General features: G+C 39.0%; 1 protein-coding gene across 1 annotated transcript; it reads right to left on the reverse strand.

Moving 5' to 3' along the window:
• Nucleotides 1-12,715: 12,715 nt before the first annotated feature.
• Nucleotides 12,716-94,540, reverse strand: LOC137592655 (protein unc-13 homolog C). The gene is made up of 33 exons (XM_068310964.1): nt 90,475-94,540; nt 84,737-84,759; nt 84,074-84,120; nt 83,037-83,115; nt 80,692-80,697; nt 80,324-80,395; nt 76,498-76,717; nt 74,473-74,700; nt 72,237-72,378; nt 69,961-70,130; nt 68,483-68,598; nt 68,007-68,170; nt 63,750-63,906; nt 63,415-63,483; nt 57,394-57,483; nt 56,516-56,644; nt 50,672-50,805; nt 48,688-48,773; nt 39,293-39,419; nt 38,134-38,230; nt 37,361-37,504; nt 37,067-37,144; nt 34,968-35,045; nt 34,205-34,231; nt 30,200-30,288; nt 29,546-29,683; nt 28,125-28,248; nt 27,674-27,733; nt 25,399-25,479; nt 22,282-22,429; nt 19,818-19,910; nt 17,469-17,628; nt 12,716-14,290 (listed from the first exon to the last, which is right to left on the reverse strand). The coding sequence occupies exons 1-33, from the start codon at nt 94,535-94,537 to the stop codon at nt 14,005-14,007; spliced, it is 7,725 nt and encodes a 2,574-aa protein (XP_068167065.1). The 5' UTR covers nt 94,538-94,540; the 3' UTR covers nt 12,716-14,004.
• Between the last annotated feature and the right edge of the window lie 49,639 nt (nt 94,541-144,179).

Genomic DNA, 144,179 nt, shown 5'->3' on the forward strand with positions numbered 1-144,179 from the left:
CAGTTAGCAGAATATCTAAGCAAATTCTTGAATGAAGCTATAAGGCAGTTTCTTTCGAGATGACTAATTTAATTAAAGTTGATTCAGATAAAAGTGCTGTAATTTTTGTACAATATCTTGCTTGCCATAATGATCTCTTAGTTATTGTTACATCCATTCATCCATGGTGTCATTTCCTGTCTTCAAAGTTAATTTAGCTACCCCTCATTTCATAATAGTTACACAGATAGATGGTAATACAAACTAAAACAATGGTATGTTTTACTACAAAAAAAACAAAAAAAACAAACATGAACCGGTTCATGGAACGAAAACGAAAACCGGAAACTTTACATTTTTTAATGTTCCGGAACAGAATCGGAACAGAAAATAATTGTAAACCGGTTAATACGGGGGGGGGGGGTTCGTTCTTGAAAAAAAATTTTTTTGACCTGATGTTTCACTTCCTGTCCTTCACTGGAGGGATGAGAGCAGAGAGAAGTAGCGGCTATCAGCAGCAGGTAAGAACAGGGAGGTCTCCCAGTCACTATGTAATCATTACAGGTGAACACTGCAGTGTGTCAGTCTGAACATGTAGGATTTAGACAGGAACTCAGTGGCTGCAGTCATTTTCAGAGCAGTGTGTTCCCCTACTGCCAGCGCTTTGTAGCAACACAATGAAGATCTGTTGTTCAGGGATAAATGACATGGAAGTTATTCTTGTCTTATTATTAGGGCTGTGGTAGTGTTTACTGTAAGGGAGGGGCATATCTATAATTATAGGCTATAGTATATAAAATAATTGCTTTAGTTGCCAATTTAAAAGTCCTTAAACTACCGTACTTTGCGCACCATTCGGCTCATTGTATAAAGAGACGCAGTCTAAATAATGGAGTATATTCCTGTACTTCGATGTGCTATTTTCTATGTGCTGGTGCTTTCTGTGTGCGTTTTCTGTGTTTTGTGTACTTACTATGCTCTGTGCGACGGAAAAATCAATTTCCCTGACGGAACCTCCTTAAGGGATAAATAAAGTTATACTCTCTCTACTTTTACACACGGCGCACATTATTGTCCGGTACATGGCTGCTAACGGAAGAGAAAAGGTGACTGGTCGAGCTGTGTTGTAATACGTATTTAAATTTAAAAAAAACCACCGACATTATTTTATAAATGTTTTTCTTTCTTTATTTTTTGATAAATCTGTGCTAAATCCTTCGGTCTGCATCGAATACCTCGGTGACGTCACTACCGCTGACCGTCTGGTTTCCGGGTGTCTGTCCGGTAATGATGCCGGCTTTAGAGAAACACATCGGACTAAAGTCTGAGCAGACACGTTAGTCCAGGATCCACGATCCACCACATGTTGTGGGGGTGTAACTCCTCTGCACTGCCCCACAGTCCTGGTAAACGTGTGTTCACGTCTCTCATCCATCGCTCCACGACGCACACAGCATACCTGCGGTCCAGTCCCGGTACCTCCCCTATACCGGTACCTACCGGAGGTGTGCCGGACGGAGCCTCGCGTCCTGTTCTCTGATTGGTCCATCGCTGCCGGCGTACGTAGTGACGTCATACGTCCTGTGTCGGTGGACAATGGTCGGTCTGGAGGAGCGCTGACTAAAATCACACAAAAACATTTCTACACATTTCTGAACTCAGTGAACACATGAGACGCTTCATGTTGAAAGGAGCAGCGTTGATTTTTGAGAAATTCTAAGGCTTTTTAGCGCGTCTTATGGTGCGGAAAATACGGAACCTACATATTTATATTTACAAGGAACGTTATTAACGGTTCAGGAACTTTTTTTTTTTCTAACCGGTTCAGGAACGTCAGTTTATGGGTGGAACACAAAACAGAAACGTTATTCCGTTTCTGATCGGAACGAACCGATTGGCAAAAATTTCTGGTTCAAAGCCCTGGAAAACACACCATCCATACTTCTGGTATGGCTGCGTCAAAAAAAAAAAACAACTTTCATTGTCATTTCAATCATTTTAGCTGCCTTAAAAGTTTATTATTTCTTTCCATACTTTCTTCTTATTTTGACATACCATTTTTACCTCCTCATTCTTTATTATCATATTGTTTGAAGTCAACAAACCAGTGTCATGTCTCACAAAACCCTTGCAAGCGAGACATTTCCGGACATTTTTTTCTGAAGTCTTTCCAGATAATTAAAAAAAAAACGTCATGAATGCTAGTGCATGTATTTGTAGTGGGTTTAACTCTGCGTTGTGTAATTTTTATAGTTATGGCAAATGAAGACACCTTCTCCTTTCGGCAATGAGTTTAGTTGTTAGCGAGCAGGAATCCAAGGTTGGCACATGGCAGACCAGTAGCATTTATGCTAGGGTACGTCTCCATCTAACAATGTCCATCCACGAATTAATGAATTGTCCTTACTGGGGTCGGCAAGGGTCCACAGCAATGGACCTGACGAGCGGAATTTTTCCGTAAAGCTCGCAAGAAACGTCCACCAGCTGACTTTTCAAAGCCTCCTCCGTCCGCTGCACCTGCTTGTCTCTCGCACCCCCTGGGAACTTTTTTTCGAACCCCCGTCAAGCACCCTAACATGTAAACGGAAATGCAAATTTCCACATTTCAAAATAAAAGTATGAACTTCCCTTACAGAAAATTCCAAAATATGGGCTGTCCCGGTTTCATCATACAGCGCAACAACATACTACAGCTACATATTAATGTATTGAAGAAGCCACGTGATAAAAGTGCAAGGTAAAATGTTATTTATTTAATACCATGTGGAATAAAAGTTAAAAAATGTGCATTTTAAAGGAGATTCATTTTAAAAGTAATTTTGATAATTGTGATGTTTGTATTTATGGAAGTTAAAAGCTGCCAAAATTTATAAAGTTAAAATAGGATGTTTCGAAATGTAGTTAATTTGATGCGGTCTTTTAAATCTGGGATTTTTTAAATTTATTTTCAGGGTTAATTTTGTAGTAGTTGAAATGGGTTAAAAATAGTTTAAAAATTAAGTATTTGATTTTGGGGTATATTGTTTCATTGTGGTTTTGGGTTACTTTTTTAAAAATTTCTATTTCTGTGTATCTATTTGTGTTGAAGGTTTTTCCCCAGTGTGGCCTGATGACTTTCAAATAAAAGAAAGAAAAGAAAGTGGATTCTTGGTCATTGAGTGAATTCCGGTCCAATCTTCTGAAACAACATTGGATTGCAGATTAAACCCTCACAAGAGTGAGAAGCACTTGACAAATATAACAACATTCATTTAAATGTAAAAACATTGGGTCTTTATGTGTTTCATTGGTTCATTCAAGATTCGGTGAATAACGGCACGGATGGGATGTGAAGGAAAGATGAAAACAAATAGTTTTCATATTAAATGTTTCCACAAACTAGTTTTGACATTATACATTCTAAAATATTAAATTTGTATTTTGATTCAATATTCTATAACTTGCTGTACAGAGTATGTTATGAATTCTACACACAGACGGAAGTTTATGAACAGTTAATTGTAGTGCCCAGTATTATAGGCATCTTCAAAGGGAAACACGTGTTTAATAGATACTATTTTGTTACTTTGGGACAGAGCTAGCTTCTCTTAAACTTGGTGGTTTCTTGCAGTAGGTCAGATAGTCAAACATTTACCAGGGCTTTGAACCGGTTCATGGAACGAAAACCAAAACCGGAACCTTGATATTTTTTAATGTTCCGGAACAGAAAATAATTGTAAACCGGTAAATACCAGGGATTTTTTCGTTCTTAAAAAAATATTTGACCTTGTGGTGCCAAAGAGTTGGAGTCGGAGAGGGAGTATTTAAAGGAGCATAAACTTTACTGCTGAACGTTTGAGCAGGGTAAGACAGAGTGAGTAACACCTTAACCCGTCCGTGTAGGAACCCCCAAAGTACACCCGAAGTACCTGGTGGATTATGTAACCCCACTACAACCTGATGTTTCACTTCCTTTCATTCACTGGTGGGATAACAGCAGAGAGAAGTAGCGACTCATTGTATAAAGAGACGCAGTCTCAATAACGGAGTTTATTCCTGTACTTTAACCGGACACACGGCGCACATTATTGTCCGGTACATGGCTGCTAACGGAAGAGAAAAGGTGACTGTGGTTGAACTGTGTTAAACTATGTAGTTAAAAATTTTTTAAAAATACACCGACATTATTTTAAATGTTTTTATTTCTTTATTTTTTGATAAATCTGTGCTAAATCCTTCGGTCTGCATTGAACATCTCGGTGACGTCACTACCGCTGACCGTCTGGTTTCCGGGTGTCTGTCCGGTAATGATGCCGGCTTTAGAGAAACACATCGGACTAAAGTCTGAGCAGACACGTTAGTCCAGGACCCACGATCCACCACATGTTGTGGGGGTGTAACTCCTCTGCACTGCCCCCCAGTCCTGGTAAACGTGTGTTCACGTCTCTCATCCATCGCTCCACGACGCACACAGCATACCTGCGGTCCAGTCCCGGTACCCCCCCTATACCGGTCCCTGCCGGAGGTGTGCCGGACGGAGCCTCGCGTCATGTTCTCTGATTGGTCCATCGCTGCCGGCGTACGTAGTGACGTCATACGTCCTATGTCGGTGGACAATGGTCGATCTGGAGGAGCGCTGACTAAAATCACACAAAAACATTTCTACACATTTCTGAACTCAGTGAACACATGAGACGCTTCATGATAAAAGTTGATTTTTCAGAAATTTTAAGGCTTTTAAGCGCGTCTTATGGTGCGTAAAATACGGCACCTACATATTTATATTTACAAGGAACTTTATTTTTTTATTCTAACCAGTTCAGGAACGTCAGTTTATGGGTGGAACGCAAAACCGGAAACGTTATAATTCTTTTTCTGATCGGAACGAACCCATTGGCAAAAATTTCTGGTTCAAAGCCCTGGAAAAAACACACCATCCATACTTCTGGTATGGCTGCGTCAAACAAAACGAAAAAACTTTCATTGTCATTTCAATCATTTTAGCTGCCTTAAAAGTTTATTTCATTCAAGATTCGGTGAATAACGGCACGGATGAGATGTGAAGGAAAGATTAAAACAAATAGTTTTCATATTAAATGTTTCCACAAACTAGTTTTGACATTATACATTCTAAAATATTAAATTTGTATTTTGATTCAATATTCTATAACTTGCTGTACAGAATATGTCTATGAATTCTACACACAGATGGAAGTTTATGAACAGTTAATTGTATTGATAATTGATAGCAGGGGGCATGTCAGCGGATGCGCGCCTGCCCAGGCTCTGGAGTCTCAGGACCAGTCGGAAAGCAGCGCAGGTCGCTGCTGTCTCCATGGACACCCACCACGTGTCCAAGTGTCGCGCCGGGCGCGTCCATCTTTGTCGCTCCCTCCACTGCGCTCTCTCTCCGCCGACAAACCGCACCTGGAGCCACCGCCCCCGTCCGCCCGACAGCCGATACGGGGGTCCCTCTCCGACTCCCAACGTCCCTCAGATGCATGCGTCCCGGGTCGGACAGCCGCCGTGGAGCTCCAGTGGGTCTCCGTCTTCACCTTCGCCCGTCCGACACCCTGGGCATCCATAACTAACTCCTAACGGCTCCGGGATGGTCGTTCCGAAGCAGGGATGAAATCTCGACCTTCTGACACCAGGGTAACAACCCTCCCGGGTCGTTCATGCGGACCAGGATGACAGCTTTGGACTTCTTTGGCGAGCTTTATTGAACGCATCCAGCCATAACCGTAAACACTCACGAACTCTCAAGTCCCGCTCCAAACTCCACTTTCACATTCACACGACCCCCCCCCCCCAAAAAAAAAGTCTCACAAACCCCACAGAACACCGGGGATATCACAGTATAAAGAGGTGCAGTCTAAATAATGGAGTTTATTCCTGTACTTTAACCGAACACACGGCGCACATTATTGTCCGGTACATGGCTGCTAACGGAAGAGAAAAGGTGACTGTGGTTGAACTGTGTTAAACTATGTATTTAAATTTGAAAAAATACACCGACATTATTTTTTAAAAGTTTTTATTTCTTTATTTTTTGATAAATCTGTGCTAAATCCTTCGGTCTGCATCGAACATCTCGGTGACGTCACTACCGCTGACCGTCTGGTTTCCGGGTGTCTGTCCGGTAATGATGCCGGCTTTAGAGAAACACATCGGACTAAAGTCTGAGCAGACACGTTAGTCCAGGATCCACGATCCACCACATGTTGTGGGGGTGTAACTCCTCTGCACTGCCCCCCAGTCCTGGTAAACGTGTGTTCACGTCTCTCATCCATCCTCTTTACGTGAACCGGAACAACCGGAACTGATAGCCTGGAGTTTACATGTTGCGTCATGTCTCTTCGCTGACGTCATCGTCGGGGGTCTTCAGCCAATCAGATGTGGTTACCAGCATACCTGCGGTCCAGTCCCGGTATCTCCCCTATACCGGTCCCTACCGGAGGTGTGCCGGACGGAGCCTCGCGTCATGTTCTCTGATTGGTCCATCGCTGCCGGCGTACGTAGTGACGTCATACGTCCTGTGTCGGTGGACATAGGACGTACTTTAAGGCTTTTAAGCGCGTCTTATGGTGCGGAAAATACGGCACCTACATATTTATATTTACAAGGAACGTTATTAACAGGTTCAGGAACTTTTTTTGTTGTTGTTCTAACCGGTTCAGGAACGTCAGTTTATGGGTGGTGAAGGAAAATATAATCAAATATATTCTCAGGTTTTGTATTTACTTTGTATTTCACCTAATAATGATATAACTAAATACATTGTGTAATGGGCGTCCACCGTTTAGCGGCGGACGCCGGCTGTGTCATTTGTTTGTCTCTTTGTTGTAGGTGGAGACCCTGGAGACTGGTACTGGTGACTGACACTGGAGAACCATATAAGGGAAAAACAACCAGCCAGAGAACAGACACGATGCATATGTGTTAATGTATAGCGGCTCATCCTTAAGGTGGAGCCTAGAGACAGGCATAATAAATATCTGAGGTTCTCTGGAATGTGTTGTTCCTGCCCCTTGTCACGGTTCAGACAACACCAGATTTTGTGTTAGGGACAGAGAACCCAGATCTGCTTAGAAATATTGTATTAGGGTAAAAATGCATATTTGATAAACGAGACGCTTTGTTTCTTGTTCTTCCTTCCGGTTTTGAACACGCACAACTGCTCTGGGTGGACTTCGGGATAAAAGTCCGTTTACCTAACAGTTAAACTCAAAAGCGGAAACGTTATAATTCCGTTTCTGATTGGAACGAACCGATTGGCAAAAGATTCTGGTTCAAAGCCCTGGAAAAAACACACCATCCATACTTCTGATATGGCTGCGTTTATTCCTGTACTTTAACCGAACACACGGCGCACATTATTGTTCTGTACATGGCTGCTACCGGACTGTGGTGGAACAAAAGTCTGAGCAGACACGTTAGTCCAGGATCCACGATCCACCACATAGGGGATGTACCGGTCCAGTCCCGGTGTCTCCCCTATACCAGTACCTACCGGAGGTGTGCCGGACGGAGCCTCGCGTCATGTTCTCTGATTGGTCCATCGCTGCCGGCGTACGTAGTGACGTCATACGTCCTGTGTCGGTGGACAATGGTCGGTCTGGAGGAGCGCTGACTAAAATCACACAAAAACATTTCTACACATTTCTGAACTCAGTGAACACATGAGACGCTTCATGTTAAAGTTGATTTTTCAGAAATTTTAAGGCTTTTAAGCGCGTCTTATGGTGCGTAAAATACGGAACCTCCATATTTATATTTACAAGGAACTTTATTTTTTTGTTCTAACCAGTTCAGGAACGTCAGTTTATGGGTGGAACGCAAAACCGGAAACGTTGTAATTCTTTTTCACATCGGAACGAACCCATTGGCAAAAATTTCTTCTGGTATGGCTGCGTCAAACAAAACGAAAAAACTTTCTTTGTCATTTCAATCATTTTAGCTGCCTTAAAAGTTTATTTCATTCAAGATTCGGTGAATAACGGCAGAGATGGGATGTGAAGGAAAGATTAAAACAAATAGTTTTCATATTAAATGTTTCCACAAACTAGTTTTGACATTATACATTCTAAAATACTAAATTTGTATTTTGATTCAATATTCTATAACTTGCTGTACAGAGTATGTTATGAATTCTACACACAGACGGAAGTTTATGAACAGTTAATTGTAGTGCCCAGTATTATAGGCATCTTAAAAGGGAAACACGTGTTTAATAGATACTATTAACTATTTCGTTACTTTGGGACAGAGCTAGCTTCTCTTAAGCTTGGTGGTTTCTTGCAGTAGGTCAGATAGTCAAACATTTACCAGGGCTTTGAACCGGTTCATGGAACGAAAACCAAAACCGGAACCTTGATATTTTTTAATGTTTCGGAACAGAAAATAATTGTAAACCGGTTAATACGGGGGTTTTTCGTTTTTGAAAAAATATTTGACCTGATGTTTCACTTCCTCTCATTCACTGGAGGGTTGAGAACAGAGAGAAGTAGCGGCTCATTGTATAAAGAGACGCAGTCTAAACAACAAAGTTTATTCTGTACTTTAACGGAACACACGGCGCACATTATTGTCCGGTACATGGCTGCTAACGGAAGAGAAAAGGTGACTGTGGTTGAACTGTGTTAAACTATGTATTTAAATTTGAAAAAATACACCGACATTATTTTTTAAATGTTTTGATTTCTTTATTTTTTGATAAATCTGTGCTAAATCCTTCGGTCTGCATCGAATATCTCGGTGACGTCACTACCGCTGACCGTCTGGTTTCCGGGTGTCTGTCCGGTAATGATGCCGGCTTTAGAGAAACACATCGGACTAAAGTCTGAGCAGACACGTTAGTCCAGGATCCACGATCCACCACATGTTGTGGGGGTGTAACTCCTCTGCACTGCCCCCCAGTCCTGGTAAACGTGTGTTCACGTCTCTCATCCATCCTCTTTACGTGAACCGGAACAACCGGAACTGATAGCCTGGAGTTTACATGTTGCGTCATAAGCGTGTCTCTTCGCTGACGTCATCGTCGGGGGTCTTCAGCCAATCAGATGTGGTTACCAGCATACCTGCGGTCCAGTCCCGGTACCTCCCCTATACCGGTCCCTACCGGAGGTGTGCCGGACGGAGCCTCGCGTCATGTTCTCTGATTGGTCCATCGCTGCCGGCGTACGTAGTGACGTCATACGTCCTGTGTCGGTGGACATAGGACGTATTTTAAGGCTTTTAAGCGCGTCTTATGGTGCGGAAAATACGGCACCTACATATTTATATTTACAAGGAACGTTATTAACAGGTTCAGGAACTTTTTTGTTGTTGTTCTAACCGGTTCAGGAACGTCAGTTTATGGGTGGTGAAGGAAAATATAATCAAATATATACTCAGGTTTTGTATTTACTTTGTATTTCACCTAATAATGATATAACTAAATACATTGTGTAATGGGCGTCCATCGTTTAGCGGCGGACGCCGGCTGTGTCATTTGTTTGGCTCTTTGTTGTAGGTGGAGACCCTGGAGACTGGTACTGGTGACTGACACTGGAGAACCATATAAGGGAAAAACAACCAGCCAGAGAACAGACACGATGCATATGTGTTAATGTATAGGGGCTCATCCTTAAGGTGGAGCCTAGAGACAGGCATAATAAATATCTGAGGTTCTCTGGAATGTGTTGTTCCTGCCCCTTGTCACGGTTCAGACAACACCAGATTTTGTGTTAGGGACAGAGAACCCAGATCTGCTTAGAAATATTATATTAGGGTAAAAATACATATTTGATAAACGAGACGCTTTGTTTCTTGTTCTTCCTTCCGGTTTTGAACACGCACAACTGCTCTGGGTGGACTTCGGGATAAAAGTCCGTTTACCTAACAGGTAAACTCAAAACCGGAAACGTTATGAAGCCGGGATAAGTAACACACAGACTTCAAATGCAATTTTTTGTCGGTCTTTATTGTGTTCCCCAAATCAAGATCTAATATTGGAAATAATTATAAATGAAATTTAAGGTGTTGAATAAATTTGTCAATTTACCAAAACAAAATACGCATAAAAATTCGACAGTGGCACCTCTGGCTACAGAGAAAATAGACAACATTCATATCAATGCCCTGTATAATTACAACACAGTATTTTCGTCTGTAAACAAAACAAATCATGTCCATATTATAGTTAGCAAAAGAAATACAGAGCATGAATCCCGGACTGGTCTTCAGTCTCTTACCTAGCTGAAACACGCTGAGCTCCGGTAGCACACATGCTAATGTGATCCACCAGCATCAGCAGTCCTAAGCTTGGCATCTGTACACAAAACATGGTTCTATGACAACATCGTACAACCTAACAATAACGGATGTGTATTTTGTGCAATCTTATCGTTAAACAACCCGTGAACGTCCAGAAATCGTCTCAAGGTCGGCACAGGTAACTCAACTCTGGGGGAAAAAACCCGCACCATACCGTTTACTTCCGGTATTTTCCCCGAAAGCACATTATTGTCCGGTACATGGCTGCTAACGGAAGAGAAAAGGTGACTGTGGTTGAACTGTGTTAAACTATGTATTTAAATTTTTAAAAAAATACACCGACATTATTTTTTTAAAGTTTTTATTTCTTTATTTTTTGATAAATCTGTGCTAAATCCTTCGGTCTGCATTGAACATCTCGGTGACGTCACTACCGCTGACCGTCTGGTTTCCGGGTGTCTGTCCGGTAATGATGCCGGCTTTAGAGAAACACATCGGACTAAAGTCTGAGCAGACACGTTAGTCCAGGATCCACGATCCACCACATGTTGTGGGGGTGTAACTCCTCTGCACTGCCCCCCAGTCCTGGTAAACGTGTGTTCACGTCTCTCATCCATCGCTCCACGACGCACACAGCATACCTGCGGTCCAGTCCCGGTACCTCCCCTATACCGGTCCCTACCGGAGGTGTGCCGGACGGAGCCTCGCGTCCTGTTCTCTGATTGGTCCATCGCTGCCGGCGTACGTAGTGACGTCATACGTCCTGTGTCGGTGGACAATGGTCGGTCTGGAGGAGCGCTGACTAAAATCACACAAAAACATTTCTACACATTTCTGAACTCAGTGAACACATGAGACGCTTCATGATAAAAGCTGATTTTTCAGAAATTCTAAGGCTTTTTAGCGCGTCCTATGGTGCGGAAAATACGGAACCTACATATTTATATTTACAAGGAACGTTATTAACCGGTTCAGGAACTTTTTAAATTCTTTTTGTTGTTGTTGTTCTAACCGGTTCAGGAACGTCAGTTTATGGGTGGAACACAAAACTGGAAACGTTATAATTCTTTTTCTGATCGGAACTAACCGATTGGCAAAAATTTCCGGTTCAAAGCCCTGATATTTACTGTAATAAGGAAATATCAGTGCTGATACAAATGAACTTCATCAGTGCAGACTATTCCAGAAAATATCTCTTTACTTCTTTAAGCATATCAGCTTGTTCAGTGTCACTTGTCTTACCTTCTGGTGTTTTAGCATGAGTAGCAATGCACATCATGAAGCCCTTTTTGTGTGTGTGGGTGATTATGTTCGGCTAATGTAATGGGAAATAAATGGGCCATTTGCACAAAAGATATTTTGACTTGCAGGAAATGTAAAAGTGAATAAAATGTCATCAACAAAGCCTAGTTACATAAATTGCCCAAGCAATCCATGTCCTATAATATCAGTTACACGTGTGTGATGTAATATAGACTGGAAAAAGGTCTACAGTGCTTTAAAGACGGCTGGCATGAAAGAGTTGAATAATTTTAAACATCCAGTATATACTCTGACTCAAGCAATGTACACTAGCACTTTCAGAAACCCCCATTAAAAAGAGAATTTACAGACCACTAACCTCTTCACATACCAAATTACACACCACACTAACGGGAGTCCTTATTAAACAGTAATGAAATCCCTTTAGGAAAATGTTCCTTTTCATGAGCAACATGCCTTCATGTAACTCTGAAAGAATTTCATTAAAATCCATAAGCATTACAACAGAGGACTGAAAATATCAGACAGACTTCATCTTTTTCTCCTCGGTTTGTGTATTCACTACTTGCTGAATCCTCCTGTTTTTGAAGATATCTTCCAAATGTCGTTTTCATCGTCTCCTTGTAAAACTGTATAGCTATGAAGAAGAGACAAAACTGTGACGCTGAAAATGGGCATCTTTTTTCTGAACCTCTTTAGTCAGATTTAGGTTTAGTTTGTGGGCTGTTGACCAAAGAACAGCTTGGAGCTTCTTTTCATCATCAGTATTTTTTGTCCACCTTCGCATCTAAGGAATAATTGTCTTTTTTTATGTCCCCATAGAAAAAGAAATATGTATCTACAATTTTGAAATGTAACCATCTTTTCCATTTTTTTTGGACAGCATGCATTTGCTTAGAATATGACCAATTTTTACTACTTTTTAGCAATTGTCTCATTACAATAGTATTGATCGCATTGTGCTTTATGCTATAGGTCTACCTACCAATATACACTCTGCTGGTGAAGGCTGATACAAAAATATAAATTATAAATCTAGCATTACTTTTATTTTCTGCTATATACTTTTCAGCCTGTGGGTGTCAAGTGACTTTACAGAAACTAGCGCAGAACTGATCAGAGGAAACTCATCTGTATCACCAAAAAAAAGAGCTGATGGGAAAAGTCCTTGAAATGACCCAGAAATTTTAACACGTTTGCACATACTTTATGCACATTGAAGAAAAGTAGACTTTTGTACAATATCTCACTAAATATATTTACATGACATACAATTCGCCATCAGTGCAATACATAGGAATGTTGCATATTTACCAAATGTTAGACTCTTTCCTTTATGAAGAAATATAATTCCAATGACAGAAGCTGATATAACTTAGTGTGTAAAGTAACGTGCAACTTTCATATTGGTTAACAGCTTCACAGGAAATAAAAAAAATAAAATCTTACCACCCTATAATATGATCATATATTAAGCATTGAAAAAAATTAATAGCTCACATGTACATATATCTCTTCATACATGTAATGGATTGCTTTTGTACAAATATGTTATATAACTTTGGCAGTTTTTCAGGAACAAAGTTATTGGAAAAATATGAAACAATATCAAACTGTCTGCAATGTTACGTAAGCTTGCCTTCCAAAGCTTATGTTCACAGTGGTCATTCAGAAAGGTTGGAAGCTGATGGCTAAAAATAATGAAACATAAAACATTTCCATCCTTTCTGCTAAGACTGTAGCACTGGAGGCTGTCGTCACTTATTGTCATGGTTATAAAATTACAAACACCTATGAAGGTTTACATAGCAGTCATCGCCATAAAAAAACATGGTCTATTTTCAGGTTGACTTAAAATACAAATGGTTTGAAGGCAAGGACAAGACCTTGCTTGGTTGTTGTTGTGGAATCATGGGAGAGACATGAATGAGAAGAGGATGCACACAACTGTGCTGTGTGGAAGAACATGTGAAGCCAAAAACCGAGGGTGCAAAATGAATGACGTTGCAACAATCAAAACGCCACACGGTCAGAAAGGACTTACACCGGACAAAATAATCAAGCAAATTTCAGACATACTAAGTTCACCATAATTCATATACGTTTGTTCTGTTCTTTTTTATACTGGTTTGGCACTTTATTGGAACAAATCTCTGTCCAAAAAGACTAAATGTTGTACAAAAGGTATTTCATGTCTCATTAACATAACTTGTAGAATATAGTACTTAATAGTAAGCATACGGTAAGTAAACACTTGTACATACTGTAGTTTTAAAATCAACATTCCAACAGATGTTTTACACACATGCACAAAAACAAACAAACACAACTCTCGTTCTCTCTCTCTTTTCCTCCTCTATCTTGCTGCCTTGTCACATTTGGGCTTCCTCTGCTTTAGTGACAATCTCATTATCAAGCTTCTATCCAGAACGAACAAGTGTTGTTAATGCTTTGCCTCCTTTTGTTTCTTCATTTCTTCATTTCTCACAGACAACACAACTCTTAATACTGCATCTATGTTCGACATTACGACACTTCCTCTGCTGAGCGTGTATCTGTCTTGAGACGTACAAACTCTTTGGCCACCTCATCGTTGGTCCTTTGAGAGAGTATCCTCATGATGGTGAGGCCAGTTTCATCCATCGAGACACTCTTCATCAAGGGGTAGCAGGCAGAGCAGCTGCCCTTGTCCGCCAGCTCTCGGAGCTGGATGACCGTCATGCCGATAATGCGATCCTCACGAGCAAAGCAGTAGTCCTTTACCGAGACGTGCAGCTCATAGGCCTCTGGACCGTGTTCGTTACTCAGAACACTGAAAGAAATGACACAGGATGATCAGGAATGTTCAGATATGTATGCATGATCCAAAAGTGTCTACTGTAAGTTTACTTTTGCCTTGTGAAGTAAAATTTGTCTTTGTGAAACCATTGCAATGGCTCCCAAACCTGCTGCTGTATTAATGTCAGTATGGGGAGGGTTCATAAGTTAAACGTAAATAATAAAATAAATATTTGGTCGCTTTATCGAGGGTTGTCATTTTTTGCTGATGTCCCTGGAACACATTAACCGCAGGTAATGAGGGATTACTGTACTGTGTGTTTTTTGTTTAGTCTGTTAAAGTATGACATATTGACTTTCATATTTTTTTTCGTTAAAAATTTATTGAAAAACACAAATTATAATATGAAAGCCTTGAACATGAATAAATGCCTTTGGACATTGACATTCAGCTATGTTCACAGCTGAATGTACTAAGTCACTCAGAGACTCAGTAGGAGAACTTGGTGACATTTCCACGTTATTCAGTATTTGCAGCTGTGTTTGGACAATCCAGTCATGCTACTCTGGGCGGCAGTGGCTCAGCGGTAAAGCGGCAGAGCAGTAGAGTGGGTCACCCAATGTTCCGAGATTGGCAGATCGATTCCCACTTTCGCCCCAGCCGCCTGGAGTATGAGCTGACAGTGGGAGGTATCAGCTGACCTCCTGAGCACTGCCGAAGCGCCTTTGAGCAAGGCACTGCCCTCCTTTACAAGTTGCTCATTTGGGGCTCACCGTGTAGAGCTGCCCATCACTCTACCTTCCCCTGCATGCCTACAGGCGCCCTGTGTGTGTTTGTGCGTGTTACAGGGGCCTGTACATACTAACATACAGTATCTGCATGTATTTGTTCTAGAGTGTGTTTGTAATTTCCATCCAGGGATTACTAAAGTATACAAAATTTAAAAAAAAAAAGTTTCGTAAGAGAAATGATTGTTTCTATTTGAATGAAGTTTTGTAACTTTGCTCAAAAAAAGAAAAAAGGACTATATGTATGCAGCACAGGGCCTAGACTGGTCACACTTGTGTTGCAACTCTAAAGATCACTTTACCCTCTGTTACTTTTTTGAATCAGCTTGGGGAATTACAGCCCATAAACTGAATTGAACAGAGTATAGATTGCAAGGAGTCACTTTCCCTCCTTCAACTGTTCAAGTAGAGTGCGAGCAGAAGTGCAGCTAAAGCAATCACATGGTTTTCACTACTAAGAACAAATGGAAACCCAGTTACTTCAAGGTGTTATTGGTGTGCTACTGTATATAAGATGCTAAAGGCTGTGTGCACTGAATTATAATGGGTATAAGACAGTAGATATAGAGTAATATGATGCATATAGAATGCCTGTTGCATGCAGGCATGTAAAATGCAGATAATGATCTTCTTCTCATCCTTTCGGCTGTCCCGTCAGGGATCGCCACATTATGTCATCTTTTTTTCATGTCAGCCTATCTATTTGTATCCACCTTGGCTGTTTATCTGATGAACTCATTTCTGATCCTATCCAACCTAGTCACTCCTAGGGAGAACCTCAACATCTTCATTTCCGCCAACTCCAGTTCGGCTTACTGTCCTTGTTTCAGCGACATTGTCTCAAATCCGTACACCATGGCTGATCTCACTACTGTCTTATAAACTTTGCCCTTCATTCTAGCAGAGACTCTTCTGTCAGGTAAGATACCTGCCACTTTCTTTCCACTCCAGCCTGCTGGTCTGTATCTTTACCTCCTTACCACACTCGCTGTTGCTCTGGACTGTTACCCCCAAGCATTTTAAGTCCTCCACCTAGTCAAAAAGTGAGGCTCCATGTAGCCTCACTTTTCCTTCATCACTCCTTGTTTATGCACAACAATTCTGTTTTACTTTGTCTAATCTTCATTCTTCCTCTCCAACACAAGCCACCACCTCTCTTAATGTTCCTCCACCTACCTAACATACTTCTCTGCCACTCCAGACTTCCTCATGTAATACCACAGTTCCTCTCTGGGTGCCCTGTAATAGACTGTCTCTGGATCTACAAAAATCAACACCCTCAAGGCAAGTAATGCACATTTTCCTATTCATGAAACCATATTTTTCTTACAGATATTCACTTCTGTCCTGAGTCTAGCCTCTACTACTCCCATAACTTCATTGTGTGACTCATCAACTTTATGCCTCTATACTTCCCACAACTCTTCACATCACCTTTGTTCTTAAAAATGATCACTGGCACACTCTTCCTCCATTCCTCAGGCATCTTCTCACTCATTAGATTTCTGTTGAACAACCTGGTCAAAAACTCCACAGACACCTCTCCTAGATGTTTCTATAAATACACAGGAATGTAATCCAGACAATCTGCCTTCCCATTCTTCAACCTCATTAATGCCATTCTAACTTCACCCTGGTACACCAAACTTGCACCTTCTACTTCACCTTCTCTCTCATTTTCCGTATTCATCAACTTCTCAAAGTATTTCTTCCATGTAACCCATACACCGCTGGCACCAGTTACCACATTTCTATCTTTATCTTAATCACCCTAACCTGCTGCAGATCCCTTCCCTTCTCGATCCTTCTGTCTGGCCAACCTGTAGAAATCTTTTTCTCCTTCCAAGGTGTCCAACTTGGCATATTTGTCAACACATACTTCTTGTTTGGCCTTTGCCACCTTTACTTTGGCTCTACGTTTAATCTCAATGTATTGTCATCTCCTCTCCTTGGTCCTCTCAGTGTCCCACCACTCCTTCGCTAGCCTCATTCCTTGTATGGTTTCTTGTATTTTAGGGTTTCACTACCAAGTTTCCTTCTACCCTCTCATACTAGAAGACCCCAAGTACTCTCAGGCCTGTTTCTCTGATCACCTTGGTTGTGGTCCCATCTTTTTGAAGCCTCCCCTGTCCACCAATAGCCTGTCTCACCTGTTGTCTAAAAGCCGCACGACACTCACCCTTTCTCAACCTCCGCCACATGGTTCTCCGCACTGCCTTTGTCTTTTTGACCTTCTTCCCCACTACCAGTTTCATCTTACACACCCCCATCCTGGGATGGTGGTGTGAGAGCCACACTCTCCTCTACCACTACCTCCCACTAAGGCAATTAATAAAGTACAAAATGAAGCATTTGTTTTAAAACAACATTTACTCCTTTTCTCCCCAAGTCTGTTACTAATACAAGGGAGAATAAATACTCACTATTGGAATGTTTCATTGTACTTTGGTGACCAATTGTTATTCTTGGTCTTGGTGCTGAATTTGCGTTTTTTATCAGCAAGGTGTGGCCCCAGGGCGTTGACCTCTACAAACGGCCGGAACATAGCATTGGTTTGCCAGATGAGATTGTTCACTGCGACCACTGAGAAATGCAGAAAGAAATTTATTAGCAACATTTTTGATATGGTCTTTAAACACAAAGGATTAAACATAATACAATATTATACGTATACAATATACAATATGGGTTGGAATATTATATGCAGAATTTTTTTCAATCTAGAAAGACACATCAGAGCAGAATCTTTTATTTCCTTATCTTCTTGGTGGCTGCCAAGAGTAATTTTGCAAAAAGCATAAAAATAAAAATGGCCAATGAAAAGAAATTAAAAAAATGGTGTGGAAACTAATTACAGAGACATTAAACTGTAGCCTTCCAGTCTGCTATAATGGGTTCTGCTTTAATAGAAACATCAATATATGATTGCCATAGTAACTGGTAATCATATTGTAATGTTACCGCTGCTGGCTGATTACAGCTGATTACCAGCTGCAGTGCATATGGTGTTACCACAGGAGGAAGAACAGATGTCATTGCTCTTATGTATATTTTTTCCTCCAACTTGCGAAAGACATGAACACAAAACAAAATGTTAAATAGTAATTGAGCTTTAGCTTCCTTTCTCCCATCTGAAGAAGTCATATCATGCTGCCTATGCAAAACAAACGCAAAACAAACACATCAGCATATGACGTGTCCATTCGGCGAGTCAAGAGTAGCTCACTGGTACAAGAACAATTTTCAGAGAAAACATGGAAAACTTAAAAACAGGATTTTTCAAAAAAATCAAGCAAAGGCCCATTATTATCATTATTATTATTATTATTATTATTATTATTATTATTATTATTATTATTATTATTATTATTATTATTATTATTATTATTATTATCATTATCATTATTATCATTATTGTGTTATGATAGGTAAAGCAGGACTGTCTAGTTTAACAGATTTGCTTTAGACCAAAAATAGTGTACAGGCAACCACTAGCCAGACAGACATGTACAGACATACTAATGACTACATCTGTACATCAGATATGGGAGGTAAATATCCAACAGGAGACTGCCCATGACAACCACTTTACGTAGTGGGGCCTCGTGGGGATGTAGTGTGTGACATGTGCGATAAGTGGACTGACAGAGGGACCTCCACATGTGTGTGGCAGGGCAGCCAGCTGGTGGTTGAAGCCAACCAGCCACGGTCAAATGCTGTCACAATCTCCTTGCCAGAAGCAAATTAATGGTTCGTTGTTGAGATTTCTGTGAGATACCTGCACTGCAGCTAAACTATCAGCTCAGGAAGGCCGAGGGGCTACCTCCTGTGCAGGATCGTGTGCATTCATTTATTTGTCACTGCAGGAGTGTCAATACAAAACTGCAACCCAGCTGTTTATTGCAGGGGTTTGTGGTGCCTCCATTGCCGTCAGAGGTACAGTTCGGAAACATTTATTCATACTGAAAAATACAAGTGTTGCCAGCACAAGCTTGTGTAGGTGATATGTCTCAATCAGCAAATTTGATAGTGTTTTTTGCAGACTCAAGAGCAAGGGCTCTGACCATAGAACATTTACATTCTTACATACGTTTTTATATTTTTAATTGCTGTATATGAGCAGCTGGTACCACTTTAGAATGCATGTTTTCTGGTAATGGACACAATGGGCAAAACATTTTTCATTTAGAAGCTGAATGATTTACCCATTTGCCACTCCAGATGAAATGTCTGAAGATCAATTATAGATTAATTATGTTGTCCACAAATTTATTTTGGTGCTATTAATTTTTTTTTTTGACAATGTTGTTTTTGAGGTAGAAAAGAAACCACTGAATCATTACATTTTTAATCAAAATCTGTCTTTACGGAAAGTTCACAAATTAGCAGAAAGGAGAAAACTATTTGGATTTCTTGAATGGCTCAGTGAATGTTGACCTGCTGAAGCCACTACAAGAAAAGTCAAGGGACTTGTCTTGGCACCATAAAAAATACAGACAATCTGGGTGAATAGATCATGAGGGTTAGGCATTTTTACATGCTCAGCAACTATAGACATCGTTCAAAGCATGTGCAGTATAACCCCCACATGTGTTGGTGGTAATTTTGTTTCAAAGCATATTCAAAACTGTAAAAAAAAAAATAAAAAAAAAAGCAGTTGAGATTACCAGTCAAATGGACAATTGAGAGCTGACAATGATTAGTCCTTCAACATGTATAAGTGTTTGGATAGAAATCTCAAAAGAGCATTTCTGAGTATAGGAAAATCTCACCCTTCACGCTGACTTTGTGCTCTCCAGTGCCAGGATGAGAGATGAGATTCACTTGCATCGACACCTCCCCCACCGATCCATTGGATGACTGGCCTGGACAAGCACCAAAACAACAACAGAATTAGAGTCAGGCCAAATAAAAATGAGAGAGAATAAAGTACCGACGTGTGAGGGAGCCAGGAAGAGTGAGAGAGAAATTAAACAGAGAAAGAGAGGGAATGGAAGGAAAGTTTTTAGATATTAAAGCTTAAAAACACTGAAAGACAGACAGTTTTTACATCCCGCTTCAAAGCGGTGATGTATTACAATTGTTAGTGTTCGTGTGTTCGTCCGTTAATCCCTCCGTTAGTTAGTCCACCAAACATCTTCGCAGATAGAAAGATCAAACAAAAAGCACATTAATCAGACGGCAAAGGGGATGAAAATGAGATGATGACCTTGTCCTTGAGAAAACATGGAGCCTCAAATTTCAACTTTTGTACACTCAGGAACCGGTTAAGATAGAAAGACGAGGGAGAAGGCCATTATGAGTAAGACCGTAGCTCAAAGCTATTGCTTAGACCTATGCGAGCAGGTCAGGGTAAAATTTTGAATTCAGGGGTGTCGCGGGATGTTGCAGTCTCTGACTGCCTTGTTGTTGTTTTTTAACTGGAGGCTGAACAGAAACAATTTGAGAAAAAAGAGTCAAATGATTTGAGAGATCACTCAAATAAACCAACAAAAATTTTTTTAAAAAAACAAATAAACCAGAGAAGTGGTAGAGAGAGGACAAGACAGGATAAAAACATGTAAAAGAGAAAATACCCTTTTGAGCAATCACAACAGTATTACACTTTCAATCACTGAGGCACATGTCGTCCCTGGGAAACATTACAAACTGATTGCTCTCTGTGAGTCTCTTTTTGCATCACACATGGTCTAACCCATTATGGGTGCCTCTAAATAATGCCTTGCGTTTCACTGAGTCTGGTGCAAACAGTTGGGAGGCAAGAATCAGTACGTTTGATGGAGGAACATTTTCATCCAATATCTAATCAATACATGACAAACATGCAGTGCCCATTACTGCTGGTAATGAAGAAACAAGCTTCTGATTTATTCTAATGATGCCCTGAGAGGTTTGGGGAGGGCACAAACACATTAATGCTGCAGAATTAAGCTCTGGACTGCTGAAAAATTAGCAGAGCAAAAGCCGCAGCCCTCCTCATTTATCAACAAACCTACAGCAAGAAAGATTTTGCATGTTTGTTTCAGAAAGCAGTAGTTGTCAGTTTGTGCCTTCATGAAATAATAATCTGGCATGCACACAGCAGATGGGGTGAGTGTCAGTGTGAGTGACATGAGAGAGCAGAGCGTGAATGCGATGAACGGTGCATAAGGATGAGATAAGGGAAGGCTGGAGTCCATAAAGAAGGTGCAATAAGAAGGTTCAACGGATATAGTGTGAAAAAAAACCCCAGATAAGGTAGACGATTATGAATATTATTGTCAAGATTCAGTTTAATCCTTGAAATTTATTTTTGTGAATTTGTTCTGCTTTTAAATGACAATGACATCACCCTTGATGCAGACAAAGGGACAATTAACAGAAGGTTAAAAGTAGTCATTAAAAGTAGAAGGCGGTAACTCATTGAAAAAGTGTTGCATGAAGTAACAAGCTTGTTTTTTAATTATATTTCCATTCAAGCAGAAAGAATCTTCCTCATCTCAATGACTATCAAACAGACAGAAAGGCACATGTGTGCTTTAGAAAGCACACTTGGCTGGAATAGACTAGTGCACGGTCTAAATGTGTCACTGGCAGAGCACAGGGGTCGGTGATTAATGGATCAGTGTCCAATGTGCTATATCAAACATCCCCACACTGTTTACTGACCTAATGCACATCAAACACCTCACTAGTCCCACTTATAGACATCAGATTAAATTACCTTAAAACAAGAGTGACAACATACTGTGAACTCAGAAGGGGCAAGAATTGGATGGGATGTGATCGAACGGTATGGGATGAAGGGATAGGATATGAAGAAGAGAAACATCTCAAAATATCACATATTGACATTGTGCACATGCGCCCCTCAGCCAGTCTTTGTCAGTGATACGCCAACCGGGTCCACTGACTGCCTGGCCAAATAGCTTTCTGCCATTATCAGCCTTGTTCTATAATGATCTGTTCTGCAATGCTGAACTCAGTGACGCAACAAATAGCTCAAAGATTCAACACTTCATTGGACTGAATTCTTTCTGTTTACCTGAATGCATTCTGCCTTCATACAGAGGGAACCAGGGCAAGACTGATTACTTTAGTCTACACCTGCAATATTCCACACACTCTGTATTTGGCCCACATACTGTGATCTAAAAAAACTAAATCTTACGGGAGAAATGCTCTTTTGTTTTTGGCTTTTAGATATTCAAACAATGCCACTCCCCAAGCAACACCAATACCATTTCAACTTCTTACCTTGAGTGGTTTGGGTGCATATATATTTCTTGATCAAGGCATCTGTAGGTTGAGTGTAAAGGCTGAGAGCATATTTGAGAGACTTCATGTCGGGGCTCTTTTCAAGGAAAGTTTTCTTCAATCCGTTTCCTCCAGCATGGAAGTATTGCTGCATAAATAAAATGACAGATTGGTTCAGAGTTCTAATTGTCCGAAATAAAGAACATTTGGAGTAGATTTGAACACGATGGCAAAGCTTACAGCTTATAGTTAACTGAAAAAGAAGCCAAGGACATTATTGTCTGTATGGATCTTACAAAAAGCACACACAAAGAGGACGAAAGAGCAGTAATAGCTACGTTTCTAACTAATTACCATGTATTTAAACCTGAAACCCATGTTTGGATGGTTAATACCCATTTGAGCTGATAAGTCTTACATTGTAGGACAGACAAGGCTTTGCCTGCTTTTCTAATGCTGTCACCACTCCCACAAATGGAAGGTTGGAGGGTGGCCATGGACAGATCTGACTAAGAAAGAAGGCGTTGAATAGCTATAGGTTCTAATGTGTGCTTGCTATGGTCTTCTGTAGCTCTTCTCAACAACCTCTAATTATTACAGGAGTAACAGAGGGGGTCTATAGTGTTCATCCTGAATTATTTGTTTTAAACCAAGTTAAAGTAGTTGCTACCAAACAGTTTTTTCCCCCTTATTTGTTTCCTTTATACCGTTATGGGAAAATTATATGTTTCGATAACAATTGTGAGTGTTGGTTTGTTTGTCTGTTTTGTTTCTAGCAGGAATATTGAAATGGTCAATGGATTTTTGATTAAACATCTCAGAGCAGTATTCTACTCTCTATCTCTTCATGGCTTTATTTTTAATTGATTAAATTATAATTCCATTTATTTGTCCTTGAAGCTTATGTGGGGTTCACACTTTTTGCCTTGGGTTATGAAAGAGTGATGAAATCTGCACAAACAACTATTCATACCAGTATCACAGACAATCTTGAAAAAATTCCATCTCATACTAAATCCAATTATCTTTAACAACTAAGGTTTCAGGTTCAATTAACTCAAAATCATAAGTACTGTAATATAATACTTTGTAAATTGTGCCTCATGTCAATGCCTCTGTAGGCTAGTGCATGTACTGTTCTCATTATCCAAGGCATTCATTTTCAAAGATTAAAGTTTAGTCTAAGGAACTAAATGTACTCAAGGCCTATAGCTGTGCACTGCGTTCAGGCTACATAATGGACTTTCTTTAGAAAATAGACTTGCTTTGTTTTTTTATTATGGCATGCACCATCGGAGTAATTTTTGGTATTATTGTATAGTTTATTTGTATAAACTATAGTTTTTACAGTTTATTTTATAGTTTACTGTATAGTTTATTTGTACTATAGTTGCACTTTGTTGTCACAAACTAATTCACCAACATGACAAACATGTCCAATAAATCAGATTTAAAAGCATAAACATGCTGAGGCAAATCTTGCACATCGCTCATGGATATTTTTATTTCAAGCAACCACAAACTTAATTATGCACAACTTTAAGTTTACAACATACCAGGCTGTATGTAACTGTGTTGGTGTTAGCTATTTGAGGACCTGTAGCTTTTTTGCACTTGTGTGTTGGCATATATTTTCATCCCTGGAGGCTGGAACTTCTGCTGTTTCTGCTATATATTAAATATGATACAGAAAAGTGCCTGCAAAGCACTTCATGACCTGTTCAACCAACTCTCCTGTGGTATTTCTGAGCTGTACTAATTGCCTGTTACAAATACTGAAAAAGAATCTCAGACTCGATGTACACATAAGTTCTTGTATAATCTCATTTTGTGTGTCCCCCCAGTGGCACATTAGCACAACCCTAGTATTGCCGATTTAAAAATGGAGCCTGTTCTCAAATTGTTTTAAGAATAACAACCACGCGGTGGTATATTAGCATTTCGCTTCATACTATCTTCTAGAGGTTCAGGGCATTTTTACATATTTGTGAATACTGTTTACACCTTCTCAGGTAATAGACTCGTGGCATTGTGCCATGACTTTTAAACGCTGGAACTATAGCCTTTTCTTGTACTTTGGTACCGGCGCATACTGTTATGACATATATATTGTCTTATCAAGAATCATCAATACCTTTCATATAAGTTCTATAAAAAGTAGATTTTTTTAAAAAATGATCATTACAAATTAATGTTACAGGCGTGTTTTGTCAAATTTGGATGAATTACACTTATGTCTCCTTATGTCTTTTTTTTATGACATCAAAATAAAATGGACACAATACAGCATACATTTCCACCAAGGCCCAACACTTAATGCATGTGTGCCAAATAAATCACCACTAAAAGGATCCTCAGAATAACCCCCAAAAAAGTAATGATCTGTGTCTTTTTTCTTTTTTTTTGATGTAACTTCAAATTCAGCAGTTATTATTTCTGGACAATAAGAACTGCTGCTCTTTTACAAGGTTCCACGGTAATCTGTCAATTTGTTAAGGTGTAACTAACCAATCATAAAATAACCCTCATTGTATTATTTTTCAGAATAAGTGAAATCAAAAATCAAGCAATTATAATGAATCAATTCCAGGATGCAATGCTGCATGTACAACCCTACTAACACAACTCATCAAAATACATCCAGTATTTTGTGTTTAATAGAAGGGAATGGTGAAAGAACCCTTACTATGTTTTATGTAATTCTGTTAATACACAATCAAATGTATTTACAAATAGACTATATGATCACTTAACCATTATGACAGAATTAAATATATACACCCCTTTGAGATTTAACTGTACAGTTCCTGTGAAGCACGTAAACATTTGTCCACAATCAATATTCTCCTTGTCCATGAAAATGCTTGCATACAAGTGAAAGACGCTAGAAAATATAAGAAAGGGGTTGATAACATTGAGGCTCAAGATCCAAGAAGAGCATCTAAGCCAGTGCAATCCATTTTACTGTGTCCTTGATTTACAAATTTACAAATTTTCCATTTAATTTTACTTGCAAATCTCTGCTTTGCTATGCCTTGTGTGCCTCTCTTGTCTTTTTGAAAGGTCAGGTTTAGTCTCTCGCTGTACACCCAACAGGATAATCAACATAAAACTCACCTTGATGGTGGGAAGTACAAGGTCCATGGCTGCACACTGTCGTGGAGTCAGACTTCTGGCTTCCTCTCGAATGACATGCTCCTAGAGTTACAGCATATAAAGTCAAGCGCTCTAAAGTTGGCAAAAAAGTCTCATTCAGATGTTAAGAATTACAATAAAATATAGCATTGCTGTTGCACCAACTCAGAAAATCTATTTTAATCATGAGAACTGTTTTTTTGTCAATTCTAATTAAAAATTATTTAAAGTTGTGTATCCACAGTAACAAATTAAATTGATGACAATGCATTATTTCCCAAGTGTCTCCCTTTCACAGTATATAGGACTTTGCATTGATGTTATGATTTAGTTTCAGGGGAAACTAAATCACAGATGTAAAAAAAAAAAAAGACCAAGTTTGATACTGGTCTATAAAATTTCCTGCGTCTGGCCTCTCTGAGCCTGAAACACTTGAAAACCTTTCGTATCTTCAGAGCTCAGACAAAGAACACGTCATCCATTAAATTACCTGTAGAGGAAACACACTAATAGGTCTTTTGAATTCAGATATCAATTTAATCATCAAAAATCTCAATTTTGAGATTTAGTGTGGGATTTAAAATATTCAATACAAATTTTCATCTTAGATTTGATCTGTTTTTGAAATTGCATTAGACTCATTTGACTGGTATTCAATTAGTTCAATGAGAAGAAAACAGTGTAATGGCGAGCTCCCAAAAATAGCAAATGACTGCAGGAAGGAAGAAACACTTTTGTCTAATGAAAACATTATGATTCAGATACAGGAAGACTGATAGTTAAATGATAAACTAAGGTTCTTTCTTTGGTTTTGTACCATTTGTATTGGAAGAATTCTCTCCTTTACGTTCAAAAGAGGAACAAATCAGCCATTACAAGTGCTTATTTGTAACATATCTATTTGGGTAGATAAGTGCAGGCATGAAATGACCATGGGATTTGTGAAGGTCAAAATGATGTGATAGTAGACTAAGTGGTGCTGCACTATTTGTTCCACACAAACAACAAATCGACCTGTGTAACACTGTTCCTCCACGTTCTGAAGATTACTGGTCATAATACTGTAATATGTAAGAGGATAATGCACCACTTTAATGCTTTCAGAAGGGGACAGAAGCATCCATCTGTTTACTGACGTACGTTCCCTCAAAGGACGTCTGACACACACACATCTCAAACATGAGCGAGAACATGCCACTGAATAAATGCGGATAAACATATATTCACCTTGCATCCACTGTGCAACTCAGTGATGAAATATTTCGAGTTACCGTCATATCATAGCTGTTAGTGAAACCACAGTGCAACCACTGATCCACTCTAGTGCCTTTATACAATGAGCTGGAGAAATTAAACATCCTCAGTTTATGTCAGCACTTTGATACCAGCGTGTCAAATAGACCATTGGGTTCCGCTGTACAATGCAAACACCTACAATAGATTACATGAATATTCATCCAAATGTAGCAATCCATCAAACCAAATTATATTACCAAGAGAGCACAGAAATGTGCAGGTGTTAAATGACAAAACTATTTGGTCTAGAGACGGTGTCGCTGAGGGAAAAGACAGCAGGCAGAGCTGGAGGTGGCAGAGATGAAGATGCTGAGGTTCTCTCTGGGAGTGACCAGGATGGATAGGATCAGGAATGAGTACATCAGAGGGACAGCACATGTTAGAGGTTCTGGAGATAAAGTCAGAGAGGCCAGACTGAGATGGTTTGGACATGTCCAGAGGAGAGATAGTGAATATATTGGTAGAAGGATGCTGAGTTTTGAACTGCCAGGCAGGAGGCCTAGAGGAAGACCAAAGAGGAGGTTTATGGATGTAGTGAAAGAGGACATGAAGGTAGTTGGTGTGAGAGAAGAGGATGAGAAGACAGGGTTAGATGGAGGCAACTGATTCGCTGTGGCGACCCCTGAAGGGAAAAGCCCAAAGGAAAAGAAGAAGAAGATGAGATGGAATACCAACTTCTTTTATTAATTTTGATCATTATTTGATATGTGTAATGTCAGGGTATGTTTCATTTGGTTGCCTATCTTTAAAAAAAAACACCTAAAAATACTGTATATGAAATATATGTAATACATAGCATACAGTATATACTGTATCATGTTCATCATAATTAGAGCTCTCAGTACAGGTGTGGGAATAATCTTTACAGAAATGACAGTGAGTAAGCTGGCATTTGTGGAATCCCTTTGGAATCCAACATTACATGTTCAGACATTACTCGCTTTAAGCGTCCAGAACTTACCTTCAGTTTGGAAAGCTGTCCCAAGTCCTTGGCTGCATTGAAGATCATCTGAGCTCCTTGCTAGTAGGGAAACAGCCATTTTTTCATTATTTGAACACATGTACTCTTATTATGTACTAAACAACAGAGAATTTTGTTAAAAGTGAACACATTTAATCGAGATTCACATTTGATCACAAGAGTACTCAGGAGTACTCAACCAAGAAATTCAGTACTCCTGTGATCAAAAATGTCCTTCTGATCCTTATATAATGAAGATTCTGTTTGATTTTGTTTGATGCTATGTTTCTTAATGTCTTATAAATTGATTTGTGCTACAAGGGAAGGAGCTGAACAGATGGAGGAAATAAGAAGGAGAGACACATGGAGAACAGAAGGGGACGTAGAAGGTGGCTGAGACATGGAAAAAGACAGAAAAGAGAGAAACAGACAGACAATTAATCAAACTCACACTCTGGTCATTCAGTGGCGGCAGGACAATCGTTCTCTCAATGGTGTTTAGCACGATTTTCCATAGCTCTTTTAGGACTCGTTTCAGAACAGTCTTCTCACAGATCTTGGCAAACAGCATCAGACTGCAAATTGCACAGAAAAAAAAAACAAATTCAGGTCAACAGTTAAAATTTGTCTCAAACTGAGCCACAGTGCCTGAAGGCTCCAAGTGATGATATTATCATAAATAATATTATTAAAGAAAGAAAAACACTACGGATTCTTGGAATATTTCTAGAGCTTTACTCTTTAATCTCCTCCTATTGTACGAGCAGGGAATCAGAAGGCAAGACAGGTCGAAGGATTTGGTATTTTCATATCATTAAGAGGATCCACTGTAATACTCCATTGCCCTCAATGTCACATTACCAAATGGTTCAGAGTCAATCCCAAAGCCAACTGAATGCTTTGTTTTCAAGAAATCATGGAGCAAAACAAGTTCTATTTTAATTTCAGCAAAGCCTGCGTTACAGTTTTTGTCCTGTTTCCTAGCTAGAGAAAGGGAGCTTGGAAAGAAAGGATTGAGGAATTAAAGTTATTTTCTGTCTATTTAATGTGGTTATGTTCTAAATTACAAATCACTTTAGAACATGACTTGGACGACTACATATCAGAGTGTGCTGTTCACATGCTGCACAAATGTTGCATCTTCTTCTTCCCTACTCATTATCTCTATAGTGGGAGGATATAATGTCATATTTTGATGTTTTGCTTGTTTATCAGGTTCAGTTTTGTCTTTAAAATGTTTATATGCCAGAGGAGCTTTGCTGTGATTCCCTTGTAACAAAAAACAAACCCACCACCGAAGTAATAATATTTTTTTAGACATCTATATACAGTATTACATTTTTTCATAAATCAGTTTTAACCAATAAGATTAGACACAGTAGAGATACGACTTGCATAAAACTATACACATCATATGTATTCCTTATTCATTGCTTAACATATTCTGCCTGCCTGTCGCTTTTTTGGGGGGGGGTCAAAAATGACATGCATGCATTAAACTGTTGACATTTGACATGTGGCATTGAGCCTGTGCAATCATCAATCAATGCCAGTGAAGGAGTGGCATTGATGGTGACTGAATACAGCAAACCAAATGTGTGATTTGCAATAAAAATATATATTTTTGTCAACTGTTTACAGCCCTTTATCATTTCTACCATCCACAGTTACAGAATATCAACCATGTACTTCATCGCATCAGTAGAGTAATTTACAGAAAATGGCTATTTATAGACAAATTTCACAACCATCTTGCGTTATATCCCACCCAAAGCTTTCTTAAAGTCCAGTGGATTGATTTAAACAGCTTTGGATAACCATGACATGGATAACTGAGAACCTACACAGACATGATTTCCTACATATACCCACTTTTTATCCAGGAGGTCCATAAGAGGCCGAAGGACCGTCTCTGCATCCATGGCAGCGTTGCTCCCTTTCGCCGAACCTTTCATCTGAACTAGCTCCTGGTTCATCTGCTTCACACAGTCCTCAATCACAGGTTTGAAACTGTGTGATGCAACAAAAAAAAGTTTCATACAATCCTATTAGAATATTATAGACTATACTGCTGAGGGACGTCCAATGATATGCCTCTACTAGGCCTAGTTCTCCCTCTACTTCTACTCCCTCATACTTTGAAATGACTCATTTTTTGTGTCAATAACTTTACCTCGGAGAATTTTCTCCATGGAGTTCCTTTGCATTATATGTCAGGATTGTTGTGCACTGTACTTGTAACATGTATTGCATGTTTACCCATCGTAGGGCAAATATGCAAAAACTTGTGGGACATTCTCCCACAAGTTTCTTTTTTTCCTCTGTTTTTAAGGAGTTTTCCTCACCCAGTTCAAGGACCTACAGGTTCTAAAGCCCTCTGAGGCAAAATATCATTTCTGAATTCAAGCTAAACAGATAAAATTAGATTAATTGATGCATTTCTCTATTAGTGTTGTACAATTTCTGTGACAAAAATTAATTTACGGAAAAATTAACCTAAATAATCCCACACATACAAATACTCACCTGGAGCCAAACACTCCACTGAGCTCATCCAACACTGTGCTGAGTTTATTCTGCAGCTCCTTCAGCAGTTCGCTGGCTTCTGCATCCAGCTGTTAGTGGGAGACAGACAGTTACTACATTATTATACTCAATACGCTAGTCCGCACTGACCAGACCTTCAAAACTCTGCCTCAACAGGAGTGCCGCTGTTGAGGGGATCTGACAAGTACAGACGAGTAACCTGCATTGCTGGTGGCCTCCCACTCATTCTGCCTGCCATCTGTGCCAAGTGACATTCTGAATGCAAATGGAGGGCTCACCTCCAAGCGCCACGATTATGATTTTTTTCGCTGAGTCATAAGACATGGTGTCAGCAAAACGGCAACCAGCTATTTGTCTCTCAAAGGGGAGTATTTTGTTTCTGTGCATGCGAGACAAATTACAACAGACACTGTATGATACCTGGAAGCTTCAAGTCATGCTTTAAAAGAGATATCCAGATACTTCTGATTATTGATGCTAAGGAGGGAAATGTTTGCTGCAGGGGAAAAACTGGGGGGGGGGGGACCCTAAATGGTTGGTTTCACTATATAAAACTAGGTGCATTTTTTTGTTTTGTTTTGAAATGCTCCAGTTTTGCTACAAGGACTTTAAATCCATTGACTACATAATACCCAAAGTATACTAACAATGAAAAAATCAGGTATGATTTGTAATGAAAATCTTTACTGCCAGCCCATATGTGCCAGTTCTATGTGTAGGTTTCAGAATATTCTAAGAAAAACCATGGGTGGGTTTTTCAATATTTGTGTCATACTGTGTATCTGTGTGTGTTTGCCAGTGGCTGAAATGTAAGTACATCTGTGTCCCTGCTCATCTCAGCACTTATGAATTATGTTTACCACACACATATGTCCATATTTAGTATTGATGTTTTGAATGGAGTTGCAGTACATGTCCCTAAGGCTATGTATGTCAAATAGATGTGTGAGGCCAAGCAACGCACTGCATGCATAACCTATGGTCACATCAGACCTTATAAGTTAAGCCGTGAAGCTGCTCATCTCACACATGCTAATAGTGGATGGCTCAGCTGGGATGTAGATGAGTAAACTAAACATTTTATGGGCATCATTAGTCTGCAGGCATGCCTCAGTAGTCAACATTAAGCTGGATAGATTTATAAACTGTATCTGTGTGCTTGATATGTATCCTGTGCTGTGTGTTGTATACGAGTTTCCATATTAGTATCATTGTGTATTTCTGACACAATGATACTAATTTGAAAACATGTATACAACATGCATACAACACATGAACACAACACAATGAAATAGCAGCAGAGGCTACATTTGTCCTGACAGATAACATACCATTGTTAGTGGGATTTTTATTTTGTCTCTTTGCTATCTTCTTCTTCTTCTTCTTCTTTTCCTTTCGGCTTTTCCCTTCAGGGGAAATCAATTGCCTCCATCTAACCCTGTCTCATTCCTGATCCTATCCATCCTGGTCACTCCCAGAGAGAACCTCAGTATCTTCATCTCTGCTACCTCCAGCTCTGCCTCCTGTCTTTTCTTCAGTGACACTGTCTCTAGACCAAACAACATCGCTGGTCTCACCACAGTTTTGTACACCTTTCCTTTCATTTTAGCTGAGACTCTTCTATCACACATCACACCTGACACTTTCCTCCACCCGTTCCATCCTGCCTGGACAAGCTTCTTCACCTCTTTTCCACACTCTCCGTTCCTCTGGACTATTGACCCTAAGTACTTAAAATCCTCCACCTTCTTGATCTCTTCTCCCTGTAACCTCACTCTTCCACTTGGGTCACTCTCATTCACACACATGTACTCTGTCTTACTGCGGCTAACCTTCATTCCTCTCCTTTCCAGGCCAAACCTCCACCTCTCTGGCTTGTCCGCCACCAGCACCCTGTAGGTCAACAGCACCGATGGCGGTCGTCGTTAACCCGGGCCTCGACCGATCCGGTATGGAAGTCATAGGTTTGGTTTGCATATTTGATTGGGCAAAAGTTTTACGCCGGATGCCCTTCCTGACGCAACCCTCTGTATTTATCCGGGCTTGGGACCGGCACAATAAGACCCTGGCTTGTGTCCTCTTGTGGTTACATACTGTATGTTGCTCATATGAAAAATGCTCTAAAATACTGTTTCTTGATTTCACTATCAATATATAATTGCATAAAATTAAATAGGCTTTTATCATCTCCTCCTTATCTTGATGTCTAATCAAAAAACTAAAAAAAAATTATTATTTTTTTCAGATTTCTGTTTTCTCTTCTGCAATGCAAAGACAGCTGATATCAAAATAAAAAAAAAGGAAATTTCCTCTCTGACAATGTGTATTTCCTTATGCTTAACTCAAGAATCTGAATTATGAGCACGTACTTCCCTTGCCAAAAGAGGTAATCCTGCATTTTGAAATATCAAAAATTCCATCCGTCAAAGGTGTCTCATGTTTTTTAGTGTTCAATTTGTCAGAAACTAGTTTAAATGGTCAATATACTATGTACCAATTGTAAAAAATCTATTAATATACTCCACTGAGAAGTCAACAAATATGTTATTTACAGTTATCTAACTACTTTATATATATATATATATATATATATATATATATATATATATATATATATATATATATATATATATATATATATATATATATATATATATATATATATACATACATAAATTACATATATACATGTATACATGTGTGTATATACACACACACTGTATATATACATTTATGGAACCACGATTTGGAGTTCTATCACCATTCTGATCGCTCCACCCTAGCCGGTTTTATTTGATGGAATTGAACATCCAGAGTCTCTCCTCTGGATACTGGCCTATGGGCAGCAGCGCAGCATCGCTTCCTCTGGATCATTTAACAATACAATATTGACTCACTGGCAGACTGCTCTTTGGAAACACACTTTGTCCCTGAAAATTTGTAAAAGAATGAAGTTTGCTACCTAAGAAGTTTAACATAACAATTTCCAAAGTGAGAAAAGTGGATTAACAGACAGGACTGACAACCACACTAAAGCCAGACAACCGCGTGGCAAGTCAGCCCATGATGGTGATGATGTCATAAATGTAGCCACTATAAAAGATTACTGTCACTATCTGTTATCTGTAATGCCTTGATAACAAGTCTTGGTAATTACCTTGGCTGTGCTGAGTTAATTACTGATAGGGACCTTTTCTATGATGACTAGACCACTGTGCAAACTAATGAAAAACATACACATTCAACAGACTTTCCTTTAACTTTCCTTAGTGTTAACATATAGACATTATTTAAGTCAAATCTGATTGTTCATTAACCGACTATGAATGATTTGACATGCTGGGTGGATATGAAGACATATGGTGTCGCTGTTCATCAAATAATAACGGCCTGGGAGTAATCCAGGTCCAGATCTGCTGAATGGTGTCATGTTTGCTCACACACTGGTGAGGACGTATGGACCGACCTCAGCTGAGAGCACAGCTGCAGAGATTTGTAAATGTTTGAGAAGCTAATTAAACACATCCTGAAATATCCTTTCTGAAGCATTTTGTAGCTGCAGCCTGGGGGAAGGGTAGAGATGATCCACAGCCAGTGACTTGGTGATGCTCTGACTCAGCTCTTCGCTTAGGTGACAGAGTTGGAGCAGTAAAATTAAATAAATACCACTCTTGTAAATTAGCCATGGATAGAAGAATGACAGAGAGAAAAAAAGCAAAGCTAAAAATAAGTATGGGATTGGGTGGATTGAGCCACTATCCCAGAGCACCGGGGATGGTGAGCTTGAGCAGCCTGCCCAGTGGCATGATGGGTAATTCAGATTCCGTATGCTCTGTGGCACATGCTGCTAGAGGGATTTGGGGGTGGGGTAGGGGGGTTGGGGTCTTGGGTGAAAGAAGTGTGGAGGGAGTTGCAGGGAGGAATTCTTTTAGGATCATTCAGTAAATGGTGGGAAGGGGTGTTGACAAGTCCTATTGCACACACCTTACAGAAGGACACAACCCCCTCCTCCTGGAGACAGAGAGCACAGAAAGGATACGAGGGGAAACAGAAGACACAACGACAGAAGACAAAATGCAAGGCGAGACAGGTGTTAGATACTGAAGAGAAACATGCATCTACGTCCTGAGAAAACATGAAAGACCAACAGGTTGAAAGGGAGAAAATCCAATGGGGTTTCAAATCTAACACAGAGATTCATTTCATTTTAGCTTGGTATTTTCAAAAGGGCAAGACACATTATACACAAGGAGGATTTGAGGTGGCAGATTAATAAAGAAGTACAAATGCATTTATTTAGGATCCACAGGCGAGGTAAACGTTGAAAAGGTGATATTAGTCCGTTTAATTACACGTGAGATTAGTCAATTAGATGATGAAGTACAGAACTAAGGGAATAGTGGTAGCACATCACTGTTGAAGTCAATTCACTTTCACTTCATATAAATGTCTGAAATGATCATTTAGGTAATTGTGACTCAACATATATTTCACAGCAGCCTGCTGACTTGAGGATGGAGGTTTAAATCTTCAAATTAACTGGTATGAACGCTGCTGAATTGTTCTTTAGCAAGGCAACCCTGTCAGCTGTTGGTCAGGTGTTCTTATGCTTTCACCTTCCATTACATGGAAGAAGGATTTTAATAATTCAAACGGTACATTCCAAATGAGGATAGTTAATCATTGAAAGTGAATTGCCTCAAAACGTTTCACAAGATATAAAGAAGAAGTGTAGTTTGGTATGGACCTGTTTGCCACCCATGGACTCAAACATCTTCTCCAGCTGGACACGGAGCTGCTGAATGTTGTTGAGGAGGATGCAGGGCTGCAAAAGTAAAAAGTAGATTGGTTGGTATTATACAGAGTAGAATAGTGATAAGAACATGAAATATTCATTAATTCATTCATTTTCACAACCGCTTCATCACGGGGAGTGGGGGTGGAGTGGGGGGGGGGGGGGGCTGGAGCCTATCGAAGCTGAGGCAGGGGAACCTACGGGTGCAACGCCAGTGCACCGCAGAGCCACTCAGACAACCGCACACACCCATACCTACTGTCACATGGAATATTAAAGTACGGTTACATGAGATATTAAAGTACTGTGCAGAGGTAAAACACCTGCTACATTAAACTCCCTGTACTTTTTCAGTCTACTGACTATAACAGTTTATAAAACTTCAATCTAATTCATGTAATTAAAAATCAAACAGGTGCAAATGGTCTAAACCATTAGTCTCACAACACATCATCCATGCAAAGATGCACTTTTTCAGTGAGACATCCAGTCGTTGGGGAAAGCAGCACATGACAGAAGAAGCAGAGAAGAGTCTGCACTGAATGTGTCAGGCACTATTGATTCTCCACTCCGCAGCGAGTTTAACAGATGACAGACATTAATCACACTGCTTTTAATAGAGATGCAAATTATTCCTCGAAATTTTCAGTGAGTCTCATGTTTTGTACAGTATATCTTGTTAAAAAACAACAGAAAAACATGCAACACCCCATAATGATAATGATTAGTACTACAATTATAATTCTACACACCCACAGGGACAAAGATGATAGATGCCTAAATTCACAAAGCAGCTAAAAGTGGCCCTGCAGCAGCACATAGTGATATAGACCTATGAAGATATTTGCCAGGGAGTGGAGAGTTTTTTATAAATTTTATAGGAAGTGAAAATTGTGGGGGGAAAATATTAAAAATTAGCAATTGGAAAAATGCATATATTTTCAAAACAGACTTTCTGACGTGGGGCTGGTCCAGTGGGTCAAATGTCTAAGTTTTCACAACATTAACATTCTTCTTACAAAAAAAAAAAAAATCACTAATGATTGGTGTTTAATTTGTACTATTTTCCAATCGATTATTTGATACTTTGCCATAAAGACAAAAACAGTATTTTCTTGGTGAATATAGGTACGATGTTAACAATGCAATGTAAAAATTCTAGACAACTATGTAGATAAGTTGATCTGCGCTGCTGCACAAAAATAGCCGCATGGTAAAGACCTTTCTCCTCGATCGCCATCAAACACAATCTGGTGGACTATGAAACCTGCAACAATTTTCCATCTTTACCTCTGCCTCTCAGTTTTGCTGATGCTGCGCATCAGAATTGCTTCCTGCACATTCTAACCCACTATCTCCCCAGCACCAACTAGGATCTAGTTTCAGGGTTCAGAAAGTTTGCTATTCACTCCCCAGTACCTCTATGTAAACATACAGTATCTGCAGGGAGTGATATGGTCTAGATGCCAAACTACTACATGTTCTGCTGCTGCTGCGATAAATATTTTAAAATTGTCAGTTGACAGAACAGTATATGTGACACACAAACAAACTAGGATTCATTTGATATAATCCTGCTGTCGTGCAACTCCATCTGCTCATATTTTGGGGTTGTTTTTCTACCAACTGTCTGTACAATGCCGCCTTGAGGACAGAATGATTTTTTTTAACGTATTTTCTCTAATCACCCTTACGAGGTTCTCACAGTAAAGAAACATCTACCTCTTTGTAAGGTCTGTCCAATTTCTCACTGCACTTTAAAATTCCAGAGAGGATTATTAGGACACTTCAAAAATTCTTGACATTTAAGAATGAACAAGGAACCCTAGAATTCCCGGTGACTATAAGTTCTGCACTGAGACAAGTAAAGGCAAGTTGTCTAACTGAGACACTTTTGATTGAACTATGATGCCATTTAAACGTTTGCCAATGAAGGCAGAGTTATGCACTGTAGGAAACTTGAAAACTCTGTCACCTAACTTACTGTAAATGGATTTTGATCAAATGTACCCTATTGTATTGTAATTTGCAGACTGTGAGTGGGCACTTACCACATTTTCCTTACTCAAATACAAAGGAAAGTCCTTGGATATGATTGCAGCATACTGCAGCAAAACTTTGTTGATAGTCTGCAGGTAGTGAGAGAGAAAGAGAGTCATTTTTTTAATTACAGTTTTTCTATCTCTTCTATTTCAGGGACCTACTGACAAAACAAAGTCAAACTGTAATAAGAAGAAAAACAACAACAGAATATACCATATTTCAATGGTAACCTCTTTAATTGTGAATAAGTACATCTAAAAAGTATTCAGTCTTGACTGTGGGGTCTTTCCTATGAGCCTGACCTTTGCAAAGCGGCACATGAAGTGTGCCAGGGCCTGTGGGTTTGGACACTCCAGCTTCTTGATAATCTCAAAACTCTGGTTTAGTTGAGTGAACACATCCACAACCGAACAGGAAAAGAGGGCATGTTCTGAATTTTGCTGAAACTGTTGAAAGAAGGACACAGGGACGTGGGGAGTGACGGTTGGGTGGTGGAAAAGAAAAGAGAAGGAAAAGAGATATGAGAATCCAGAGTTTGAGCACTGTGAGATATTGAGATATTTGGATGGTGACAGCAATGACACCTAAATGAAAAATAGTTTTCATTTCAGAATATTATATTGATTATAACAACTGAGTGATAAATCATTTTCTGTAAATTGTTTAAATTGTGAACATCAGATTTCAATTTTATCAAGTTTGAAATCTAACAAATCTTCATTCATCACAATATGATTAAATAAAGTAGAAAATCTTTGCATTTAACAAACGGGAACCTGCAAAAGTTTATTATTCAAAACATGAAGTGATGAGCTGTTCATAAATACTCTAAAGAGCTTTGAATCTTTAATTAACTGTCAAGTCCTAGTTATAGATGATTTATTAAATAAATCTGATTAAACAATTTGATTTAACAATTACTCCTATCTCTATGTCTTAATATAACAATAACTTCGTAATATTTACACATACGTACTTACTAGTTATTTTAGTTATTTTTTGGACTGGAAAGTACACATACTGAATATGTAATACTTCAATTTGAGATATCATTGAATTGTTCACATTGACTCACTCCATCTTTCTTGTCTCTTTCCAAGGCTCCATTGAGGAAATCCATGGCCACATCCTCATTCTCATCGAGCCACTGGATGACAAATGGCTCAAACCACCTGTAAAACAAAAGTATTCTATTATCAGCGAGCGAACGACCGAGCAAGCGAGCGAGTGAGTGTGTGAGCAACTCAGGGAGTGAATTCATGATGGAGAATAATTTATATCAATATAATTGTGGTGCATCAGGTCTATTTTTAGCACTAGCAGCGTTGGGTTCTATACAAGAGCAATTCCACCTACAGATTTGATCCATCAAAATGTTTTAGGGGAACCACTTCATTCAAGAGAAATCAATAAAAATTGAATTGTTACACTTAAATAGGTAGGTGTATCCTGAAAATACCAAGAAGAATTCAATGTGGTTTTGGCCAAGCCTGCAGTTTATGCAGGCATTGATATCAGATTTAAATTGTGGACAAATTAAACTGAAAGGCTCAGACAGACGGGAGACGGGAGCAGACAGGACAGGTTGGATAGATGAGTTGGGTAAGAAAGTGCATTTGTTGGTGGAATAACAATGCTGCTCTTTGTTTCACTTTGCCATTTCCTTGTTTTATAAACTGCCTGACGTTGTCCTCAAAGCAACAAAAGTCAGCCCCAAACTACTTTATATTCTGTTTGAGGCCATCTGTTATAGACACTAAAGTTTAACATGTACGGTGGATGTGGTAGAAGGTAGAAAGACTGTTCATTCTTCTTTGTGTTTTTATGATGTGTTTGCCTCCAGACGAATCAATCCAGTAAGAGATCATGTTTGACTGACAGGTTTTGGTGAAGAGGGAGGGTGAGTCATTAAAGTGATAGACGGGTCGGATGTTTTTTCCCTGCACGTGAATCTATCACTGCTTGTTTGAACATTATGTTTGTGCAATGGAAAAACAGGAAATGTAAAAAAATAAAAAATAAAAAAATAGTCAAAACAGTTTATGATCATCTTGTTAAACAGCTTGTAGGAATAAAGTGACAGTTTAGATTATACAAACCAGAAACAGACTGGGCCATGTCATGAGAATGTCACCATTACAGAACATTTCCTCCTACTGTCTGTGTCACAGAGACTTACATTTTTTATTTCTTATTTCTTTCTTTTGTATGTTTTAAAACTGGAGAGCACTTACAGAGAATATTCAGGTGAAGCATCTTTGAAGGCTGGTAGATCACGGACATACTCATTGTGGAACCATTTGACTTTGAAGTGCAGATTCATATATTCAGTACTTTTGCATAGACGATGCTTTTCGTGCTCTGAAATGAAGATTAAAACATTTGTGTTAGTATTCATGGGATATCCAGCTCCTAAACAAACAATTCAGGCACAGTGCATTAAATTGTAGGGTAGCAAAACAACATCACATTTTTAGTTCACAACGTACAAAAAAATAAAGGACAAGAATGGACAGAATATTGTATTTATTAATACTTCCTGGGTAGTATGAATTGACATTATTGTAACAGGCTAAATAATCTACAGCCTTGACCCATGAAAGAATAAGTTAGTAAATATGAGCTTATAAATGAGTTCAGCTGTAGTCAAAGTCCTTGAGTAACAGCAAACAAGCTGCTGCGAAATGGTGTTGAACTTTCATGTCAGCTGGCAAGGCTGCTGAGTCATTCAGTGCATTTAATTATAGAAAATCTCAAATAATTAAATATTTCCAGGGGATTCCTTTGAGGGTTTTGATGATGATGATGATCATGATGATGTGCAAGAGGCACTGAGGAATGAAGAGATTGTACTGTAAGATGTGGGTAGAAAAACAGACCACGGGATAAAGACCTAAACTGTTCTGTACTTATAGTGCTGTTTAAATTAAATTGTCTAGTTTTCTCATGTACCTCTTGTACATTGCCTATCCAAGCAATACACACAATGATGGGTGCAATGGCACCCATGATATCCAAAAACAAAGGAAACCACCACTGTAAGACTTTCTCACAACAGCAAAGCAAGGGTTCTTTTTGTTTCTACAAGCCGTACTCAGATCAGTGAAGATATACATTGGTTACAGTGATGCTGAGATCAAATGATCATCAAATGTCAGCGTGCTGACTAAGAATAACTTGTTTTGTAGCTATTGTCTATAATATTAATATGTAGTAAAGCTGGGGCAACACAGTGACTCACGCTGCTGCCAGGTTTGAGTCCACTTGGAGCTTTTCTGCGCAGAATGTGTGTGTTCGCCCCATGTCTGTGTGGGTTCTGTGTTTGTACTCTGGCTTCCTACCACCTCCTACAACATGCAGCTTAGGTGAATTGAGGTGCATCCTGTCTCTCACCCACAAGATAAATTAAAGAATTATTGTGGTACGGCAAAGTAAATTAGATATTTCAGATGCCCCATCTTCCATGCCACTGGTACTGATGGGTGGTACACATGTTTTAATGGCTTTTGCTTCCTGGCAAGTTACTTTTTGTGGTTGGGCAGAGAATGGCTGTGGTGAGAAGCAATGTGGTAGGACAGCATGTCTGACTTTAAGTTCAGTGAACAATGTCAATGAGCCTTCCACAAACTTAACTAAAATGTTTTAACCCCTTAAACCTTTCCAGAATTCAATTTAATCTATTTCAAAGCATTGATGACTGCGAGGACCAGCTACCGAATGGTGCATACCTCCCAACTGTGGAGGTGCCTTTGGCAAGTCAGCAGTCTCTTCCTCCATTTGACTACATCATCAGGACATAACATACCAAATAACATAACATACACAGAAGCCAGGCCTTCACATTTTAAAGCAGCTGCAATTGGCAAAACAGACTTTGCCGATCGCAAAGGCAAAGACAGGAGACAGAGCTGGAGGTAGCAGAGATGAAGATGCTGAGGTTCTCTCTGCGAGTGACCAGGATGGATAGGATCAGGAATGAGTACATCAGAGGGACAGCACATGTTAGAGGTTTTGGAGATAAAGTCAGAGAGGCCAGACTGAGATGGTTTGGACATGTCCAGAGGAGAGATAGTGAATATATTGGTAGAAGGATGCTGAGTTTTGAACTGCCAGGCTGGAGGCCTAGAGGAAGACCAAAGAGGAGGTTTATGGATGTAGTGAAAGAGGACATGAAGGTAGTTGGTGTGAGAGAAGAAGATGCAGAAGACAGGGCTAGATGGAGGAAATTGATTCGCTGTGGCGACCCCTGAAGGGAAAAGTCGAAAGGAAAAGAAGATACATTCACTTCAAAGACATATTTAAATACACATATTGCACTCTGGCTGTAATTCCTTAATCCTGATAAACCCCTCAGGGTTTAAGCGAATGACTAGTGCAATGCCTGCCACCTGCACTTAGAGCAAAATATTTATTTATTTTTCCAAAATTAACATATGCACAATGGAATGTTTCCTCTTTCGATTGTAGAAGAAACCAAGTTATTCACTTTTTTAACCTGAAGCAAACGGCGCATCACAAAACATGGTCCTTAAAATATAAGAGCAGGTTGAACATGAATTAGGATTGATTTCAAATATTTTTAAATGTTTGAAGACATAAAAGTATGGGTAATAGATTTAAAAAATGTTGGATCTTGACTCTAAATTTATACGGTATTATATATATATTATTATTCCATTAACTACACTCAGGATGCTCTGTATATATTTTATACCACAACACTGGGTAGCAGGAGAGGGCACGTGGACTCTTATTTCAGCCGATTTTATTGCTCACATCTTTTTTAAATCTTTGTTTGGAAACCAAAGAAATTCTTCTGATGTAGAAAGATTTATATAAACAACTATTGGATCATTTCTGAATTGTCTGTCTTGTTAAACGTTTGGGACTCAAGATTTAGCACAACATGGTGTTACTATAGTTACTAGATTAATTTACACAATATTTTTAGACTTTCTGTATATAAACTTTTTGGACAACTGTGATTGGTGAAAATATTACAATGCGGTTTTGTTGAATACAAGATCGCGGCATCCAAGGGCACGGCACGGGGATATGTCCCGGGACCTCTCTACCACTACTGGTATCCCATAACTCTGGATGGTCTTGGGGCACTACAGATGATCTGTTGATCAGCTCTCTCCATCCCACTTTCATTTGGTCAATTCTCCAATGTTATCTTCCCATCTTTTTGTGTCTCTGTCATCTCCTTCCACCCTGTACAGTTCCTTGTAAAATGTGCCAGAATGTGAGGAACTGCCTTTTTCATTTAGGGAAATGGCATATTCCTAGAAGGCTTAACAAAATTCATCATTCAAAGAAGTACTGGAAGTTGTTTTCTGTCCCTAAATTCCATACAGTATAAAGAAAAAAGTTTAAATTATATTCCTCCCACTTCTTACAAATTTTTTATTCAAGTCATTACCTATCTAGGTCTCTTTTAAAGGAGTTTACAAATCTCAGTGACTCTTTTCTTGGTTAAATGCAGATTAAATAGCTGAATTCATCCAGTCAGTCTGTGTCACAGGTGAAGTTTAGAGATTGTGAAAATTGAGTCAAAGATTAACTCAAGAAGAGCTGCATATTCTGCATTATTTCTGAACACTATAGAAATCCACTATAGCAGTGCTGCATTAGCAGCTGGCACTGGACGGCAGTCTATTCACATATAGGTAAGAACGCACAGACACACAGATACACACACACACGCACACGCGCACACACACACACACACACACACACACAATCACTGTTTGTCAAACTCCTGCCCTGAGCTTTGACCGTACACCCACACACGTTCCCTCAATATCACACTCACTCATAGTCTTATAAAGAAAGTCACTGGAGGTCAGTGGGAGACAGAAAAGTAAAGGTCAGCAGCTGTTTTGTTTAGTGCTGCACTTATCTCACCTACCAGCTTGCTGCTGTATGTATTACTGTTTGAAGGGTATGCTTGTGTGTTCGTGTGTGTGTGTGTGTGTGTGTGTGTGTGTGTGTGTGTGTGTGTGTGTGTGTGTGTGTGTGTGTGTGTGTGTGTGTGTGTGTGTGTGTGTGTGTGTGTGTGTGTGTACCTGTTGGTACTGGGGGCTTTCAATAATTAACATGAAGTGATTTTTATGTAGAAAATAATATCTACATACTGTAAGTGAAAAGAACAAGCTGCGCATCAACATGGCTCGCGCAAAATCGATAACAGATCTATTGGGGGCCACTGACTTTTCATGTTTACGTTTGAATATCCCCTTAAAAGTGTAAATGACTTCTGGATGATGACACAAAGGTTATTGTCAGCTCGGCGGCAAACAGAGACTTCCCTTCCCTTGCTTTTTTTTTCCCTTTTAGATGTTGATGGTGACACATATCTCTGTTTTTTTTTACCAATTTAACGTGGTTAATTCATCATCGTAAAGCTATTATTTTGAAAGGGTGATGTGTCACATAATTTTCAATAATCAATCTATCATTCTGGAAGGTAAGTCAATTGATATTTATTCATGCTGTTCATACGCATCCAGCCTCAGGGAACCTTTTTATGGTGTCAAATGGTTTGTCAAAACAAAAAAAAACATACTGTGACTGTAGAGGCAAGTGCTGCTTTCTATATGTACTATTTAATACGATGGCGGTGGTTAATTATTCCCAGTAATAGTGCTTCAACTACAAATTCTACTCTTGATACAAGGATGTATAGTACAGTACAAGATACTGGGACCAGGTATAAACCAGTGTTTTTCTGGTTTTGCAAACTGGTGATGAACCTGTCAGTATCGTCATACATTGGACTTACATCACATTTCTCCCTGCAACAGAAAGCACCACCTTTATTTCCTTGCATATTTTACATATATTTTCCAGGCATTTGACATAATGGAATTCTCACCTTTATTGATTTCATTAGAACAGTCTTGTTACTTATGGAATGAAAGAGTTTTGTTTCAATCCTCAATCACCCCATACACAAACCCCATTGGTTTTTAAGAAAAAATAATTAATAGTAATACACTAAAATCATGGAATTGGTGGGATTTCATTTTAGGACAGGAGTGATAAATATTCTGCATTCAAATCTGTGCTAATTTAGATACCAGTTTAGCAGAGTCTCTCTTGTTTTTTGGGTTGTTTTTTTTATATATACTGATCCCCGAAAGGGAATTAAGAGTACACTATATACTGTATATATATGGTCCTACTTGAGCTTATCAACTCCTAAAATGAGGAACAAAAATGGGTTCTGTATCGACTCTGCAGCCTGCCCAGTGGCTATGTTGGCTGGACAGCTGTGCGAAATTGATCAAAAACTGTGATTTTTAAATAGGCCAGGGTAGGTGGAAGACAGAGCCAACACAGGCAATTAAAAGTACGTTTCTTTTTCTCTCCTTATATTGTGTCCCTGTTTATCTGATTTCACTGGCTTTTCGAGCCAAATTATTTATTTTCCTGGAATCTAGCTATAATTCCTGTGCCTTTGTCACCATCGACAGTGAACTCAATAAAAAATGTTTTATATACAGTATCTTCTTCAGAAAAAAATAAGCTTAATGCATTTTAAAATTAAAAGAAATTTAAGCAACACAAAAAGATCTCACAAACAAAGCTTATACTGTTTTCTTTTTTCTTTTTATAATTCCATAATTCATAATTGGTTACTCCACATCACAATTTTAACCAAACATAACTGTATCTGGTAATTGATAAATGTACAAAAATGTAAATTTTATCTCACGCTGATCCTTTTGTTTATAATGTAGTTAATATGTGTGATAGAGTGATTCAACTCCATCCATTCACTTTTCTCTCTGTTTCTTATTTTATCCTCTCACCATTTGTCTTCCCTCCTGCCTCTCTTGTTATCTCTCTCCCTCTCCCTCTCCCTCTCACACATCCAGAGATTCTCATAGAGATTCTAAAATTAGCCACATCCATTTCCGCACCAGTACTGGCACCAGGAGCCTCCAAGCAGGATGCATCAAAGACCTACTAAGTAATGCACATACACACAGACAAGGACCCTTAATAAGAAGATTCCTCTTTTATTATCATTAAATTTTCCTTGATTGCATGACACAAATAAACCCCTGTACAAATGCATGGCTGCAAAACATTCTCACCCAAGTCCTTCAGAGTGTCTCTGACAGCAACCTTGTCAATTCAGGTCGCTCTGACTTATTTCCATTTATCTGAATAAGACTAACAGTCAGCAGCATGGACTGGTACAGCACATCTACCAGCTTTTTACTGGCACTCATTGTTTATGTGTGAAAATGAGAGAGTGTGAGCTTGCATACACACAGGGAGTGTATTTCATGATGCTATTCTACTGATAACATCACTCATTTAATTGAAAGGGAAAACATCTAATGTGTACACTTACTTATCAGATATATTAGTTTAGACCATTTTATTACCTAAAACAGGCTTATCTTTGAGGTGTTTTATATCAAATTAAATTATTAACAAAGCCCATCACATGGCACAAATATGTAGACACACTTGCCTCAAAACAACAGTGAATTGATCGAAAACAAATTCTAACATTTAGTGTAGAATTACTAGTCATAAATCACACCAGCTTAAAATGGCCATTAGCACTAGTGTATCAAAAATGCACCACACTCACATACTTGGAAGACTGATTGTGAGTAATTTTCAGGCTCAATTAATAGAAGTGGGTTCTACTTATGCTCTTGCAACTTGTGCCATCTGGTTTTTTATGGCTTTACAATCTACTCAATAAAACGCATTATGTGGTTTACAATGAGCAATGTTCTATGGTTTATGAGCTGTCAGCGTCTCCATTCTACTAAAGGCCCACCTCAAACTATTTAAATCCATAATGCAGACAGACAGGATCAACAAAAAATTTGCAATAAATCAGACAAAGTGTTCCTCTGAGGGACATGGACAGTCATGCCCTCCTCCTGGTATATGTCACTGTGGGTGGGCAGTGATATATTGACAAAAGGAGGTACAGCGAGAGAAGATGGTTCAGGCTCAGAGAGCAAGAAATAGAGTATACTGTATGTGACTGAGTGCAGCCATGATTCCTGTCTCCTTTTGTAACATTGATTCCCTTAGGCATTCACAGAGACACACAAACAAACACTGTCCAGACCAACTCTGACAGCAGTCAGTAACAATGTAGGTGGTCACAGGTCCCCGACTCTGACTACACAACACACACAGCCACTGTCTCTCTTTCTTATTCTCTCCATTGCCACTGACCTACTTAACTGCACTGTTAAAAAGTAAGAGACTGACGATGTCAACACACGCACTGGCATTAACTGGTATTATTAATACTTAGTAAAAACATGTATCTTGTCACAATCCATCCATCCATCCCTCCATCCATCCATCCATCCATCCATGCACCCATTTTCTCGTAGACACGACAAACACAATCATCTTGTCTGCAACCGCTAATCCAGTTTGTGGATCACAAGTCTGCTGGAGCCTCCCACATCTCAGCAGGCTGTGGGAGGCAGGGTTAACCCCGGACAAGACGCCAGCTCATCTAAGGGCCACATGAAAGACATTCACATTCATGGAAAACTTGGTGTGATCAATCCGCCTAAACTGCATGTATTTGGAGGCGGGAGAAAGCCAGAGAACCCGCAGTGAACCCATGCACACATGAAGAGAACATACAAATTATGCACTGAAAGGAATCAAACCCACAACCTTCTTGCTGTGAGGCAACTGTGCCACCATGCTGCCCATGTGAATAATCATTATCAAATGTATTTCATTTCTTTCAACTTGAAAATTTATTGAGATTCATTGCATTCTGTTCTCCTGTTGGAAATTAGATATTCAGGTCTTAAACAAATTGGCCTCAAATAATAAATAATATACAAGCTCTATTAGTAAAAATGGTTCCTATTTCTGCTTTTGCAACTTGTGCCACCTATGTTTTCTGGGAAAAATAGACTAATTCATCACTAGGAAGTAAAACAAGTGACACAAAATTCATGAAAAACTGAAAAGCAAATATGAAAGTATATAAAAATGCCAGTTATTGCAGAATAGAGACCACTAATAGTCTAGCCTGCTGCCTTCTTTGTTTTCATTATGTGCTACACACTATCACAGTTTATTTTACAAGAACATGAAAAATATAAAAATGATACATATGGATCATCATGAATGTACAGTAGTAGTTTATAGCTGTTCATTATCTCACCATTGAAAAATGAATCCATCTTTGCTCATATACTTATCAAAGTTGACACTTTAAAAGCTCGTGAACAGCCACATTTAAACGTGTAGTCAATACACATTGTGTACCACTAAGTCTTAAGGTCCCTTCATACCCCAGGTTCTATATGCTTCTTATATGCACGTGTTTGGTTATTGACTTGAAGTGTCACTTCACATGGCACCTGGTTAATTATTTGATGAGAAAGCAGTAAGTATGTACTGTGTAAACGAGAATATATGACCAAGAAGACCCTTAAAGTGGTTCACCGCCTTTTATCATTTACAGATTTGATAGTATTCTGACCTCAGTCGGTTACAAATGGCTCCCTTTACCTCACTTCTTTCATCACTCAAGCAGCAAAGATCATCTCTGACATGTCTAGTTCACTGCAGAGGTCACTCACAGGTTTAACTTGGACTGGGGAGATATTTGTGAGATGAAATATTATCCAGGAGACACTGCCTTCTCTCCCCAATGGAAATACAAATGCAAGCACAGCAGACTGGAGGCATTTTGTCCAGAGACTGAATGTAACAATTAACCAGAGGAGCAAGGGGAATACTGTATAGCAAAGCTAAGCAATACATGCTTTGTGCATTGATAGTGTCATATTGAGTGATTTCCATATAATGAAACTAATATAGCTTCTCAGATTTTTTTATTCCTGACTAGAAAATATCAGCTTGAGGTAACACACACACACACACACACATACATATTAATATTTATTTGACAGGCCCAGTTGTATTAAGTAGCTTTGACTTTCCAGATTATATGTCCTATAGTACCTTTTCTGTTTGGACCAGGAGCCTCCAACCAGAATGCCTCTGTCACATTTTTGGGAGGAAATCAATGGATGCAGGGGGCCGGGGCCGAAATATAAAATACAAGGAGGCATATTTGTCTTCCTGTAAGCAGAGCTGATCTTCCATTCATTTTTTGCTTTATTTCTTCAAAAGCTTGCTGTCTTTATAGAAAGACTTACTTTCATTATGCCAAACTATTGAATAATGGAATAATACCGACTTTAATATATTTACTATTTAAATTAAGGACAACCCTGGATTGATGTATTTACACTCAATCAGTGTAAATACAATGCAGTTATAATAGAAGTTAAAACAAAAATCCCAACCATTTGCATATCATAGAAACTGTACATTTATAAGTAAATTGTCTTTACACAAACGCTTAAACACACAAACAAAAGATAATGGATTTGTAAAATGTACTGATAAAAACAATGAAAATTCTCCCATATATTATTGTGATAACCATTTTCATGAAGTACAAAAAATGCTTCATTCATAGTAAAATATGTAATTATGTAGGACAGAGAAAGCCTGTTAGATCTGTGCTAATGTAGTGAGAGCCCCTCCATTTATACCATTTGTCTGCAGCTTTTGTCTGACCAGCAGCATTACTGACCTTCCATTGCATACTTCATGTCCAGGGCAAATAGGCTCCACATGATCTCAGCACTGATCTTGCCCACACTCAGCTCCTGAGGAAACCTGGCGGAATTAAAACAGATTCCAGTCAGACTGATTGCCGTGTAATAACGCGCTTGACTGGGTGGCCTGATGTCTTTGCCCAGCCTGAATTTCTACCAAAGGATTCAACAAAATGTGCAAAAAGCCACAGTTGGTGAATATCATGATCTTATAATCCCCTGTTAGTTCTAAACCCGTACAATTTGCAATAATATGGAGAATGTACCACAGAGGAATGAAAATGAGGAAGAGTCCAGGAGGAAATGACACAGCAAACCAGAGACAATGATGGTGGTAGCTTTCTTGGCAAGTAATCCATCGTTTTGAATGAAAAAAGATTTTCAGTCAAAGCTCAAAGGTGCCATGTTGATAGTTTAATCATCCGCATCTTCAGATAGTGATTAGAGGACCTTTAAACATAATGAGGTCGGAAAAAGGTGGTATTTTTTAAATGCACATTTATCAGACAGTTTCAGTCCAAACGGTAGTAAACAGTCAGAAGCTCGTCTGGGATACTGAAGCAGAAAGCAACGGTTAAGCATTCACACACAACATGGTCCATCCCCCTTTTTGACACACTCTTACAAAGTGAATGAAGAAAACACTAATTCCAAACAACTGGAGTAAAGAAAGAAAAACAAAGGAAGAGAAATCGTATAGTTAATTTCTATCGCTCTCAAAATCTACCCGCACTCTCAGTTACCCGAGTTATGGTCATGGATCACAACTGACAATTAAAACAAATGAATGAAGCTACTATGTATGCATGTGGATGGATTCCCAATCTACTTCTATGAAGTGAAATAAATCATGTTATTTGGTTTACAAAACACATGATGAGTATTTCTGGAAATAATCTCTAGAGCTTCTTATCCGTTACACTTAAAAGAAGAAAACAACTGCCACATCAAATTTCATATTTGCAATCATATAATAAATTCTGTAGATCAGTTTATTGGCTAAACAATTTCTAGGTTATATACCGGAATATATTTAGCAACAAACAAACATTGTCTTTTCCACAGTCAGTATCCATTCCAGAGTTTATCATGAAAAAGCACAGGGATTGCTGTCACTCTGAAACATGATGGGGGAATGGAGGATATAGGCATGAATAAGGTAACTCCACTATTAGACAGCGTGGGAGAGAAAAATAAAGCATAAACTAAACCTCAGTAAGCAATGCAAATCTGCTACAGGAAGGATAAAGAAAAATAATTCAAATAAAATAATTCAAATAGAAGCAACAACGTATTTCATCTTATTTCTTCTGAGGCAAATTCCACAGTCTCTGATTTCAGGATGTATAATTAATTAATTTCACTTTATTAACCAAATCGTTGGACAGATGAATATGTGCATACATTTTGGACTTCCCTCAACGCTATCACCCCCCCCCCACCCCCACCCCTGTTCTCTACAAATAAATCTCTCATCTGTTATATAATCCACAAACACTGCATTCCTTTTTCATCCATCCATACTCGGCTCACCATACAAACAAAGCAGTTTTCACTGCTGGCTTCTCCGGCTGCCTCACAGCTGTCTTACACAACACTGCACTCATCCTGTCTCCACAATTAGACAATGCATTTCTGTACTATAGGATATTCTTTAAAAGGATTTCTGACAGTTATTTATTTAACTGTGTGTGATGAATAAGGAAGACATAATTGGCATTGATCAAAACGATTCAAATCGATAAATACAATTAACAAGAAAGTGTGTAAGTAAATACGCAATCAGAGTTGGTGTAATTTCAAAAATAATAACAAAACTAAAACTCAGCATCTGATGTTTGTGTGTTTTCACTTTGAATTTTCCTATTTTCCTACCTGCACTGACACATTTCACTTTGGAGATTCATCTCTTTACATTTATTTAATTAATTCTGGGAAATGTGACATGGAAGCACGTACTGGTTAATGACTGGGGTGTAAGCTGTCCGATCCTCATCGATTACAGACACCATGAGAGTGATGAGTTTGGGCCAGAAGTCCAAGTTCTTTATTGATGGACCCTGTTCTTCCCGGGGTATGTCCTGTTTCCGGCTCTATAAAAGAAAAACAGATGGTGTGAGGCAGACAACATTTTGATTGGATATGATAAAGTTGTCAAGGGAGAATTAAAGAAAGCCGCAAATACAGTCATGCTTGCATTTCTATCCTCTGTATTGCATGTCAAAAAAAAAAAGTATGCACGTTTACAGTGTAACAGCAAGAAAATTCAACAGTGGAAATCTCAACATGAGACATGGCACGGTGGTATTAACAGACCCAAAATGAAGTACTGCACATTCCCATATTGGCACACAACTTACAAAAGAATAAGGTGTTTGATGAATAAAAATTGGTGTTAAAAATGAAACATGTTCAAATCATTTATTGAATAATTTCAGCTAAATAATTTAACAACCTTGAGCGTATTGAATTTTGTGCAGTACGCAGAAAGAACGTTGTACAGAGAGGTTGGAAAATGGAAATGCAACATGAGCTAATGTATTGCATGAGCCAATGAGACAGTCCCATAAAATGTAATAAATTCCTATAAAAATCAACAGGCACTAACATATCTGGTGGTACAAGGGATGTAATGATGTTGCATGTCTATCAGGCATTGTGGCAGTCGGAGCTAAGACTTTAATCTCAGAGAAACAAGGAAATACACAGGGCTTACAGATGATTCTGTGAGATTCAATCATGTCAACCCAGGGTGCACTGCTTTAATCATGTGAGTTCTTTTGCTGCAAAGTTAAGTCTGTCATCCTTTGTGTCATGGTCATGAAAACAGGTCCCCACTCAATGCATTTGGGTATTCCTATATGTAGGCTATATAGCAAAACAAGGAATTTATGGAATTTATCTGACTTTTATGTGGAATAAAAAAATTTGATCTGAATGCATATTTACTCTGTGTTCACATTAGTACAAAAGAATAAATCATCTACTGAACGAGCTACTACAGTTGGTGAGTGAGGGCAATTGGTCAGTGTGATTACACATTAAGGCAATTACCACCATAGAAAGATTTGCCTGATTCATTAATCTTAATATTCAAAGTATTGAGAGGTTAACAAGTGATCACCAGTGAAGTCCACATCAAAGCAGAGAAGAAATAGGCTTGCAATCCTTCCCGGCCACTCATCCTGGAATATTAAGGGAGGGATATGGTGCCATATGCAGCATAGAAATATTCTACTGAATGAAGGCATGAATAATGAGGAAAATATCTCTGCAGGCGATTAGCCAGCTATGCAAAATCACTCTGCTCATGTATTACGTGTGTGTGTGTGTGTGTGTGTGTGTGTGTGTGTGTGTGTGTGTGTGTGTGTGTGTGTGTGTGTGTGTGTGTGTGTGTGTGTGTGTGTGTGTGTTTGTGTGTGTGCGATTGATCAATATTCAGTCATATTGGTGAGTGTGTGCTGAAATATTATATGAAGGATATTAGAGGCTGCATCATTCATCAACTGCATACACAAAACACAATGTGGACTCAATGTCGGTCCCCTTTTCTCATCTGTATTTGTAGGAAGTTCAAACACATTGTTAAAAGGTGATTAAGTGCCCTGCTGACTTTTTACAGTCAAGAACAATCCTATGGGCTTCACTCTCTGTTGTACCAGTAGGAGAAGACTGGACTGAAACAAGAGCACAGTGCAGTTCCATTGCACCTAATGCACCAGGCTGTGGGGGCATTCTTAGAAATAATTAAATGGCCTTTCACTACTCTGGAGGGTAGCTGCTGGTTTATGTTCATTGTTTGGCTCTTTCAGTCTCTGTGTCAGAGAAATCAACATTAGCCAACAACTGCATCCAGATCTGTCACCACAATGGAACATGTACTACAGTTTTTTCCCATTTAAAATTTTTCTAAGCAAATGACAGAAAATCCCTTGGAGTAATTAAACAGAATGAAAGTGATTATTTCAAGACTTCACCTATAGATGCTGTATTTTAGGACAACTATATTCAAAACAGATTGTGTTCTCCACACTAGTGAAACAGACAATTTGGGAATATTTGGTAAATATGTGACAATGCCATGAGGGACGTATCCAATCCATTTGAATTGCATGTTCAGTAATAAGCGGCATATTCTTGTGTCCTCTCTTTGCATGCCTGTCTATGCTCTCAAACTCTCCTTTCCAAATTGGATTACTTTTTGCAGTCTGACTACTTATGCATCGATATTTGCATAATGAATGTATGCATGTTTAAATATGCGTACATTTCTTTCAAAAGAGCAGGTGCATGTCACTACATGTTTCTATGTTTGCCATGCACACACTCCATAAAGGAAATAATGGTGTATTTTCCTTTTCCCCCTGTTCTATTTACCATCTTCCCCTAGGTCAGTTTACAGAATCAGAGCTATGTTGGTATGTTATGCAAGAAGTCTAACTTAAGCTCAGCTATTTCGCTGTCTGTTTACCCATTTTGTAAACTCCTTAGGCACAGCACTCAGTTGCTCATTGTTGGAAGTGGAAAATTGGGATATCTAATGTGTTCTTATCATCTAAGGCAAAGGCAAACTACTAACATTCTAATTTATACAGGTAGTCCTCAAGATATGGAAATCAGCTTCCACCATTTCGTCCTCTGCTCTGGCTTTGCCCTCTTCATCTTCCTCACCACCGGAGTCATCCTACACACCACCATCCGATTCTATTTGGATACACTCTTGTCTAGTCCAACCAGAATTTCTCCTTCTCCTCCAGCTCACATCCTACCTGTGGAGCATACCCACTAACAACATTGAACATCACACCTTCGATTTCTAGCTTCAGACTCATCACTCTATCTGACACTCTTTTTACCTCCAGGACATTCCTAACAAACTCCTCCTTCAAGATAACTCCTACTCCATTCCTCTTCCTATCTACACCATGATAGAACAACTTGAACCCTGCTCCTAAACTTCTAGCCTTGCTACCTTTCCACCTGGTCTCCTGGACACACAGTATGTCTACCTTCCTCCTCTGCACCATGTCAACCAACTCTCTACCTTTTCCTGTCATAGTTCCAACATTCATCTCCCCTACTCTCAGTCCTATACTCTTTGCGTTCCTCTTCTCTCTCTTCCTACGAACACACCTTCCCCCTCTCCTTCTTCGACCAGCAGTAGTCCAATTTTCACCAGCACCGGAGCCAAATTGTGTTCTTAGGTTGAGGACTACCTGTATTCACAAGGAGATTTGAGTTTCCTGTTCCTTCTACCGCGAAGAAGGTATTGATGGAGAGGCTGTCAATTATTGACAGGGGTGGACAAAAATGTGATTCGTAAGAGTGTCTGTCTCTGATAATTGCTTACAAACTCTAAGGTTGTTTAAAGAAAGGAAGCTCCTTATTCCACTTTTCAGTGGATTGCACACATTATCTTAAAAAACGCTATCTTCTGCGTGGAGTAGAGACTGTTCTCCTTTGAAAGTAAATTGTAAAATAATCACCAAGAGCTGCCTGATGCCTGATTGGAGAGGCCATCGCAAGTAGTCTACGATGTCAGATAATATATTAAGAACATAAAAGCTGTAAGAACTGAATAATGAAAAGTTTTGTGAAAAGTTTTAAAAAATGCCTTTGACTGCCCGTGATATGGTAGACATGCATTCTTAAGTGACAGCTCTTGCATGTTGTCTGCGCTAATGTGACATTTTTATGCTCACGCGTAATTTACCTGAACACTTGACAGAAAAAGTAAAAAGCTCAGAAGAGATTAGGTGGAGATTTTCAGCGTATATACCGTACGCTGCCTTATTCTTGGCTGCTTTTATGTAGTTCTTTATTGCAGAATGGTGGTCATTCAAGCAAAGTTTGTAAGACATGCAGCATAGATTTCATTGCCAGAAAAATGCCAGTCATGATATACAGTCTATTGATCTCCAGCGCCACTGGAATTTATGTTTTCACACTATTGTCACACATAAAGACAAGCACATCAAAGCCCAAAGGAATGAGCGATTAAAGGTTTGAATTGAGACATGATAAGAATATGGGAGAGACTGCTGGAATATTGAAGCCATAATTCTATTTAATATTGATGATCTTTTAAGGACCATCAGTTAAAAAGGCGATTTCTTATGATCTGTTTAATATTCATGACTGATACTGACTGAGAATGTGAATTTATCCAGTTTAAAGTTTTTACCTTTTGCAATGAGGAAGGTTACAGTTTACGAAAGAAGCCAGTAAGCAGTTTAATCTATTTTACAGAGACTCTTACTCGAAATCACATCAGAATTAACGAATGCAACAAATGTGTTTTCCTAAGAACAAGAACCTTAAATGCATCAACATGTATATATACAATAAAATAAAAAAAAAAAAAATAAAATAAAAAAAAAAAATATATATATATATATATATATATATATATATACACACACACACACACACACACACACACATATTTTTTTTATTTTTTTATATATATCCTGTTTGACTGTTAAATTTAGAGTATGTTTTTATGCAACAAAAACAACAACAACAATAACCACAATGGAAGAAACAGTAAAGCTGAACAAGTGGCAACCAAAGTGAAAAAAGTTTAGTTTTACAACTGTAGTTTGCATTATTATTAAGCTCTTCAACATTTATATATGCAGAAATTCCTTCATTCCCAGCCAGATAAGGCTTTTGAGGTAAAAACTGTCTGATGATGAGTGTTAAGCACTGAGACAGGTGTCAATAAACTAGCAAAACAAATAATTTATGAAGACGGGAAGCCAGATGTGAAAGCCCTGTACAAAATGTTGTCTTGATTTGTCTTGTTCAAAGTGTTTTGAAGGGGGATGGGGGAAACTGAGTATACCACAAATGTGAAGGTCTAATTCCTTAATTATTAACATGTTGCAATGCTTACACATCAACATGAACAATGCCAAAGTTAGAAATCCGATCATTTGTTGAACACTCACTGAGTCCTTGTAGTCAACATAGAATGCTACCATCTCCTTCATCCACAAATGATCCCATGTACAACTTTAGACCAGAGCATCTTCTCGCCTTCACTTCAGCTTAACTGTTTTAACACGATTTGTACAAAACCAGGTTTTATGAAAACTTCAAAAACATAAAACACAAACTTCAGAATATGAAGGTCAAGGTGCCACATTTGCCAGTGTGTACCTCACAACATGGGAAGAATAACAGAGATGTCAACAGTCACAATTTGTGAGTGAAACATGAGTCTGCTTTAGCAGCGGAAGTCTGACATTCATGAAAACATATCTCCTAGAAATTATGTGCCGCTAAATTGCAGCAGAATACATTTATGAAGGTAATCACTGCTGGGATTATCTGGATTAAGTTCAGAAGAAACCTTAATCTGACTTGAGGCACATTTTTGTGCTACCTGGAGTCAAAGGGAGGAACAGGGTGGCTGTTTTGGATGGTGCATGGCTTTCTTTTGAGTAAAGAAAAGCTGATCTGGCAATGCATTCTCGTATTTAAATTTAGTAAAATATAGTTCATTATAAGCGATTCTTGAAAATCACTGAAATTCCTCATCAGTGATATATTCTGTATCAATATTGGTCTGATATACACACAAGTTAACTGACAAAATGTCATCATTATCCATCCATCCATCTATCTTCCATCGCTTATCCGGAGTCGGGTCGCGGGGGCAGCAGCTTCAACAAGGAGCCCCAAACTTCCCTTTCCCAACATCATCATCATTAATGTCATCATTAATTTAACTAATAAAATAATTGCCATTGACAGTTTTGCTATTTGCTCAAATGAATTGTGCATAACTGGAATTACCTGGTCGAGAAGTTGGTTGTATAGTTCATGACAGTTATCAAAAATATATTTGTATGTGGAGTCCAGACATGCTTTCACGCAGTCCTTCACCACCATGCTGGCTCTCGGGGGACTCTGGAGCTCTTGTACCTGCAAAAACAAACAAACATTTATGATTTAAGTGTGTGGTTTCAGAATCAGGTGTTCCAGTAGGTATCATAACAGTTTACACTACATATATTAATCTAAAGTAACAGCATCATGTTATGCATAGTTAGCTATGCATTCTGTACCATCCATCAGTGGAGGGCTATTAATGCCTTGTGAAAAGAAGGGCAACTGTCTTACATCTATTATGCATATCCTAATTGCCATGTGGCAAGACTGACTTTTAAGTGTGTGAGCAGCACTTTATAAACTAATACTGTAGCTCCTGTGTCTTGAGCAGCGGTGCACATACACAGTAAAGCTCAACATGGACATGGCACAGAGTGAAAGCTTTGATAACATGAAGTGACAATTTTCATTCCTTTGTTCACAGCTGCCATCTTGGCTATGCCTCAGTGCTCCAGCACTACATCCCCACTCTCACCGAAAGAGAGCCTGAATGGAGTTGAGCTTTTTATACAGCAGGAGACAAGTCAAGACTTGGCATGCTGTCTGGGAGGAGGGAAGGACAGGAAACAAGACAAAGCTGGAAGCACTTTAAACACTGAGGCTTGCGGTAGTATACAGGTCAACACACATCCATTTCTCTTCATTATATGCATTCATTCTCTCTCTCTCTCTCTCTCTCTCTCTCTCTCTCTCTCTCTCTCTCTCTCTCTCTCTCTCTCTCTCTCTCTCTCTCTCTCTCTCTCTCAAATACACACACGCACACACAGAAACACACACGCTACCTTCATTCTGAAGAAAGTGATGCTGGTCAGCAGATCTACAGTGGACTTCAGATCTTGGAGACGCTCTGGGTTACCTGCTGGGAAATTATCCTGGATTAAGACAAAAAGGGAAGGAAAAATATGAGAGGAGAGAATATCTCATCAAAAGGAGTCTTTGACGTCCCCCCAACCTACCCACCCACCACATCACGCTTAGGCAAAAACACTAAAAAATGATGACAAAGCAATGCCCAGCAATCATAACAAAATGTCTGTCTAATCGTTAAGTGGTCAGGGGAGGTCTCTGCTGATGAAAACCTCTATTTCGGAGCCATGAAGTCATCAGGCGGTGCAGAGTACCGTGACGGGGAGCATATAAAGCCTTGACAGCCCTGAGGAAAGGCATCACAGCACCATACATTATCCTATTTTTTATAACCCCTCGGTGCTCTAATGATACGTTGTTTGTTTTCTATCTCTCATACACCTTATCAATAAACATACAACCAAGAGTTAGGAAATGCAGCTGAATATTTACAACACATGATCTATCTGAGAATAAGGGCCAGGCAATCAACAGAAGCAATCCACACCTGATGTGACTATAACATGAAACCCCCCCTTTTGGATATGAGCAACACACATGCTATTATTGAACTGATAAATGATTCACGACATTTAGCTTTTATAGATGACGCAAAAAAAAATGTCCAATGTATTTTTCAAGATAGCTTGGATACTGCGATCAAAAAGAAACCCAACAAATATGGTTGACCTCTCTCTGCTTTGTAAGGCTTAGGCTCAATATATTAGTAGCGATCTACTGGTAGATTCAATGACATTACAAAAATAGATGTCAGGGCATGCCCCAATAGTGGCTCTAGGGCCAGCAACACTAGCAACTAGATCACATGACTTTAAAATAGGCGCAAGCCTATCAGCCAGCCCATCATCTGATTGACAATCAGACATCTGACTTTTTCTCGTACATAGGTCACCATGCATGCACAGACACTGCGCTAAGTCAGCAAGAACAACGAAAAGTTAGCTAGTGAGTAATTAATTTTTAGCTCTTGTTTTTTGTACACTTTCAAAAAAGTAAAAAAAATAAGTGGGCGAGCTGAACCGAGTAAGAAAACAAACCCTTTACACTGTCATGATGACAATGTGACTTTTTCGAAGTGCCTTTGCCTCATCTGCCAGTCTACCATCTCTAGACCGAAGAAGGGAAATATGGGGGGCAATTTCAGAGTATTCATAGAAAGTACGACACCAACTTTCCACTGAAAGGTGACCTGAGAAAGGGAAAGGTGAAGGAAATAAGAAGCCAGTTGTCTGGACGGCAGTCGATTTTCTCACAGCTAACTTCAAAGCAAGTAAGCTGTCACCAAAGCATGGTTTTGAGTCACCTCATCAATAACAACAAGAAGTCCCTCCAAGACAGAGAGATGGTAAAAGAGGCATTCGTTGAAGCAGCTGGCTCACTTAAAGACTAAACAGTTAATGCTTTCAAACAAAAGATGCAACATGTTTCCTCAAAGCCGCAGCTCTATGAGTCGTCAAACTTCCAGAACCTGGCTGCAGAGCTGGAGATGCTAGGGACATTGACAGAGTTTGACAAACACTTTCAAAACTTTTCCTTGATCAAGTCAGTTGCTACATTCATGTGTTACCATTTTCTGGAAGATGCTGAGGGTGAGGCAGCTGCGTCAAAAATCACAGTCAGCCTTTTCCCATATTAAGATCATTAAGTCAAAATCCAGGTAGTCCTCAATCTACAAACATTCGACGAATGAACAAACATGCACCGCCATGTTCGACTATTGTAACGCAGTTCCTTTTTCCGCCACAGCCCCCGCTAAGCAGCACCGCTGAGGTCGCACACCTCCAACACTCGTCTCCCACTCATGCTGTTGTTTGTTGTTGTCTCTGTGAGCGTCTCAGAGTGTAAGGCTTCATACCTTGAATACTTTACTGTTTATTACGATTGATAAATACAGGCTAGTCATGATAGTGGTAGTGGTGACGATCTTTTTGATGACATCTCTGTCCCTCTCTCAATTCCCCTTTCCTCCCCCTCTTCCTTTGCTCTAAAGGTAAGTTACATGCAACGTGCTACCTACTACATTACAGTGAAGTGGATCATCAACATCAGCAGCTGACTCTGGCTGATGTTGATGGATGTGCTTAAAAAAAACTGGGCGAGAGATCCTTAAAGTATTTTCTTCGTCTTTTCCTCAAGGGAGCAAAAGTTAATCTGAATTCAAAGCAAATCATCTACGTATGTAATATTACTGTACATGTTTATAATCTTATTGATTTCACAGTAAAATGTTTTTAATGAGTTTATATTCATTTTAAGAGTTCAATATGTGTGGCAAACAGACGTAAAGTCTCATATGATGTTATCTCCACTTCAGGTGATTCTTCTGAATTTCGGGTAACGGGTTGCTATGGGCCACAAATATGATATATGATAAAATCAGTTTCTAATGATTTTAGGATTCCAATATTTATAGCAGACAGATTTGAGTGAAATGATGTAAACCTGATTTTTACTTTCCCTGTATTTTTTTTTAAAGCCAACATATAATTGACCTGTATTTTATTTCATTCATGTGTTGTCTTTATGTCCTGGAAATGTTTCTGATAACTCTTAGAGCATAGTACTTCCATAACTAGAATAATGGCATTTAAATGAACTCAAATGGCTATAATAGATTGAAATTTATTAAATAACGACTTACGAACAATTCAACTTACGAACCTCAGGGAAAACAATTGTGTTTGCACATTGAAGACTACCTATACCAGTCCATCATGACTGATGATCATCTAGAAGTGTGCTGTCAGCAGCAACTGTCTGGAATATGCATCCCTGGCTGATTCCAATCAGTGCAAATCATCAGACTAAACTCAGGATATGACAAAAAATGTACACAGTTAATTCTCAATGTATCGATAAATAAATGTTTTACATTTTTGTAGTAGATAGATCATTTTGACTTGTTCATTTTATAAGTAGCCTACATGGTGAAAAAGGTTTAGTGTATATTTCACCAGTTCTGTGATAAATAGCAACAGCATAGAGCAGAATGGTTTTTTTCCAAAAAAGACAAAAAAACAACAACTTCCAGGCAAGGAAATCTGACATACACCCAACACAAGTAAATATGGGAATACAAGACATATTTGGCTAGAGGGTGAAAAGGAAAAGGAAACAAAATACCTTTTTAGGTTCCATTTTTTGTTTGTACCACTAGAGTACTTGTTTGTTATATTAAAACGATATTTTAAAATCAGATTACACATCCTGTCTCTGCAATTCCAAGACATCTTAATATTAAGGTTTCAATTACCGTACTTTCTTGCAGCTGCCATACCACCACCACCACGATCTGTCACAACACTGGGCCCATGAGTGCATCCATTTCTACCTCTCCTTTGCTTGCTGACAGTGAAACTTATTTTACAATTGTTCCCTCACTTAAGCTGTCTGGAAGAAGTGAAACAGTTCTGTACAAACATGGGCTCAAAAGGTTTCATCACAGCCTCAAATGCTACCAGCTGTACACCTGTGTGTATAGATAGATAGATATGTAGCTATAGATACGTACATATATACATCTCCCCGCCTATATATTTGAATAAGCTCACTTGAAAAATTCTCACGCTGTCACCAACTCCACCCACTACCTGTCAATCAAGCGCCAAACCAATCACGGTGCCCAACTAATCACGGCACATCTGCCAGAAGGAATCACGTGAACATTCACCTTTTGATCTTTGCACCTGTGTATGCTCTTTGAAAGGTGACATCGAATTGTCTCTTCTGTTTGGATTCATGCTCTACATAAAAGATTATATCAATTGTTTTCATCAATGAGATGCAGCTTGAAAAATTTCTTCTTCCAGAAACAAAAGATTTATGTTTGACTTCTGTGTAAGGAAGACTGCAGAAACTACTGCACCGCCTAGAATCAAACAAGATGTGTGGAGTACCACGATCTTTTCTCTTTAAACCCACTGAAATAAAATGCACAGAGTACCATTCTAATAGAATAGTGCATAACTCTCAGGGGAACGCACTGAACAAACAGCACTTTATATCACACTGTCCAAACTAAGCCAACTGTCCAGATCCATTGTGGCGTGTTCTGAAAGCTCAGATTTTACATGAACCCCAGGGAAACCTGGAAATCCCTGCTGGGACAGTTTGGATGTACCCAGTGTTACCGCGTATCAGGGCTGCTAGATAAAGTCTAATGGGAAGAAATATATGGAGCAAATGCAATCCCTCTCAGAATGTCAGGATAGGGAAATCCATACGGTGAGTGGAGTAACCAGCTCTGAATTTTATTACTGTCACAGAGTGTCAGGTTGTCTCTGTGGGACAGCTAGAAAAAGTGAGAGAAGGACAGAGAGGCAGAGTGTATGTGTGTGTGTCTGTGCATGCATGTGTGTGTGTGTGTGTGTGTGTGTGATCTGCAGCAGGTTGGACAGGTAAGCAGGGGGCAATGCAGACAGGTGAAGCTATTGTGATTCTCTGTGACTGTGTCACCAAAAGACAGTCAAACATTCCCTCACTCATCCCTCTCTTTACAGTCACTTCTTTTCATCTCCCCAGCGACAAAGACCTCCTTTCATTATGCACTTGTTTCTTCAAAATTTATCTCTTTCCCGCAACTGTGTCATTTTAATTTCCTGTAATTCACTGTCTGGTCATCTCTTTCTCTCTCTCTCTCCCTCTCTTACACACACACACACACACAAACCATACTATCAGCTTCCTTCTATTTCCCCTAAGCATTTCACTTCATAGTTTGCTAACCGAGCTTCTTTCATTCTCCTTTCTCTTAGGCAGTCAGCATGAATTTGCTATTATCAGGGTTTGTACTCGAGCTCACATGTGGGTTCCCACAGTGAGTTGGAGAAAAAAAAAAAAAAAGAGGAACAAAAGCAATCACCCACTCAACGACACATTGCTTTTTGTGTCACATTTAGGGTGAGAGGGTCATCTTTCTTACAGTTCACTGTGTCCTGACACCAGTTAAGGCAGTAGTGTGAAGATGCATGTAGGAGAGAAGCTGATATGTGTGATAAACACATGCATTAAATTGCATTTGGAACATATGGACATCCGACTTCGAGCATTCGTAGATCCATTGTGCACCTCCATGTTCTCCTTTCTGCCACAGCCCATGCCGAGCAGTTTAACATTAACACATTAAGTTTTCATATCACGTCAAAATAACTCAGCAAATGTAAGTCTAAGTGAACAGTTTGCTCTGATGTCAGACTTCATGTGTGGCTTTCCAGTCAACACATCTTCTGCAGCACGTTGTCCTTCTTTTATCCACATCTCTGTGAACTTCTGAGCAGGGAATGAATGTACAATGTATTTATGTGCATGGGGACGTTCGTGAGCATCAGTGGCAATGAAAATTCAAATGCTCAGAGTCATTTGTCATCCAAGGTTAAATTACATTAGTTATTTTGTCTTTGTTTTGCTTTGTTGCTATGGATACATCTAAAATCTCCTTAATCACATCACTCAATGGTTCTTCCGTGATCACAGCTTAAAATATCCATATTGATATTCTCAATGTACAACATACATGTATAATATACAGCAAATGCTGGCATTGCTATGGAAGGATGTGTATGGTTAGACAATAGAACACCTTTACATTCTGCAGAAAGAAGATACAGTCATTACTAGCAGTAGGTGGGCAATAGATACATATTTGGCAATAGTATCAAAGTAAAAATGTCTTTCTGCTGTAAGACAGATAAAGCAAATGGTGTATTCTAAGCAGTGTTGAATCAGCTATATCAAATCACTCAGGCTGCAGGTTGTTCAAATGAAAACTCCTCTCTTTATAGGCAGTTCTAAATGATGTAAATGGCAAAAAGGGTTTAATAAATCACAAGTGTGTTCTCAAAGCAAAGGCGTTTGTTCCTACTCCGTATAAAACAGGAACACAAGCTCTGAGAAAATGTGATGTTGATGACAGCACAAAACAAAATCTTCATACATACCCGATATTTAGAGAGGTCTATCCTCAGTGAGTTATGCAGCTGGTCCAGTAATTTGACAAATTTTTCTCTCTGTCAGGGTGAGAATGCCATAGTAGAATTTAGAGGCTGACAGTTTCCAGCAATGTGTGATAAGGAATCATCTTTTTATACTTTCCATAACAAATTTTGTACTTATGTACTATCTATCTACTATCTTTTTTTTTTTTCTTGTAGCATGATTTGATTGAGCTCTCAGTTTGACAGGACTCTGACATTTTGCACAACTTGGTTTTAGCCAAATGAGGATAGTGACAAAAAGCTGCTGTGTAGTTTTAACTAAGCATTACCAAACTTACCCCAAAGTTAGATGCAGCAAACCGGTCAGAAGCAGAGGCAGTGGTTGTGGTGGTGGTGGTGGTGTGGGCGAAATAGGCATTGATATTAGCGAGCAGATTGCTCATCACTGCTGGCACGCCGGGACACATGTATTTGGCAGACAAACAGGAGAAGTGCCTACAAAAGGGAATTAACATAGCATAAGAACAGGACTAATTTTGTGCTACATTAAGAGGTTTTTCTCACTAAAGGACGACAGGAGAAAAATCAGTAGTGACAATCTGAGACATGACATCAAAAAGTAATCAAATTAATCATTATACTCTTCAGCTAATCTCAGAAGTCTTAACAATACACAGTACATTCAAAAAAGTTCCTCTCAGCATTGCAATCATTTTTCATAAATTAAACCCTAATTTAAATTCCAGGAAGGTATCAAAACGGCTTCGCTGAGGGCTTTTTTTTTAAAGTCAGTACAAAAAAAAAAGACAAAACACACTGATTCACGTATTTTTCTGGGGTAACTCCCAAATTCATTTTTTCTTTAACGAAGATTCATGTAAATTTAAAGAGGCGTTTATGCTTGGTCAAAAAAAAAAAAAGCTGAAAAAGCTAAGAGATTTACTCTTATTTGTGACACATGCTCTATATCTACCCTAGAATCTAATGGGTTCATGACAGTTTCAACAAAATTTTTAAATTTTTGTACCATGCTGCTAAATGAAAGTTGATGCCTTTCTGCCTACAACAACTGATGTCACACCAGCTACTGTATATAGCATAAAAAGAAATAAATACAGCTGTAAAGTGATATACTGCGTAGGTGAACAAAGAGACCACCTGGGAGCAGCGATAGGATGCTATCCCGAGAAATAAAAGAAGTGCAAATGTTATTGTGTAACATTATACTTTAAACATTTGTTTGCCTCTCTCCATAACACCATCGAGACAAACGTAATGTGAATGTGTGCGACAGACTGCACATGGAACTCCAGAACAAACTGGATGTGCTTCTAGTAAACAGAAACAAGTGTATAAATAAATGTAATCTGTCCCACAGGAGGGACTGTATTTGGGGCCTTTCAGTAGTGACAAGACTTGATTTGCTTTAGTTTAAAATCAATCCCCCCCACTCCCGACTTATTTTTTCTGATTAAGAACACACATTTCTCACAAGACTACCTGATGGTTATTAAATGTTGGAGCCTTCAAGTCCTAGTGTGAAGGTTGAATGCTACCTGCCTTTCAAATTCAATGGACCATGCTCTATTTGCTAAAGATAATTACTGTGTCATCAAGACTGGTTGTTTCCATGTCAATTCCTAAAGCACATACAGATGTTGGTTATTCTGGATGTTTATTCCAAAACAAAATATTCTTTGTGTACAATAATCTGTAGGATTCCTTATAAGCAAATAAAAATAATACTAGAAAAATAAATATATGAGCAGCAGCCGAACATTTGTATGTATTTCTTTTTACGGTAAAGATTCATGAGAGCTTAAATGCTGCAAAACTGGCTGAAAAGAAATCTGTGGAAGACAATACCACTTAATTAATCTCAAACCAGTGCAGTTAAAAAAGAAAGGGCTACCCTAACCCTAACTATAACAGCTCAGTCAACAGAAAGATGAAGCAGAAAACTGGGCTTGCACAGGAGCTTTTTTCTGCATCAGAAGCATGTTCTGTTGTGAACTCTACTCTCACTGGGAGGCTTTGGAGGTAGGGGAAACAACTGATGACATCTATCCCCTTTGATTGGTCACTATGGTTTCACACTATTGATCACGGACACACAGAGTGAGGCTGTTGCCCGAAGATCCAGTCTGTGTACTCATTATTTTTCCTCTAAATGGATCTTCCTGTATTACCCAGAATGAGAAGGAAAAAAAACTATCACCAGATATATGATATTATAATTATATATGGACTCATTACTCATTATTATGCAATGAGTACTTCAATGTAAAGGCATCCTGCAAGTCTGGAGGGTTTGAGTCTATGCATGTGTAAATGTACAGTAGTTAGCTGCTCCAGAAGCCTAATGATCTGACATGAGAATAAAATTTGCTCTTCTCTATCCTTTGACATGGAGTGATGCTGCCTTAGTCGCTGTCTCCTTCATGATGATCCTGTCATCCTTTCTCTGGACAGTCTTTCAGCACTGAATCATTGGAGGAACGCATTTTGTTCAGTCAGGGATAAAAGAAAGAAAAAAAAAACCAAAGGGGGGGATGGCAAACGCATATCCGCCTCTGAAATGTGAGATGCAAACGGCACTGTGAGTGTAGAGTTTGCAATAAACAGAGAAGGAATACCTTAGCGTTAGTGCAGCCTTGTGCTGATGGAGCAGAATAGCTCACCACTGGGGACATAAGAAGTATGGTATATTGAGTGTTTTAAATTTAGAGGAAACGAGTTCAATTAGCATGTTTATCTGTATTTTCACAAATTGAGGTGAACATATTTATTTTGAAGCTGATGACAGGCTTGGGGGGCAGAGAAACTAAAACATTCTCACACAATGATTCATTGCTTTGTAAAACTCAAGTGCTAGAGAAGGTGCTGAGTTATTTAGCTTACACACAGTCACACACACACACACACACACACACACACACACACACACACACACACACACACACACACACACACACACACACACACACACACACACACACACACACACACACACACACACACACTTACAAGTAGAAGCAGAAACATGTTCTCATCGGGAGGCCTATTTAATTACACTGCTTTCAGCCTCCAAATTACCAAGGACCACTCGGGTTAGGCGAGCCAAGAAAGTCAGGCATCGAGATTGATTATGGCATCAGCTGAATTCCCATGGTGCTTTTAGAGCAGGATAGCCTGAGAATTTTTTTTAAAGAAGATGTTGCTTGTCCACATATTACTCTGCTTTGGTTTTAAGAGACATATTTTCACAAATCAACATTTGGGGATTTTGAGGGAAAAAGGTTCGGTGGTGAGTGGAGATAGGGTGAGGTGACCAAAATCTGACATGAGGCAGGGCTTAGTGATGGTTGGTTAGGGAAGCCACATGAAGGATATTGTCTAGGACTCCAGGTAAATCAAGACAGCAGTGATTTTTTTTCTAAGAGTACCTAGGATTCATGGTTCTACCATGGAGAAAAAATAAAAGATATGGCATTTACTGATAGCCTGGTGATGTATAATATGAACTTAAACAACCTTGCCTTCCCCCATATGTTGCAATACCCTACCAGTCTGAAACAACATCACATTGACCAGCAGCACCAAAACAATATGTCAAGAACACTTGTGTTTTGTTTTGTTTTGTTTTTTCTGCTCCTTCCCTATGTGCTACGACAAGCTTTACAGGACCCAACAGAACCACAATGACATGTCAGCCCCTCCAGGACAAGCAACAGGGATATTAAAGGAGCTGCTATGGAGTATATGAGGTTGAGGCATGATCAATTTTCCACAATAAATGGGAGAGTAGGGCTTGAAGGATAGAACATGCTGTGGGAGTTGGTGAAAAACTGATAGAAAATCAGAAGCAGGTATAAAACTCCACTAACCTTTAAGGAACAGCTAGACTAGGATCCATTCATCTAATTTTTGCCTATAAAAGTGGGCCCTGAAGTACAACTATGAGAAATTACGAGTATTTTATTTTGGTAAATTGTCAGTAAAAACATAAAATTACCACAATCTCTCTGTGTTGCTTCATCTCTGAGTGGATTTCACAAATGATATACGAAAACAGCAGCTAAATCCATAATCATGGAGCGGGACTGCTCAGCAAATGCATAAGTAATATGCAGGGAAGGAAATTTCAATTTAAATTACATCACAAAATAATATGAAATAAGCCACAAATAATGGACAGGAAAATATTACAGTCCAAGTTAATGTATATCAGATTTTAGTGTGTGTCAATTACACAGAGATACAGTGCAGAGATACAAAATCTGCACAAAACAGACTTGAACCAGGAATCTTCTTACTCTAAGATGACAGTGCTACCCGTTGTGCCACTTTGCCACATCATCCAATATCAATGTGACCAAAATTGTCTGGGAGTTTTCCTAGATCAACAATTTATCAGACTAACTTAGGCCTTAATCACCCTGCTAGCCCTGCTAGCCCTGGTCCTGCTGAGGAGACATATTCTCGTACTCCACATTTCCTTCTACTCCCCTCTCATCTCCTTGTCTCCTCCATGCTCCTGAATGAGACACTGACAGATTGGTGAGTAAAAGATCATAGATCAGGGTGGTACTAACGTCATAGCCTGATAGATGGACTCCACTCCATATCGCATGGCAAACTCATCCACTATCTCCTGAGACACATCGTCAAAGTAGACCTTCCACGCCTCGTCCCCTTTCACCTGCGGGATCTTCACTACCCCACCGTTCTTCACCTCCGTCAGGTAGTGAAACAGATTCTGCAAGTGGCACAAAAGATAACGGAACAAGTTATGGTGATGAAGCACAGTGTCACAACAAGTAATAAAAAAAGAACATTACATGCCAGCAAAAGGAAACCCTTATCATAGCTGCAGTCATTTCTGATCCTGATATAAATACATATTTTTGCTGGGTTGTTACTGTTACCACTGAAAGCGACACCATTTCACAGCTAATGTTTTTTTTCTTTTTCAATTGTCTTAACAGCAACGTAACGGTTCCATAAAGATGGCGATTAACATTCAGTTGAGAACATATTTCCTGTTGCTGAATCACCCCCTGATATTTACCTCATGTAAACACGTGTATTGGCCGTGAGGTGGAACCACATTCTCTTCTCCCTTCATCTCCACACTGATCTTCAGTCGAATGGCACCAGACACTGCAGACTTGTCTGTCCGTTTATCTGTAACATATAACCTAGATGGATTCTTCTATAACTTCAGTTAACAAAAAAAAGGTACATTTTCCTGTAGTTAGATCCATGTTGAGTCGACACTCACAGTCCAAAGACACTATAATGGTAATGACGGATTATTTTAACAGTTCCTTAATACCACACCCTCCGAAAATTGCATTTTTAAAGCATTAATTCCTTTAGTTGAAGTGGAAAAATTTTAAATGTAAAATGCATGAGGACTGACTACAGATACTGAAAAATAATAAAAAATAATTAAATGTTATGTTTTGTTTTTTCCCATCATGGTAACATCTGTTCTTATGCTCACTTGGCATATATAAAACAGATTTTAATACTTGCTAATACTGCTTGGCAAAATTGCGTGCAAGCAAAGGTCAGAATGATTCCACTGTGAATGATGTTTTTACAGACTTTGAATGGACTGTGTCTGTGCACTCATGCCAATTAATCTCTGGTGTCTAAAATGAGTGGGATTCTCATCATCATTGTGATAAGATTCAAGTGAGAACTAGTAGTATGCAAAGTGTCTAGTGCTGTATGCACAAAAGCACAGATTGAAGAGGATTTGAAGTGGCTTGAACAGTGAAGCAACTGAAGGGGTGGACACCCTGACCAATGAAAATCTGTTTAAACATTCATTGTGAATATTTAAAAATGAATAGAGCAGAAATGGTGGACAGAGGGTGAGCAAAGCCCTTCCTCCACCTCACACAGTATGGGAATACCAGTGATTTATGGGAAAATAAACTGTTAAGGCTCTGTGACAGCCGCTGAACCACAGATCTTTATGGATTTAAAATGCATGGTTAATAATGGAGATCTCAATACATGCATACGCTATGGGACAATATATTTATAGGGACTGTATGCCAGTGCAATGTTGTGACTGGTCGATGTTTTTTAGCGTTAATGTCCTTCAAAATGAGTCGTAATCATAATTAATCTAAATAATTACATTATGTTTTGAAAGCAAAAATCCGATATTACAAAGCAGACATAAGATAATTAGTGCATTAATGGATTGTTGCCTGAATTGGACAATTATCAGCCCGCAGAAAATGAATATATATATATATATATATATATATATATATATATATATATATATATATATATATATATATATATATATACATATATATATATATAAAACCAGTGAAACTGTGATGTCCATGTCCTAATAAAAAATAAAGAAATCTATCTCAAAAAGTCTACTTCAAAATTGTATTGTTACATGATAATCAAACTATATAGAGAATGCATTTCATTTGTTTTACTGTAATAATCCCTCCCACCATGACATTCTGTAAGAACACTGTTTAGCATGTTTATTTCAGCATGATGTACCTAGATTGTACCAAACGTCCATTTCTCCACTCAGAGTTCGGACCTCGATGATGGTCTGGCCCAGGAAATCGTCTGATTCTCGTTTGAAGTGCTGTTTCACCCGGGATTTGATGTCATCATCCTCATCCCACACGCGAACCTTGATGCGGTCAGTGGCATTGTGACATTCACTGCAATTTCAGAGATGAGGATTTTGCCATGCCAGAACAATCAAAGCAATGTGAACGGCAGCAAATTGAATGACAGCTCATTAGGTCAGTGTAGTCAGTGGAGCACAGTGACAGTCACACGTACAATTTAAGCATAAACACAAGTTCAGACACACATTAGCACTGCCCGAACATTTTCTAAGTAAGATACAGAGAACAATTCTTGTCCAAAATCAAATGACTTTGTGTACATGAGTGTGTGTGTGTGTGTATGTGGATAGGAGCTGTCTGCCTGCAAGGAACAATTACCTCAAGATACTGCATTATCTTTAGTCTGTTTCTCTGGATTGCGAGCTGAAACCATTAGAGTAGAGCTGAGTGTTTCACAAGAAAGACCGTGTGCCATTCATAGCGATGATTTTACTTGCGAAAACTTTACATCCATCTCTTTGTTGATGCTTACATTGGTGCAGCTTATAGAGATTTTTCAGTAATAACTCTGCTAAATAGAACATAGGTGGGTAAAGCGTTCATCTCTAGATAGGGTCAGACTGTTTGACACTGGAATTAAAAGCAACACATTACTTCTTGATCTAATGACACTTTAGTTTGAAAAGAAAAAAAAGTAGTACTTTATTTTTAACTACAGTAATCTCTTTCCTGGGAAGCAGTGATTGCTGCTGCCTCTAGTCCTGGACCTTTCTCTAAGCCAATCATGCAGTAATGTATCGCTCTATTAATCTACAAGTTTGTACTAATAGGAAAGGAGTTTTATTACAGCCACCACTGGAGTCTCATTACAGATGTGGAGCCTTGTTTGTAACTGACAACAGAAACAGCCATATGTACAAACATACATACACATTGTGCATTTCGTGCAAAAAAACATGACTCGTGTTAATGTAAAGAAAATGTATTTCTAAAACTTTTAGATAGCATTTACTCAGTTATGCCATTTCTGAAGAAAAAAATATTTATACCATTAAATTTACCAAACTTATGGATAGTTACCACGAGATGAAATTGAAGTTGGAATTCTTGTTGTTTACATTGAAAAATGTCATCAGCTGCTAGTCTTTGTCAACATAGCAAACTCTGATGAAAACACCGATCTTTTAACAGTGTCTTGTATGTCCGTGTTCCATCCTTACAGTAACGATTAGGAATGAAAAGAAAAGAAAAGAGGAGAAAAGAAAAGAAAAGAAAAGAAGTGTGTGTGTGTGTGTGTGCGTGCGTGCGTGTGTACTTACAGATGCACCCACAATGACTTTACTGTATATATATATGACATAAGACAGCATATTAAGTACTGTACTCGAAAGTCAGTTCAGTATTCCTTTGTTCCTGATGCAAAGACTGAAGCAAAAAGATGAAGAAAAACAACTTCTAAAATATACATGCAACATGAAAATACGTGCTATTTTTTGCCCAGGACTGGGTTGTTGTGTGGAGTCAAAACTTGAATAGGGAAATTGCATTTAATTCCTCAAACTTGTTCCTATTTTGTTATGACATGATAGCATTTATTTGGATAAATCCAATTTTACACATATATACACCTCAAGTATTCTCTAACAAAATCTTTTCAAATTATTTATTATATTGGGAGTGTATTGTATTTCATATATGGATTATGGGATGAACTACCAACTGCTTTAAATATAAGACTGGTAGTGTTATTATAGCAGCTGAACTGTGCCAGAGGCTGAGAGGTGAGCAGTAGATTGAGTGGTTATTGTCTATCTAAACTGAACAAGGAGAATACCCTGTGCTTAAAACAAAGACACAGAGGTTGAGTCAGCACAATGTAGAAGTCCTTAAAAATGAGAAGTCACGTCCTAATACAGCAGTTAAGCACAGAAGGATTTAAAGATTTAAGACTTGTGTTGCCTGTGCTGATGGATGTATTCTAAAGCTGTTCTTATCAGAGACTAAATTTCCAAAGTCGGTGCTGCTGCAGCAGTTACGCAACATGTCGTAAATGAGAGTAATTTCCCAAGCTATTAAGTTAGGCAAAACTTTAAAAAAAAATCTTTCATTTATTCACTGATTGTTTGAACAGATGATTCTTAATCTTTGTGGGGATTATCTGGTTGGATAGGGGGGAAATTAAAAGAGCACACTCACAAATTGAACTTTTCATCCCAAATGGGGTTGAGGTTGCCGAAGATAGTTTTCGTTCTGCGTTTGGTTTTCCCCACCTGGACGGTGACGTAAGGGTCGCTGGAGCCAGTTTTATCCTTGGCCTGTAAGCCCTGTGCACTCATGACTGCAGAAAAGACAGTAATAGAGAAATATTAAAAGTCATGTGTCTACCGATTCATGTCTTTCATTTTACTGGTGCTGGAATCATGATGAACTCAATTAATAAATTAGTTATGTATTTTGCATGTGTGTGTGTGTGTATGTGTGTGTGTGTGTGTGTGTGTGTGTGTGTGTGTGTGTATGTGTGCCTTGGTGTGTACATGCCGTATTCAAAATATTCCAAAAATATGTGATTTACATATCTCTGCATCCAAGTCACATGCAGATCTCATCTCTGTGATGCTGCCCCCTGCTTGAATATTACTATGAGCTAAGATGTCATTTTAAAAACATGCCTGTAATGCAAATTCTTATTTCCACACACAGTGGAAGGTTTCAGAGAATGAGAGACAGTAGTATTTCACAGTGCCATAAAAGGGAAAAACGACACTGATGCATTAAATATGCATAAGTGACCATCTAAATAATTCAGGGAACATATATATCCCTCAGTTCAATGCTGACAGAGATTGGTTTGCAGGATATAAGGGTCTGAAGAGTCATGACCTGCTAGTTCCAGGAGTGTTCAAAGCAAAATACCTACTGTAGTAAAACAGGAGTCTGAGTCAACAAAGTATGTATACATATGTCACCAAAGTGCTGTTTGTATCCTCCAGTTGCATGTGCAATAAACATTCACTCCTGGGCTGCTACTTTGAATAACTTACATTCGATGTACAGAAATAAACAGTGAGCGACCAATTATAACTGTTATATTTCAGCCACAAATCTGTGCTTCTTTAAAAAATTCACCATCAAAAAGAGCACAATTATCCTCAAAATAATTCTTTGATAGTTTAAGATGTTTGCCCATCCATCTGCCGCAGATCTGTTGTGAGCATTCCTAGGCGTCAAACAGAGTAATGCTCAAACACACTTGTTCTTGCTGCCTTTTAATCCAATATTTTCCTTTTGTTTTGATATAAAGATATGATCAGGGCAGAGTACCAGAATATGTCATTAGCAGACTTTTTTTCTTTTTAAATTAGCTGATAATAGTTTGTAGGATCGATTTCTATATCCACTGGTGGACCTTGTAGGCAGAACATTAACAAGATAGAGAATAACTCATGGTCACTGACAAGGTGTTGGAAAGTCAATCCAGTCAGTGTCATCTAATGAATGGTGAATAAGTAATAAGTTGTTAAGTACATTTTAAAATTGAACATTCAATAAGACCCTGGCAATATGGGCTGAAGCAACCTCGGGCAATTGTATTGTCTCTCTCGCTCTCTACTCCCTGCTCTGTGTTTTATTTGGTCCTTTCCCTTTTCACACACTTCTCCTCCCTATCCAATTCCCTTTCTATTTTGTCTCCCTCCCACACCGTTTCAATTTTCTCTGGTGCATTGGCACTGTGAGAAATGCAAGGTGAGCAATAAATGAGCTGGGCCTGCACCAGTGACCAAACGGATGGATTGGAGTCGGGGGGATGAGGTTTCAAAGTGGACTTCCTGACCTTATTTCCCTTGGATAAATAAAATACTGTGATTAATGTCAATAAACAGTTTGTTAAACATAGGATTAAAAAAAAAATTCAAAAATGGATAATGATGAATCATTCTCAAAATTATTAGCTGTAGTAGTAGTAACAGTTAGGGTAGTGGTAATAACAGTAGTAGTAGTAGTGGCAGTAGTATTAATAGTAGTCGTAATAGTAGTTTCGGTGGTAGTAGTAGTAGTAGTAGTAGTAGTAGTAGTAGTAGTAGTAGTAATAGTAGTAGTTGTAGGAGGAGGAGGTGGAGGAGGAGGAGTATTTGAGTCTAATTTTCCTAGTGAGTGTCTGAATGTGCTCAGGTATGATGTTTTCTTTGGCATCACAGGGACAGCTTGACTGGTTGACTGATTGATTGGGAGATTCATATTTAAAGTACAACAGTTGCAATTTGATCACTAGTTTGAAAGACATCATTACCATTCAATTGATTAGCTGCTAAACTGTGAATAAGAGCTAATAAATACCATTATAATTAAAATACTCTGATCGTTTCATAATTAAGAATTTTAAGGTCAAATTGAAAAATGAACTTTCTAATATGACAAGGGGAACCAGGCTGACCTGTGATGTTGATTTTGGCAGACCATTTGGAAGTCCCATCTAAAACAGCCTGCTTGGCTATCTTCAAATGGCTATTGAATTCTTCTTTGTTGATATGAAACATCTCTTGGATCACCTCAAACACCTCTGGACGGTTCTTCTCTCTTATCTTCATACGCTCCTTCATAGCCATGATTATATTCTGGGTCTTGTCCTCTGCTCCATGCTTGGAGCTCTTCTCCACTGCCCCTGAAACAAAATGTGAGTGTTGAGCCCCAAGTTTCTGTATATTTAATATCTTGATATTATTTTAATCAAAAATGATCTATCCAGTGTCAGGCTGCCGTGTCTGTCAGGGCATACCATATTTATCAAAGCCAACTTTGTTTTTGTAAAAGAAATAAACTTGTGCATTACAGCAAGCAGAGCTATTTATCTCCCACTGAGTCTACCTGGCTTAAATGAGGGATTAGACATTAATGCATTCGTATTGCACGTACAGTATATGTTTGTAAAACAAAAGAGGCGAATGTGATGGTTAATTCTCTATGTCTGATTGGTATCATCTAACTAGAGTATGTTCTTGAGTGCAGATTGAAATGTGATAAAGACAAATCACAGTTGGAACCATACGGCATTGGCATTTAAAATAGCCATACTGTGGCTAATCCATTTAAAGTGTGTGAGGATTATCTTGAGAATTCTGAAGTCTGCATTCCATTAACTGTACACTGTTACAACAGGGATACCATGACTGAAACAGCTGATTGGAAGCTGTAATGTGGAAACAGTGCAAATGCCACATATGACTTCAAGCAGTGAGCGTAAGAACAAGAACAATCAGTGATACAAAAATTTCCATAGCAGCTGGATGAAAGTGGACTACAATGCAGGCATTAAACCAGGTAATTGATACCAGGAGATATACAGGGCAGGTTTTAAGTTGGGGAACAACACCAAAGATGTAGTCCAAAGCCACAAAGTAAGGAAAAGATTTGCAATATCAGAAGTAGTGCAAGCTACAAAGTCAGAGCTGTGAGCCCACCTGCTAAGATGGTCGACTAGAAAGCTGCTGGCAAATATGTGAAGATTGCCTCTAGCAAGGCTATGGTTCCTGACCAAGGCTTCATATGACATCATCCTTAAGTCCACAGAACCCGCACAGAGGTTATGGCTCAGAGGAAACATTTCAACTCTGTGACTCTCAAAATCCAACCTTATTGGACAACCTTGGTTGCTGGTAGGCAGCGTAGATCCCTACGGTCAGATATAGTCTACCTCTGCTAGGGCGGTCATCATGGATGAACTGTCATGCCCCATGGGAGGAGAGGATGGAGGCTGCTTTTGCAGAAAAAAATACTGTAAACAAGTACAACTCAGAAGAGCTGTCAGTGTTGTGACTACAGGCTGGGTGGAGAAGGTCTGCCTGTCCAGTGGATGTAGGTTGCAGAGGTAAGACTCAGACAGCAGTGCCTGCAACTGTGACGTCACAAGCCAAAAGCCAAAAAAGACAGAGCTTGCACAGGAGACAGAATGAGGTAGCTATTGGGTTTGGCTAAGAAGAAAGGCTAAGAGATGTTCTGAGATTGATGGTGCAAAATATCTGTGAAGGTTGACTTGTAGTTGGTGACCCAGCAGGAAGCACATCTATCTTCACTGTTGGAGGACCTGACCTGGGTCTTCATTCAGTGTGGGTATTCATAAAAACGTAGAGATGCAAGAAGTAAAAGTAATACAAAAGCAGGTGTCCCACTAGCGCTACACTCATTTTCCAGGCATATCATGGATTTAGATTTGACTGATTTTAATCATAATTTTATAAATCATTTGATTATCCACCAGCAGCATTAGTCAAGACTCACAAAATGTAAATATCAAAGATGTAAGATGTGAAAAATGAAATATGTTGAATGCATTTTCAGTGCGATAGACTGAAGAGATGGATAATATTTTGCATGTATAGGACAATGCAGCACTATACCAGCAACGCCTTGAGTGAATTTCAGCACCATTTTGAACTGCATATAAAAGTATTATGGTCCTTACTTTGTAAACAATCAGCATTGAGCAGGTCCTGGCACTTTTCATGGCATTTAACACCACACTCTGAGCAGCGCATGCCCTGACGGGCAATACCCCACAGCAGCCCCTCACACTCATGACAGTAGGTAGGTGCAGTCGCTGTCCACACCTCAAAGTTATGCGGTGTGGTTGATGAAATTGGGTAAATCAAGGCCTGGAGAGTCTTCTTGAAGACGTGCAGTTTCTGAAAGTGAATATTGAAAAAGGAATGATGAGGTCTTGAATACATTTCTGGAAATGATATGGGGATGAAAAAATACAGAAAGCATGGCTGATGTTGCTGAAATAACAGCCTTAAAAGTCAAACAAAGCATGTTGCAATAGCTTTCAGGAATGTTGAATGCATCTTGAAATCAGTGTTAAAAAGAGGCATTTGCCTGCTCAGAGAACACATTTGTTCAATATCATTACAACATCTTCTTTTGTTTTAAAAATCCAAAAACACAGACAAACACAAACCTTTGTAAATATGTATGTAGGCCGGTGAACCTGCATCAATATTTCAAAAGTATTCCTCAGCTTTTTTATTGAAAGGTTACAACAGATTACTTTAGAACAATTGATAATTTTAAAGCTCTTTTTTTTCCCTTTTGTAATCCTCTTACCATTAATGGAGAGGTCAGCTGTGTGAGACAAACTCACCCTTACATCTCATTAAACCTAGATTAACAGCATCCTTAGCACCCAGAGGCTTTGTAGACATTGACTTGTTTACTGTCTAAAACTCCTCCAGACCAAATTCTGAAGTGTGCAAGAAACCTGTGTGGACTGATTTCTGTGCAACAGAAAGCTTTTCAAGCAGAATGCTTTAGTGTAGAAGCCTTGCCATCTACAAGGACTGAAAATAAGCTGAGACTTGCCAATTCTTGAGGGTGGAATCAATGGTTGTTGTAAATAAGGTTTTTAAAAGTGAGCATTATCCAGATTGAAAGCAAGAGAGAAAGGGGGCGAGAAAGTGACAGAGAGGAGATGTATGGCGATTAAATAAATCTGAAAGTGGTATTTCTCTCCACTCTGGTTCAGCCCTCTACTCCCCTGTGTTACTTTCAGCTCCCCATTTTGTGTTGACAATTTGCTTTTTAACACCTCAGGAGTAGCCCTGACTTTGCCACAAAGCACTCATACATACATGCAGAGAGTATTACACATTTGCAAACTTCTGCAAGTGTGATTAAATGGCAACAGATGACACGACAATGAGGTTGTCTAACATCGTGGAACGTTTGTTGAAGCAGCAGAAAGGTTTGCTCAGTCCTGGGTGAGATTTAAGAAATACAAAGGAAGACAGAGAGATCTTTCCCTTTCAATGTCAAAAGGGAAAGATGAAGAGAGGTTGATCCATAATTTACACATATGCCAGACGGGGGTCACACCTTAAAACTTGCTCCTCCTAATACTGAACTGCCTGAAGCAGATGATTGAGCAAAAATTTCTATAAGACTGGGATAGATCTCAGTCAGTACAATATATTTAATTTTGCTGTGAATGAACTTGGCTGGTATGAATATAGGTTTTCATTCTCTAACCTACCAGCAGACTAAATGTCTTTTGAAACTGTGAAACTTGGCCACTATTTGACTGGTGCATGACTAGGAGTTCAGTATTTACGTAATACACTAACACAGCTCTGTTGGCTCTATCACTTGTAGTTTTACCTCCATCTCTGTGTTTCATCACTCCAATTCATGACAGCTTATGTCAGGCTTTGCAGCAGATGTGAGAGAAGTGCTACATGGGTGAGTCTCATGTGTTAGACAAGGAGGTGATTTTGTGCAAGACTCTCATAGGACTGATTGACAGCAACAGTAGCAGCCTCTGACTGAGACCAACATGACAGAGAAAAATCTCATCTCTCCTTCTCTCAACCCTCCTCTCCAATTTACTACCTATTGCCCTTGTCAACCCCTTTGCTGACACTGCTATCCTACTGCAACTGTAATCGTTAGCTTCAACTTTAAACCATTTCAACAGAGTGCTCATGTGAGATTTTCAAAAAGCAAGGCCAAACTCTCTCTGGCAGGATTCATAAAACCAATACAGATTATTTGGACAAGCGAGCAAATGAAAATCAATATAGAGCCGTAGTATATTTTGCTGCTGCTAATTTGCCTGATGGTATCTGAGCTGACTTCGAACAACACATCACATCCTGTTTTCAGATAATGCTTGACCCGGGTCAGAGCTTGACTCTCATCTTCCTTTCTCCTTCTCTTTGACTAGGCAGGTAAGTTTATGTTGACTGTCACTGTTAAAACGCTCTGGCGCTCAGATCATATGCAACTCGGAACATTGAACAGACACAGGGACGGTTAGCCGGCCCACACATAATGTTCTTTATGCTCTAGAAAGCAGACACATGGGAAACATGAGGCACAAAGAGCATAGCATTGAGACAGACTCTTCCACACATCAGGAATAACTGATGACAACATTGTAATCAGAATAATATTAATCAAATTAAAAAAGAAGAGGAAAATGGGCAGAGGATGGCGGAAAGCTTAAATATTACTCCAGGATGTGGAGGGAAGACTGTTCAACATGGTTGTCTGATTAGTAACATTAGGTCCACAGGGTCACAATAGTAAGGCCTTCTTATATCTAATATTCTCCTCACCCACTCAATCTCTCACCATTCCCTGTCTTTGTTCATCCTCTGTCCTCGCTACCCCTAACTCTTAACTCATCTGCAATTTTCAGCAGCATATGTTCAACTGAGCACTCTCACCATCCTTACTGGAAAGCACTCTCCTGGACTTAATGCAGCAGATAAAACTCTGACATCTGCTCGTCCTACTTACCAAGACCATACAAGCTACAGCCAAGCTCAGATCTCATAAATCAGCTTCCATCATATATGCCTGCATTAAAAACTACTCGTTTGTTCCAAATATGGAAAATTGGACTATTTATGAAGATAAATTATTTACTTTCTGTTGTGGTGCAATCTCCGAATCAACTTCCTATTTATCACAGTGCATCATGTAATTTCTGGCAGATGAGGGAGAAACTGTGTGAAATACTCTACATCCCTTTATCCCTTTTAATCAACCCCATGGCTATTAGTAAGCAATCAAGACTGTTTTCAGAGCATCTGGACAGCTGGACCATGAGTACTGAGTCAAGTTATTTGGACAAGTACACAAATCAAACGATTTTGGAGTATACTTAAAAAATCAAACTGACTAGTCTTGCAGGTTTGGACACATCCTTTTTGCTCATGGCTATGATATGGCCTGCTTGTTTGTCTGGCTGAGAAACTTTTCTCTCATGCTGTTTGTCTCTTTTAAGACTTTCTTCCCTCTGGGAGGGAAGAATTGCAATCAATTAATGCACAGGGAGATTTGGAGGTCAACACTATAGTGTCTCTCACCACTGACTGAGACTCTTTTAGTTTAGGCTTCTGTAACTCTGCCTTACTCGATACACTATGCTTGTGACTAAATGAAGGGTTTCATCAGATTCTAACAATGGCAACATGTTCATGAATAAGACCAAATTGTTTGCAAAAACAAGAGTTTGGAGGTGATGGCGAGCTGCATCTGCATCATAAGATTTAAAGAACAAATTTAATTGAACTTTTTCATTTTTGTGCCACGTGTTCCTGCCAATATGATCCCTGATCCTGAGGTATAATTGATGCAACACAACACAGTTCTAAAACTCTTTCTGAGTCAAACCTTTCTCTCAAGCAACTGCCCAATGGTCGCAACGCCCCTCATTACTCACTTAGACTGCACACCAAATTGAAAATGATTTTCCAAGCAGGCATTGCAGGTATGGTAGTACTCACCAGGTCCTCATTATTCAGAGTGGACCTGTTCACCAGAGCGAACGAGATGCCTGCCTTTCGAGCAGCGAGCGTCTGAGAGAAGAAAAGGAAAGGAAATGACAATGACACAGTGACAACAGAAAGATTCCCACACTCAAAGCTTTCTATACATTTACGCAGCACTTTAAAAGATTTTAAAGTGTATAAGTAGTTTAACAGCTAGTGACTGTGTAATAATATTTTGTACTCTGGGAAGAAACTAAATAGATGACATAGATAAATTAATTAAAAACTATTCATGTACATTTCAATAACAAATGCGACTAAAGACAAAAACCGGTTCTCTTTTCTTAGCTTGTGCACAAAAACAAAACATTTCGCAATCTTACCAAAGCCTGTGATTTCCAGAAGCCAATGGTTGGAGAATGAAAGAAATAAAGGAGCTGAATTAGAGAAGGTGTGGGAGGGCAAATGTTTAAAGCACAAACAACAGAGGACTTGTATTTATTATCCATAGTGAGCGCACACGTGTCTCAACTGCCATGCAGGACTGCTGGTTGGGGCACAAAGCTAGAGAGATTCAACTATTCATCAAAGAGAGATTACTAAGCCGTTGCATGATTCTTTATCCCCTCATGCATTGGACATTACTAAACTGCAGTCATGCTTGGCATATTCAGTTTTCTGTTGGATGAAGCTTTGACCATATTTTCTGCTGTCTGCTCTGCACATTACATCGACGCAAACGGGGAAACACAAGACGCACACACTCCTGTATGGGTGAAGCCAGCTGAACTGCACAACACCAAACCTCTCAGGCATACTTTGAAAACACGCATACACTACACCTCCTCTGACTTACTCAAACATTAACTGGTAACTGGTAAAAACAAATAACACACACACATACACACACGCACACGTACACATGGATATTCACATATACACAAATTAGTTGCTGCAGTATACCCATTGAGTTTGTATGACCAGAGATTGATAGACATTTATCCCATACTGGAGTAAGTTACGTAACAGAGGAATGCAGACATGGACAGCTGACAATATTGGATCAGTCTTTACCACGACCCTCTTGTCTGCACAGCCCAGCTATGGTAAAGATCCATGGAAGCCATGGAGAATGTAGGAGGGTACGTGACCTCTACATGAACTGTGAGTGTTGATGTAAGTTTATCAACATGCACCAGCACTGCTGAGGATGCTACGGGCAATACAAAAAGAACCAGATCTTATCTATCAAGCTACAATATAGGGGTTGAATGCTTTGTAAATCAATTTCCGACTTTTGTTTCTTTTTCTTGGTGCAGGATTTTGTATCCCACCACAATATGGGGGAACCCTACTGTCCGTTCCAATCAAACGCTGTCGCTGCCCTGAAGCAATCACACAGCAAATGGGGAACATTGACAAAGGAGAGGCATGGGACCAATTAGTTTGCTGACTGCTGACTTCATCCCATGTGTAAAAGGCTTACTTTGTGTCACTTTTACATGATTTAAAAGCCTCACACAGTTAAATCAGAAGTCAATGAAGTCTTTCAGATATATTTTTGGGTTGAGTTGTCAACATTTCAAGTTAAATACAAATTTTTAACACCTGCCGATTAACAAAGAAGGTAGAAAAAAAGAGCCAAGCACTGGCGAGGCTGAAATCTGACAACTCACTGAAAAATATCACCCATAGCTGTTATGGGTCTATGTAGAAATGGCAAATATGCACGCAAAATCCAGATAAATGAGTAAACGACAGCCCATACTTACCAAGACATTGTTGGTTATTAATTTCATGAGAGATATGGACAAATACAGCATCAACTCATGTTGTTCTCTGTGATATAAACAATCATCAGTATCTAGATGTATGACATCAGCGAAATCATCATAATATTTCACAAGTAACTAGGAATATCCAGGTATTAAACATGTTTGAGTTTGGATATATTTTCATTTTTTACACTGAAATACATGAATACATGAAATACAAGACACAAACATTGACAAGACAGACATACAATGTGCAGCATATATTGGACTAACTTTTAGAATCAAACTATATTTATCCAGATGGCCTGTTTCTTTCACAAAGCCTACCCATGTGGTATGGTGTTAAAGTGGACCGTACTGCAACAAGCCTCTCCATGGGATTGCTATGACACATTATGGTCCAATAAAAAAACAAATGGGTGAGCATTGGTGTGATTTTAGGTCTTAAAATTCCCTTGAGGCTAATTTATTAAATAGAGCTATGACTAAGAATACATTCCCAGAACACAGAATACAGTAATATGCATGATGGGAAGATTCTTAGGTAGTTGATTTTTTTTTTTTTTTACAATTCACTCCCTTTTGACTTGATTTTAATCTAAACTAAATCTAAACACTAAAAGAAAGGAGTTTAAAAAAATACAGATTTTGCATTAAAAGTTGGAATTAAAACCACAATCAAATTCTGTTTTAATAGCCATTATTGATACCTGGATGTCAGATGAAACAATATTAAGGTTATATATGGGCCAGTCCTGCACTATTATGTAATGAAAAGAAACAATCACGGTCTTTCGACAGTCCTAACTCATTTTATCCAACTCACAGTAAACTTTTTATTGTCTCCGGCTGAGATCTATATTCACACAGAGCGAGTGTGATATAATATGCGGTCACTGGGATTTCAAACTTCACATAAATCACACGTAACCTTATTGAGGCAGATGACTCACCAGGTCCCGGACAAGAGGCACTGTCCTCTTGCGGCGTAAATCTGGCATGCTGTCAATACCATAAAGAATGCTGCCAGCCCTGGAGAAGTAGACAGATTTAAGGAGCGTTAATATCATAATAATGCTATACTGGGAGAGACATTACTGTTGTGAAGGCGGGGTGTTGATTTACACAGTCGGCAAACACCATGGATCACGCTTCCTTTCTAACTTGCCTCACCCCATCCTCTTCACCTCACGTGATGCCGACAATCTACACTCTGAAGCTCCATGTGATCCCTCTCACCATCTGCTATTCCTAAAAACTCTCATTGCCCCATATTATCTGCCTTTGGGTTCTACTGCAGTGACGCCTGTAATTAATAAACAGGATCCCGATTCCATATTATACTTATATTTTTAATAGATCTCAAGCCTCAAAAATGCAAATTTCAGAGAGTGTTTCTTTATACAAAGCATCATCTCCCCTTCTCTTACTCTCCATTCTCCAACTCCCTTGTAGATGTTACAGGGGCCTGTACATACTAATGTACATGCATGCGTTTGTTTGACAAAATACTAGAGCGACATTGGTGGTACGACTCTAAAGACACCCGCGTTACAAGTTGGGTATCTTATAGACCTATAGCCCCTGCCTCGCTCTGTGGCGCTTGTCTCTTAGTACCTTTATGCACAACGAAGGCTGCAGATGACTACACAGTCATGCTAGGGTAAACAAAGCTAAGTAGTATATTTTAGCTCTTTCCCCTGTGACTTCATATGACAAAAATGTACTTCATCAAACTTTATTCATATGTGGAGCATTTATTGTACATTAGTGTACAGTACATGCTTGCAGATAGTGCAAAGGTATCAGGCATTTTCTCTTTTCCAAGACAAAAACATGGAGCACGATCCCTTAATTGGGGGCTATATGCCCCCAATCTGTCTGTGATATTTAAGCTACATGAGTCTCAGTGTGGAAGTACAAAACAGCACCACAGCAAAGACATGTGTAATTGTGCACTGATCAGATCAGGACATGAGCCACCACCCACCCTCCAGTCTGCAAGCCGAGCACTATGGGATCCAAAACACTTCGAGGCTGCAGAGAGAAGAAAGACCAGTGTAAAACAAGGAAGTAGAAGTTAAATGCACACAAGTAAATACAAAACAGAGCAAGATATAAGCAAAGGAAATAAAAAGTATAACTTGATGACACATAGTACATTTGGAGATCAGTTCAGGATAATATGAATGACAGAAGAGGGGACGTGCAGCACAGGGAGAAAAGACGGAAGTACCACAGGCAAAAACCAAATTATTCCACATCAATGTTATTTGTGGGCTCAAGACTGGGAGTTTTGCTGCTTTTGTTGCTTGAGGCCAGAACTGACTATTGTGTAACACTCCCCCCTCACTGACCAGAATTGAAAGACAAATCATTTTCTGAAAAAAACAGGGCGTAATAAAAGGACAATCAATACTTATTGTGATGACACAAAGGCAGATACTGCATTCATACCTTTATCATACTATAAAATTTCTTTGATCTTACAGATACTCACAGATACACTCAAATGGACACAGTATCACAGGGAGAAACAAAATACACACGATGTACTTACATTCCATAAAACACGTGAAAATTACACAAACACATGCACATGCAACAATTCCACAAATGGTCACATTTGTGATTACAAATAACGACTTAAAACCTGTGTATCCAAAGCAGTGCTGTCTGGAAGAAGAAAATGACAGAAAGGTGGAACATTAGAAAATGTGTTGGTTTTTTCTCATTGGAAATACACTCACTTATTTTGAAACTAATCTATCATCACTGTCTGTTGACATTAATTCTGTTTTCACAAACAATTTAAGGAGACATGGAGAAAAATTCAATATGTTCATCAGATGGGATGACCAGGAGTGTGTCAAGTTGAAGCAGCAACTTTAATTTAATTTTGTCTTAATATACTTGAAAGTTGACACCAGTAAAAAAATCCAACCATGAAAACATTAATTAATAAGCACTAAAATATCAATAATTCCAGATCTACACGTTGATTGAGAAGACAGTATTTGGCAGATGCTATTACTCAGAGTGCTTAGTACACTTGAGTGCCATTAGTGTTCACCACAAGTGCATCTCTTCATGATGATGGTCCTCATGGAGGCACTGATATTTTAAAAGCTTTCAAAATGCACTGCAGTCAACATGAAGCCAAAAAGATCCTGTGGCACTGTTGAGAGGATAAATTGTCATTGGGTGAGGTTACAACAAAAGCTGCACACATGGAGAGACACAACACTCAAAGAGTAACTAAGCCACAAGTGGGTAACATGGACAGAGATCAGCTAAGCCACTTTCAGGTTCACAGTTACACAAGATAGGCCCGTCGCCTCTACCAAAGGGTTTGCAGCTGCATGAGATAAAGCCAGAGGACAGGGATGGGCTTTAGGCTCCTGATACAAACCTAATTTCATAGGTGCCTTAAATCTGTGTAACCGATTGATAGTAAACTACACTGCATGGGTGCACTGAAGAGAAAGTTAGAGATATCAACAGCAGCAGTAAATCCTGCATTTTAGTACCAATGTAAGTTCTCACACATCAAATTTAGATCTGATCTCCCTGGAGAAGAAAAGTCTGAACACAGCTGATAGTAAGACCAGACTCTTGCGCAACACACTCAGGAACATGTGCTCTTGTGTGCATATTCAGGTAAACATTAGCATGAAAATACAAAAAAAAAAAATCTGTTCTTTCAGTACAATAAATATGTAAAATCAAGACATCAGTACAGATTTTCACATGGCTCTTCTTTCAATAACCATTTCTAATGTCATCATCACAGGCTAATGTATCATCATCGCACCACTGAGCTGATTCCATCCATCCATCGATTTTCATGTAGACGAGACGTTCGCAATTATCTCGTCTACAGCTGTTTATCCAGCTTGCCAGTCAAGGTTATGCTGCAGCCTATCTCTGCAGGCTATGGATGTTATCCAGGGTAGGCATCTTACCCTGGATAAGATGCCTAACCACTCATGCTCTGCTGGAGCCTATCCCAGCTGGCTACCGGCAAAAGGCAGGGTACACCCCGCCTGCGTTGCCAGCGCATACTTATTATCAATTAATTTCTAGCAAAAAAGAAGTATGTGTTCACTGCCAGTGTAGACATTCTAGATGAGAACAGAGCTGGTCATTGGTTTACCTTTTGTTTTTCTACAAATATGTGACATTATCAACAAACTAAAATACGATAACTAACATAGTGAATATTCTGACATGCTGTGTTTTCTAATATATTTATAAAATACATTTAATATTTTTATTTTTTTTTGTTTTAATTCATTTTATGTGTAGATTTTTAATGTTGGATGTTAACAGAATACATCACTTGCTTTTTTTTTTTTACTTTTTAACACTGAAATAATGTCTAATACAGATTTTTATGGGTCCAGCTCCCAAGACCTTGGAATAATTGTACAGTTTTAAGCGTGCAGATTGTAAATTACATCAAGACAAGTAGATTTTCAGGAAATAAATATTTTTTTTAATCACATATTCAGCAATTTGACAGAGGCTTTTTATAATCACACACATTACTTACAAGTAAGCAGGGTGGGGATCAAACAAGTGGACAAAAGGGAGATTTTTGCAGCGGTGTTACAGTCCTCCAGTGTCTGGTGTATGAAATGTGGTAAATTGGAAAGAGATGTTAATATTCTGAGCGTCTGTGTGACCAGTTCCTTCACTGCTTGTTCCTCTGATGATTCACACAATACTAAATGACGAGGCAATTTCCTTCTATAGGAGACAACACATCAACTACACTAAATGTTATCACCCACTCTCCCCCTCAGACCCTTTTTTTTTTTCAGCTATGACTAAATGGGCGAGGTGGTGCGCTCTGATGTTAGGCAGTTTATTTAGTTCAGTTTCAGAGCAAAAATAGAATCCCTATGGGCAAGAACCAGGAATAGAGCAAAGTCTCATCTGCCATTATCTAACAAGATATACACTTGTTGTTGAAACTGAGGTTTCATCTCTACAAATAAAAAGTCAAAAGTCAATATAGAAAATCAATGTACAGTAATCCACATTGTTGTGGTACAGGTTTAAAAATGTTTACAACGTGAATAATAATGAGGATGATTAGGTTACACTGTAGTTAAAAGAAGAGCGCAGTATTACAAGTGTATAATCTGAAAATCTGGATTTTGTGTTACAAACTACAGACAGAGGAGGCTTCCCTGTTTATAACAGTCATCTGAATTACAGCGTTGTTCATTCATTTAGTGCTTTGAACTGGATGGTGTCACTAAAAAACAACAACAGACACTCCTCCTTTTTTGCATCTGCATTTTTCAAATCTACGCTTTCTCAAGAAACGGTGTACTAAGCATAAAGATGGTCTACCTCCGTTGCTCCCACAGGAGTAAGCAGCAAACTTCACGAGCAGCAGACTTCTATAAATATTCCAAGCAAGGCTGACCTGGTTATAGAATGCCCTTGGGAGTATGAATTAGCATCTGAATACAGACGCTGCTCTAGCCAGTTGAAGACAGGCCTGGCAAGAGTGACAGTACTGCTGGGACTTCCTTCACAGCTCCAACACAAAGCAGTGAGCACGGTTCAGAGCACGAGCCTGATGAGCACAAAGCCCGCTAACAGAGATGAAGGCATAAAGTTAATGAGAGGGAGGAGTTGTATAAAGTATGCAGATTTGTGCTTCCATCTTTGGACATATCTGTCAATAATAAAACGATTTGTGACCTAAACTGAACCAAATGGATTTTGGATGTGTTTCTATGAAGAGAAAATAATGAAATGGCTCACAGCATTTGCAGGTGGATTTGTTTGTGGATTTTTTAAACAAATAACCATAACAAGTTCCTCAGACTTGTGATTTTTTTTTTTTGTGCTGATAGGGGGAAACCGGAATGGAAATGAAAAACCATTCCAAAATGGAGAGTACATGCAAACTGTACACAGACATATATATATATATATATATATATATATATATATATATATATATATATATATATATATATATGTGTGTGTGTGTGTGTGTGTGTGTGTGTGTGTGTGTGTGTGTGTGTGTGTGTGTGTGTGTGTGTGTGTGTGTGTGTGTGTGTGTGTATATATATATATATATATATATATATATATATATATATATATATATATATATAAACACACACACACACATATAAAATATACAATATTAAGATTAAGGAACCAGTTCTTAGACACACACATTCATGGCCCCGACCAAGCATGTATAATATATGACTGAACTGCATTGAGCTTGTTTTGAGATGTTAACAGACTATTCTCTATTACATTTGCATAGATGCAAGAGCAGACAGACCAGGATTAGCTTACATATTCCCATTGGCAGCAGAATAAAAGTAGCATCTGGACTTGTATATCACTACTCACCAAAGTATAGAAAGTATAAAAACACATGATGTGCACACAAAGCAACAAACTGGCCCATAGAAAGGTGAAAAGCAAAAAGCTATCAGAAAGCCTATGACAACTGGCCACACATTTTCATGTGCTCAAAATCTACTACCCAACCTTGCATAAATTATGCAGTTGTGAGAAGTGATTGATTTTTTTTTCTTTCTGACAATCATAGCCAGTCAATAGCTGGAACTTTCACTCCAGAAATATTTAAGACATTTTTGGGGGAAGGGACTACATTATTGACACAACTATATTTTACAATTTACATTATCCATTGTAAAATACAGCAATGTTAAACATTGTTATCAATTTTTATTTCTGGTTTATATTATGTTGGCATGGATGTATTTACATAGATAGAGAGTAAATTGAATGATCCATGGTTTATGGAATTATTTTGAAGATATGTTCAGTTCTTTCTATCTTGCCAAATAATGCCTCATGTTAGACATTGTTTCTTGGTCTTGAAGGTTGGCATACCATCCATCCATTCCTTTTCTTGTAGACAAGACGACTGCAATCATCTCATCCACAGCTGATTATCCTCTTTGTGGGTCACAGGTCTGCTAAAGCCGATCTCAGCTGGCTATGGGCGAGATGCCGGGGACACCCTGAATGCATCGTCAGTGCATCCCAGGGAGGTTAGTATACATGGTTACATAAAACCATACAGTAGTGGGGGAAGCTCTCCTTATGTAAGGCTATCAGTAAGTAATAAAATTGAATATGTACTTTGCAGGGTGTTTGATGAATGAATTGGTTGGTGCAGACATCTGTGAAGTTTCACGTGAGTCCTGTATTTCCTGAACTGCAGTGCCTATCCTCACTAGAGCACCACAGTTGCTACTACACACTGTATGTAGGTCAAATGCTTTTTTTCATTTTAAGTAGGAGTGGAAATCCCTGGGTCAGTTTTTTATTCCACTTACAAGATGGCTTTTCCTCCATTGATTCATGCTTTACTACAGATACAAAAATGGTGAAGTGCATCCTTGACATACAAACATAATGTTTGATTTAACTGAACCACAGGATTTTTTTTTTCATATTTAAATTCATTGTGAAGAATGTATTTTAATTTGGAGGCTAGTCCCAATGTCACTGTTGACGTTAGATTTTGATGATAAATTGTAAAACTGCAGGAAACACAGCAGCTAGATCCTTTCAGTCACATTGTGCTTCAAGAATCTAACATTGAGCCACATAAATCTGAATACATATTCATTCATTCATTCATTCATTCATTTTATCACCCATACATAGTCATTGCACCTGTTATCACTGTGATGCACCTTTGAAGAGATCATGGTTAGTAAAATAACATCCCAAACAGATGAAGCAGCAACTTAGCTTGCTCTTGTTATTTTTTTTCCTCATTTGTAGATTACTGTGCTCTAAGTGCTGTGGAAAGTAAAGCAGTAGATTTTATCAGATGCAATCTATACCACTTGTTTCTGGTGACTGATACACTGATCTGAGAATCCTCTATCATCATCCCAGGACACAATGAGTCTGCTGTGACGTTCCTGAATTGCCAAAGCCCAAGCAGTGCTAACACCTCCACTACCCATATGTGTAGCACAAATCATATTACAATAAATCATATTACAACTTATTCAGAAGATCTTCAAATTTGCATAACATTCAAGTAACTTCATAACGATATCTTAATATCAGCAGTATCCGACCAAATCCAAGACCAACAGTGTACAGTTCTAAATAAGTTGGTGAAAAGTATATATATTTTAGAATAAATGTCCTATAACACAAAACACATACGCATCAAAAATGTTCATACATTTCGAGTTGCTTGAAGGAATGGCTATTCCTGTTAGTGCTGATAGAATGAAAACATATGTATTGTATTTTTTTTATACGTGATTTATGCACACATTAATTATATGACCTGAGTGTAAAACCCTGTACAATATAAAATGACAGTGTGACAGAATAAACAAAGAGTCATACCCCCAGCCAGGATCTGCTGCTCCAGTTCAGCCATCTGTTTCCTGTAGGCCCGCAGCGCTGCTTCTTTGAATGTGGGACGAACACGTTTCTTGGGTGGGGGTTCAGTGGGCTTCTCCTCTGGAACATTTTTATTTTCATCCTCTTGTTCTTGATCCAAAATTTCAAAAACTTCAGTAGCCTCCTCACATATTGCCTCTTCCTCCTCTAAATCATCGTCACCCTCCTCTGTTTCTTCTGTCACATCATTGTCCTCATCTGGCTCCTCTACATCCACATACTCCACCATTGCATCATATTCAGCAATGTCCTTGGTGGCTTGGGCTTCAAAGTCCTCACTGTACTCTTCGTCATACTGTCCATCCAAACTGCAATCATACTCCAATACACGGTTCTGTTTACTTGCCTCATTGTCCTGTGTGGTTTCAAAATCCTGACTGCCCTTGAAATCCTGAGAATCATCATTGTCTTGAGAGGCTTCAATGTCATCAGACACATCATAGTCCTGAGAAGTCTTAACCTCCTGTGCAGGCTTACCTGTTTCTTCTTCCTCATTAGCACTAGTTCTATTTTCCAAGTTGGCTAGTACCTGCTCCATTACTTCAACATAGTCAGTCTCATTGTCAACGGATTGTTCTCCAGCTTCTGCCTCGGCACTTGTTTTTTCTTCCGCTGCCTTGTAGGGGGCAGACTCTGTGCAGACCTCTGAGTCAACAGTAGTAGCAGAGTTATTTGCAGTGGAAGTGGATAAGGTACGGAAACGGCCCATAAATGATGAGGAGGAATTGGTAGGTTCTTCAGGAGGAGGGGCAGAGGTACTCTGGGAACCAGACTTCCAAACAACTTCCAGAGCTGATTTAGCTCGCTGTAGTGTTGACCCAAAGCCAAACCCAAAGGACTTCTCACTAAGATCTATGCTGAGCCTACTGCTCCAAGACTTTGGAACCTCCTCTACCTTCTCTGTTCTAATCTCACTCTGACTGCGATACATAGATGAAGTTTTATTCTGGGTTGGTTGAAAACTATGATTTACATCCAGTTCTGGAAATTTTTCTTTAGCAACTGCTTTGGAGTGCTCCTTATGGTCATCTTTAGAGGGTACTTTGGGTGTTTCTTTAGGGGCTTCAGTGTGGGGAACTTTAGTGGCTTCTTTGGAGGTCACCTTTGTACTCTCTTTGGGGGTTGCTTTCGTGACTTCTTTTGGTGTAATCTTAGAAGGTTCTTTAGTGGGTACTTTACCTGTCTCCTCAGATGTTACTTTAGGTGCCTCTTTTGGGGGTTGTTTTGCTGCTTCTTTTGTAACGTCTTTTGGAGCAACTTTAAGAACTTCTTTCAACGGAACTTGAAGGGATTCCAATGGAACTTTTGAAGGTTCTTTTGTAATGACTTTAGGGGATTCTTTAGGAGAATCTTTAGGAGTTGAGATGGGGCTCTCAAAGGGTATTACTTTGGGGCTCTCTTTAATAAGCTCTTTCGAGCTTTCATTAGCAGTTATTGTTGGACTATCTTTTGGGATGACTTTAGGAGTCACTTTAGCAGCTTCAACAGAAGCTACCTTAGATGTTACTTCTTTAACAATGGCCTTGGTGGTATCTTTACATGTGAGTTTAGTTGTGTCTTTAGGCAAAGCTTGAGAGGATTGTTTAGCCGTTGACTTCTGAACTTCTTTAGGTGATTCTTTAGGAGCTGCTTTAGAGGTCACTTTAGGTGAAACCTTAGCAGAAACCTTTACGTTTTCCTTTGGTAGTATTTTGGTGGTTTCTTCTTTATGAGCCAATTTACTTTGTTTATGTGTCACTTTTGGAACTGCTTTAACTGTATCTTTAGCGGAAATTTTCGTGCTATCTTTTGTGGCCACTATACATCCTTCTTTTGACTGCCGTGCAGATCTCTTGATGACAGACTCCCGTTCTGTGATGGGTGGAATTATGTGAGTTGTTATGGGTGGTAAGGGAGATTCCTTGTCAAGCATCATAAATTCCTCATCTCCTTCAAATTGTAAATCAACTTCCTGACATTTAGTAATGTTTTCTGGAAATCCAGGGATTGTTGATGGGTCAAAGGGACTGCTAACCTCGATGGATGCTTCCAAGCCAGAGTCAGCACCCTGCTCAAGATGATGCCAGTCCTTCCAGGGTGACAAGTCACCTTGAAGTGAGAGCTGGGAGCCACTGTAGTGGCTTCTGTCCCCAGACATGCAGACAAGTCCATTGCTCACCCCACTGTCAATAGTTTCTGTAGTCTCAACCTCATTATGTTCATAGGTTTGATTCTCATGGTCAAGTGGGTGACTGGGGCTAACATACCAGGACGAAGCCATATCTTCTTGCTTTCTCTGCCACAGTTCCTGATCTGAGGAGGATAGCAGGGAGCACCCATTAGCCCGTGTAAAGTATTGACTCTCTGAAAAGTCTTCTGAATATGACTGGCAAAGTTTTGAGCAGTCAGACTCAGAGCGGCTGAGTTTAGGGGTGGAATAGTCACTTTGAGAGAGCCATCCAGGGGTCAGATCAGAGTAGTAAGCTTTTGCGTGCTTGTCTGGGTCATAGTAGGAGTCATCAGCATAGTGAACTGCACCTGAGTAGCCTGCTTCCTCTCCTGACCGGCTGTGATCATGGGATCGCCTCTTCTCAGATTTACTCTTGTGAATCGGTTTTGAAATCACCATTGCATATTTATTTCTGCTCAATTCATCTAATTCCTTATCACTATCCATTGAGTCCCAGTCATCACTCTCCATTGCTTTATCCTTTCCTGGGACCTTTATATCCATGCTTTCATAAGTCTGTGAGGAAGACAATGTTTTGTCTTTTCTCTCTTTTCCATCATGTGTTAAGCTATCAGTTGAGACTGTTATGCCGGTTCCTTTAAGTTTATAGCATTTTTTCAATACTATATCCCTGTCTTGAGGTGTTGCAAAAATAACAATTATAGGGCGGGGTTTAGCATTAGAACATTCTCTTTGTTGACCTAATCTATGAGCAAGTTCAATTTTGATTGTTTTAGAAGCATCAATGAAACCCATTTTGTCTTTTAGTATTTTATATATGAGACTCTCTGTTTTTTCTGACTTGTCTTCAGGAACATTGAGAAACCGCAAGGTGGAATTATTGGCCTGATGGCTAATTTGTTTAATGTAATCATGAATATCACGTGTTTCCCTTCTTGACTGGACAAACCCTGAACGAAGCTGTTCAATCTCACTCTGGACTACTTCCACACTGCTGGAGATCTCATCGATGGAGCTTTTCAGGGCATTTACATGGCCGCGTAGCTCAGATAATTCTGTCTCTATCTGACTAATTCCTTGAAGCTCTTTAAAGATCATCTCCATAACATCCTGGGTCTGACTGATACAACCAGTTGATGAGGAGCCAGGTTCCAGGGTTGCGCTTTTTTGCTGCCTTCCAGCACGGTCCAAGGACTTGCTCCGGATGCCTAGGGTTTTCCTCCAATTGCTCACTTCGGAGTCTGAAGAAACACATTCCTGACTCTTCTTCCATTTTCTTAACTTACGTAAAGCACCTAGTCTAAGTGTGTGTAGACTAGAACGTTCCACTCGTTCACCCTCAGAACTGCCGTCAGAAGGAGCCAAACTGATCAAGCTCTTCCGGTTTCGTCTTACTGGCATAGTGTATGATTTACGCTCATCCAGACGTCTGACCAGTTTTGTCTCACTCAAAGAGTCACAGTAACTACTATCAATTGAGAGAACCTCAGGAAAAATGCTTTCATTATTATTCAAAAACAGAGAGCTTTTTGGAAGTCCATTTGCAATAGCAACACGATAGCTAAAAGTGGGTGACAAGGAGGAGCAATCGTTCTTTCCGTCGTCTTCCTCAAGTGAAATGTTACGTGCCGAAGAGCATTTGGATATCTTTTTAACAGTGGTCTTCAGTGTGGTAGAGAGAGTTAAATTGTTTGCTTGCAGATCAGTGGTCAATTTAGGCTCTTTATTTTCGCTTCTCTCTTTCTTCTTTATTGGTTTTGCCAATTTCTTTGTAAACATTCCTTTGCAAATCTGATTAATGTAGGATGCTATAGTCTTTATTAGGGCAGAAACCATGGATGGCAATCCTGACTGTTTTTATCATCTAGTGAATGTTGGTTGAGAACTTCTGCCTGACAAAAAGATCGGCTCACGATGGCGAAAACCCCAGTCCACGTAGAGTTTTGTTAATCCTCATAAATCCAGTGGTCTCTCTCCAGAAAAGGAACATCTCTCTGAAAGACAAAAAAAAATAAATTATAATGATTATATAGCAGTTGTGTTTAATCACAAACAGAACATAATCATGCAAACAAACCAACAATTATCATTAAAATTTCACTAAACAAGTTATAGTTAAATCCTTTATACAATCAAATACTTAATACCCTGAAAAGGTTGAGGAGCGATTAATTGCACCTGTATATGACATTCAATCAATTGTACATGTTCTAACACATATGTGTGTAGCAGTCAAGGTCAGTACAACCATTGGATTCATTGATGCATCCAGTCTCTACACCAGTTGATAGCCAATTATTCTAATTGCTTCAGTGCTCCAATAATCTTGTTAAGGTACACATAAACAAAACAGACCACCAGCTGACAAATCACACTTATACATAACAATCATGAATATATACATGGCTTCAGTAAAAAATGCTGGATTTAGAAAAAAAAAAGGTAACCGTTTAAAAATTTGAACTAATAAAGTCAGATTCAAATAGAAGACAAAATTACGCACTTAAATAAAAGATGATTGAAATCAAAAATGATGTTGAATGATTTCAAAATTTAATTTATACTAATGACTTTTAGGGCGGCACGGTGGCACAGTGGGTAGCGCTGTCGCCGCACAGCAAGGCGGTTCCAGGTTTGAGTCCCACTCTGTGTTGAGTTTGCATGTTCTCCCCATGTCTCTCTGGGTTCTCTCTGGGTTCTCTGGCATCCTCCCACATCCAAAAACATGCACTTCAAGTAATTGGCCAGTCCCAAATTGATCATAGGAATGAGTATGTGTGTGCATGTTTGTGTGTCTGTGTGTAGCTCCGTTGCGCCCGGAGATAGCTGGAATAGGCTCCAGCTCCCTGCGACCTGCTCAAGTGGATGAATCGGTTTAAGAAAATGAATGAATGAATAATGACTTTCATTTTTCAAACATTTCATTATTTCAATTGATTAAATTGAACTGTTCATCTGATAGAGAATATAAATATCACATTGTATATGTGCAGTACACTAAAGCTTTATAAAGGAGACAAAAACTTTAGAGCTATTCTTAGAGGTGTGTGGAATCTATAGCATAGAATTGACCAATCAAAAAAGATGGTTTGTGCAAAGGATCTGACAGCTAGTTAACATTAGTTCTAGAGTTTAGAGCAAGATGTCCCCAGTTATCATCACAAAAGGTCTGGGGGAAGAAATGTTTGTGGAAGGCAATGATTTCTTTCTACTTCTTTCTATTTTGTAAAAAAACAACAACAACAAAAAACACTCATACAAGACATGTAAATCTTTAAAAAGTGAAGTATCTCACTATCCAAAGTGGATGTCAGCCTTGGCTCTGTATACAGTGTTCATCAGACACATACGTTCAAATGATCTGCTTAGGTGTTCTTTTGGTTCCCTGATCCTGTTCCTTTACCTCCTCAGCAGGGATACAAGACATAAGTGGCTCACTGACTTCAGCTGGCTATTTAAACCAGCCTCGACTCTTCCCCATTACCCGATGATTCCTCTTGCTTCTCGGCCACATCTTACATTCTGCGTCCTCCTGTTTCTTGCTTTGTATTTTTGAGTAGTGTTAGTTTTGTTTTTGTACTGGTCAATTTGTCTCCTGGATTTTCTGTTATCACTTTTGTGAGTCTTCACCTTAGAGGTGTTGCCTATGTTTATTTGTTACTTTGCCCTTTGTGGTGGATTTTCGGTTGACACTTTCTGTGTTCTTGAATTTTACTGAAAAGTTGATTTTTTGTTGTTGTACTTTGTTCTTAATAACAAATAACAGTTGTCTTCTCTGGCTTTTTATGAACATTCTGTAACAGAGGTGTATGCATCTCCGAACCCCACTTTTTTGAAATAGTATGTATGTTTACTGATGAACTTCCTCTTTCTAATTGTATTTAGGATTGCATTGAATTTTGACAGTTTTATATGAATGAAAATATCCTTAAACATGACCCAGACACAGGCCAGTATGATCTTCAGTCATGAAAATTAGAAAGAGAAAAAATATTGGTCATCACAGCTAAAGAATGGAAATATAGAAGGTTTATGACTCAGCTGTCTTGAAGACTGACTTCAAGCCAAAATTGGCTTTTTGCAAATGATGGATCGCGACCCAAAACTGCCTCTCCCATAAATATATAACATCAGATGGTTTTTAAATATGTCCTGACATTTCTTCAGCTACTTTCACCAACATTTGTAACTCTCATATGATTGTTTCAACTCCTATCTCCAAGCAAAAACCTGAGTTGTCGTCAACTGGTGTTAATCACTGAGCCACCGAGGGTTAATTGTCTTGCTTCAAGGCATCTGTTGGAGTTGTTGGAGAGGAGTGGATTATTTGTTTTGTCCAACACTATGCATAAGTGAATGAGCCATTTCAACGTAATCTTTTTTTCAATGGTATGGTATAGCATCGCAATATAACACCAAGCATGCTGCAGTGAAGAGTCCCACCGATGAAGAAAGAGAGAAAGAAATTATTAAATTTAAAACGTTCGCATTATTTGAGATAAGTTCCATAATGGATAGATGCTATGGGATAAATAGACTGAATATGTTGGTGTTTTTAACAGAATTTTAAAAAACCTTAGCATTAAATGTTGACAAAAGTTGAGTATAACTAATTTTTTTTTTTACATTATGTAAAAGCCTAGATGACAAAGGCTTTTATTGTTGTGCCTTGACACAGTAAAGCTGAGAAAATAAACATACATTCACATAACTATTGATTATTTTGGGCAGACATTTTATTCAATAGTTAAATTATATTCTGCTCTTGAAATTATTTGCTGCAGTATATTGGTTATCCCCATGGCAGCTGCTCCCACTGCTTCTCCACACAGCGGATGAACCAACAGATATCTGCTATAGACAATGCATGGACAATGGGTGAGAACTTTTACAACTCCAAGTCAAAAAAAAATCTGACCTAAGGCTTTTAATGTGTTTTTTACTGAATTCAGCTACAGCAGTGGATGACAGTATCTAGGATGTGTCACCATTTACTGTAACAGTGACTGGAACATCACTTAAAGCAATGTGCTTCTGTGTCTCCACACTGTATGAGCAAATCACAATAACAGAGTAGGCCAGTGTTTAATTAGTGCTTATTACCAGTGAGGGAGATGCCTCTGTTCTTATAAAGCCAACATCCTGACATCTGCATGTTAAGGTTTGACAAATTAAGCATTCATCCTTTTCCACAGTTAAAGCTGATATGCAAATAACATAATAACACCCACGAGGAATTGTCTTCATTGTCCCATTAGAGCATAATGATACATGAATTAGGAGAAAAGCATGACGAATAACTAGATCAGCCATTTCAACGTTTTATCAATTCAAGCACAGGACATCCAAAGAAATGGCTCTAAGAAGAGTCACAGGCAAATTGACTGCAAATTAAAACTACAAGACCATGTGACATTGGTATTTCATGTAAGATTATCTAGATTTGCTAGGTAGCATAATATAGGATAATTTGGAAAAACACAAATCATTGCTACTTGGAGATAAATCAACAGCAGCTGCTGGTTTTGAAAACAGAATGAGTCATTAACGATTATTAGAAATATTTTGAACTCAAATGCACATCTTCTGCTCCTATAATCTTGAGATTTTTATAGCATGTGTTTTGGCCCATAACATTTACCAAACTAAATGTCCAAACATTGGCTTTATAAGATCTTCATAACAATCTCCTAACAGCAGGGGCAATAGGTCATTTAGTTAAGCACTGGACTCCAACTGATTCAGTATATCCATTTGTAACTTAAACATCTGTATGCCTGGGATGTTGTAAAATAAATAATAATTAACTTTCCTGGACTAGGTAGACTTCCAAAAAGGGGTTATGTCACAAGTAAATCTTGGAATTCCAGTGGGTATATTATGGGCCCTCCCCTCTGTGAGTCAGACAAGAGAAACCTCCAGAGACAGAGGGAGCACCTCAGCCACACCCACTCCCTGGGCTCTGAGGTCCTGCTTTTCCTCTTCTAGAATACATGCCCAGGGACCTATTTCCCCATTTTCCTAATGCACTGGATTAGCGGGAAACTCTAAAAAAAAACTAATTTCTCGCAGTTGAACAATCTGCCACTCTCCTTTAATGAAAATGAGTGTCAGTTGGAGGCAACGCTAACCTATTTCTCTCTAATGAAAAAAACGCAAAATAAATAAATAAATAAATAAATAAATAAATAAATAAATAAATAAATAAATAAATAAATACCAGTTTGAGGTTAATTCGGCGCAAGCAATAAAACTACATGTCGCGTTCATTTGAGTAAACGTCTAGGTGGTGCTGAAGAATATAGTGTAGTGCTTTGGGATGTGTTCATGCGTTACGTCATGTGTCTGAAACAAATGATTATGGATCATGGTGTGGATTTGTGCACGTGGGTGTGTGCATGTGTGCGGACAAGCATCCTCCGTGCGTGATCGTGTGTATTCTGTGAAACGAGTGAAGCATACCAGTGGGGGTGGTGGTGGGGGGGTGGGATGAGCATGTGAGGGTGTGTGCATCTTTAGATCATAATGCCCCTCATGCCAATGCTCAGCATCTTCCTTTCTCCCGAGCTGTTTTTTTTATTTTTTTATTTTTTTTTTTATTTCCCACCATTGAAATTTCTGCCTGCAGAATCCACAACATCACAGCAGATTTTCTGCCCTCATGAATCCAGATATTACTACAGTATTTCTTTGCATGGCATGGCGGGAACTAGTCTCGTCGCATTTGCTCAGGGTGAAAGAACAGCACTGCTCACATGCGCTCATGTTGAGCCTCACGCGTAACAACATAGAAAAGATGTGAATAAGACCAATAGGATATTTCTGTGGGGGGGGGGTCAGCAAGCACAAAACGATTAAAAAAACATTACCACCTTCCATGTGTGCATATTTATCACCTAGGCTATATCGACAAATGATAACATGTGTTTGCATTACCCCCCCCCCCAAAAAAAAAAAAAAACCATCTCATTCATCCATTGACAGGGCCACAAAAGGGGGGCAGGGATGCAACAAGAAGACATGCTACAAGCTGAAGTCAAACACCCCAGATCTCCCTCCGAAGCCGTGCAAAAACGCATCTTGTCCACCCCCCCCACCACCCCCCATCACCAAATGTGGCTGTTGCTGCACATACCTGTGTCAAATCCAATTCCTAGGACGGCAACCGTGTGGAGTCGATTCCCCGCTTTCAGCGAATGGTCGACGGCAGGGAGGGGAGACGGCGGCTCGGTGCGCAGCTGCCTGCTAATACCAGAGCTCCCGGGGACTCTCCGCGTCCGTCAGACGCCACGTCCCACTGCACTGCCTCCGCGCAGACACACACACCTCTCCCCCATGCCACCTCCTGTACCCGCCTCTCTCGTCACTTCGCCACAGTTTGCGCGATGTGGTGGAAGATGCTGCCTTTCAAGACGCGTATTGCATGGGTTCTATTTGCACACACACACACGCACATGCACACAAACACACATCCCTGGTCACAGACAGTCAAAGCCGGGGCGTCTAGTCCAAATTGCAGACGGGTGGTGGTCGCGCTGATGGGGGGGGGGGCAGACAGAAGTGATGCTGCTGCTCCGCTGCCCAGACTGGGGGAGGCTGACCGAAGGGTGTCTGTCTCTCCTGTGTTCAACTCTCTCTCTTCCCATCTCTGATGTCTGTCTCCCTCACACCCAAAACACGCTCTCCCCCCTCCCTCTCTCCCTCTCTCTCTCTCCCTCTCTCTCTCCCTCTCTCTCTCTCCCTCTCTCTACATAAGCGTGTGTAACTTTTTTATTTTTATTTTTAAGGCGTATTAATGTATTTTCAATGTGCATTAATAGGTCAATAAACCCCGAACACCCACAGTGAATATTCCAACCTAATCTTAATAAAGGCTAGTGCGTGTGCACAGTGTGTTACTGCTTTGCGCGTGCACGAGAATATCGCCATGCCCGTGGGGAAGGAAGAGAACAATTGTATCTGTCACCGTCAAACACACACTTTATAATCCGAGGCAGCCTCCAGGAGATCATTGCAATCTGTACATCACATCAGAAGACACGTGGATGCATGCCATAGGTGTGTGAGCATGTTTGTATATAAAACACACTCTTTGCCTCATTACAATATTGCTGGGCAAGTGGGTGACATGAAATTGTGGCCAGATGTTTTCATTTGTCCTTGTGTGACATTTCGTTAATTGAGGCTTTAATCTCATGTTGACAGGGACAAATGAAGACGGACAGAGTGAAAACAGCAGGTAGAGTGTCTCACACATCATTTCATTTGGCCAACTCCCCAGCGTCTGTGGCGATCAGAGATGTGAATATGAAACCTCCTTGTCTATCTATACATTCTGATATGTGTTGAGGTCCGATTTCAGTCTCTCTCGCTCATTCTCTCTCTCTCTCTCTCCCAATTTTGTCTGTTGTTTTAGTTTGATAAATGTTAAAAGGTTAGATGTTTCTTTGTTAAGAAAACACACAATACTATTGAAAATAATCTTTATGTAATCTCATTTGGATGTTGGTGTCAACGTGATTATTTTGTAGTTTGACTATTATGAATAAACGTGATGTTAAAAATCAAAATCTCCCTCTCTTTCTCCCTCTTTCTCTGTCTCTATTGCACAGTAATTGTGTGCTTGCAGTTGGAGCGGAGGGTTGCACTTACCGATGTTGTGCACGGCTCGCCCCCTGCCGGTGATGGAAGCAACTGCAACTGGAACCTGACCCAAATATTTCCTGCAATTATTTTAGCATTCGCATTTATGTTCAGGTAAGGATGACAGGAATTTCTCTTTAATTTCAAAGTTAATTTGGTTAAATTTAATGTCACTCAACACTGGTGCGATTCAGCAAATTATACATGCATTGGAAATGTTACAGAGCTTTTAATTTGTGCAACACTTAACATCTACTGTGATACTGTTTTACAAAAGCCTGGTGCTGTATTTTTGGCTCTATCACACTACATTTGTCCATTTTGCTATTTCAGTTGAATTTACAGTCCGTCTTTGGAAGCAGATCCTTGTCCAAGGATTTGCTGTTACCTGCCAGGCGAATACCAGCCAAGACTCCTGAGGTCCTTTCCACCTCCATCCCCCATCTTTCATTCTCTTCCGTCCCTAAGCTCATACTATCATATAAACACATACTATCCACTGATTTGTCTAGTTCTGTGATTTTATTTGGGAAATGAATGCATTCCATGTTAAAGAAATTCATGTGTGATGATTGTTTTGTTTTGATTATAGATTTAAATGAAAATAGCTAAAGCAATTTATTTCAGTTCATCTATCTTTCACCAAATTATATGATTGCCAAGTAGTAAGCCACAATATGTTCTCTACACAATTGTAAGCAGATTTAATGAACATTTGTTCTTAGTCTAATCTTTTAATTTCCATGGCATAGATTGACGAACAAGTTCATTCAAGGGAAGTTCTGCAAGGCACAAATAAATACATGGTGTTACATCTTAAACAAACATAGGTGAGGCTGTATTTAGTGGGATTTTATCTTCAGGTGCCTGATCTGAAGCAACATTAGATACTTCATTACATAAAATATAAAACACCCAAGACCAAATTATAACCTGTCATTGTACTGCCGATGAATGAAACCAGACACAACTTTGAAAACCATCAATCCAGTTCAATTGGCAAAGCACCATCATCTGTTCTTTCACAATCAGCACTACTGGAATATGTAAAGAGCTCTCCTGCAGCTGACTTTGACCACCAAAATCTTTTATCAACCAGTGCATGCTATTAACAAGATTTTGCCAAATGCTTTCACTTTCATTATCATCCATCTGTCTTTATCTCTATTTCTAAGCAAAATCTGCATGTGTAATGACTGGACAAAAAAAGTCATGATATTGTCAATGCTTATTTATTTCTTCTATTTTAATTCAACACAAACTAAACTTTGCACCATAAATGACATTATTATGACATGTGGTGGACGGATTCTAGTGGGTTTTACAACATCCTTGTGTACTCAAAAATATTGCAGTACCAAAACTGGAAGTTAAAAAAAAAGCTACAGCATGTTGTATAGCATAGCTTATCTGAATTCATTCATTCATTCATTCATTATTGAGTGTGATGATTTCAAATGTACTCGCTCCTTTCTTTTATTGATGAAATAAAATGCTGAACTGATCACACACAACCCTTTCAGAAACAAGATTTTGCATGTTTAGCAAACATCCTCAAAACTGCAGCTTTTCATTTGTCAACATTTATGATAATCTTACAACTATCTCTCATGACGGATTGTTGTCCTCTGGAGGCAGCAACATGTAAAAGTTGGCACTAATGAGAAAAGCAGATGGCCTTTATAATGCCTTTTAGTGTTTAACAAATCCTTTCATTCAAGCATAAAGAGATAGCCAAAGGCTAATGTAGTATTCAGTCTAGCACATGACCATCAGCGTACAGCAAACTATGTTTTCATTTATGTCGTGAAGAGAGAGACCATTAGAGAAGTGTATTTAGATCAAGCAGCTGTCGACACCCAGCTGGCATCAACTTATGCTGCTAATATTTTCATGACATTAGCACCTGGTGAATCAGAGAAAATCTTCTAATTGAGGTTAAAATTTTATACATACAGTATGCATGTTTATCAATCTGTACACGTAAAAGATTGATTGATTGATTGATTGATTGATTGTACAAGTTAAGATAAACTCCTCCAGATCTCTTAGTGCTCTGATGGAACCTGAGGTGAATTATTCCAATAACTGAAGTTTTGAACTTTAATTTCAACATACCAACAAGTGAAGCTGAAGCTTCATTTTCTTTGATTTTGATTTTTCCTCTTTTTTATTGCTCTGGATCTCTGAGGCTGTTTTGATGCCATCTCTTCGCCCGTGGCTCTTGCCCTGCTGTCAGTGAACATCTCTGACAGTGATTGGTTATCAGTCACAGACCCCATCTCTCTCTCTCTCTCCCTCTCTCTCTCTCTTTCTCTGTCTCGCTCTTGGATGTGAGTAGTGTGCATATTTCATATTGTATTAACACAGTCTGACTGCAGAGTGACCCACATGCAAGTAACTGGTCTGTGTGCAGGGAGGGGCCACCCTGTTTACTGTAACAATGTGATACTTCTTCAGTAAAGGGTTCACTTTTTCCATTAGTGGCATTCTGCTCATTGTGGATACACCTGTTTCTTTGACTGAGGAATGCATTTCAGATATTTTGTTCACTGATTAAACCCAGGGGAGTAGAGTTACACTGGAGCTGATAATGTGACGTATTTTTATACTGATGACTTTGGTAGGGACTTGGTAGGGACTGTGGTAGGTTGTACACAATTTGTTCAACCATGTGTTTTTCAACGATAAGTATATACCATACATAAAATTGGAAAAATGGAGAACATAAAACAAAAGTCAAGCTCTTGATATTACTGCACCTTCAATTGTAATGATAGTTTTATTCCTTCAAGCCATAATTATTTATGATTAAGTGTGAGTGTACATGTTATTGTTCTTGTAGGTATGTCTAAAATGGGTTTTTATTGGGACTTCAGAAAATTTCTTTCACATTCACACATCTGCAACTACAGTAATTAATGGTGGGATTTCTTCTAATACAAATAAAACAATGATTTACACCAAAGTTTGCTGCTGATTTTAGTCCTCAATCTATCAAAGCTGAAATGTGTATGTACCAATCTAATCCAATCTTTATTTGTTGAGCACTTTACCACAACCGCAGTCGACCAAAGTACAGTATGTATTTATGTACTGAATGCTTGCATTTAAAAATGACTAAAATGTATTATTTTGAAAATACTTGCAGCATTTATGAAATCTTAGCATATTTTTTCCTGTTGTCTGTTTTGCTTATTCTAATTCTATTGAGGCTGGCGCTTTTTAACTGTTGTCAGGGCGCCTGCAGCTAACAAAAGTAGAGTTGATTTTTTTAACTGATACGTTGCTCTGTGGCTCAATCCTCAACCAGACCGTCTTTAGGCAAGAAATGAAAGCCAAAGCATCCTTTTGTGAGACCGTGTGATAAGCTCATGATGAGTACCTGCTGGTGGCACCTTGTTGCCTCTGCCACCAGTGTGAGAGCAAGTGAATACAGCACTGGCTTTGAATGGTTGATAAGAGTAGATGTGATATTTAAATGTGCATTAGACTAAAACATAGTGTATTTTAGACACCACATATGAAGTCACAGTGATTGCAATGAAATGTGTGATTTTTGTCCAAACAAAAACGGGATGTCAGATGGGGTCTAACTTGGAATTCAAAGTATAAAACTGAAAATACTGCTAAGATTCTGATTTAGGGTTAAAAATGCGCAGCACCAAAATGACCAGTCATTTTAAAATGATATTTTTCCCTGATATCGCCTAATACTAGCAGACAATGCATCTGCATTTGACATATCCATCATTCCCTTGGTAAGCGAAGCATCGTGTATATACAATTTTGGATGTACTGTACACTGTAGAGAACAAAAAACATCTTTTGAGTCATCTTAGAATTATCTTTGCATGGCAAACCTAAAAAATTGAATTTGTTAAAAAATCAAAACAATACTGTTTGGTGCTACTAGAATGGTTGGTTCCCCAGAAATTCTCCAGATAAAAAAAGGATGTACTATTAAGTAATGTTCTTACATACAGGCAGGCAGGCATACTTATGCCTGCATCCCACCATAATTATGTCTCAGGGAAATAATAAAGATAATGATGATGGTACTGTACAACATACAACTAATAAAATAATATATGAAAGACTGAAAGCGACTGCAGGTTGCTGCTACTTTGGGTAATTGCCATCTCATCTGCTGACTGCGACAGGTAAACAGATTGGGGGTTTTTTCAGTGACAGAGGATCTACACTTAAAACCTTAATGGGCTATCCTGGTAAACAGCCTGTCATGCCCCAGACAACAAAGCTGTCTTGCTCCTCTGAAAACCTTGGATTTTTTTGAGTGGAGGATTTCACAGCTTTCACATATTTATGTAGTTCAAGACGTCTCAGAAAAGTTGCCACGCTCACTACTACTTTTTAAACCATAACTAACTTTGATTAACCATCTACTTGGAATTGAAGGCAAAGTATGAAGAAAATGGAAACTGTGGTGTCACGGATCCCTGTCATTTAAGACATAATATCATAGTGGTGGCAGAGAAACGAGTGGTCCAGCTGTCCAACATCCTTGTCGATGGCAACAAAACATCTGTGTTACCCTGCATCTGATTTATACCTTAATTACAAATGAGACATTTGAGGCAGAGACTTCCAGGCAGCCACTCCATAAAATCACTACTCCTCATTAGGAAACCATTCAGTACATGCCTCCTTTAAGCTGCAGGTAGCCTTCAATACTCATCTAAAACAGCCAGTTAACCTCTTAATGTTGAATGGGTCTGATATTAACTGGTTTTCATCTAATTTGTAGCGGAAATAAAGACATATTTCCCAAAATGGTTAAATTTTAAATATTTAACACATTTCAAACAAAACTTGTATTAAATTAACATGTTTGGGGTTTTTTTTATGGTTTGTTTTGTTTTGTGACACTGATGTCGGAATGGTTTGCAATAGTGGGTAATAGAGTGTAATAGCTGGTAATAGACAAGAAGCTGAATGCTGTTAGAAATGTAATTCAGCTACAAGAAGAGGGAAATAGATAGTAATAGTCTTTGGGAGTGTAGAAATTCTTATGTAGTTGAAAAAGGACAAATGTAATATAATTGTGTAATTGACTTGCACTCTTACTTGACAATGAAAATTTTTTGCTCACAAAATAATGTAAAATTTGATAAGTTGTGAGCACAAGAGGAAGTCTCACCTCTATAATGTTGCTGCTGTCCTTCTCTTCCAACCCACCATCCTCCAATCAGGAAGTCCCACGATGTGATTGAGTAAATATATTTATGTCCACAGCAGAGACCACAGTAGTCCAGACACACACACACACATACACACACACACACAGATACATACAGTTTATATATTAACCTTGAGTGAAAAAATAATTTCCCCAAGGGGATTAATAAAGCATATTTCTTCTTCTTGTTTTAGAATCTGGGGTCTTTTGTCCAAGAGGAGATCACAGGATCTTAAATCACTCTTATCAGAGGAGGACTTTTTAAATCTTAGACCCCTGACCTATTTTGGCCGTGTTTTGGTACCTTTGTTATTTGTCTCTATATACCAAATTAAAAATGATTTAACATACCCATGCTTGGTATGGTTATCTTCAGCACAACTTCAGCTATATAAAGAGATAGTTATTATTTCCCCATAACTTACTATACTGACATATTGGGGCAAAATAGATACACACAGTCATGATGGTAAAGTTTTTAGATAATGATAAACTTAAAGATCAACTTGAGACACCATGGAGGGGTCACCTTGATCTGGCACAGGGGCTGAGCCCTTCATGGGAATCTTTCTACAAGCCACCGTTAACAAAGATGGTTGGGGATCTCCAATGGAGGACTTTACATGGCGCTGTGGACATCAACAGTTTTATTTTGAGTTTGAATCCAAATATGTCGGAAAACTGTCTATTCTGTTCTTGTAGAGAAACTGTTTTTCATTGCTTCCTAGAGTGTCAGAGATTAGACAATCAATTCCTGTTTTTAGAGAGAATCCAATCCAATCCAATTTCCATAGCACAATTTAAATAAACACAAGGTTTCCAAAGTGCTGCACATTCAATAAATAGAAAAAAAACACACAACAGCAATGCACCATAAAAGTAACATAATAAAATATCAAATAAAAAAAATAAAAAGTTTAAAAAGTTAAAAATGGAAATAAAATCGATAAAACAATTAAAAGAATTTGAATTAATATACAAAACTCGACACTCTAGATGTGTCAAACGCCAGGGAAATAACATGGGTTTTAAGAAGAGATTTAAAATGAGGCATAAGAAGAGATTTAAAACGAGGCAGTAAAGAAGCCTGCCTGATGTGCAGCAGCAATCCATTCCACAGTTTAGGAGCTGCTACAGTAAATGTATGTTCCCCTCTGAGCTTCAGCCTGGCTTTAGGCTGCGTCAGCTGACCTGAGAGAGCAGCTGGGCGTGTACGGGTGAAGTAGCTCAGAGGGGTAGGGTGGAGCGAGGCCATATAAGGCTTTAAATCAAATAAAAGGACTTTATAATGAATCCTTAAATGTATGGGCAGCCAGTGCAGTGATGCTAAAATAGGTGAAATCTTTTTCTCATTCGTTCTTGTTTTTGACAGACAGGTATACATTATTGGTTTTATTGGTATACATTATTGGGGCGGCAGTGGCTCAGTGGTAAAGCAGGTGGTAGAGCGGGTCGTCCTATGATTTCAAGATTGGCGGTTCGATTCCCGCTCCTGCCCAAAAAATACCCAGAGGTAAGCTGACAGTGGGAGGTGTCAGCTCACCTCTGGAGCACTGCCGAGGCACCCTTGAGCAAGGTGCCATCCCCTTTACAAATTGCTCATTTGAGGCGCACCAAGATGGAGCTGCCTGCCACTCTACCTCCCTTGCATGCGTACAGGCCCCCTTGTGTATGTCCGTGTGTGCTACAGGGGCCTGTACACACACTAATATATATATATATGCATGTGTTTGAATCATTAGCTAGAGTGTGCATTCTTAATTTCCCTTCGGGGATCAAAACAGTATATTAAATTAAACGCAGGAAGAATAAAAAAAATTTTTTTAAAAAGGATTGGCAGAATCTAAACTTTCTTCTGGGCCAAGCAAAGACGGTGATTTATTTAAGCGGGGCAAAAAAGGTTGAAGGTTCATTTGGCTGCAGTGCAGAACTCATTTTAAGAAGGATGTGTCAAGCAAGAACCAGAATCGATTTTAACTATTTCAGAGCTATGAATGATTTAGACACTTTTATGAACTTATGGTGTGTCAAAGGTGTCCTATGTTCCGTGTTGTTTAAGGAACTTGTGTTCAGTCAGTGATTGGTATGATTCATGTATATTTTGCTTACGTTCCAAAATATTATTATTATTTGGTTTTGAAATGTGAGTTCCTGTTTCCGTGAATCTATTTTGGATTTTGTGTCAAAGTGATTATCTTGTAATTCGGCTTTTGTGAATAAAAATGATTTTAGAAATCAAATCAGATCTTCTTCTTTTTCTTCTTCTCTTTCTTACCATAGACAAGCTGCTCTTTATTCTGACAGAAAGACCAAAACCTTTAATTAAAAGAAAAAGCTGGTAATAAATTAGCAAGATTCAAAAACATAATCTCATGCACACCAAATAGAGTAAACAACTTCATAGTATTCATCCATCCCATATTTTCTTCTTTATTTTGTCTGTCACACTCACTCATGCAGAGTTTCTGTGGAGGGGATGTATACTGCATAAACAATGAGAGCATAGCTGATTATCATTAAAATTAGCACAGAGCACTGCAAAGGCTCACTAAGTAAAGCGTTGACGGCATGGCTCTGTCAGCACAGTACTTCCTATTTACTGCTTAGTCTCACAGCAGGCTGCAGGAGATAGATAACAACAGCACAAAGCATAGCACCTGGCTTTGCCTGATGTGGCATCAGTCTATGTAGCTGTCGAGACAAACAGTCTGTTTAAGTGGGAAAGAGTGATTGAAAAAATCAGGGAAGAAAGAGAGATCTGTTTGTGAGTCAGTACGCATGTCCTGTTGTGACACAGGAAATTTCTGCAGTCTTTCTGAAACTCTTATAAATGTAGTTAAAGATCTTTTAAGATGAGTTGGTGGAAGAGGGTGTTATGGAAGGACTTGGTCTTCCATGAGATGTACCATTGGTAAATACAGGAACAGGCTGACATGAAATCCGACCTCTGTCTGGTAAACACTGGACTGAAGGACAGCACAGATGATCTGATCAGGACAACGTACGTTGCTTCTGTACTCAACCACTGAACCAATTGCTTTCAAGTTAAATTGCTGACTCTCAGATTTTGTCCAAGGCTGAGACGAACTGTATTTATGTTTTCCCTGTTAATTAGTTTTGGGAATATCAGAGCTTTTGCAATCAATGATAACAAAGTCAGTGGTAATGGTCTGATTGCCATAGATTCCCACTATTATGTTGCATGTTAGTGTCAGTTTCCAAAAGGTGACTTTAATATTAATTTGGATTGGTGTCAGGTAAATCTGTTTTCCAGTGAAGAGTATTTAAGTTTTTAATTTCTAACATGTTTTTATTTGTATGCTTGAACTGTTGTGCTACAAGTCTGGGAGGACTAACATGCTATAAAATAAACAAATTCTAAGAAAGATGTGACATATCAGAATTATCTTTTTTGGAGCAATTTCTTCATCTTTAATAATTTTTTAGTTTTTCCACCAAGAAGCAAGGAAAAGATTGTAAATTAACACCCATTAGCAATGATTCATGCTAGTTCAGGAATGTCCTGATTTGGTCATAAAACCTTTCTGAACAGATTTTGGCTTGACCCTAAAAGGTAAAGGCATCAAAATAGAAATAACGAGAAATATGCATACCAATAATTTTTATTTGAATATTAATAAACATACATCAGTGAACCATATTATTTCACTCCTGTAGAAGAGAAATCAGATCTAATTGCATTGAATTTCAATCAAAACTGGCTTTACTTTACTTTTTTGTACCAAACTTAGGGAGCTTTTTGCTGATGTCAAATATTTTTGCTGAATTTTGCTGAAAACATTGACTTTGCTGGTGGAGTAACAGACGGATAACTATCGTTATTAGAATTTTTGCTGAAGGGAGCATGAAAATCTGTAGCATAATTAGGTGCAATCTATTCAAGTTGTCAAGTTGTTTAGTGTTACTTCATGCTCAATTTCTGTGCTCACTGTGGCACCACAGCAAAAAGTGGACTACTCCAAACTGCAGCTTGAGTAGTTTTCTGAGAATGTTTACAAAATTAGTATATATGGACAAAATTTCATGGCAATTCATCAACTAGATTTTGAGTTCTTCATTTTGGATCAAGGTGATGTGCCAGACTAACAGACACGTATCCACAGAGTTGTTAGCATGACTATAAATTAGGAGCAGTATAAATGGAATTGACATCTCAAGTGGCATTCACATGCTATATGATAGTAGTTTTGACTTAATGTCATTGTATTGGCATACCATATAATTTGGTATAGTTTTTTAAAAATTTTGTCATATTTATCCAAATTAAGGTGGATGTGCCTCAGATTTATGCGACTGCAGCTGCTCTACATTTCCAGCTTCTGATAGGACATTGGTGATTTAATAGATTACTTGCATTCTTGTAGGTTCCCTCCACAGTCAGCAATTCCTGTGTGTAACTATAACCTTAAACATTTGCACCTCATGCCCAGAGTGCAGTGTTTACTCCATTCTAAGCCTATAACTACCTGACTTTGCAGAAACAAGCCATACTCAAGTGTAGAGGCCAATTAGCGCACACAGTCCTTCACATGCACAGAAAGACACACATAGTGCAAAATTTCAGAGGGAAAAAACATGGCTTTTTTTTCACCATCTTGTACATGAAAGATATGTTGCGTAGTAGTATATGCTCTAGGATGAAGCTGTAAATGTCTATGCATGTGTCTGTCACTGGAGAATAAGCTCTTGCCACAACAGGCGGCTAATTATGTTTCTGCCTTGCTGATAAATGTTGCTCTGCTTTGATTTACTCACATCTGCTCTCCCTGTATTCGGATTCTGTCCGTCCCATCACTTTCTCTATCACACACACACACACACACACATACACACACACACACACACACACACACACATATACACACATACACACAGTTAAATCCCCCTTGAGAGCAATTATCACAGAATTTGCTGTATATCTTATACTTGTGTTATAAATCTCTTCACTGGTTTTGCTGTGACAATACTGCACTTTCTGCAGTTATTTAGGGAAGAACTCCGGGGAAAGGCACCGAAAGGCTTTTGTATTTTAACCAAGCAGCTCAAAGACAGAGTTAAGTTGTTACTGAGCAAGTACTGTGGGAAGTCGAAGCAAGATGGAACAGAGCTACCTGTCATATTCAGTCACGTTGACTTGTTGGGAAAAATGTACGTCCCAAAAAAGACTGAAAATACTCAAATGGTTGAGATGGAAAAAAAAACCCCGAACTCTAGCCATATGCCAACAAAATTCATCAAAGTGGTAGGCTGATTCAAAGTTTCATTTGTTCATATGCTATCCGCATAAGTTAACACAGGATTGTAAAATTACTGACAGTTGTAGCCACCGCTGTGCAATAAGCAAACATGATTTATAAAGAAATATTCAAATATGTAAATTTGAAATCATTCAGTCAGCAAAGCCTGGTATCCTCAGCAACTGGTCGAAAGAATAAACACATTCACCCAAGATTCTAATACGCGACAGACCATAGTCACCACCACCTGATATTCATGCATTGGCTCAATGGCCAATGCATGAATATCATAGTGACAAGAGTAAATATAGAGGTCTACACAGGACTAACAGTGCCCTTGTAACCTTCAGCAACAACTTATTGACGCAGTGGAAAATAACAGCCAACTCCAAGGTCATTACAAAAGTCACCATGAAGGGGGGGCATTCGGTATGTCAAGGTGAAGCACTGTCCCCACCGCTGCTCCTCAGAGGTCTGAGTTCTTCAGCCAAGGTCATTGCAAACATTGCAAACAAAATTGTATCCCTGACTAGAGCAATGCTTCTCAGTTTTGTTATGCCTCCCAGTAAGAAGAAAAGATTTTGAGCACCAGCACTCTCTGCCGTGACTGTAAATACTATAATTTGTCTATAAAAGAGTTATAAGACTTACAACAACGGCTTTTATTCAGAGAGTTTATTTTTCTATGATGTGTATAGTTTGATATGTGTGAGTTAGAGATGAGAGATCATGTTACACAAATTTTAATATGTCATCTAATTAAACCTACTAATTAAACCTCCTGCTCCAGTGGTTGAACAATCACATTGGCCCGGCATCCAGCAAATTCTCAGTTCAAATTTCCTAAATCTCAGTGGGTGTTACAAAATACAGGTGCAAATTTCACCTGTATGGCATCAATTAATATGTATAGACATGCAACGAGAAAAAAATAAATATATGAAGTTACTTTTTTTTTCCCCCTACAATTCATCTACCATTCTTCTGCTTCTTTCTACCCATGAAGTCAGCTTCCTCAGACAAAAGAAAATCACAATCATCTTGTCCACAGCCACTTATCCACCTTGTACGTCATGGTTCTGCTGGATCCCAGCTGACTACAAACCAGAGGCAGGGTACATCCTGGATGAGACGTCAGCGCATAACAGGGGAAAATCTACTCAGTGATGGTATTTTTCTACTTAAAATACCATCACCTTTCCACATCAGTCAAATGCTGCTTTATTGAATTATTCTAACAGGTCATTATGCATTCTTTTATTATTAATTTACTTTTCTATAGAAAATACAAACTTCAATCTAAAGCTTTCTCCATAAGAAAAAATAGCAAAAGTGTACTCATTTAACATTTAACATGCTCCATTTTAATATGTACTGATCATAAGCCTTGCCTTAAGGCTTGTGTGTAGTGTTAGAGTTAGAAACAAACATGGTTGAGGATGGAAGATCACAACAGTGACACCTGAAGCTTTTATTCTTCTATCAGAAAAAACACCTACTCAAGTTGTGATTAATTAGTTGTGAAGTTCTTTTTACTTAAATGCCCTTTATGTCTTAAATTTGACCTTTTCTGTTTTGAAAGATTTACGTAAGAAGATAAACTCATATATTTTGTTACATTTCTTACTATATTTATGATATTTTATTTGATATTGTTTATTGTCATGAAGCTGTTTCACCTAAACATCACAACCATTCAAAAATCCCCTTCCTCCCTCAATCACCATCACTTACTGCAATGTATTAAGTGAACACATCCAAGGATTTCTAATCAATAAATTGTGCCACACTACCAACATTGCTATAGCAATTTATAAATATGGAGCTTACAAGCTTACTCAATCATCACAATGATCTCCATTGATCCCAAGTTGAGTACACTTTCACTTCTAACAAACAGTCACTGTAATAAATTTGAACTAGGTGGAATCCATTACGGAAGCCACTAGCTGGAAGACGAACAGGTCCAGCTGACAAATGTTTTCTGCACATTGTGGTATTGGCTGAAGGGAATCATTGAATAAGATGAGTGCATGTGTGCTGTGGCCGGTATGTTAGTAACCTACTGCCAATCAGTCAAAGCCTTTAATGCCCTGGGGCATCATATCTACAGCATGTGTTTGAAAGCCAAAGCAATCAGCAACAATGCTGGTGCCAGGTTACTTCGACTTCTCATGGATTTGTCGGTAAAGGAAGGTTAAATTACCAATGAATGAATGAATATTTTATCAACATATGCACAGTAAAATTGAAGACATTGTGACATAATTGTACATTCAAGCGGATACTAATGCCAAGCCAATGTTTTAATAACCCCAGTGAATTATAGTTGGCAGTGAAGGAATAAAGACAATGACAGCTTGATAAGTGAAAGACAGTGGAGGCAAACAGGGGTCGAGGGGGAGTCACGGTCTTAAACACTGTTATGACACTTGACATCAGCCAACAGGAGAAAAGGTTGAGAGTTTGACATATGATTGATGTTTGATGAAGACTTGAAGCAAAACCTGCCTAGTTTAACTAAAATTATGAAAAGAAAGAATGAGGAAGAACGTTAAAGACTGAAAGCTGAATTAATGAGCCGCATCAGGATAACCTTTCTGATTGAATTTACATGAAGAAGCTTCAAAGAACAAATCTTGTGTAAACAAGAGCAATTCAGTTCAAATGAAATTACTTAATCAGATCTTGCAAATGTGTTATGAGACTTGCCTTTTTCCTTTGTGTGCATTCTTGTTGAATGTTGATTTAATAAGCTCAACAATGTCAAATCAGCAGTAACAACAAATCTGCTCCAGATCAGCGCCAGAGGCTGCCTTGATGAGCCATGAATATCGGTTGCATTTTTGCCCTGCAGTTACTGAACAACGATGAACTCCACTTTCAATGCAGCAACCTACAGCAGGTGTGTGTTACTGTAAAGTGCAACAAAGGCTGTACCGGTGTACAGCTAGGTGCTGCAGTACTGAGCTCTGCTGCCATAAAGTCCAGAGAAAAGACTGTCTGCAAAGCAACAATCTATTAACCTGCACCATAAATAGAAAATCCAGCCAAACCTGTCTGTTATTTATATTTTGATTGATTTTCCCTGCAGGACATTCGAGCTCAAGGTCTCTCTTCATCTATTCATTTTAATTGGCTCACCATGAGGGGAATCGTGTCTGTCAGTGGCTTCCAGTAACATATACTGTTCTTATCGTAGAGAATTCTCACTCAACTGTGCGCTCATTATTTTTTCCAGTGTTTGCCTGCACCATTGTTTGTCCTCCTTATCCACATCACTCAATCAAGCCTTCTGGATTTTCCCTGTTCTCTTGAAGGAAGATACTTTGCCTTGTTTAATAAAAATGTTTTAATATTTTTGAAATGAAAAGAATTATGGTGTTTTGCATTTGTAAAGAACATCATGTTTGTTGGAGAGCTGTTGTGGAGCATGCTTTCACTATTTGATAAGTTTAATATGAAATTGACGCCATGTGAGACAGTATTGATTCTGTTGCCTTATTAGCATAATAACAAATTAAGTCATTTATACAGGGGGCTCATAATCATAATTTATTTTCAATTATTGTTTTTTTGCTTCAAATGATTAATTAAGCAAGACAATCAAGACAAAATGGTTATTGTGCAGCACTCTGTTTTCCCATTATTGCTTGCATTTTTCATTTCTCTTCAGCCGGGTAGTCTGGCCTCTCTTTAAAAGCCCAAACACTCAGTCAGTCTGGCTGTGTCATGGTTAGTTCAATTCACTCTGGTCAAGTCAAGCGCGACTTGATTATACCCAAACAAGCTATTGACTGCTTTGATTTTGTTGTACCTCTAATATTGTCATGCCTGTGGCTGAATGAATGTTGGGTGTTTTCAATTCAAAGACTGACTGTCTTCTTATATATAATAGTTATATTGATGATTAAACCCAGTACTTCTAAACTGTGAAGGAGTCAGGATGTGCCACTTTTAAATAATAGCAGGCTCATTTTGTATCCTACTACACGTGCTTTAACCCTGACAGGGTGAATTACATCTTAAAAATACTTTCCGATCTTTAAACATAATTTATTTGCAAGTTTGATGGTTCCCATGTGTGAGTGTTTGGTATGCATTTGGTATGTTCAGTTGGTGGTTTTCAGGTTGACAAATCCATCAATTCTTACGCATCCTTAAGACCTCTTAATTTGCGCTAAGCTTTGCCATTTGATGAGCAAACATTTAGACACATGCACATGCTCAAGAATCATTTCCTGCAGACATACTGTTGACTCTCAAGAGCAAACAGGCCCTGAGTGGGTTTTAAGAGTGCACAGAAAAGGACTGGGTCAGAGACTGTCTGGCTTTAATTGATGAGAAGAATGAGAATTCAAAGCAAGCTTCCAAAGTGGCCATCATAGTAGCGGGTTTCAAACACCGGCAATACCTCAGTCAACAATCAAAGAATCTTTTATGACATCAGTTTCTGTATATTAAATAGTATAGATTCAACCATCTCTAACCATGAAAGGGCTGTGGCTTTTAAATTAAATTGGTTCCAGCATAATGTGTTCTTATTATGAAAAGTGGACCCGTGCATATACAAACAGGCAATTTCTTTCGTAACAAAAAGTGCAACCAATTTCTTCTGAAATATTTGCTTTCTGCGTTTGTTGCTGAAACGGAAATGGAAGTGTAAAACATAAAAACATAAAAAACATAAAAATATCAAGGAAATGTATATAATTGGAAATAATGGCCTTTCAGGATCTTAGTAAACTGGGATTCCTCTTCATTCATGAGAACTAGAGGGAGCCGGATAAAATATTTCCTTTTGTTTGTGTTTTATTTCTGAGAAGACTGTCTTTATTTTAAAGTCTAGTAAATGTCAGCATACATGTATATGTAAACCAGTTAGTAATTTTAATAATGATAAACACAATTAGTTCATTTTTCAAGGATGACATAATCTATGAAACTCAATATGTGACTGAAATGCAGCACTTGTACTCTGTGAAACATGAAGTTTTCGTGTTATTCTATGAAGCTCTGCCTAATAAGGGTTGCACCTCGGCTTCAAAAGTCACAAGCTAACTAAAAATAGGCTTAACAGGAGGGCATCCAGCAGTGAGAGAGGTTGTCTGCTATCCATACATTCACTGATGATTTGATGTTGTCTGGAGGCTTTCTTCAAATCCATTGTTTTATTTCTCTGTCCTCTTCTCTCTCCTACAAGGAGAAACGGCTCATCCACTGAGGATTGATGGGGTAGGGAGATTTTTTTTAAAAAATCACTGCACAGATTAACTGTGATACCTGCTGATTCAGAACATTTTTCATGGATTATACTGCCATTAATAACACAACTTATAAAATGTCAAAATGTTTATGCGATTGTTCATTTTGTACAGTTGTTGTTGTTGTTTTTGTTTCTACAGTTTTGATGAGTCAGCAGAAGCTGAGCTTGTTGTAGATGAATGATATTCTGTATTCTGCTGCAAGTTTTATATCCTCACCAATGATTGACTACCATATACAAAAAACAGCATTTCTAGACAGACTGGAGAAACAGGAGTTCAACCATCTAAAGCAGTGTTGGGTGTGAAAGTGAGGTGAAGAAGAGAATCCAGACAGAATGGACTGGGTGGAGAAGAGTGTCAGGAGGGATCTGCCAAGCTGAATTAGAACATCTACAGGACAGCCAATTTGTATGGTTTAGAGACAGAGGCTGAACCGGAGGTAACAGAGCCGAGGGTATCGAAGTTTTCACTTGGAGTGACCAAACAGAACAGGATTAATAATGATGACATTAGACGGTCAGTTCATGTTTGATAGTTTGGTTGGAAAGCGAGAGAGACAAGGTTAAGGTAGTTCAACAGATGATCATAAGTAAAGAAAAGGATGCTGACGATGGAGATGCCAGGGAAGAGGAGAAGAGGAAAACCAGTGAAGAAGTTCACAGATGCAGTGAGGGAGGACATACAGGTGATAGGTGTGAGGAAGTAGGATACAGCAGACAGAGGGACTTTGAAGACGATGATTCACTCTGGCAACACCCAAAGAGAAAATGCTGGAAAGAAAAGAAGACAGTATTTATAACTGTTGAGAAATCAACTTTAATTAGCCTTGATAATTATAACTGTGGCCATAAGCTGATTGTTCAAATGTAAAGGATGACTTAAAAACAGTGGCGATTTGGAAGACATATTGTTAAAGTGACGCAAAAAGCTCTTTTCCAGTGCATTTATTGTCATTTAAAAATTCAAAAGTTAAGAAGTGAAACATTTGTAGGGGTTGCCCATTTTCCACCAATTAAGAAGTCATTTAAAATAAATATTCATTTATTTTGATGAAACGTTATTTAACAGAGTATCAATGTGCAATGGTGTTCATGTACTTATATGTGGTTGAATTTGTATTTAACTGGCGATTTGTGTAGTACTGAACTGTAATTGGTGCAATACATTATTTGCATGTGATATTAGGGATAAAGTTAAGGAGTTAGTAATGAGTTGTGTCATGCCTTTTATCGTGTGATCCTTTGTGTGTGTATTTATTAAGTCCTGCTATGTATGAAATTTCCCTGACACAGACTTTTCCCATGGGGACAATAAAGCACTTGACATGACCTGAGCAAACAGTTGAGAGATTCAGGCAGGATCAGCCATTTCCTGTTAAACTTATATAACCCAAAGCTTCAAACTGTCTTGGTGGTGGATTACACAGTGCTTGTGTTTAGTAGAAGATCTTTGCCCACTGCCATGTTTGTTGTCGTGTCTACAGCATCGATGAGCATCTTGTCTGTAAGACCAGCCCTGACTATTAACCCTTGTAAATTTTAATGCATTCTAACCCTTGACTGAACTGCATGTCATGCTAGTCACGATACAATTTCCTTTCTTGTCAAAACAACTGAATATACAAAACCTATACTGTAATTTGTTTGCGTTCAACTTCTGGCATGAGGGTTACTCACTGGAAAGTAAGGACTTCACTCATGAAGGAACAATAAACGAAAATTTCCCACTGCAGACGTATTGATGCAGTGGTGAACGTGCAATACATTATGCTGTGATTGATTTATTGGTATTGTCCCCAACGGGTGCAAGTGCACTGAGATGTCATCAGAGAAGTAGTGCATTGCCTGAATGGATTGCAACAACTCACTGAGATCACATATTGTAACATAGCTGCAAGCAGATCTACTGCTGACTGAAAATCACATGCTGCCATTGCAACAACTGGCCAAATGTAGTAATTCTTTCAACATTCAGGATCCTTTATCACAGTTTTGCAAAAGCAGCAATTTGTCTTATCACTGCCCCCCTCTGTCAAACTTTGAGAAAAGCACACTCATGGAATTGTTTGCAGTGTTGGAAACAGCAGGGGGGCTGCTTTGTTTCTGAACACACAAAGCTGTATGTCTGGAGCAAACATTTTGCTTCAGATGTGATGTGATTGGGATGTGTGCAGTTCTGTGAGACACATCGTCTGATAAGTTGCTCACCATGGGGTCAGCTAGCTTAGTAATTCTAAAGGAAGCTGAGACGGCGGGGCCCTGGGAAAGGACATTCCTACTTCCTTTCTTATTGCAAATCATGAGGAAGGACTGTCCCGGAGGAGCACCCTCCCTTCACTGGCTGTGATGGTTGATGACATCATTTATTAGAGGTCGCATTAAAGAGCACATACCGCTGAAAGGGACAGACTGGAATTCAATACAGGCAACTTACGTTAGAGTGGCTTTGACTCCTTAGAAGAGCAGAGGATACAAATTTAATTAACTTTCTTTACTTTTACCTGTGTTTTGTCTGTTAATTATGTTGTGTGTGTGTGCGTGTGTGTGTGTGTGTGTGTGTGTGTGTGTGTGTGTGTGTGTGTGCGTGTGTGTGTGCATGTACATACATGTCATCATGAGACATTATGGGTTTTCAAATGGGTGCTGGGGGATGTTTCCACATAAATGGAGAGGTTTGTTCAGGAGAGACTGATATTAGCTTTTCCTCTTTTGTTACGATTCACTCACCACCTCTCTCACCCCAAACATTCAGATGATGCAGAAAAAGAAAGACAGAGTACCTTGCCAAGTACACTAACAAATCCCTAGAGTAAGCCAAGATTGTGACTCAGCATCAAGAACCAGCTTCCGGTGATGTTGGGAATGTCATTGACAACTGGCATCCCTGTGGCAGATGTTATTCTTTTGGAAGACCTTCGGAGAATGTAAATTTACTGGTGTCACATGGTTTCAAAATGCTGCGAGAACCAAGCTACTGAAATACAGTGCACCCTCGTACCTTGCGGGGATTTGCTTTCCAGGAACCACACGTGATTAACGAATTCTGCGATAGAACGACAAACTATTAATCTTATTATTTACGATAATTTAAATGTTTATGACCCTCCCCCATACTGATATTAAACCACCGTCCATCTGTATTACCTTTTCCCACACCCTTCTCGACTGTTTGAAGCACTTTTGTGTCTCACAGAAGTCCGAGACTCACGGAAGGTAGCGCACTTCCGGATGCTGTCAGCCAATAGAATGCGCGTACGGTATCACATGACTCTCTACCAAAAATCCGCGATGAGGTGAAGTTGTGAGCATTGACGAGCAAATGCAAAAATACATTTTTGTCACATATAAACATACTGTACATTAGTCTAAAATTATAGAAATACAGCCTTTATGAAATGTGGAAATGCCACTGTGACTCACTCACCCTATTGCATTATACATTTAAATTATTTTACAGTGCATTGCAAAGTGATTCCAGGAATGCAACATGTCTATGTTTTCTATTTCCATGAAATTAACAGTCTGGACATTTCTTCGTTGTGTGTGACACATGCAGCTTCACATGAGGCATGTAATGCACTTTGCTCTCTGTCGTGGGGACCTGAAGGGGCTATGACATCAAGGTGGGAAGTTTATGATTCATCCTTAGGTCATATGACTATTTGCATAACGTCAAAAGTATATGCTGTGTGGGTGCCAGGATGATGAGAGGGGATGGGTGTAATCCAGGCTGACAATCGCCCACATCTTCTTTCCCCAACGTGAATGTGTGAGGCACCACGTGAATGGTATCGCCATTCACGTGGTGCCTCATACATAACTAGAGGCACAGGAAAAGCAGGAACACACAGGGAACAAAACAAATTACAACGCAAGGAGAAGCAAACAGATCCGAACAAAGATGAGAGTTATGAGGAGACACATGGGGATGCAGCTTCGCTCAGTTGTTTTGAAAGATCTGATTTAAAACAATGTATTGGCAGAGGGGTGCATGATTCAGTTAGGCTGACATAAGTGTGGTGTAAATGGATTTGCTATGCTTTATAATGCGCTGCATAAAAATGCAAATAGCATCCTCTCTTCTGGGCGTAGAGAAAGAGGTTAGGTTAGATAAACACTGTTTACAGAAGACAACAACACAAGCATTGTCTCAGAGCAGTCATTGTCTCGGCAGGTCCACAGGACCTGATAGCTTCCATTTGGTTCCCAGGGAATTTACCCTCCCCCCCGCACTTCTCCTCCCACACTCATCCTCTTTCAGTGCCTCCCACCTACTCATCCTTCTAAACACTTCTCCCAAACCCCTAATGGCCAAGGATAGTGCTTCTCTGTTTCAGGAAGGATATTCCAATCGGAAAAGATGAATTAATGGTTTGAAAATCATTGCTCTGGTTTCCTGTGGCCACAGTTCTCTGTAAGCCCTCCCCCACTTCACTACTTGTATACAATTTCCATAACAGCAAAGCACAGATACGGTTTCAGCTCATGGTTCGATATACCAGTAAAACTCTAGAGCCATGCCAGCAGCCCCTAGAGGCTGTAGTGTTCATTGCACACAACCAATTAGAGGGTTTTTGACAGAACAAACAGCCAACAGATTGGAAGAGTCACAGAAGATGTCGTCAGAAATATATCAGGTAGGTGAAAAACACAGTTGTGTCTACAGACACAGAGGCCTCCAGCACTGGATAAATTCCATTTTTGAATTGATCGTGCACAGATCTATTTCAGATTTGTTTTCATAGAAGATAAAAAAGAATAATATATTTTGCTTGAACACATCATAGATACACTTACATCCAATAGTACCAGAGGGAAGATATGGCACTGCAGGCTCCAGGATGGTCCCCGTAGAAGCATTTCTGTCACTTTGATTTGTCATCACCAGCTCCAAGAGGAAAAAGCAGGAGGCTTCTGAAAAACCCATCAGAATTGTTGGTTGTTATACAGTTTCTAATTTTCTCATCGGCGATGTCTTTGTAGTCTCTATCTTAATGAAAATACTGATAACCTCTGATATTATTGGAACATAAGACACCCATGTGTCTTTCTAGTTTCCAGTCCAGAGAGCACCCTCCCCCCTTTCTCTCTCTCTCTCTAACGTAACTATCTTGTAATATCGACTTCATGAATAAATGTGATTTTAAAAATCAAAATCCCTCTCCAAGGAAAAAATTAAAAGACATGATTGTAGAATAGATTATTGTGGAGAATGGATAATTGGGTTTTTTTTCTTAATTTGTCTTTTAATTTTTAGTTTTGATAAATGTTAAAAGGTTAGGTGTTTCTTTGTTCAGAAAATGTATTATTGAAAATCCTCTTTATGTGAATCTCTTCTGGATTTTTGTATTGACGTGATTATTTTTTAATTTGACTTTTATGAATAAACGTGATGTTAAAAATAAAATAAAATCTCTGTCTCTGTCTGTCTCTCTTTTATCTGTCTCTCTTTCTCCATTCATCCATCCATCCAACTAAACATCTATCGATGGAGGGAAAGAGAGGCAGATTAGATGGATGGACGGACGGACGGACAGACAGATAGATACATAGATGCATATATACATAGATAGATAGCCAATTTAAATCCACATGATAATGAATGCTTGCAGCCTTTGTCATGCGTTGAGCAGAGGTATAAAACCTGTGCTGCTGTGAAATCCGAACTGTACTGTGTTAAAAATTTATCCTCTGCTGCATGAATGGTGCATCATCACCACCAACACCTCGCTCTCTTCTTCACAATGATACTGTTTGACTGGGAATGCAAAGAGAGAGGAAGGTGAGATCAGGTTGAGGCATTGATACAGGAGCTTTAAAAGGATTAAGCATTCATTTTTTTTATGTCTACATCAGTTTAAAACTATGCATGATAGGCATTCAAGATATGTAACTCCTACGTATCCTTACAATGTCCCAGCCATGAAATAGAAGAATGTATTAATAATAGAGAGGTAAGAGTGAGGTAAGGCGGTAGAAATTAATCTGCTGCAGAACATTTTACAACCTTGACAGCTTTAAAGCCGCCTCATGCTGCTGTCTGTCATGTCTTTTGGAGGTTAGATAAGCCTTGTTTCTGCTCACTAACAGACCTTGAGTGATGGGCAGGATGCTGTGATAAGCAGATATTAGCACCTCTGCAGCTGCCTGGCTGCTGTTTGATCAATGTATGTAAAATAATGTCACATTCCTAAACGCAATGTACACAAAATGGTACTATATTCACAATACCTCTCCCCTTTGCAAGAAAAGGCCCATAAATCTTCCAAAAATGGTCATCATCATTGATGCTAGAAGCTGAACTGCTTCAAAATGTGGAATACAGAGGAAAAGCTTGAGATGAAAGTAAGTAGGTAACATGCTTAAGTTGAGACAGGGCTGATGAAATAAGATTGCCTTGTCTTTTGTGTTCATCACTCTTGTTTTGTGTTTTCACAGCTTCTGACATTTGTTCAGATGCTTCAAACAGCACATGTTTATAAGAATCGAGCTCTTTTAAAGAAATTACAATGAATTTCCATACTTTCATATGCAAAAGTAGGACAAGAAGAACCTTCCTTGGTTAAGCAACACGTAACTTTTCCGTATGAGTGTAAATGTCCAATTTTTTCCTAGCTTGATACCTACCTGCATTCCAGCTGAATGGGACGCAGGTAGGTAATGCCATTTCAAAGAAAACAATGCAGTAAAAGCTTCTTAGGTGTGACTGGGTGAACCAGACTGAGAGGGCTGCAGCAGACTCTCCATGAGTGTTCTCAGACATGTCTGTCAATGAGGCTCATTGCCGGTGGCTCACTCAGTGAATTTCATTATGGAAAATCCATTTCCTGTCAAAGGGTTAGATGAGGTCAAACTGGATATCCAATTAGTGTGGATCAGCTCAAAAATGGGCTCTGAACAAGGCAAGTCAACAACATAACTACAGTATATGACCACATGTGTCATCACTATTATAAATCTAATTGTTGTGAACAATTTCCACGTCTGCACATTGGAAATTCATACATTCAAATTACATACACAAAAAGTCCCCACCACCTTGATCCATCTTAATTACTCACTTATCACCTACATCATCTAATGTTCAGCATGTTTATCAGTCCAGTTTATCATTGTCTTAATTAATTACCATCAAAATAGTGGCAATTCCATGATGAATGTTTTAGTCTGTACTGATTGCTGATGATTACTTCTGGGGGGGTTTTCTCTCTGTCCTTTATAAATAAAATTAATTAATAATCACATTGCATTACGTATTGCCAATACTTTGACATCTCTGACATGACAGCAGCTCCCAAATCCCCTGTGAAAGCAAGAAATTCGACTAGCCATCTAAGACAGAACTCTGGCCTGTGCCAAAAGCAACAGCATAGTCATGTATTTGATGCACATATTTGCATTCCTATTTTTAGAACATGTTTTAGCAACACAGACTTGATATTCATAGATTACACCTAAATATAAAGATAAAGATATAGAAAACACAGGCATTGGGCGAGGTGTTTGACAGACTTGCACGTAGAGAGGGCTTCTATTGCCATAAACATGGATGGGAGCATTAAATGTTTGGGGGGGGGGGTTTCGGACATTACAACTGGTGTGAGAAAAGTGTTCTGGATTTGGAAATTAAGAATTGTGGCATTTTAAATGTAATTAGTAGATACACTGAGGATTGGCAGTAACACTAGACCATCTGTCTGACAGGCTTACATGTCCAGAGGGCTTTAGCTTCCATTAACATAGATGGGAACATAAATTACTATGTACCAACATGTGAGGAAGCATTTTGGATGTGGTTATTAAACTTGCAGCCAGTAATTAGTCGATATGCTGAGAAGCAGAGACATTTAAGAGCAAGAAATAATTTATATAGTTCGGGAAAAGTCCCAGGTTCAATTCCACTTGAGGCATTTGTCCAGAATTTGCTTGTTCTTGTGTCTCCAGTTTCTTCCCACCTCTAAAAGCAAGCTAATTAGATCCACTGGACATGCTAAATTCTCTGTAGGTGTGAATATAGAATATGTTATTAACAAAAACTAGAAAAAAGTTTCAAAAGTAAGATGAAAGTAAGCAACTTGCGGAAGCACACACATAGAAACAAAAAGATATAATCAGACAACAAACAAAAAGACATAAAGGAAGTAATAAAGATACGGCTAAGCTAAAAATCCAGCCTTTGTCCATTATGGAATCATACACATGATCTAATTACTATTTTGGTAATCAAATCAAGAAATGCCAGTGCCGCGTGATCATATTTGATGGCAGCCAGTACAGTATTAGGCAGTTTTCCAGTTGAGTGTTAATTTTATATATCATTTTTGTTGCATTCAAATATGCAGTATAAAATATAACTGCTGGCTACCGATGAGAAAATAAAGCTGATAATATTTTGTGTTGCTTGATTAATTATTATTGTAAGTTTCTCTGATTCTCTGTGTCATATATTGATGAGAGAATAAATCAGCATTATGTTATGTTGCCTTCAACTGCTCCAGAAATAAAATCCACTGTTAGTGGGATTGGGGGTGTTGGGTGGGGAGTATTCAAGGGCAAAAGAATACCAAGGACAATTTTTCCTCCAAAACACACTTCTTGGAATGTGAGAATGCTGGCTCTCTTTTCTTTTTCACTGTTACTTTCATTCTTTTGTCTGTTCCACACTTACCCAGCCATAGCCTTCCTTGGCCTTTCTGACATGGTGTATTTTCACTTTTGCTTACAGCTGAATTACGCTTCACAATGGTAACAAAACAGCGATAGAAAAAAAAACCAAAGAGCTAAGCAAGCAGTTTGTCTTGTGAATCATCTATTATTTTGCAGTCCATTTTTCGTTTGTGTGTGTGTGTGTGTGTGTGTGTGTGTGTGTGTGTGTGTGTGTGTGTGTGTGTTTATTTAATTTTTTATTTTCAAGACACTATGACCATGAGTATTGATAATCCACATCACAGAAGGCACCAAGATTAGGACACGTGTCCTCCCTCAAGCTGAAGCAGCGAACCACCCTAGTCATCAACTGTCATCCTGGAGACATGAAGATCACAGCAGCTGCTTCATCATGCTGCCAGCTTTCTAAGAATTGCATCTCATCTTTCTTATTATAATATTAAATAAGAATTTAAGAGTTGCTGCAAAGCTTCACCTTCATATTTCATCATTTTATCTTGCTATTTTCAATTCTTTTTGGGGGGTTTTACTTTAATGAATGAGACAACTGAGAAAGAGATTGGTTAACATTCAGCAGGGAGTTAAACAGACATTGTGCACTTAGGCCCCTGCACCACATATGCCCCCTTAAGACCCCTTTTACATGACTTTCATTCATTTATTCTGGCAGCAATAACATAAATAATTCACAGATATATTCATGGATTCATCTTCTGCAGCTCTATATATGTATTTAGCAGTCCTAATTCAGTCTTAAACCTTAGCAGTTCAACACATGCCTGTTCATGTAATGTATGAAGATGGTAACCTAATAACATTCCAAGTTGTTATTGTGATTTCCTTAGTGTAGCAACTCCTTGTAAATTATTCAGGAATGTATCATTTCTACTTACCGCACTTTAGCTATTAAAGACCTGAACTGGATGTAGTTCATGGCTGCAAACACAAGACAGTTCTGAATTGTTATGTGTGTGGGAGTTAAGGAGCTGACTCTTTTGAGGTCAACTATCCATTGTGAGACATCACCACCATGCCTCAGGCATGTTCCTGGTCAGAGGTGGCATTTTCTTTCTTGATTATTGCAGCCAACTCCTCCTCAGCTGGATGGAAGGAGATTTAAGTAGATTAGAAGGGATATAATGTCTTGTGACATCCTATCCTCGACAGCATCACCCGGGGTATAGGTCAGAGCCACGAGCTCACACACACACATACATACAGACACACACACACACCATCACACACGCACACGCCTGTGAACCACAGCGTCACAAAGAAGGGACATCCAGCATGTGAGTAATGATGTATTGGTGTAATTTGCAGCGTACAGATATGCATACATCACTACACCAACCCGCACTAATATACTGTATCAAGAATTGGCCCTGACATGAAGCCAGGGATAACTGGTGGCACTGGCACTAATCAAACACATGGCAATAATAAATCAAACGTCCCTGGGACATTATTGCCTTTGAATGATTACATATTTGTTATACTGATTATTAGCTTTATATTATGTCTATTTTATCCACACCAGCAGTTCATGCCAGTTCATCCATCCAACCATCCATCCATTTTCAACTGCTTGTGTGGAGCTGGGTTGTGGAGGCAACAATCTCATCAGGGATGCCCATACTTCTCTCTCGCCAAACACCTCATCTAGCTCTTCCAGTGCATCCCGAGGCATTTCCAGGTCAGTTCAGAGACATAGTCTCCCCAGCGTGTCCCAGGTCTTCCTCAAGGTCTTCTCCCAGGAGGACATGCCCGGGAGAGTTCTCTAGAGAGGTGCCCGGGAGGCATCCGAAACAGATGCCTGAGCCACCTCACCTGGCTCAACCCTATATGGAGGAGCAGCACTCTACTTTGAGTTCGTCCCTGGGGACTGAACCCCTCACACTATCTCTAAAGGTGCATCCAGCCACTCTACAGAGGAAACTCATGTATCAAAGTGTTTCCCAAATCTTTTTCTTTTGGTTGTGACTGCTTTTCCCTCCTGAGGTGCCAGCCAGTTTGCCAAAATTTCTTTGAGGTCGACCAATAGTCCTCCTCCATGGCCTCCCAGAACTTCTCCCAGATCCAACTTTGTACTACCATGACCACTAGGACCTGCCTGAACCTGTCAGCTGTCTCCAATGTCCCACAATTCAACAAGACCAGATAAGAGTCCTTTTTTAGCTTGATGGCATGCCTTACTTCCAGCGTCAACCATCAGGTTTGGGAGTTGCCACCTTGACAGGCACTGGAGACCTATTGACCACAGTTCTGAGCAGCCACTTCACTTATGGAAGCAAAAAACATGGTTCACTGTGACTCAAAGGTCCCAACCTCCTGCGGATCTGGGAGAAGCTTTTCCAGAGGCAGAAGTTGAAGACCTCGTTGACAGAGCAACAGCAAAAGAACCTCTAGACAGTTTGGCCTGCTGAGTCTCTTCCAGCTCCTAACCCTGCCAGCAGATCCAGCTCACAACCAGGTGGTGATTGGTTGACAGCTCTGCCACTCTCCTCTCCCTGAGTGTCGAAGATAGGATGATACAACCTCGTTGCGGCATACAAGGTGACTTCATTTTACTTGATATAGGTCTCTTCATAAGAAGTTTTGGGGTTTTTATGCCAGTCTATGTCAGTCCAAAGAGCCAATTGTCTCCCTTTTAATAAAAGAGATTTCATTTTGAGTGAATGAATATTTCATTGAAATATACAGTATATGCCCTGAGATGCAATGGCGATATATCTGGGGCGTACCCCGCCTCTCACCTATAGAGGCGGGGTGGATGGACAGATGGATGAAATATACAAAATAAAGATAACAAATATGTCATTGGTGCTTAGGACCTGCAGAGACAGTGTGTGTTGGGCTTTCAGCCCCACCAATAACCAGCATCCACCTCGTTTCTAAAAAAATGGGAATGTGGACTCCATTTAATTTCCAGTTATTTTACATGATATATCATGGATGATCAGATCTTTACTGTAACTGCATTTTAGTGAAAGTTAAGTGTGCACCAAACAAGAAAAACTAAACGCAGTAGCAAATCCTTAAAAATAAATTGATGAATATGCAGTGAGTATTAATCGGAGAACAGAATGATATATATTACATTAAAAAATCCTAAGGAAATTATTGAAAATCTGCTTCCACTTACTTCTGGAAAACTAATAGCAACATATTCATTGCTAATTACATAATCACACTCATTCTTTGTGGACATGAAGAAAAATGACACATTATATTGACCAGTTTTGTTGTGGGCCTTCATCACTTACTAGTTTTGTTCCCCCTGTCGAAGTTCAGTATTTACTGTTATTTATAACCAGTAAAAAACTAAATGGATCACCCTTTTCAAATACCGGCCTGAAGTGTATCCATGTTTCAACCTTGGACCATATTGCTTTGAGACAAACCACTAAAACTCCATTCACTAGATAGGTCAGTATTGGGCTTAGTGTAACGTAACCTTTATTGAGTCAGCAAAAAGGCACCTGACCTTTGGCAAACATCCGCATTTTGTCATATGATAAATAACTTAATGTCAATAATGAATTGCCCAAATCAGCTGCTTCCCTACTGAGACATATTTAAATCCATGAGATATTAATTTAAAACCAAATTTAGGCTTATCTTTAACCCATGAAAAAAGAGCAGTGAAAAATATTGATTATTGATTTATTTTAAAAGACACAAAACACCAATATCGACGTTCATCACTCCCCTGCGGACTGGCCAAGTGTTGTCTTAGCCATGAAATCAATTTTTGACCCTTGGCCCAGTATCTGACATTCAACATGACTTTGAGTGTGCGTTGGGGGATGTTCCGATTGTCGCACTAGCGCTCCCCCTCTGCTGCTTGTGCTAAGATGATAAAAAGTATAATTTTCAAAGACAAGTCTGGCTATTCATAGTCTTGGAGCTTTACTTGACCTGAAGAATGTTGAGCAGGCTGACAGTCCTCTGACTAACTCAAATCAGCAGCACTCCAGCTTTGTGATTATGTAAAGCTGTACCAGTGACAGGTTAGGGATGGTTGAGAACAGAAGCTGAAATTTGTCTGCTCCTTAAATAAAATAGGGCAATCACACCAGAAACCAGTGATTTCTGAAGGTAAAAGCTATATTGTCTTCTTATCCTAATATATTTTCAACTAGTGGACACCCATGGAAATTCCACGATAAAACAATAATATCAGACTTCATGCCAAACATATGAAAAGAATAATCAGCTACCTTGTTGTATGGACCAAGATAGATAGTAAATAAAAATGGTAAAATGCTTATTGGTTGATAGGGTTTAACCCACTGAATGTATAACATACTTTTTTGTACCCCACCTCTCTTTTTCTTGGCAATTTTCCTTACGTGCTTGGCGTTCATTGGCTCTGGCTAAGTAGTACTGTACTTGTCTTTTTATGATGCAATCTTTTCCTCTCTTTCAGTTGGAGTTTCATTCAGAATTTGTTGCCATTTCCTGTGTCGTTCCTGCTGTTTTGAGTCTCTGCTCAAAAATATGAAAATTGTTGGAACAGTTCTCTCCGGGTTCTCCGGCTTCCTCCCATCTCCAAAAACATGCATCTTCGGTGACCAAATTGTCCGTACGTGTGAGTGTAAATGGATGTTTGTCTTTTCATTCCTGTGGCCTACAATGAGCTGGTGTTTCATCAGTGTTTTAACCTTACCCTTACCCAGCCAGCTGAGATAAGCTTCAGAAGACCAGTGACCCAGGTGGATAAGCAGCTGTGGATGAGGCTATTACGATCATCTAGTCTTTAAGAAAATGGATGAATGGATAATCTTAAAAAGTATAGGGTTATGACACAGCACATGTAACCTTTTTCAAAAATAATAATGGAGTAGATTTATATAGCAGTTTTCCAGACAGTCAAAGACGCTTTACAATGGTTCCATTATTCATTCACTCCCCATTCATATATGGTGATTGTAAATTACATGTGCAGCCACAGCTGCCCTGGGGCAGACTGACGGAAACGTGGCAGCCAATCCATGCCCTCGGCCTCTCTGACCACCGCCAGAACGATCACGCACATTCACACACCAGCGAGTCCCTCACTGGAGGCAAGGAGGTAAAGTGTCTTGTCCAAGGACTCAACGACGGAGTGGGGGGAGTGGGAATCGAGCCACTGATTCTACAATTGGACGACCTGCTCTACTACTGAGCCACTGCCGCCCCAGCAAATGGTGTTTAGTACATTTTTACGCTGGTATAAAAGCTGTTTTTGCTAAAGTAAAAAAATATTCTTCAATAAAAAGGACAGTCTTTGGAAAATAAACATAACAGAAACTTTAATTAAAATTCTGACTTGGTCAATGTCAAATAACTTTTTGTAGGCACAGTTGGAAGATCAAAGTTACCCAGTCAGATTCCTGTGTAGCCACTACTTTTTTATATTAGTCTTTTACACAACAATATATGTAAACATAGGATCATATTTAACAACAGGCCTACCAGAATTGTTCTTTGACCTGCAATGTTCTTATGAAGCAGGGCTGGGTTTTATTCTCTCAGTTTATACATCCAGAATACCATCAGTAGCTAACCTAGTGTAGAAATGCCAGTAAAAATCTTACTTAACACACCTACTTCCAACACTGCAGTAAGTCACATGTGCCCTGCCTGCAGGATTTATCCTTGAGTAGCTTGAAATCCAGGAGACTAGTCTGAAAATGAGAAAACTCTTAAATGATGCCATGACAGGCTGTCAGGGTCAGAGCTGGTGAAAGCTTCCATCTGACTGGCAAGTCTGTTTCCAAGGTGCAGGACTTAACTTAAGGGGTCATTTACTACACTTCTAAAGGTAATTTGAAAAAAAGGTAATTTATTTGACCGTAAGGGGACTTGTTAACATCAGTTTGTTGATATGCTGCATTTTGCGTGCCTGATGGTGATAGACAGCCATCCCTGTTTGGAGACAGCCATTCATTGACATAAATATCCTCCCTCACACTAACCCTAACCCCAAATCTAATCCCTCAAACTCAGTGTTCCCTTTGTTTAAAATGTGTATATTGTAGTTTTCAAAGCAGTGTCCACACTGCAATACAGGCGTCTTTGCTGCAGTGTACCATATTGTTTCATTTGCTGTAGCCGTTTCGGAAATGCATCATTTTTTCTGTTGTAACTGAAATATTCAATATGCACCTGCATGTTGCTTTAATCATGTTGCTTTAGGATTTTTACAAGGCTCATTACATTTTTCTTATACTGTTAACTGCAAGATTGTTAGTTGTTGTTCAAGTCTGAACTTGAACTGAAAAATAATTTTTAACAAACAGTTAAAGTACTCCACAATGGCCAATACCAACTTAATCAGAAATAGTATTCCGTATCATTATCCTCAATAAAGATTACAAAGAAAGAAAGCCTTTAAAGTAGGGTACATTTGCTGTGTGCATAGTAATCGATACAATAGCCGAACCACGAATGTGGTAAATTGCAAGCACACTACTTTCTACATATCAAACACTCACATAAGGATCTAAAGAGGAAATAATCCAGGGACATTAAGCCCTCCATCCCTCTACAAATGAGAGATATCGAGTAGTTCCAACCTACGAACTGGGGATTTGCACTGACATTTACAGACACACATATGCAATAACGTAGCCCAGTGTAGTGTACATGTGCACATGTGCATGCTTAAAGGCTTACTATACGCACACACCAACACACAGGGTTTACGCTAATCTCTGGCTAGCTGCCTCTGGCTCTAAAAAAAGTCATGCTGCTTCTTTATGATGAATATTCTGTAAGACATAACACAAATTACAGCGTACCTATATTTTTTGGACAAGTATAAAGACAGAAATATATTGTTTATGTAAAGCCTCACTCTTCTTATGTCCTCATGCCATCTGTGCACATATCTGTGTGGAATTATACTTTCATGCTTTCATATCTGTCTCATTGCCATCATCCACATGTCTGTGCTTGCATGTATACATTTGGTGTTCCTGCTCACTCCCTGATCCAGCTGCATTTGTGTGAGTAAATGTCTCGTAGGAGCGTTCTGGCAGCGGACACCAACAGCTAAATGTTATTCACTCCTCCATCAATCAGAGGTGGAAAACTAGAGAAGAGAAAAACCTCTTCCACAGTCTATATCGCAGTGTGGTGGGGGTCGGGGGAGCACAGCAGAGCAGAACTGGAGGATTTCTCTCTTAATCCTTGACTTTGTGTTTGTGTCTTTTTGCATGTGTGCTCATGCATGAAGTGGATGTTTTAATAGTGGACGTTTTAAGCACACGTGACAACTGCACAATGTCTGTCTGAATGTGTGTCTAATATGAGTCTCAGTGCATCTGTGGTCAGGCTTGTTAATATTCTGCACAGCAAGCAGACTCCTAGCACAGTGGCACCTGGTCATGCCTCAGAGCGTCAGGTCTCTGTGGGATACCACCGAGAGGCCTTCCTGACAGACATGTTGAAATTAAATGTTAAAATACAGTGGGGAAAAAGGTGTGCCTTTCATCCACTTGTTCGACTTGACATAAAGTCCACACTTCAAATATTTAATATAATATACTACCAAAAAGAGAAAATTTTTGTGAAGAAACCAGATTGTTTCATGATTTCAGTCAATCAGATGATTCAGGTAGTTGACTACATGAGATCTATTGAAAATCAATACTTGATAACTTGTCATCTGCATGTTTCCTCAGAACAATGAGTGTCATCACCTCAAATTGGTGTGTGAAATGTTCTCTTGTGAGAGGCGATAACTAACATGCTGCAAAGTCTATGGTGTCAGAAAGTCTTTCATGCTTCAACTTTTAAGTCTCAGAAGTCAGAGGTGTCACATGTATTACCGTATTGGTCCGATTATAAAAGAACCCTGATTATAAGAGGATCCCCTCTTTTTCAAGACTCAAGTTTGAAGACACCAAATTAAATTTTTATACAGAAAATAATTACAGTACATCTGAAACAAATGATTATGTCAATATATTGGAGAGAAAAAGCATGTTATTTTGCCTCATTCAAATCATCCAAAAAGTGTCTTATCACATCTAAATATCTGAACATTTAAATATCTCAACTAAAGCGCCATCACGTTTGTAAATCAATGGTGAGTGGCACCAACCTTGCTACCATCCGAGAACCGACCCACTTTTCTCCAGATTGTCGCTACATTTCTCCATTTTCTGTTATCTCTTCTCTTTTCTTTCTTACCGCTATTTTTTTATTTTTCTTCTTCGTGCTACCGCTATTTTTGTTTTTCTTCTTCGTGACAGGGGTTCGCTTTGGCCTGGGGAATTAAGTTCAGCATTCGCTTTAAAGATATCTGGCGCCATCTAGCGTTGGGAATGGGTATAAATGTCTAGACTCCGTATGTAGGACGAGTGACTCCCACTTTTTCAGTCTTATTCAAATGCAAAAAACACCGTCTTATATTCGGGCCAATGCGGTATATGTATCCTCCATTGTAATCCAGACACTAGTTGTGGTACCTAATCAAAATGATAAATGATGAGGTTGTTGAATCTGGTGGCGAAAACTGAGCATTGATCACGAGGTAAGAGGGCAAGCAAAAAAGTAGCACAAGAGACAAGAGCTGACAGTGGGAGGTGTCAGCTCACCTCCAGAGCACTGCCAAGGTGCCCTTGAGCAAGGCGCCGTCCCCCTTACAAGTTGCTCATTTGGGGCACACCACAAAGGAGCTGCCCGCCACTCTACCTCCTCTGCATGCGTACTGGCCCCCTGTGTGTGCTTGTTTGATTTGATTGGACTAACTAGAGTGTGCTCTCAATTTTTACTAAAGTATATTAAATTAAATTAAAAATGACAGGAGTAAGTAAAAGAATAGTGTCAGAATCAGAAGTATCCTTTCCTCTTCTCCCCCATATTATCCTGAATATACCCTTTTCTTTTAGTGTGCCTGATAGTGTGTACATGTTCACCTCATCAGAAGACACCCATCCTCTGCAGTATTTAAGTCCTGCCCCCTAGCTAGTATTTCTCACCCGCTTTGTTAAGTCAAGGTATCACATATTTCACTCTTGACTTAGATTTTTTTTCCCAGGTTTTTTCTGTCAGACTTTGCTTTCTCTGCCTAGAAATCTTAATACCTGCCTGCTGTGCCCTAGGAGATCTGTCTATTCAGTGTGAATCTGATCACCAGCCATGCTATCATCTGTCTCTCATTCTCAGCCTGGTCTGCATGCCTGCATCAATAATGGGACTCTTCACTTACATCTGTTAAATTAAACCTTGTTAATTCCTTTCTAACCTTTCTCCTTGTTCTGGATCAAACCTTTTGTGAAATACAACACACTAGTGTGAGATATATAGTGTGTAAATGTTTAATCTTAATGACTGAATTTATGCTGAAGCATCATTTTGGTGTACAAATCTTTTGCCTAACGTCATAATTTAAATTTGAGTGAACTTAATTAATCTCCAGTAGCAAACTGTTTTTACACTCGACGCTTGGTCCAGTGAAGGACAGCATCCTAGGGGCAGCTGATGGGGTTTGGTGCCTTGCTCAAAGAAACCTCAGAGGTGCTCAGGAGGTAAACTGATGCCATCTACCACTTCATACGCTAAAATTTTTGATCACGTTAGACTTGAACCAGCCACACCCAGTCCCCCAAGTTTGTGGACTCTGTGGACTGAGTGGCCCATTCATTAGAATGTAGGAAGCTTGTACTTCTCAGCAACAGTCATAGCTTTATTATTATTATATATATTTTTATACAATGACAGTGTACAACACATCTATTCTGTTACTTGGAATACTTAAACTAGAATCAGATTGGAGCAAACTCATTTACCTTGTTAAGTATGCAGAAATACTGCAAAGTCCTTGTCCTTTAAGTTTAATTTTAAATAATTTCCCCATCTGGGGATCAATAAAGTATTCTTTAATTATTCTTTCTTTCTTTCTTTCTTTCTTGCCTTCCTTCCTTCCTTGTCTGGTGAATAACATGTTCTTTGGATTTAAAGTTGCCATCCTCTTACCTATGTTATCATAGGGTATTTTACCTCAAACGTAGGCTTCATATTGAAAAATTCCTATAACACAATTAGTGCAACACTGGAGAAATAATGTAAATTGTGTTTTAGAGGTGATTTTATCCTTGAGTTTTATAATTTTGCAAAGGGAAAAAAATAGAATTACAAATAAAAGCATTCTTCCTGTCTTCAGTCCTGAAGTAATCTTCATTTGAAGCAGTGAATGAAGGGCGTAATTAATATTCTGATCACACAAAGGAAGTTTGCCAAGTTGCAGAGCATCAAAGAAAAATCAATCTGTGCCTACACTGTACATATGCATGTTCCAAGGCTCAGCTCCAACGCAATAAAATAGAGGAGGTATTTATCACCCAGGTCCTCACTGTATACCCTCTGCAGCAATGTGATGTCTTCCTGCACATACAAATGTCACCCTCTAACACTGTCAGACAACTCCACAGCAACAATTTCAAAGAAGCATAAGGCCAAAGAATATTTTCTCCTCCACGCTTCCATTTAAAAAAACACTCTGTAATCCTTATGAATGCATCATTGAAACACGCTATGTGTCTGTCATCATTTTTGTCTCTGCTCATGCGTGCACTACAGATGGTAATATTTCATGTAAATATTCAAATAAGGCCGGAATTTGCATAATGTAAATGCATCTATCAAGAATAATTTGTGGATGTAAAAAGAGGTCAACAACAAATGTGTATCTTTCAAGGCCCATTAGAAGTATGTTTTAGTTCTGAATTAATGCTAAATGAAACAAAAGACATAAAATAATGACAATTTTTCAGTTGTATTCATTCTGATTTTGGGACAAAAATATTGTGTCCAAAAAAAATCCAGTTTCAAACACACTTCAGAACTTTAATATCCCTTCCAGGTCATTAACAATTTGATCATTCTTCCAACTTACAGCAGACACACGGTGTCTTAACACAGCATTAGGGGCAGTGGGAGAGTGTATGTCTCTGTTAAGATGGTCGAGTATGATATGGAAATCTGTAAATGCAACCAAAAGCAAGTATCACATCTCAATCATCACTTATGTCCAACCATAATTGTCTGGTAGTTTGTTTGTTTTTTAAGCTTTGTGTACCTGTTTTTACTATTATTGTTTTACTGTGTGTAAAATGCTCACCTGTAATGTTTTGTTGGCCATGGGTCAGTGGTAGCAACCCAATCACATTGGCTTAGGTTAGTCTAGTACATAGGATGGAAAAGGCTATAGTGAATACTTTCTTCCAGAAGAGGCAGGAACATAGAGTGACCTATAAGAGTGGCGGTAGGAGCACACAGGTAGACTACATCTTGTGTAGACGGTGTAACCTGAAGGAGATCAGTGACTGCAAAGTAGTGGTAGGTGAGAGTATATCCAAACAGCATAGGATGGTGGTGTGTAGGATGACTCTGGTGGTGAGGAAGATGAAGAGGGCAAAGGCAGAGTAGAAGACGAAATGGTGGAAGCTGAAAAAGGAAGAGTGTTGCATGACTTTTAGGAGGGAGTTAAGACAGGCTCTGGGTGGTCAGGAGGTGCTTCAGATGACTGGACAACTACAGCTAATGTGATCAGGGAGACAGGTAGGAGAGTACTTGGTGTGTCATCTGGAAGGAAAGTAGATAAGGAGACTTGGTGGTGGAATGAGGAGGTACAGGAGTGTATACAGAGAAAGAGGTTAGCTAAGAAGAAGTGGGACACTGAGAGGACTGAGGAGAGTAGACAGGAGTACAGGGAGATGCAGCGTAAGGTGACGGTAGAGGTAGCAAAGGCCAAACAAGAAGCTTATGATGACTTGTATGCTAGGTTGGACAGTAAGTAGGGTGAGGCTGATCTATACTGGTTGGCAAGACAGAGAGACAGAGATGGGAAGGACGTGCAGCAGGTTAGGGTGATTAAGGATAGGGATGGAAGTCTGTTGACAGGTGCCAGTAGTGTGATGGGAAGATGGAAAGAGTACTTTGAAGAGTTGATGAACGTGGAAAATGAGAGAGAAGAAAGACTAGAAGAGGTGGCTGTTGTGGACCAGGAAGTAGCAAAGATTAGTCAGGATGAAGTGAGGAGGGCATTGAAGAGGATGTAGAGTGGAAAGGCAGTCGGAGAAGAAGAAATCTAGTACATAAATTGGACAGTACACACATTCGTGCATCAACGCTCGCAACTTCACCACATTGCAAATGTTTGGTAGGCAGTCACGTGGTACTGTACGCGCATTCAATTGGCTGACGGCATCCGGAAGTGTGCTATGTTCATAAACGTTAAAATTACCGGAAATAATAAATAATAGTTTGTAGTGCTATCGTTGAATTCATAAATCGCGTGTGGTTCCTGGAACGCATTACCCGTGAGGAACGAGGGAGCACTGCACTCAGAATAAAAACTCTGCTAAAGCTGTTCAGTTACCTTTTATTCCATTACATTTAAAAGAAGCAGTTTAATGTAATTTTGACCCTTATAATGATCACTTGACCACAAAAAAGGTCAGCAAAAGATAAACTAGGTTATATTCCTCTCTGCTCTGCTCTCTTACTGTCATGGATTTATGAAGTTTATATTTATAACTTTATCTGCATATGTGTAATGAGCTGTAGGTACATTAATCTTTGGTAGAATAAGAGAAAATATTTAGAGGTGAAACACTCTTTTCATTTCCCTTATTGTTCTGCCTAAACTGCATTATCAGAAATTAAACTGAAAATTCTAATTGAAGATGAACTATTTTTTAAAAAATCATTACATGTCAAAAGTTACTTTTCAGATTGGTTTTTTTTTTTTGCAGTTGCGTTATGCTGGACAGCGGCAGCAAAGTCGTTTGACGATAATGTTCAGCATGCTCAATAAATCAGTGACGCTGACATGCCCACAATGATTTTACCATGATCGCCATATTAGTTTTGTGAAAATGTTAACAATAAATAATTTTAAATGCAATCAATTTTATCCAACATATTTGTAGTTGTTGTTAAATGTCCATCATTGCTTCCACTCAAGACAAACAGATCATCTTCAGTTTGCATCTCGTACCAGTTAATATTTATGCCGTTATACTGACATCTGTAATTTAGTATTACTAGTCTAGAGAGGGATTAAGCATGTTTTTAAATATCTTTATTTCCCTCCTTTCTGCCCTTCAAGGCCATGAGTTGCAGATACTACAGCTAATGGACTGTAAGTATATTAATTTCTTTCTGACAAACAGGGGATCATTCTGACTCCAGCAGAGGTTAGCAACACAAACTGCAGTCCTACCTTCATAAGTGTTCGTTTCAGAGTCTTGCAGATGTAAAGCTATTTTTCATAAAAATCTATTTTGCTGATTAACAGTACATGAACGATTTTATCGTGTGTTTTTATTGTGGTTTTGTGGTATCTTGAAACTTTAACTTGATATTTACCCAGAGAAAGCTCTAGACTCCAGGGTGTGGTGGAGTCTACAGGAAGTACAGTATATAACTGCACATGAGGAAGATCCTATGCACATGTAGGATGGTTGTGAAGCCAAGTAAAAGATTCTTTAGAACTGATGATGGTCTAGTGTCTTCTTTTTTTGTAATATTGTGTTAACAATATTATAGGTTTTGTTTTTTTATTGATAAAGATCACCAAGAAAATTCCACATCCTCATTCTGAGGATTCTGCATTAGTATAGGTAACGGGATAGAAATAAGCCTACAATTTCAACCACATATGAGCAATTAAAAAGTATGACATACAGGCTTGTGTAGATGGTGTAATCTGCAGAAGACAGGGTTAGATGGAGGCAACTGATTCGCTGTGGCGACCCCTGAAGGGAAAAGCCCAAAGGAAAAGAAGAAGAAAGGCTATTAGTTTTGGTTATTTGTTTGATGACAACTGAAGTTTACTTGTACCGTACTTTCAACAAGGTATTTCAAAGTGTTTGACATAATACATGCATTTAATTGTAATTTAAATATGAAATATTCTATTTTTCAAAACAAGTTCTAACAATTCAACATAAAAGGAAGCGGATCTTTAGAAACCTTTATAGCTTGCATCCGTCTCCACACTGCAAATGTAACGTGTCAGCAAAAATCTGCTATCGGTGTCGTTTTTTTGCTTTTGCCAATAGAAAGCATGAAAAGCCTTGTTTGTTACACTATCTTTGATTGCCTGAGGAGACAGGTAGAGAGAGCAGAGACACAGGCAGACACATGGGTAGACAAAACTGGTTGTATTCACACAGACGGAGACAACTGTCCCAAGAAAATGCCTCCATCAATAAGGAGACAAAGTAGAGTAGACTTCCCATCGGTTCAGTCCTCAGGGACGGTAGGACAGGGAGAGGATGAGAGTGGAAGAGGATGATAACGGTGTCTCAGCTGATCAATACACTCTTAGGATCAATCATCCTCCACTAGGTGAGCAACCTAACCCAAAGCCAATGTTCACAAGCCCCAACTCATCATAGTTTAGTCACTGTGAAATTAAGATTGTCGGTGTATTTTTGTGTTGTTCTGTTTAATGCCACACTATTTGATGAAGCACAACCAAACCGTCTCTGTCCATTAAGCAGCCCTGCCACTTGTAGGATGAGGGAATGTTTCAGTCCACATCCACATGGTGTGCAATTACTTCCTTTCAATGTTTGTTGATTGGATATAGAAAGCTTGAACTTAGCACCTTTTTGCTCTGTATTAAGCAAAAAATTTGCTAAATGATGTGTTGGACTTCATTTGACTTATTTGACATTGCATGTCCCGCAGTGTGACAATAAGAAATAAATGTTGTTGACGTAAACAGTATTTTTGGCAGCCCTATAACTGGATAAAAAAATAGATGCTGTGCAGACTTATCAGCTTACCTCCTTACAAAACCTTAGGTTCAGTATCACCTGCGGCCGACAATCTGGAAGGTCACAACAAGCCAATTTAGATTATTTTTTTCAAGCCTCTGTGAGTGGTTAGTTATTTTTAACCAGGCTCTGGATAATTAAAGCTCACTGTAATGCAAAATAGGTTCGTAAATGGATCTGGGATTCACCTGATTACCAGAAACATTATCAGCCCTAAAGGAGTATTCAGAATTAACTTGATGAATGTCCTGAAAGCATTTTAATTAAATTAAAGAAAAGAAAATCCAAACATATCTCCAATCAGCAAATAATAAGGGACCTCCTATGTACTTGTAATCTTTCTGTCACACACACACACACACACACACACAGGGTTAGATGGAGGTAACTGATTCGCTGTGGCGACCCCTGACGGGAAAACCGACATGAGAAGAAGAGAAGATCACTGTCCCACATTTAAATCTCCTTCAGGAACCTGCTTCTGTGGAGCTGAGCTGGTTCGCTGTGGGTTTGGCCTCTAAAGAAAAGCACTTGGATAAAAACAGCTGTCAGCCACAAATTTCTTTCTGATTAATTTGTAAGTCTGCAGCATCCATCAAGTTGTTTGGCCAAAAATGTCTGTTTGTTTTTGTGAGGTTGAAAGCTTCAGCATGTTTTGAACAGGACGTCTGTGATGTTATACTGAGTTGACTTAAAGGATGAACCTGCAAACTGGTGACATCTGCAATCTTCCGAGTCAGTCCGATCAGTCTCCCTGTCAATTCCTGAGAGCTTAAAGTCATTTTATGATGTGTCTATCACAATCTAAACTTTGATTTATATTTTTTAAATCAGTTGAAGATCTATATCCTTGATGAAGTACTGTCACTCAATACACATTTTCAGTTCTGCTTGTATTTGCAAAACACTTGTGCGTGCGCGCTCGTGCACTTAAAGGACTTGTACTAGTTCTATCCAAGCAGATTCAAAGGTACTTTACATACTATTAAAAAACCTGGCATATGTCCGCATTTTTCTTATTATAGGTTGTTGAAAAGATTGTAATTACTGACTTGTCCAGCCTTTCAAACAATTCTCCTCTACATTTATTCTAAGGTCAATTCAGGATATCGTTCCCCATTTATTTTTTATTAATGACAGGTTAGTTTGTTAATGATCACGCACAGGCTAATCTACCACCAGACGTTTACTTTCGTCAACTTAATCAAATGTAATAATGAAACTGCACGATATACTGCAGTCTAATCTGATTTCTTTTGCAGCAGTGAAGGCGTTGTTATTTCCATTTAGAGGAAATTAACAGGTCATAAGACTCATTAAGTTCGCTATTAAAAATGTGCCGACACATTGATTATGTATTTAAAGTAGCCCAAGAAGGAACTGGATGAATCCGCTGAGCTCATGTTTGTTTGCAATTGAATCCTTCTGGTGTTAAAACTATTCCATGCAGTGTTTTTTGTTTTGTTTTTTGCTTGAGCCACTTGAGTGGACCTGGGGGTGGGGAGTGGGGGGGGGTGCAGAGTAATGTCATGCTGAGTGGGATACCTGAAACATGGGAAATCAACAGCTCTGTTATCGAGCTCATATGTGTTTCTATGTTAGATTTAGACCTTCTAGTTCTCCACTTTTCATAAATATACCTTTTCACTGAATTAAAACAAGTCTGGCTTGCTGAAGTAATCCCAGCATGCTACACAACTTACACTTTCATATTTGAAATGACTAATGTAAATGCATGTTTATGAAGGCTTTAGGAGGCTTATGCCCTTGCCCTTGTGTTTTACACAGCCCCTCATTTCCCAAAGCACAATAAACATTAGAAGCATGTCGGTAAAACCAATAAATCAATAGAGGAATCGCTCAAAATGCACCACTGACACCTTTTATCAGACAGTCACAGGGTTTAACACTGGGGAAATCTGAGGGTTGAATTTGGGATTGTCAGAGCCTGTTTCTATCCAGTCACATCAATTAATGTCCTCCCCCTGCATCTTCCCAGAAAGAGGCTTTTCTTTGCCCTCAAACAGTCTTGCATAAAACCACTCAGACAAACACACACATGTGAATGCGTTCACATTCACAACAAGACCCTGAAGGGTGGCTTTCCCATTTCCCCTGCACATAGGAAGTAGCATGTCATTTCTGATTACGAGTAGCATTCACTGCTTGCTTCAGGAGATTCTATTTTAGATATTTCTTTTTTTTCTTTTTCTTTTCATGTAGGGACAACAAACACAGGCTATGCTTACACATGTTGTTGTCAGTGTTATCCGCTACGCTTTGCACAGTGTTGTACTCCTACAGCCTAAAAGTGTAGGACTGGTCTGAATCTTCTGTGGTCATTTCAATGCATGTTGTGGTGCTAAAGAAAAAGATATAATCTTTATGTGCAAATGCAAACATGTGCAGGAATAAAAGGGTCTTAATTAAGGTGATGCGATTACGAGCCTGTCCGCTCTGCAACACATCAAACTCAGTAAGATAAGACCAGAATGAGAGGCAAAGACAGGTGATGGGACATGGTTAGAGATAAAATATGATGTGGCAGGATGACGGTATAATGCGGAAACACTGACAAATGCTCTTCATTCCACTCAGGCTCATCCTGTGTTGTTGATAGTGGTCTGAGACAGGTACATGTGACGTTAGAGAAACAAGCACTGAAAGAAAGAGAGTCACATAGACAGGCCTAGTTCCAGGGGGAGAGAGAGAGTAGGAGATGAAGAGCCAGGGCAAGATGTACAGTGAGGGAGAAGGGGAGGCTGCCATGTGATTTGTGAGGACTTTTACTGCTTCAGAAAGATGTCACCTCCAAGCACAGTTCAGAATCAGCTTGGTGTAGCACATAAAAAAGCGGGAAGTACAACCTTCCTCTTCCTTCATCTTGGCTTCATTTATTTAACTCTCATCTGCCATCTTTCTTTCTCTCAGAAATCCAGACACAAACACACAGAGGTAGAAGATTAGATATAAGATTCCCCTGGGTAAGCACACCGCCAAAAATGGATAAAAGACATTTTTGAGCATTTCCATATAGGTTGTGCTCTTAAATGAAACATCACAAGAGTACATTATGAACAAAGCCAATGTGTGTAGCAAATGTATCAAAAGTTCAAACAGCCGTCATACGAATAAATTACACTGAACTTTCTCTCCTATTCATGAGCTTCTTATCTCTGTTTTTGATGGGGCTTTTTTTTAAATGTATGTTTGGTTCATACCTTAAAAATCATTTAATATGCAAATATCTGGTTTCAATATCTAAATAGATTTTTTTCATGTTTCAGTCCTTTCAAGACAGATACCAAAAAAAAAACATGAATGGCAACAGTCATTGCATCAAATTATCTACATACCTTGAAATCAAAGCATTAACATTACCATTACACTGATTACTTACATCGACAGTGAGGATACTACCTGGCCTACCTGGAGCAGCTAACAATAGTGTGCATTAACATGTTAGGAAGCTTTAACAAGCTCACAGGCACCACAATCCAAGCTGCTGGTTCCATAAATTATACATTTATGGCTCAACTTTTGTTTCAGTTAAATTGGTAGTTGTCAAATATTTAACGATGAAAAATTTATTCATAAATTGTTGATGAATCATATTTTACAGAGAACTTTCAGCGTCTGAAACATGTTGACTCAGTCC

This window comes from Antennarius striatus, chromosome 1 (genome assembly GCF_040054535.1).
Source record: "Antennarius striatus isolate MH-2024 chromosome 1, ASM4005453v1, whole genome shotgun sequence".
Classification (NCBI taxonomy): Eukaryota; Metazoa; Chordata; class Actinopteri; order Lophiiformes; family Antennariidae; genus Antennarius; species Antennarius striatus.

What these genes read in the sequence shown, in the direction of transcription:
- LOC137592655 (XM_068310964.1), bottom strand. Translation starts at nt 94,537, where the DNA reads ATGGTTTCTGCCCTAATAAAGACTATAGCATCCTACATTAATCAGATT. An exon ending in GGGTTGTGTCCTTCTGTAAG is followed by an intron (nt 30,289 to 34,204) that starts GTGTGTGCAATA and finishes TCCCACTAACAG; the next exon opens with CTGGATGCAGAAGCCAGCGA. An exon ending in ATGCACCCAAACCACTCAAG is followed by an intron (nt 19,911 to 22,281) that starts GTAAGAAGTTGA and finishes GTGCTTGTCCAG; the next exon opens with GCCAGTCATCCAATGGATCG.